This window comes from Nyctereutes procyonoides, unplaced genomic scaffold (assembly GCF_905146905.1).
Source record: "Nyctereutes procyonoides isolate TBG_1078 unplaced genomic scaffold, NYPRO_anot_genome, whole genome shotgun sequence".
NCBI lineage: Eukaryota > Metazoa > Chordata > Mammalia > Carnivora > Canidae > Nyctereutes > Nyctereutes procyonoides.
Genome location: NW_026575137.1, coordinates 10,127,744 through 10,262,500, shown reverse-complemented (window position 1 = coordinate 10,262,500; position 134,757 = coordinate 10,127,744). Strand labels below are relative to the sequence as shown.

The window sequence follows — 134,757 nt, the reverse complement described above, 5'->3', positions numbered from 1 at the left end:
GGGCCGCTCTGTTTTTGTTTTTAAAGATTTTATTTATTTACTCATGAGAAACACACAGAGAGAGAGAGAGAGAGAGAGAGAGAGAGAGAGACAGGCAGAGACACAGGCAGCGGGAGAAGCAGGCTCCATGCAAGGAGCCGGACGTGGGACTTGATCCTAGATCTCTAGGATCACTCCCTGGGCTGAAGGCGGTGCTAAACCGCTGAGCCACCTGGGCTGACCCCTGCTCTGTTTTTTGTGTTTTTAAAAGACTTTATTTATTTGAGAGAGAGAGAGTGTGAGTGGGAGGGGCAGAAGGAAAGGAAGAGAGAATCTCAAGCACACTATGGTGAGCACAGGAGCCCAATGCAGGGCTTGATCCCACAACTGTGAGATCATGACCTGAGCTGAAACCAAGAGTTGGACACCTAACTGACTGAGCCACCCAGGCATCCTTTGCTCTTTTTTATTTCTTCTTTTTCTTCTTCCTTCTTCCTTCTTTCTTCTTCTTCTTCTTCTTCTTCTTCTTCTTCTTCTTCTTCTTCTTCTTCTTCTTCTTCTTCTTCTCCTTCCTTCCTTCCTTCCTTCCTTCCTTCCTTCCTTCCTTCCTTCCTTCCTTCCTTCCTTCCTTCCTTCCTTCCTTCCTTCCTTCCTCTTTTTCTTTCTTTTTTTTTTTTTTTAAGATTTTATTTATTTACTTGAGAGAGAGTGTGTGTATGTACTCCCAAATGGAGGGGAGGGACAGAGGGAGAGGGAGAAGCTCCCTGCTTAGCAGGGAGCCTGATGCAAGGCTCAGTCCCAGGACCATGGGATAATCATCACCTGAGCCGAAGACAGATGCTTTACTGAGCCACCCAGGCATCTCTCCTTTTATATTTCAATGATGAAAGCCAATCCTTAAGGTTTTTTTTTTGCTCAAAGTATTTTAGTAACAGAGATATCTTCATGCAGTATATTCTGTTTCTGTTTACAATATTGTCTTGTGTGTTTAGGCACGCAACCTGTTTTTCTTAAAACACTATTATGTCAAGTCTGGAATTCTTCTGATCACAAGTAGCTTTTGGTTTCAAATACACTTTCATTTTTATAACAGCTTTATTTGAGATATAATTCTCGCATATCATATAACTTATCTATTTAAAGTGGACAATTCAGTAGTCTTTACCACATTCACAGATTTTTAAAGGAGCAAAGAGTAATTCCTGTCTTAGTTTGAAATCAGCTTTATAGATTACTGTTTCTATAGTGGGAAAGGAAAGGATATTATGACTAAAAACCGTATTTTTTCTTTTATAGGCTACCGACCAAGCCCTCGTGACCGCGCTTCCAGAGGTCGTGGGGGTCTTGGACCTTCCTGGGCAAGTGCAAATAGTGGCAGTGGAGGCTCAAGAGGAAAGTTTGTTAGTGGAGGCAGTGGTAGAGGTCGTCATGTACGATCCTTCACACGGTAAAAATTCTTTTGGGAACATCCTGAGTGTATATGAACATTTCATGAGGACGATAAAAATAAAATGAGACATTAAAGGACCAACTTAGACTTAGCAGTTATCTGGAGACACCTGAGAGAATATTTTTATCTGAAGAAAGCAGATTTTGTTTGATACCTAACACAAGATTTCAATAAAAATCCAAACTTTGTATGTATGCTTGTATGTTTTTTCGCTTTCGTATATAACCATTTACAGAATTTCTTAGGTAGAAAATGAACAATGAAGTGACTTTGGTTTTAGTGTATTTTTGCTGATGCCAGAGATGCCCCCTATACTTTTGCAGCTCATGGTGCCCCTTAGTGTTGCACTTTTTCACAGCACACCTAAGCCAAAAGAAATACCCAATAACTTCCATTTATTAACAGTTAGGTCTAAACAACTTATTAAAAATTTCTGTTATAACCATGAGTGACTGAACACTGCCAACTTCTCAAACTTTGGAATCAACTTGGACACCATCAGTATCATTTTCTGTTCCACTATGCTTTTTGCACAGTATTTTTTATCACCACTGCTAAAAACTTGGTTTTGCAAAGATACTTTGTCATAGAAAAATTTAGTGTTATATAATATTGAAAGTGTACCTTGAGCTAGAAGTTTGTATTATTTCTAACAGATGTTTCTCTTAAAAATTTAAAATACCGTGTGGCATCTGTGTTAATTTACTAGGGAACTCTGGTACAGTTTGGGGAATTTTTTGATTGTCCCAAAAAGAAACATGACACTCTTCCTTACATTAGAAAGAAATACTCATGGGGGGAAAAAAAGGAAAGAAATATGTAGGTACCTTGTGTTTCAGCTTTATACTTATGCTATTTTATTATGCAATTTTTTAAAGCTTCAATGAGACATAGCCTAATAATGGTCTTTTGAGAATCAGAAGCATCTAATAAAAACTGGATTTTATATACAGAAATAAAGATTATAACTTTGAGAAAATAGCCATATCTTCTCCAAAAGGTATCTCAACACACTCAGCTTATATATAACTGGCAAAAAAATAAAGAGTTCTTAACAAAGGAGCATATGAATTTCATGCCATCCCTTTATTACTGTTTTGCCAAACTATTTGTAAGAGTATAAAGTATGTTTGGAAAATACTTTACTTTTTTTTTTTTTTTTTAAAGATTTTATTTATTCATGAGAGACAGAGAGAGAGAGAGGCAGAGACACAGGCAGAGGGAGAAGCAGGCTCCATGCAAGGAGCCCGATGCGGGACTCGATCCTGGGACTCCAGGGTCATGCCCTGGGCCGAAGGCAGGTGCTAAACTGTTGAGCCACCCAGGGATCCCCTGGAAAATACTTTAAAGAGAAGCCCAGCTCTAAAGATTCTGATTTAAGCAAAAGGTAATGGAAATCTTTTCATAACTAATGGTCTCAGAAAACCCAAGATCATCTAAAACTCTTTCAATCCTGAAACCTAATGAGTTCATTCTCTCTGAAGATGTATTTCTCATTAGATAGAATTCAAGGTCTGTCCCTAATGTCTGAATGAGTACATGGAAAAATAGTTGTTTTTTATTTTTATTTATTTTTATTTATTTATGATAGTCACACAGAGAGAGAGAGAGGCAGAGACACAGGCAGAGGGAGAAGCAGGCTCCATGCACCGGGAGCCCGATGTGGGATTCGATCCCGGGTCTCCAGGATCGCGCCCTGGGCCAAAGGCAGGCGCCAAACCGCTGCGCCACCCAGGGATCCAAATAGTTGTTTTTTAAAGTAACTGCATTTCTTTAAAAAAATAAAGTGACTATTTCTTAAATAATAAGAACATATGGTTGTATATAGAGAGGTAATTACTTGATTGGTTTTTTAGCTTTAAGTTGAATATAGTCTCAGATTTGTATTCTGCTGTTTGCCTTAGGTTAATGCTTAATAATTCAGGCCAGCCAAAGTAATAAGTTATTAACATGCACATTAATACCAAGCAAGTTTAAAATGTTCTGAGTAATTAAGAGTCTTAATAAACATGTTGACTATCCTTTTCATGCATATATCACTCAGTCTTTATAACAATCTAGCAAAGAAGGTATTATAATTTTTAGATGGAGAAAGCTGAGGAGCTTGACTGAAAAGTGATAAAAACGAGATTTAAAATCAGGTTGGCTAGCTCCTAATTCTTTACCTCTTTTTTATATCTTGGAGAGATATGAAGCTACTTCTTTAGGTTGAATGAGATTAAAGATCCGAATTAATTTGTCATATGGAAGTGAAATTCCAAAGGCTTAACACTCTATTTTTGTCATTTCAGAAGTGAGCCAGATAGATAACTGGGGGATGGTTGCTTCATATATGTTTGGATCTGTATGGAAGACCACATATCTTCAAAAATAAATATTTTAAAAATCAATTTTTTATGTACTTTAGTGGAATGGGTATGTGTGTTACTTGCAAAACTCCTTTTCTTACATAAGACATTTCAGGAAAAGTTTTAGGTGGTATTTAGAAATTAATGAAAATGGAGTTTTATTCCTTTGGGAATAAAACTTACTCTATTTAGTATAATAATACAAGGGAGGGATCCCTGGGTGGCGCAGCGGTTTGGCGCCTGCCTTTGGCCCAGGGCGCGATCCTGGAGACCCGGGATCGAATCCCACGTCGGGCTCCCGGTGCATGGAGCCTGCTTCTCCCTCTGCTTATGTCTATGCGCCTGCCTCTCACTCTCTCTCTGTGACTATCATAAATAAATAAAAATTAAAAAAAAATAATACAAGGGATTATTGAGTTAATGAGTTAAATCATTGATAGAATGGTTCATATTTCTTTCATAAGAATAAGAAAAAAGAGGGGCACCTGGCTGGCTTGAATCACATGAAGAGCATGTGATTCTTGATCTTGGGGTCATGATTTCAAGCCCCACACTGAGTGTAGAGATTACTTAAAAAAAATACACTATGCTTCTTAAAAACAATTTTTTGGTAGTAATCTCTGTGTGAAACATTAGCAAGGCCCATTAGTTTAGTTTTATTGCTTTGTATAAAAATTTAAAAACCTGCAGATTGAGGGCACCCCAGGTGGCTCAGCAGTTTAGCGCCGCCTTCAGCCCACAGCCTGATCTTGGAGACCCGGAATCGAGTCCCGCGTCCGGCTCCCTGCATGGAGCCTGCTTCCTCTCTCTCTCTCTCTCTCTCTCTCTCTCTCTCTGTCTCTCATGAATAAATTAAAAAAAAAAAACAACCCTGCAGATTGAGAATGTAGGAATGAAGGTATGTCTCTTGAGCTTCTACCATGTTCCATACACCCTAGGACAGATAGCCTGGGGAATATAAGGACGAATAAGATCTATTTTCTGCCCTCCAGAGGATCACAGTCTAATGGAAGAAACACTCATTCACATAAACAATTTTTTGTTTAAGTAAAGTTAATAGGTAAGTGTGTAAACATGAAACGAAAGTTTTTGAATAATCCAATCAGTATGCTTCAAATTGAAACTTTTAATACAACTATTTTTAAAATAGCTAAATAAAAAAAGAAAGACTTGATATTAGAATTGTATGTTAGACCATAAATAACATCTTCTTTGGAATTGTTTTTGTTTAAAGACTAGGTAAGGTGAAAAAAATTATGTGATTTTTATTTTTAAACTCATAGGACAGATTAGGAATTAGATTTATAAGGGTCTCATAAATTCATAAGCTAGAGAAACTCAATGCAAACTCAGTTACTAGCAGTGGCCTGGAAAGTAACAAATGCGAGAACTAGCTGAATAAGAGACAGTGAAAACTGGAGAAGTGTTGTCAGTTGACATTTTGGCCTCAGTACCAATTGGGAGAATTGAAGCAGGTGGCCCTGGAGAGTGCCTGCAGTTAAAGGAAACTAGTCCTTCGCTTCAGCTGATTGATACCTTGGGAGACTGATAGGTCCAATGCTGATACCTCTTCTGACTTCTTGAAATGTTTTAAATTTTCTCTTTAAATTATTTGTTTTTTTTTAAGATTTTATTTACTTATTAATGAGAGACACACACAGAGAGAGGCAGAGACACAGGCAGAGGGAGAAGCAGGCTCCATGCAGGGAGCCTGATGTGGGACTCAATCCTGGGTTTCCAGGGTCAGGCCCTGGGCTGAAGGTGATGCTAAACCGCTGCGCCACCCAGGCTGCCCTCTTTAAATTATTTGTGGTCAAAACACAATTTACCATCTTAACTTGTTCTTAGTGTACAGTTCAATCATGTTAAGTACATTTACGTTGTTGTATAGCCAATATCCAGGACTTCTGCAGCTTGCAAATCTGAGATTATAGTACTATTAAACAACTCCTCAGTCTACTCTTCCTCCAGCCCCTGGCACCTACCATTCTACCTTCTGTCTCTATGAAATTTGACTCGATAATTATGTAAGTGGTATTTATCTTTTGTTACTGGCTAACTTCATTTAGTATAGTACCTTTAAGTTTCATCCATCTTGTAGGATGTGAAAATTTTCTTCTTTTTAGAGGCTGAATAATAATCATTAGATGTATATGCCACATTTTTTTGTTCATTTATCTGTCAGTGGATGCTTGAGTTTCCACTTTTTGACTAATGAATAATGCTACTAAGAACATGAGTGTACAAATAATTCATTTGAGTCTATGCACATAAGTAGGGTTGCTGGGTCATATGGTAAGTAATTCCCTTTTAAACTTTCTTAGGAAAAAAAAATTTTTTTCCTTAGGAACCGCCATACTGTTCTCCATAGTATCTGCACAGTTTTCCGTTTCTATCAACAAGGATTCTAATTTCTCCTTATCTTCACAAACTGTTCTTTTCTGTTTTTTTTTAAATTAATAGCCATGCTAGCAGATGTGCTACTGATTCTTTTAAACAGGAGCCAAAAATCTAGATTATTATATAAACAATTTTCAAATGTGGCAATTAGTAACATCATCAGAGCCAAACAAAACACAAGTGCAGGGCAAAATGCAGCCAAAGGGTTCTAGGCTGAAGAGTTTGATAACCTCTATTTTAGAAATTGGAACTGGATTTCTATAAAATCTTACTTTCATTTGAGACAGTAAAATCTACCAAGTAAATCTGTGATAGGACATGATGCTAAATGCTTGAGGTCTTTAGCGCCAAAAAGCCTAGATTTGAGAACCAGCTTTATCATCTATTAGCTGCGCAACTTTAATAAACTTTAATCTCTGGTCCTAAATCTGCCTGCTTTTATCTACATCACTAGCTTTTGGAGATTAAATAAAGTATGTACTTGATTTTTTTTTCTTTTTTGATGTGTAGAGCAATCTTATTTCAAATGAGAACCTCTACTGCCTGGAAAAAGTACATAATGTGGAAGTTAGAAGAGAGTTATACCAATTTGTAGCTCTACTAAAGCATTTTGATGTGGATTTTAGGGAGATTTTTCATCTGGGGACACTTTTATAATAGTCTCGTAACATAGATTCTAAGTGAAGATAGTCCAATTTCTAATAATTCCCAGGGTGGTTAGGGCATGTGGTGGTAAATTTTAAGTATAAGGAGATGGTAGTTGATATGAATATGCCAGGGATCAGTGAGTAGTCTGCTTTGGCTGGTGTAGGATGCAGGAATGGGGGGTAGGCGAAGGGGAGGGAAGGTGTACTTGGAGATTGGGGCTAAATTATGAAAGGTCTTCTTATTTTCTATGCTCAGCCATAAGAACAAATATTTTTGTTGTTAATATGAATGGCATTTTCAAATTTGGCCCACCCTTAGATGCATCTGTTAACCAGTGACTGTGAAAGGTGTTTTCTATAAATTAATCATGATCAGATTTATGCTTTAGAAAGACAGCTCCTCTGGTGCAGCGAGGATGGATTAGAGAGGGAGGAACCTGAGCAGAAAGCAATTAAAAACAAAGGTCTAAATCAGTGATTTTCACAGTGGTCCTCAGACCAGCAGCTCAGCATCACCTGGGAATTTGTTAGAAACGGGTATACTCTCAGGCACTACCCCAGACCTGAGACATGGAGCTCAGGCCAAGCAACGTCATGTGCGGTTTAGCAAGCCCTGCACTTGATTCCGCTGAGGTTTGATGCACCCTACAGTTTGAGAACCACTCATGTGCATCAGTGGTTTTCAAGTTTAGGAGTCATCTGGGAAGGTTATCAGAAGTGCAGGTTCCCAGGACCTACTAACCTTTTTTTTTTTTTTTTTTTTTTTGAGATGCATGTGCATGAAAAGGGGGTAGGGGCAGAAGGAGAGGGAGAAGCAGACCCCCTACTGAGCAGGGAACTGGACAAGGGGCTCGATTCCAAGACTCTGGGATCATGACCTGAGCTGAAGGCTGATGCTTAACCAGCTGAGCCACTGAGGTGTCCCTGATCTGTTTTTAAAAAATAAACTCTTTAAAAAAATAATAAGTTTTTCAGAAGATTCTGATAATCAGCCAAATTTGGATCCAGTGACCCAAATGAAGAGTAATATCCTCAGTTAAGACATTGGTAATGGAAATGGGGGGATATTTCTCAGATACTGTAATAACTCTAGGATTATATTAGGCCATTAGACGGCGTAAGTTGGTACAAAGCAGTTACTGCTCTGAAAAACTTTCTAGTGGGAGAAGGAAGGGTCAGCTGTTTGGGAGCAGAATGAGAAAAAAAGTCACATTTCAGAGAAGATTGAAGTACCCAAGGAGACCTGAGGTTTGGGGGGTAGTAAGTAGTGCCAAATGCTCCAAAAGGATCTCAAAAGGTGGAGATCAAAAGATGACTAGATTTGGCAGTTTGAATATAACTTCTGTGATGGCAGGTTTTTTTTTTTTTTTTTTTTTTTTTTTTGGAGTGTGAATTTAGAGGAAGGTAAACAGAATCCATAATGCTGTTGAATGATTTGAGAAGTGAGAAATAGGCAAGGAGTATTTTTTAGTTTGGTGGGGAACAGAAGAGAGATCACTTAGAAGCCATGCATACCAAAGACGCCCCCTTCTCAGCATGTGACATACAAAGCTTGTCTTGATGTTTGTGGTGCTAGACTATGTCTGCAGGATCTAGTTAGGTTTTTTGTGCTTCCACACTTGACAACAGACTGCCTTGGAAATTGTATTTCTGAATGTTGTATTCTAAGTTCTTTGTCTACTTCTTTAACATCTAAGATGTTCCTGGGCGCCTGGATGGCTCAGTCGGTTAAGTGTCCGACTCTTGGTTTCAGCTCAGGTCATGACCTCATAACCTGGGTTGTGGAATCAGGCCCCAGCCTGGGCTCTGCACTCAGCAGGAGGAGTCCGCCTGGGGATTCTCGCCCTCTGCCCCTCTCCCCATCTAAGCTCACACCCTCTCTTTCAAATAAATTAGTTAAAAAAAAAAAACTTCTTATCAATGCTGCATTGTTTCATGCTGCCTAAGTATCCTTGAAGCGTGATTTTTTTAATGACCCAATTCATGGTTAGTATGTTTATCATATTATATATTCATGGGTTTTAAATTTTATTTTATTTTATTTTATTTATTTATGATAGGCACACAGTGAGAGAGAGAGAGGTAGAGACACAGGCAGAGGGAGAAGCAGGCTCCATGCACCGGGAGCCCGACGTGGGATTCGATCCAGGGTCTCCAGGATCGCGCCCTGGGCCAAAGGCAGGCGCCAAACCGCTGCGCCACCCAGGGATCCCCTATTCATGGGTTTTAAATGGAATAAAATTTTGAGGTATTAATTTGGGAAAAATAATGCTGAGTTGCTTGGCTTTCATTTTTTTAATTTTAATTTTTTAAAAATTTTTATTATTTTTTAAAGATTTTATTTATTCACGAGAGAGAGACAGACAGAGAGAGAGGCAGAGACACAGGCAGAGGGAGAAGCAGGCTCCATGCAGGGAGCCTGATGTGGGACTTGATCCTGGGGCCTCCAGGATCACGCCCTGGGCTGAAGGCAGGCGCTAAACCGCTGAGCCACCCAGGAATCCCCATCATTTTTTTAAAAAAAATTGAGAGAGTGAACGAGAGCGAGAGAGAGCATGAGCCAGGGAAAGGGCAGAAGCAGACCCCCAGTGAGCTGGCAGCCTGACCTGAGCCACCCAGGCGCCCCTTGGCTTTCATTTTAAAGCAAAGGACAAAAAAAAAAGAAAAAATAAATAAAGCAAAGGGACAAAACTAAAATAGCCAAATGAAAAGTTGTATTTAAATTTTTTCAAGTTAATGTTTTTTTTTTTTTTTTTTTAAGGAAAGTCTACCCCTCAAAGTGAAGCTTGAACTAATGACCCTGAGATCAAAAGTTGCGTGCTTTCTGGACTGAGCCAGCCAGGTGCCCCCTTTCTATTTTATTTTATATTTTTTTCAAGTTAATGACTCTGAAATGATTTGAGTTGACAAGCTGTATATTATTTCCAAATGAAGGTCTCTTTGTTTGCTAAGAGAGGCTTTGGGAATATTTTGTAAAAGCCTTGAACTAAAAGCAGGCCTAACGGACCCCCTTAAACCTTAAGCTGCTTTAGGTTACCTACTCTAGGAGTGATGCTTTTCAATGTTCTGGGAACCCAGGAACAGTACAATTGCTACTTCTGACTAAACATTTCACCTGGCCCTGCTAGAACAACAGTAGGGTCCTCTGAAGTCCGTTTCCTTTATTTTATTTATTTATTTATTTATTTATTTATTTATTTATTTATTTATTTATTTATTTATTTATTTAGTCCGTTTCCTTTAAATGAGGAATCAGAAAGAGTTCATAGGTAAGCCAAAGTCACGTAGAACAAACATGATCCAAAACTACTCCATAAGCATGTGGAACTTTAAAAAATTGTTCAGCAACTTTATCTCCAAAACTCATTTTGATGAAAAGGCAGAAAAAACAGAAATTATAAAAGCTAGGCACTAATACTGGCTCTCCCTTGCATTTTTTTTTCCTGTTTTTACTTTTATTTGCATTTACTTTATGCCGAATTTGCTCCCGAGCCGTAAGTTTTTGTTTCTTCAGTTTCTTTTGGGGGGATCTTTCTGTGCAACCTCCTCTTCTGGTTTAGGAACAATCTGCTCTTTTTCAGAAAGGATCATCTCTATGTGGCGGAGAGAGCTCACGTATGGGTTAATCTGACCATAAACCTGGTAAGTTCTATGCTGCGTCTTGGGGGCTCTGTTAACCTGGATGTGCTCAATGACCAATCTACATCTAAACCTGTAAGTTCAACATTATTCTCTGAATTTTTAAGCATGCACAGTAAAAATTGAGCACTCTTTTTTGGGCCACCAACCCTGTGCCCAGGCCCACTGTTTGGCCTGGGCACGCCTACCACCTGCCTCATTGTAGCAACAGAAATGGCACACACTTGATGGGGTCAGCACTGGGTGTTATAATATATGTTGGCAAATTGAATTCAAATTAAAAAACAATGGCACACACTGCTTCTGCAAAGTGACATCTTCGACATACTTGGTGGCTTTTCCAATATGCATACCCTTGATCGCCTGATTTAGTTTCGCATGTGTTCTTAAAGTGAACACGAAGATTTGAACTTGATTTGCACGATTTTGTAGGGTTTTCTGGGTCAAGTGGGTAGCGAACCATTTTCAGAAATCACCACAGGCCAGTGAGGGGAAGAGCCTGGCTTTCCCATTTATTAACTTGCTATGTGATACAAACAAATTAAATCACTGGTGGGCTCCTGTTCTCTCATCTATTCTGAAATACAGGAGTCAGAATGTGTGTGATGTGGAAGGGAGTATGAATTAGAAGAGAAATGTTATTACAGATATTTATTGTAGAGTTAAAGTAAAAAGTAGCAGTCCAAAATTGATGAAGTGTAGTGGCTATGCAAATGAAATAAAGACAAATGTAATAAACACAACTTAAAAAAGAAGGGTAATCACACTAAAAGAATGTTTCCAAATCCCCCTCTCCTCTCTACTCTTCCACTAGGAGAAATGTTCAGCTCTTATGTTGGTGTTGGCTAATCAATTAACCAATACTACCATTAACCAATTAATATTAATCCAAAATTAATTAAAAATTAAGAATTACAGAAACTTAAAACAATTTTTTTATTGAAGCTTAACTAACATACAGTGTTATATTAGTTTTGGAGGTACAATATAATGATTCCACATTCTATACATTACTCAATACTCAAGAGTTATGGAAACTTTTACCTCTGATCGGTCTAATGTTAACTGAACCTGGGGACACAGGATAATGTCCTTACAAAAAGTATTTAATGGTGGTAACATTTCAGTACTTATTCAGTGATTAAAGAAGGGAAGAAATTAACTAAAATTTATCAAAATATTTGTTTCCATAGATATCTGTCTCCCGAATGAAGATTTTTTTTATTGCACTCTCTTCATTCAGTGTCACGACTTTAAATAGCAACTCTACATGTTGATTCTTTTTTTTTTTTAAAAATATTTCATTTATTCATGAGAGACAGACAGAGAGAGAGAGAGAGAGAGAGAGAGAGAGAGAGAAGCAATGACACAGGCAGAGGGAGAAGCTGGCTCCCTGCAAGGAGCCTGATATGGAACTTGAACCCAGGACCCTGGGGTCATGCCCTGGGCCAAAGGCAGATGCTCAACCGATGAACCACCCAGGCATCCCTACATATTGATTCCTTTAAATTCCCAATCCAGAGCTGTCCTGTGACACCCAGATTTGCATCTTGACATCTCCACTAGATGTCTAGTAATCACCTCAAATTTGACAAACTCAAACTGAGCTCTTGATATTACCTGCACCCCCACGCCATTGTGGTCATTATCCTTTGTTATCTTCTTTTTAAAATTTTCAATAAACAGGGCAGCCCATGTGGCTCAGCGGTTTAGCACTGCCTTCGCCCAGGGCATGATCCTGGGGCCCCAGGATCGAGTCCCACATCAGACTCCCTGCATGGAGCCTGCTTCTCCCTCTGCCTGTGTCTCTGCCTCTCTCTCTCTCTCTCTCTCTCTCTCTCTCTGTTTCTCATGAATAAATAAAATTTAAAAAAATAAAATTTTCAATAAACAGCAACTCCATACTTCTGATTTCTTAGACCAAAAAGCCTTAGTCATTCTTCCCTACCATATTTCTTTCATACACTACTTCTGATCTGACTTCTCTCATCAAAATATAGCTAGACTAACTGTTCCACCTCTGATGCCAAGCCACCATTGTCTCTTGTCTTAAATATGGTGATTGCTTCCCAACTCAGCTCAAAGCCCTTCCATGGCCGTAGAATAAAAGCTGGAGTTCTTAGGATAATCCAGAGTTTTCACCCCTCCTTGTTATTTCTTTGACCTCACCTACTCCTCTCTGAGCTCACTTTGCTCCAGCTACCATCTTCTGACTGTTCCTACTGGCCCTGAGGACATCATTGCTTCAGGACTTTTGTTTAAAGAGACCTTCCCTGGCTACTCTATCTAGATTTTCAAAACCTTCCATCTCTGCTTTACTCTTCTCCTTACCACTTTTCATTATCTAACACTACATAGTTATTTATTTATTTATTTATTCATGAGAGACACAGAGAGAGGTAGAGACACAGGCAGAGGGAGAAGCAGGGTCCCTACGGGGAGCCCAATGTGGGACTCGATCCTGGGACTCCAGGATCACGCCCTGGGCTGACGAAGGTGCTAAACTGCTGAGCCACCCAGGGATCCCCTAACACTACATAGTTTACTCATTTATCTTCTTTATCATTGGATGCAAGTGATGGACTTTGTGATTGAAATGCAGAAAATTACAAACCATTCATTTATGTAATAAGATATGTTAGTATTGAGAAATAGTTATATTCTTGTCATTAAAGTGACAGATATCTTCCATAGCCTTTTTTCCCAGCCCACCTTTATCTAATATCATAAAATAAGTAAAATAAATATTTCATAATTTTTATTAGAAAGAATAAAAAGTGAGATTGATTTCTTCTCCCATAAACAATTCCTATAAATTGTAAATAAACCTTTTGAAATTTACTATTTCAAAGAAAAAAAGTATTTTATTTGTTGTGCTCTGAATAGGACTAAACTTCTTTTGGATTATATTTGTCAGTTATAATTTTGCTGTTTGTCCTAATCTTTTTTTTTTAAATTTTATTTATTTATTCATGAGAGACACAGAGAGAGGCAGAGACACAGGCAGAGGGGGAAGCAGGCTCCATGCAGGGAGCCCAATGCGGGACTCGATCCTGAGACCCCAGGACCATGCCCTGAGCTGAAGGCAGAAGCTCAACCGCTGAGCCACCCAGACATCCCTGTTTGTCGTTATCTTTATTGTACAAAAATAACCCTAATGTTTGCTGTTATACGATTCAACATCTTTATTTAAAACACTAATTTTGCTAAAATAAAAAACCAAAAAATTATAACAATTTAGTCTGTAAAAAAAATGATACAGGGCCACATGGCTAGCAGTTGGTAGAGCATGTGATTCTTGATCCCAAGGTCTGAGTTCAAGTCCCATACTGTGCATATTTCCTTAAAAATAAAATAATATAAAAAATCTTAAAAATGATACCTTCTCTAGTACAGTGTGGTAAACAGTCTTCTGTAATTTTTCACATCTATTTTAGAGTAAATGGCTTTTTTTTTTTTTTTTTTGAGAGAGAGTATAACCGGGGAGAAGTAGAGAGAGGAGAGAGTCTTAAAAATAGCCTGGTGCTTAGCCTTCAACATGGGGTTTGATCTCTCAACCCGGAGACCATGGCCTGAGCTGTAATCATGAATGAGATGCTTAACCATCTGAGCCACCCAGGCACCCCTAGAACTAATGGCTTTTGAAAATCAAGCTGAATGATGAAAATTGTATTCACATATGTTAAGTAGGCTGCACAGCCAACATGCCCAGTGTGGGCTTTGACCTCATAACCCTGAGATCAGGACCTAAGCTGACATCAAGAGTCCAGTGTGCAACCGACTGAGCCACCCAGATGCCCCTGTTCACGCATTTCTAAGTGTTTTGTTTAAACTGGAGTATTCTTGGGATCCCTGGGTGGCGCAGCGGTTTGGTGCCTGCCTTTGGCCCGGGGCGCGATCCTGGAGACCCGGGATCGAATCCCACGTCGGGCTCCCGGTGCATGGAGCCTGCTTCTCCCTCTGCCTGTGTCTCTGCCTCTCTCTCTCTCTCTCTCTCTCTCTCTGTGTGACTATCATAAATAAATAAAAAATTTAAAAAAAAATAAACTGGAGTATTCTCATAGATCATACAGTGACACGGTTTGGATATACTTTTTAAAAAATATAGATTTTATTTCTTTGAGAGGCAGAGCAAGCATGAGTGGGTGAGCAGGGAACTCAGAGGTCTCAATGCCAGGAGCTGAAATCAAGAGTCGGAGGCTTAACCAACTGAGCCACCCAGGTGCCCCTGTAGATACTTCTGCATTAAAGGCCTAGGACCTGTCTATTTCCTTGCCTTGTCACTATATTAAAGGGTATCAGGCCATTGTTAGTTTGCCGATTTGTGCCAGGCAATTTAAGGGCCTGTATTATTTTAACAACATTGCTAAAGTCACTTCATTCCTAACATGCTGCACGATTTAGGAGCTCAGCGGGCAAGTACTTTGCATTCCGTTTCTCCAAGCACAGACCATCCACCTGCAGCGAACACACCTGTGTCGACGTTCCAGATTTAAGCTGTGTGGTCTGCTCTAAGATGAGGCCTGTATCCTCAGCTCCTACAGCGGGTGACAGTAGGCCATCAATAAGCAAAGAAATATTTTTTCCAAGTAAATATTTTGGAGCAGGACCACACCTCCGACCCGGACCACAGGCGCTTACAGGGCCGCGCAGAGACGCGCGCATGCGCAGTCGCGGTCGTGCAGGCGGAGCCAGCGGAGGGCAGTGCGCGTGCGCGGACGGCTCACCCGCTATAGGCTCCTCGGAGGCGGGAGTCTTAACCTCCGGGAGGTGACGGGACCTCGGGCGCCGGCTGTCTTGCTCGGACGCGCGGCTTCTGTGGGATCGTCGCCCGTACGTCCTCGGAGGGGGCGGCTTGGGGGGCTGCGGAGGCCTATGCGGGACGGAGTGGGGAGGGGCGCCGCCGAAGGGGGTCTGCGGGGGCGGAGGGAAGGAAGGCGGTGGGGCGGCGGGGGGAGGGGGAGGGGTGCGGAGCGACGGGGGACGGAGCTGAAGGGGAAGGGGCGGGGCCGAGTGGGGGCGGAGCTAGAGTGAGGGGCCGAGTGGGGGCGGAGCTAAAGTGAGGGGCCGAGTGGGGGCGGAGCTAAAGTGTGAGGGGCCGAGTGGGGGCGGAGCTAAAGGGGCGGGGGCGGGGGGACGGAGCTGAAGAGGGCGGGGGGCGAGTGGGGACGGAGCTAAATGCGGGTGCGGGTTGGGGCGGATATAAAATGCGGGGGTGGGGTCGGGATGGAGCTAAGGGGGAGTGTGGGGCGGAGCTGAAGTCTGCGGGCGGTCATGGCCAGGGGCGGAGCTAAAGGGGGCGGGGCGAGTGGGGGCGGAGCTAGAACGCGGGTCGGGGGCGGAGCTAAAGTGTGGGGCGGGTCGGTCGGGGCGGAGCTAATGTGTGCGGGCGGTGGGAGTCAGAGTGGGGGCATGGAGCGGGAATGCGAGGCGGGCAGGGTTGGGGATCGGGAGGGATGGGGGTCGGGGTCGGGATCAGAACTAAAGTGCGGGGGGGTGGGGCGCGCGGCGTCGGCGCCGGGGATGGGGATGGGGTCGGGGTCAGGAGGCAGGGCGCGGCCGGTGGGGGTCAAGGCAGTGTCGGGCCGGAGTTGGAGTGTGTGGTCCGGGGCCAGGAGCATCGGGTGGGGGGGGGTCGGGGCGAGCTGGGGCCGGGGCTGAAGAATGAGGGGGTCGGGGGTGTCGGGTGGGGTGGCCCCCCCCCACCCCCGCGTGGCCCGGGTGGCAGCAGGGTCGTGGCGGTGCGCAGGCTCCAGGGAGGGTCACCGCGGGCCGGGGGTCTCTCCCAGCGGGGCCTCCCTGTCGGGCCTCGCCCTCCGGCCCCGGTGCTGGGCAAATTGCCGGGGCCTCCCGAGTTGGTCCGCGGGGCGGGCAGGGTCAGCCCCCCCCCCCGTGCGTGGGTACCGTGGGCGGCACGGTCAGGAGCCACGGGTGTCACGGGGTCCCGGCGGGTCCCGCTGCTGGGGGGCGGGTGGAAGGCGGAGGGCGGGGTCAGCGGCGGGCCCTCGGCTCCTCCTGCGCGCAGAGGGGTAATGCTTGCGCCCTGGCGGCCTCGGGGACACCGGCCCCCCTCGCATTCTCCAATACGAGGGCTTACGTTTACAGCATCCTGCTTAAGTCCTCGATCCCTTACAGGAGCCCTTTGTGATGAAAATAAAATCTTACTGGCTGTTAAACTTATATTTTAAGGCTTTTTGGCATATTTAGTCTCTTACTGTATTTTTAAAGATACGGTTGTAGTGATGAACTGTTTTCCTATTTGGAGTTAATGCTATCAGATGCATAAATGATCTGTGTTTTGGGTATTTTTTAGGTCGGTACTGCTGAATAGAATATGAGACGGTCTGCAGCGCCAAGTCAGTTGCAGGGGAATCCCCTCAAAAAACTAAAATTCATACCACCAGCGAGAAGTAATCCAAGTCCAGATGAAGGGATTACAAAGATGAGTCCTGATGTAAAATTAATTGAGGTAAAAAAAAAAAAAAGGAAGCATAATATAGAGAAGCACGCACTTTTTAAAAAAAGACATGTCACTTAAGTTAACAGTACTTGGGGCAGCCCCGGGTGGCTCAGTGGTTTAGTGCTGCCTTCAGTCCAGGGCGTGACCCCAGGGTCCTGGGATCGAGTCCCACATTGGGCTCCCTGGAGGGAGCCTGCTTCTCCCTCTGCCTGTGTCTCTGCCTCTCTCTCTGGGCATCTCATGAATAAATAAAATCTTTAAAAAAGAGAAGGGGAGTCAGAAGGCTTGGTTGGAAAAGCATGCTACTCGATCTGGGTTTATGAGTTCAAGCCTCATGTTGGGTATAGAGATTACTTAAAAATAAAATTTTGTGGGTGGAACTAGAGGGAATTACGCTAAGCAAAATCAGGAAAAGACAAATACCATATGATTTCACTCGTGGAATTTAAGAAAAAAACTGATGAACATAGGGGGAGGGAAGGAAAAGGAAAATAAGATAAAAACAGGGGGAGGCAAACCATAAGAGACTCAACTCTAGGAAACTGAGGGTTGCTGGAGGGGTGATGATGGGGGTGGGGGTGGGAATGGGGTCACTGGGTGATGGGCATTAAGGAGGGCATTTGATGGAATCAGCCCTGGGTGTTATATGCACCTGATGAATCACTAAATTGTACCCCCGTAACTAATAATACAGTATATGTTAACTAAATTGAATTTAAATAAAACATTTAAAAAATCTTAAAAAAAATTTTTAGTAAGGATATTTAAGGATTCAACATATGTAAGTAATGATGTATATCAATCTGGATGTTTCATTTGTCCTTGCCCCCCCCCCCCCAGTGTGGGGCTTGAACTCACAATGGCAAGATCAAGAGTCACATGCTCCATTGACTGAGCCAGCCAGGTGCCCCTGTTTCCTTGCATTTTGTCTATAAAAAGTAAATGCTTAAAGCAGTCTGCCCAGCTCCCCCCCCCTTTTTTTTTAAAATAAGCTCTATGCCCAATAGGAGGCTTGGACTCATGAACTCAAGATCAAGAGTCAGGTACCCTACCAACAGCCAGGTGCTCGTAAAGCAGTCTTATTATATGTTGTTTACTACTAAGAGAAAGGATTGTTTTTGGTCAAAGGTCCTATCCATGAAGATGGTATATAAAGGTATATAGAAGGTATATAAAATGGGCAGTTCACATTTCCTGCTGCTACTGTTTTCTGATCCATTTGTGGTATGGGGATTAAAGTCTACAAATCTTTTTTCCCCTCTCCTTTATGTTTGTTGTAGTTGACATAGAATATTAATTTCTGGTGTGCAACATAGTGATCTGACAATTACAGTGTATCATGCTTATGATATTAACTTCAGTCACCACCAACCTAAAAACCATTTTTAAGTTTGCAAATAAGTGGCATTAATTATACTCACAGTGTTGCGCAACCATCACCACTGATTTCAGTAGGAAACGTTTTCATTACCCAAACTATAACCATTCAACAGGAATTCTCTATTCTTTCCTTTACCCGCCTCCTTGTATCCTTATTGTATTATTTCTCTTCATGAATTTGACTTCTAGTTACTTCATGTAAGTGGAATCATAAAATATTTGCCCTTTTGTTTCTGGCCTATTTCACTGAGCATAATGTTTTCAAGTTTCATCTGTGTTACAATGTGTGTCAGAACTTCATAGTTTTGTGTGGTTGAATAACATTCATTTGTGTCTATATACGGCATTTTGTTTATCCATTTTTTTAAAAGATTTTATTTATTCATGAGAGAGAGAGAGAGAGAGAGAGAGAGAGGCAGAGACACAGGCAGAGGGAGAAGCAGGCTCCTGCGGGGGAGCCCGATGTGGGACTCGATCCTGGGTCTTCAGGATCATGCCCTGGGCTGAAGGCGGCGCTAAACTGCTGAGCCACCGGGCTGCCCTATCCATTCATGTTTTGATGGATAGTTGGGTTGTTTTCACTTTTTGGCTGTTGTGAATAATGCTGCTGTGAGCATAGGCATACAAGTTTCTATTTGAGTCCCTGTGTTCATTTTTCTAGGAGTGGAATTGCTGGGTCGTATGGAATTCTACGTTTAACTTTTTGAATAACTACCAAACTGTTTTCCGCAACTGCTGCCACTCTGTTTTACATTCCCACGAGTGATGTGTCAGGGTTCTGGTTTCTCCACACTCAGCAACTTGTTATTTTTTTCTGTTTTGTTTTGTTTCGGTTGTAGACATCCTAGTAGGTGTGAGTGGTAGTTCATGGTAGTTTTGATTTGCATTTCTCTTATGAATAGTGATGCTGAGTATCCTTTCATGTGCTTATTGGCTATTTGTATATCTTCTTTGGAGAAATATCTATTCAAGTTCTTTGCCTGATTTTTAATGGATTGTTTTAATTGTCTTTTTGTTAAAAAGGTCTACCAATTTTTGGGTCAGTGTTTTGGGTCTGTGTGTGTGTGTTTTATCATACGTTTCTTTAGAATTTTGGTGACAATGTAAGAAGAAAATATAGGTTTCTGTTTTTTAATAACTTTTTTTTTTAAAGATTTTATTTATTTATTCATGAGAGACACAGGGAGAGGCAGAGATACAGGCAGAGGGAGAAGCAGGCTCCTTGGAGGGAGCCTGACGCGGGACTTGATCCCAGACCCTGGGACCACGACCTGTGCCAAAGGCAGATGCTCAACCATTGAACCACCCAGGTGCCCCAAGGTTACTTTTTTAAATTAGGTTCTTTAAGAACCAAGGTTACTTTTTTTATTTTTATTTTTATTTATTTTTTATTTTTATTTATTTATTTATTTTTTTAAGGTTCCTTTTTTTAAAGCAGCTTTAATTAGATACAATTCATATACCATACAATTCATTGGTATTTATTGTATTCATAGAGTTGTACAGTGATCACCAAGATCCATTTCAGAACATTTTCGTCACTCCAGAAAGAAACCTCATATGTATTAGCAGTCATTCGCCTTTTCTCCAAATCTCTCAGCACTTTGCAACCACTAATCTTTTTCTGTCTCTGTAGATTTGCCTTTTTTTTTTTTGTAGATTTGCCTTTTAGAGACATCTCATATAAATAGAATTATACCTTCATCATACTTGTAGCTTTTTGTGACTGGTTTTTTTCCAGTTAGCATAATGTTTTCAAGGTACCCATGTTTTAGCATGTATCAATAATCTATTTCTTTTTATTGCCAAATTTATTTGTTTTCTATTGTTGCTATAACAAGTTACCACAAGGTTAGTGACTTAAAAGAACACAAATCTATTATAATTCTGTAGGTCAGAAGTCCAAAACAGGTGTTACTGGGCTAAGATCAAGGTGTTGGCCTAGGAAGCCTGAAAGACTGCACAAAAAATTGCTATAACTGATGAATGAATTCAGCAAAGTTGTAGGATATAAAATTAGTGTTCAGAAATCTGTTGCATTTATGTACACTTATAATTAATGAAGTAGCAGAAAGAGAAATCAAGGAACCGATCTCATTTACAATTGTACCAAGAACCATAAGATACCTAGGAATAGGGATCCCTGGGTGGCGCAGCGGTTTAGCGCCTGCCTTTGGCCCAGGGCCTGATCCTGAAGACCCGGGATCGAATCCCACATCAGGCTCCCGGTGCATGGAGCCTGCTTCTCCCTCTGCCTATGTCTCTGCCTCTCTCTCTCTCTGTGTGACTATCATAAATAAATAAAAATTAAAAAAAAAAAAAAGATACCTAGGAATAAATCTAACCAAGGAGGCAAAGGATCTCTACTCTGAAAACTATAGAACACTTTAAAACAAAACAAAACTATAGAACACTTTTAAAAGAAATTGAAGAAGACACAAACAAAAACATTCCATGCTCATGGATGGGAATAACTGATAAAATGTCCATTCTACGTACCCATTCAATGCAGTCCTTATCAAAATAACACCAGCATTTTTCACAGAGCTAGAACAAACAGTTGTAGAATTTGTTTGGAATCAGAAAAGACCCTGAATAGCCAAAGTGATGTTGAAAAAGAAAACCAGGGGCACCTGGGTGGCTCAGTTGGTTAAGTGGCTGCCTTTTGCTCAAGTCATGATCCCAGGGTCCTGGGGTCAGGCCCTGTGGTGGGCTTGCTGCTCAGTAGGGAGGGGGTCTGCTTGTCCCTCTGCCTCTGCTCTTTTTCTCTCTCAGGTAATTAAAATCTTAAAAAAAGGAAAAAAAAAAACCCAAAGTTGTAGGCATCACAATTCGGGACTTAAAGCTGTATTACAAAGCTGTGATCCTCAAGACAGTGTGGTACTGGCACAACAGCAGACAAATCAGTGGAACAGAATAGAGAACCCAGAAATGGACCCTCAAGTCTATGGTCAACTAATATTCGACGAAGCAGGAAACAATATCCAATGGAAAAAAGACAGTCTCTTCAACAAATGGTGTTGGGACAGCAACATGCAAAGGAGTGAAACTGGACCACTTTCTTACACCAAACACAAAAGTAAATTGAAAATGGATGAAAGACCTAAATGTGAGACAGGAATCCCTCAAAGTCCTGGAGGAGAACAGAGGCAGCAACCTCTGTGACCTTGGCCAAACAACTTCTTACTGGATGTCTCTGGAGGCAGGGGAGATAAAAGCAAAAATGAACTATTGGAACTTTGTCAAGATGAAAAGCTTCTGCACAGCAAAGGAAATAATCAATGAAACTAAAAGGCAGCCTACGGAATGGGAGAAGATATTTGCAAAAGTGTTGGCAGAGCTGTACTCACATCTGGAGGCGTTAGGGGGAGATTGTTTCCTTTGCCTTTTCTAGGTTTGATAGGCCATCTGTATTTTTTTTTCCCTTTTATTTTCAAAGGCAGCAATGACACTGTCAGTTCCCGTGTTACCATGTGTGTGGTTCTCTCAAACTGGATATCATTTGATTAGATTGGGCCAACCTGGGTCAGCCAGGACAGTCTGTCCATTTCAGGAGAGATTACTGTAAGCACATCTAAATCACTTCTGCAAAATTCTTTTGCCTTGTAACATATTCACAGAATCTGGGGATTAGCATAGACATCTTTGGGCAGCATTACTCTGCCTACCTTACTGTATGATACACCATCTCTTATGATGTATTAATGCACCATCTCTGTCAGGTGACAGGCATTTGGACTGTTTCTACTTTTCAAATCATGAGTTATTACTAGTAACGCTTGTGAACATTTGTGTATAAGTTTTCGTGTAGACATGTGTTTTCATTTTTCTTGGGTACATTCCTAGATGTAGAATTGCCAAATCATGTGATAACTCTGTGTTTAACCTTTCATTAATGAACTGCCAGACTCTTTTCCAAGGTGGTATTTTTGTTCCTGCCATCAATGTATGAGGGTTTCAATTTCTCCACATTATTGTCAACACATTATCTTTTTGATTGTAGGCATTCTAGTGGGTGAAGGAAAGTCTTAATTGTGGTTTTGATTTGTGTGTCTCTGATGGCTAAAGTTATTGAGCATCTTTACATGTGCTTATTGGCCATTTGTTTATATTTGAACTATTCAGATCCTTTGACCTCTGTGTGTGTGTATTTTTTAAAGATTTATTTATTGATTTTAGAGAGGGAGGGAGAGAAGGGCAGAGAGAGAGAGAGAGAAACAGACTTTCAAGCAGACTCTGTGCTTAACATGGAGCTTGACCCCAATGCAGGGCTCAATCTCAGGACCCGGAGATTGTGACCTGAGTCTTTTTTTTTTTTTTTTTTTTAGTGATTTATTTTTTTTTTTAATTTTTATTTATTTATGATAGTCACACACAGAGAGAGAGAGAGGTAGAGACACAGGCAGAGGGAGAAGCAGGCTCCATGCACCGGGAGCCTGACGTGGGATTCGATCCCGGGTCTCCAGGATCGCGCCCTGGGCCAAAGGCAGGCGCCAAACCGCTGCGCCACCCAGGGATCCCCTGTGACCTGAGTCTTAACCAAGAGTTAGATGCTTAAGCAGCTGAGCCACCCAGGTGCCCTCAGATCCTTTGACCTTTTGTAAAATTGTATTATTTGCTTTTCTTTTTTTTTTAAGAGAATTCAGTTTTTTTTTTTTTTAAGATTTTATTTATTTGAGAGAGAGTGCATAAGAAGGGGACAGGGGCAGAGGGAGAGGGAAAAGCAGACTTCTGGCCAGTGAGCAGGGAGCCCAGCATGGGATCATGACCTGAGTTGGAGGCAGACACTTAACTTACTGAGCCACCCAGATGCCCCCCAACTGTTATTTAAAAAAAAAAAAATCTAGATACAGGTCCCTTATCAAGATATATTATTTGCAAATATTTTCTCCCATTCTGTTGGTTATTCACTTTTTTGATAGCATCATTTGCAACACAGAAGTTTTAAATTTTGATTAAGTCTGATTTATCTAATTTTTTTTGGTATTAATACTTATGACTTTGGTATTATATCTAAGAAGGTCATGAAGAGTTACTCCTTTATTTTATTTATTTATTTGTTTTTTAGAGAGAGAGGTGTGAGGGGCAGAAGGAGAGGGGGAGAGAGAATCTTAAGCAGCTCCTCTCCCAGACATGGGACTTGATCTCATAACCCTCAGATCATGACCAGAGCTGAAACCAAGAGTCAGATGTTTAACTAACTGAGCCATCCAGGTGCCCCTGTATTTTTTTTTTTTTTAGTTAATTTGTTCTGGGTGTCTTGCTGTTTCAGTTAGTAGAGGATGTGATTCTTGATTTCAGGGTCATGAGTTTGAGTCCCATGTTAGGTGTGGAGATTACCTAAAAAGAAAATCTTAAAAAACAAAAAACAAAAAAACCAGGGCAGCCCAGGTGGCTCAGCGGTTTAGCGCCACCTTCGGCCCAGGGCATGATCCTGGAGACCCGGGATCGAGTCCCACGTTGGGCTCCCCGCAGGGAGCCTGCTTCTCCCTCTGCCTGTGTCTCTGCCTCTCTCTGTGTCTCTCATGAATAAATGAATAAAATTCTTTAAAAAAAAAAAAACAAATTTGTTTTTTATTGAAGTGTGATTGACATTTATATTCAATCATACAACATAATTATTTGATATTTGTATGTATTGTCAAATAATCACATTATAAGTCTAGTTATCTGTCCCTGTACATACAGATTTTTTTTCTTGTCTCTTATATTTTTTTCAAAGAGTTTTGTAGTTTTCTTACATTTCAGTCTGTGTCCCATTTTTTGAGTTCATTTTTGTGTGTGAGGTATGAGGTAGGGGTCCAATTTCATTCTTTTGTATGTGGATACCACGTTGCTCCAGGATGTTAAGAAAACTTATTTACCCATGAATCATTTTGACACCTTGTCTTAGGGTTTATTTTTTGATGTAGTTTCCAAGGACTAATTTGAGACCAAAACCATTGATTTACTCCTTTCTTCTTTTAATTCTATCAGGAAACTAAATAGATATTTTTAAGCAGTGGGCATTTTTGAGGTAGGCATTTTTGAAGCTGTACAGCTATTTTAAGCAAGGTAACATGAGAAGCCTTTAACAGTTAACTCTATCTTCTCCTTAGTCTAATTCCTAATTTTTTAAAAAAGATTTTATTTATTTATTCATGAGAGACACAGAGAGAGGCAGAGACACAGGCAGAGGGAGAAGCAGGCTCCCTGTGGGGAGCCTGACATGGGACTGGATCCCTGGACCCGGATCACACCCTAAAGGCAGACACTCAACCACTGAGCCACCCAGGTGTCCTGTAAATTTTTGTTCTTAAATAATTTCTCAGGCAGCCCCAGTGGCCCAGCAGTTTGGCACTGGGTGATATCCTGGAGACCCGGGATCAAATCCCACGTCAGGCTCCCTGCATGGAGCCTGCTTCTCCCTCTGCCTGTGTCTCTGCCTTTCTCTCTCTCTCTCTCTCTCTCTCTCTCTCTCTCTCTCTCTCTGTCTGTCATGAATAAATAAATAAAATCTAAAAAAAAAAATAGATCTCCAGAATTTATTAAAAAAATGATTTCTCATCTTAGGTTGAGTTAATCCATACTAAAATAGTATTGTTTTAGTTCCTTCAGAGGTTTTTACTTGTTTGGTCTGATAAATAAAAAATCTGGAACAAACTGTCAAATATGCTAATTGGTGGTAATTCATTGAATAATATAGGAGTCTGAATCTATTCATTTGCATACTCTCTCTCTAAAATCTTAAATTTAAACGTATACTCTAGTAGGCAGAAAAATGGATCTTTAGAAACATCCACGTTTTAGTCCTTGGAAACTGGATAAGTTACCTTATATGGGAAAAGGAAATTGGACTATGTGATTACTGTTAAAGACCCTGAGATGGGGAGGTTATCCTGAATTATCTGGATGTGTCCAACATAATGACAAAGGTTCTTAAAAGTGGAAAAGGGAGACAGAATAGAGTGTTAGAGAGATGTGGTTATGGAACCAGAGTCAGAGAGAGGCAGAGTAGCTGGCTTTGAGGATGGAGGATGTGGATGACTTAGAAGTTTGCAAAGACAAGGAAATAATCTCCCCTAGAGCTTCCAGAAAGGGGGTGCATCCCTACTGATTCCCTTGATTTTAGCCCACTAAGATCCAAGTCAGAGTTCTAACATGCAGAATTGCAAAATGATAACTTTGCATTGTTGTGAGCAACTAAGTTGGTGGTAATTGGTTACAGCAGCAATAGAAAACTAATACATATACAAAAATAGAAAAAATGGCATATATATATTTAAAAAAAACCCTATGTATCATTATTTAGCTTCAAAGTTGTCAATTCATGACCAGTCTTTTTTTTTTTTTTAGAAGGATTTTTTTTATTTATTTTTTTATTTATTTATGATAGTCGAGAGAGAGAGAGAGAGAGGCAGAGACATAGGCAGAGGGAGAAGCAGGCTCCATGCACCAGGAGCCCGATGTGGGATTCGATCCCGGGTCTCCAGGATCGCGCCCTGGGCCAAAGGCAGGTGCCAAATCGCTGTGCCACCCAGGGATCCCTCATGACCAGTCTTGTTTCTTCATCTCCCTCCCCAGTTTCTCACTACTCATTTTTTTGAAAGTTTTTAGTTTTAAATATTTTATTTTTAAGTAATCTCTCCACTCAACATGGGGCTCAAATTTACAACCCTGAAATTAAAAGTCTCATGCTTCACTGAATAAGCCAGCCAGTTGCCCTTGAAGTTTTTAGTTTAATAAGACAGTGCTCATCATGACGTATACACTCCTTAATCCCCATCACCTATTTCACCCATCCCCTTCTACCTCCTTCTGGTAACAATTTGTCCTCTATAGTCAAGAGTCTGTTTCTTGCTTTTTCTGTTACTCTTTTTATTCTCCTTTCCTCATTTGTTTCTTAAATTCCACGTATGAGGGATGCCTGGGTGGCGCAGCGGTTTGGCGCCTGCCTTTGGCCCAGGGCACGATCCTGGAGACCCAGGATCGAATCCCACATCGGGCTCCCGGTGCATGGAGCCTGCTTCTCCCTCTGCCTATGTCTCTGCGCCTCTCTCTCTGTGACTGTCATAGATAAATAAAAATTAAAAAAAAAATTCCACGTATGAGTGAAATCATGTGGTATTTGTGCTTCTCTGACTTATTCACTTAGCTTTATACTTTCCATCCATGTAGCAAATGGCAAGATTTCATTCTTTTTCATGGCTGAATAATATTCCATTATACATATAAAACATCTAATATTAAATATTAATATATTAAATATATATATTTACCACATCTTTCTTAACCATTCATCAGTTGATGGATACTTGGGATGCTTCCATCTCTCTTGGCTGTTGTAAATGATGCAACTATAAACACAGGGGGCATGTATCCCTTTGAATTAGTGTTTCTGTATTCTTCAGGTAAATACCTAGTAGTACAATTGCTGGATCATAGGGTAGTTCTATTTTTAATTTAAAAAAAAAAGATTTTATTTTATTTTTTAATTATTATTTTTAACAGTTTATTAAGATTTTTATTTATTTATTAAGATTTTTATTTATTAATTCATGAGACATAGAGAGGCAGAGACACAGGCAGAGGAAGAAGCAGGCCTGTGGGGAGCCCGATGTGGGACTCCATCCTGGGTCTCCAGGATCACGCCCTGGACTGAAGGCAGGCGCCAAACCACTGAGACACCCAGGGATCCCCAAAATATTTTATTTATTTATTTGAGAGAGCAAGCGAGAGAGAGAGCATGAGCACATGAGTCGGTGGGAGAGGCAGAGGGAGAAGCAGACTCCCTGTTGAGTGCAGAGCCTGATGTTGGGGTTGATTCCAGGATCCTGAGATCATGACCTGAGCCGAAGGGAGATGCTTAACTGACTGAGCCACCCAGGCACCCCTATTTTTAACTTTTTGAGGAACCTTCATATTGTTTTTCACAATGGCTGCACCAGCTTGCATTCCCACCAGGAGGGTTCCTTTTTCTCTACATCCTGGCCAACATCTGTTGTTTCTTTTGTGGTTGATTTAGCCATTCTGACAGGTATGTGTCAGATACCTGTGATGTGTATCAATGTGATGTCTCATTGTAGTTTTGATTTGCATTTCCCTGATGATGAGTGATAATGACCATCTTTTCACGTGTCTATTGGCCATCTGGATGTTGCCCTTGGAGAAATGTCCGTTCATGCCTTCTGCCCATTTCTTAATTGGAATATTTGTTTTTGGGGTATTGTTTTGGTTTTTTATATATTTTGGGTGCTAACCCTTTATTGGATGTCATTTGCAAATATTGTCACTCTCTCTTTAGGTTGCCTTTTAGTTTTGTTGGTTGTACAGTTTTGTCATTTGCTGTACAGAAGCTTTTTATTTTGATTTAGTCCTGATTTATTTTTGCTTCTGTTTCCCTTGCCTCAGGGACCTGTCTGGAAATAATTCCTATGGCTGATGTCAGAGAAATTACTGCCTGTGCTATCTTCCAGGATTTTTATGGTTTCAGGTTTCACATTTAGATCTTTAATCTATTTTTTTTAAAGGGAAAGGAGCAGAGAGAGAGAGAGAGAGAGAGAGAGAGAGAGAGACTTAAGCTGGGTGTGGAGCCCGATGCGAGCTCAATATCAGAAACCTGAGGTCATGACTTAAACTGAAATCAAGTCAGACACTTAACCTACTGAGCCATCCAGGTGCCCCTCCATTTTGAATTTATTTTTGTGTATGGTGTAAGAAAGTGGTCCAATTTCATTCTTCTGCATGTTGTCCAATTTTCTCAATACCATTTGTTGAAGAGATAGTCTTTTTTCCCCACTAGATATTCTTTTCTGCTTTGTTGAAGATTAATTGACCATATAGTGGATTTATGGTCTGGATTTTCTATTCTGTTCCATTGATCTATGTGTCTGTTTTTGTGCCAGAACAGTACTATTTTTTTAATTTTTAAAATTTTTTAAATAAAAATTTTTTTTTAAGATTTCTTTTTTTAAATTTTTAAAAAAGATTTTATTTATTTATTCCTGAGAGACCCAGAGAGAGAGAGGCAGAAACACAGGCAGAGGGAGAAGCAGGCTCCATGCAGGGAGCCCTACGTGGCACTCGATCTCGGGACCCCAGGATCACAGCCTGGGTGGAAGGCAGCCGCTTAAACCGCTGAGCCACCCAGGCTGCCCAGTACAATACTATTTTGATTACTATAGCTTTATAATATAACTTGAAGTCTGAAATTGTGATGCCTCTAGCTCTGCTTTTTCTTTTTCAAGATTGCTTTGGCTATTTGGGGTCTTTTGTAGTTCATACAAATTTTGGGGTTGTTTGTTTTAGTTCTGTGAAAAATACTTTTGATATTTTGTTGGGGATTGCATTAAATGTATATTGCTGTGGGTAGCGCAGACATTTTAACAGTATTTGTTCTTCTGTCCAAGAGCATGGAATGTTTTTCCATGTCTTTGTGTTGTCTTCAATTTCTTTCATTGTTCCATAGTTCTCAGAGTACAGGTCTTTTGTCTCTTTGGTTAGATTTATTTCTAGGTATCTCTTTATTCTGGTGCAACTTACTCATTATTTTGATGCCGATCCCAGGAATATCTTTTCATTTGTAAACAGTTTAGTATTTGTCTTTATAAATGATGTAGTGACAGTACCGCTATATCACATAAAGAATGCAAAATATTTAAGTATTGATTTTAATATTGAGAAATTTGGCAAGATAAAAGCAATTGACTGAGAATGGTATGTTATGACATGTTTAAAAACTCTTCTGATACGTTGTTTAGCATACACTATAATTTTCATTCTAGTGTGTCTTTAAGCTTTTATAACATAATTAAAACTAGTTTAATAATAAAAGTTGGATTTTAAATTTATTTTAAAATATCTATTCCCTAATTAAGATATAGAGAAACTGGTAGTTTGTATTTTATTTTATTTTATTTTATTTTTTTAAAAATATTTATTTATTTATTTATTTATGATAGACATGGGAGGGGGAGGCAGAGACACAGGAGGAGGGAGAAGCAGGCTCCATGCGGGGAGCCCTGAACCCTGGACTCCAGGATCGCGCCCCAGGCCAAAGGTAGGCGCTAAACTGCTGAGCCACCCAGGGATCCTTAGTTTGTATTTTAAATTAGGAATTTGATATGTAAAACATAGGCAATTAGATTTAATTTCTGCATTAAATACATATTTCCTTCTTTTAGGTTGTTGGAAGTCAGAATACCTTTCTCCAGTTAAAAAGTAATCCCAGAAAATGCAATTTAATTCTGCCTACTGAGGGAAGTGCTAGAGAAATTAATCATGGGTGTAATTATAGTGAAAAACACTGTTCTGAAGCATCTGTAACAGCAACATTAGATCTACCTCATACAGGTAAGACTGCTTTTTATTGATTAGATTTACACTTGACTAGTTGTAGTACAGTATTATTTAAATTGACTATTTTTTTATTTTAAAGATTTCATTTATTATTTATTCATGAGAGATGGGGCGGGGGTGGGGCGGGTGGTGGTGCAGAGACACAGGCAGAGGGAAAAGCAGGCTCGACCCAGGGAGACTGACGTGGGACTCGATCCCGGGTCTCGAGGGTCATGCCCTGGGCTGAAGGCAGCACTAAACCATGGAGCCACCCGGGCTGCCCATTTATTAAATTGACTTTTTTTTTTTTAAATTGACTATTTTGAATGAATGTTATATTTGAAAAGTGTTGTAATGCCCCTAGATTGTTGGCAATTCAGATTCTTTTGGTCATAATTTCTTTAGTGATTGGATTAATAGCCACATAATTCAAATCTTATACTTTATAGTAGATATCTAAGACTGTTTATTGTGAGCTTGTTGGTCAAATATGGTCTGTTCCTCTAGTACCAGAATTCTGTTTAAAGATTTGATTAAAAAAAAAAAACTATAAAAACTATGTTGTTGGCGCCTTCCTGGCTCAGTCATTAGAGCATGACTCTTAATCTCAGGGTCATGAGTTCAAGCCCTACATTGGGCATAGGCCTATTTAAGAAAGAAACAAAAACATGTTAAAAGTACTAAGTTGGAGAGATGAACTTGAAATGAGTAAAATTGTTAATAATGGTCCATGGAGTATCTTCAGATCAGTTAGATTTTGTATTGTGAAGGTACATAATTGAAGGAGAACCAAGGATTTAATAGATGCTCCCTCCCTGTACTGTTGAATTGAGTTAAAATAATAATTTTGCTTCTTTTTTTATCTGTCAGAGATTAATATTTTAAAAGTAATTAAAATAGTAAATAGGGTTGTTTACTGGTGTTTGTTTGACCTTGTGAAAGATAACATTAAGACTACATTTTTCCAAATGACATTTTTTTTTGTTGAATAAACAGATTCAGGGAGAGAGCCCCCGCTGGTCTATAGAAGAGTAATTGCTCTTAAGATACCAGTGCGAATCAGTAAGATTCCTTAAGCACTTAACCTTTTGAAGGAAGTTCTTGAAGTTTGTGAGGATTAATAAATTTTACCAATGAATGGGTTCATTTCTTGTTGGGGGAGAAAGGAATTCTGTATTTTCCCAACTGACTAGCATTCTTAATTTCATTTATGTGTTCCTTGTAACTTTTCAAAACCTGTGACTGGTGTCAGGACAAAGTTGAGAAGGACTTTTGGAGCTGGACGTAGGGATCTGAGATCCCTGAAGACAGCTCTGGGTATGGCAGTTTAGCTGCTGTGCTGTCTCATTGATTTGCTCTCTCCTTATTTCTTTTCTCCTTGTTTCCCTTTCTATTTTTCTTCCATCTTTGTTAAGTGAGTATCCTGTTTTCCCAGGTTTTCTTCTCTACAGCCAAGCCTGTGGCAGATAATGATCCCATGTATGCCTCTTTCTTTTCTCTTATGGTAGTTAATCTCTTCACTAGAGAATGATATTTAGACTCTGTAATACATTTCGTGTTACTGATTTGCTGCTTTATTTTTGTTCTACTATAATTTCTCATTCTCTAACCTGCTAAATATGAGAAGGGAGTTAAGAGTTAAGATAAATTGAAGAGGGAGTTAATTTACTCAACCCTTAATCCCTTAATCCCTTCTCTGATTTAGTACATTCAGTGGACTGGGGAACCTTTGCCAACCTCCTGACACCCTCCTGCCTCTCATTCAGAGAGAGGTTAATTGGGGAAAAGAGCATTGTGAGAAACATCTTGCTTTCTGTGGTGGATTACTGGAGAGGGATGTTTTATGTAGAAAAGTATGGAGATGAGAGACCCACATAGTATACATTCACCTCTTCCCATCTTTTTAATCCTAGATCTAATCTACCTTGAAGTGAGGTCCAAGCCTGTTTGTCCCAGTTTAAATGTCCTCATTTTCCCCTGTCATCTCTTTATTTTGAAAAATTTCCTAGATGTAGAGAAGTAGAAAGAATAATCTAATTAGCATCCTAAATACTGCAGTTAACACTTTGCTTCCCGACCCCCCTACGCCCCTATTTTTTTCTAGATCATTTGCAAACATCATCTGTAAATACTTCAGCATGTATTTCTTAAAATTATCCCTAATAATTAACATTTAATGTCCACTTCATCAGTAATATCATTTTTGCATAAGCTGATTTAAATTTGGTTTCTTTCTCTACTGAAAGTGCCCTGATGAGTATATTTTCACTCCACTGAACTTCACTGGGCACTTCAGGTCTCTTTATAACCCTGCACCTTTGCAGATAATAGTCTCTGTGTGAGAATGAAAGTGTGAGTCTGATGTGGAGAACAAAGGCAGAAGGAAAAAACAACTAAACTTCCTTACAGCTTACAGCCCGTTGATAAATACTTGAGACAGGCAGAGTGACCTTCCTCCAGGAACTCAACTGCCTCAATGTTAATACTTTGCTAAGGGCAAAAGGCAACCCTAGCTGGACATCAGCCTGACCTCCAGGATCCTGTAGGTCTTTAACAAATAAAAATCCCTTTGGAAACTTCCTTTATCTCTATCCCTGCCCCTCCAAGATACATGTGAGCAATCATCTTCCAGGCATATGGCCCAGTGATGTACATCTGAAGGGACTCATGAATAAGACTTTACTGGACATTAAATGACCTTTTCCTAACAATAGCTAGCCCCCTCCAGGTCCTGGAAACCTTGCTTCCAGATTCCTTGGGGATTACACTATCCCTAACCCCCTCCCAACTTGAAAGTATGTAATCAGCTACTCCTCCCAACCCCAGTGCTGTTCCTTCTGCCCACGAGTCCTGTCCCTGTGCTCTAATAAAACCACCTTGTTTTCATCAGAAGCATCTCAAGAATTCTTTCTTGACTGTTTGCTCCTGGATTCCCAACATTTCACATCAGGTCTACCATTAATGATTTCATCCATGGCTTTTTTGGAGGTTGTGCTATAAGATTAGAAGAGCAACTTCTGTCTTTAAAAAAAAATTTTTTTTGGTCTTGTCTTTGGCCTCTACTCTTTGCCTTGGCTTGAGAAAATTAAAGGGAACATATAATGGGTTGAATTGTATCCTAAAAAAAGATATCTTTTAAGTCCTAACCTCTGGGAAATGTGACCTTATTTGGGAAATAGGGTCTTTGCAGTTGTAATCAAATTTTTTTTTTTAAGATTTTATTTATTTATTCATGAGAGACACAGAGGCAGAGACACAGGCAGAAGGTGAAGCAGGTTCCCTGAGGGGAGCCCGATGGGGGACTTGATCCCAGGACTCTGGGGTCACGCCCTGAGCTGAAGGCAGACGCTTAACCGCTGAGCCTCTCAGGCACCCCTCAATTTAAGATGAGATCATAAGGTGTTAGGGTAGGGCCTAAATCTAATGGTTGATGTCCTTATGAGGAGAAAAGTCCACATGATGATGGTGGCAGAGATTGGAGTAATACAGCTGTAAGCCAAATGCCACCAAGGATTATTGGCAACCACCGGAAGCTAGAAAGCGGCAAGGAAGGATTCTCCCCTAGAATTTTCAGAGAAAGGCCTTGCTGACAACATTGATTTTGACCTGGTCTCCAGATTTTGAGAAAATAAATTCTGTTGTTTTAAGCCACCTAGTTTTTGGTACTTTGTCATGGCAGTCCTCAGAAATTAATACAGGAAGCCTTAGACCTCCTGGTGCTCAGAACAATACTTACTTTCTTTTGAAACAGAAAGAAATTGTTTCATTCTTTCTGATTCCTTCTCATTCTCTCTCAAACTGTTCCACCACTCTGTATTGTGTTATATTTTATTTATTTACCTGACTAAAGTGTGAATACAAAGCCAAGAACTTTCTCTTGTTCAGGTTTTAAGTCAAATAGTAGGAGTTCAAAAACATTTTATGACTGAATGAAAGGATCTTGGAAAACTTGTCAAGTCCCTTGGATAAGTTCTTTGGCTTTGAAATTCTTCAGAGAAGTCAAGTGGTCAAGAAGAGTTACTGGAATATTATAGTTTTCAGGGTTTGGTAATATTTGAAAGAGCAGTTTCAAAAAATGGAACAAAAGTCATATTGTAGTAGATAACTAATGAGTGGAAACAGGCAAATGGAGACACTGAATCTAATAAATGAAGTATGTAAAAATAAATTCGGTTGTGAAGAGAAGGAATAGTAACCTGAGGGAGAGCAGGGGACCAGAGAGGTTTTTTGTTGTTGTTGTTGTTTCTTAAGATTTTATTTTTTTTTTAAGTAATCTCTGTACCCAACATGGGGCTGGAATCCACAGTCCTGAGATTAAGAGGTGTATCCTCTACTGACAATCACCAGGCACCCCGTCATTGTTTTTTAAAAGTATTATGTTATAGGCTGTAGTGAATGAGGTCGTAAAGAGGGGGAAGATTAGGATATGAAAAGGGAATGATAGGGATGTGTGGGTGGCTCAGTGGCTGAGTGTATGCCTTGGGCTCAGGGCTTGATTCCTGGGTTCTGGGATTGAATCCCTCATTGGGCTCCCCGCAGGGAGCCTGCTTCTCCCTCTGCCTGTGTCTCCACCTCTCTCCCTTTGTCTCTCATGAATAAATTAATTTTAAAAAGGGAATAATAAAATGTCTTTCCTGTGTAGATACTAGATAAGGGGTTTTCAGTTGGGTCTGAAGTCCTTGGTGATGGTTGAGTGTCTTCTCAGGGGTTTATAAATTCTTGGAGAAGCTTAGAATTTTGTGTTTTAACTGATATGAATAAATGCATGTAAGCATATGCTGCATCTTTGCATGGCCACATTATAATTATTATCAGTTTTCATACTCCAAATGAGAACAGAGGTGAACAGGATATGTTAGTGGTATACTCCTAGTAAACGCAGGTTTTATATATTCACTTAGGATGGTCAAACAACCGATCCATTGTATGTCCTGTTGAAAAAGGCTGTGCCAGATTAGTGGGTGTCATATTAATGTGGTGAATAATAGTTTAGTATCAGTAAGGTATCACTATTCTATTAAATTTATATGATTTTGAATTTTATTGGTTTCAATTATATTTAGTTTATAAATGTTTAATTTTTTATTGTGATAAAACATGAATAACACAAAATTCACCTTTCTATTTTTTTTCTTTTTAACTATTTTAAAGTGTACAATTCAGTGGCATTTAGCATATTTACACTGTTGTGCAACAGTCACCACTCTCTATGTCTAGTTTCATTTTGCTAAAAGGAAACCCTGGACGAATTAAGCACTCAGCTCTCCCTTCCCCCCTGGCTGCATAGTCCCTGGCACCCACAGTCTGGTTTCTGTCTCTAGGGATTTGCCTGTTTTGGAAATTTCATATGAATAGAATTATAATATGTAGTCCCTTATGACTTTATTTTTAAATTTAATTTAATTTTTTTAAAAAGACTTTTATTATTCATGAGAGACACAGGGAGAGAGAGGCAGAGACACAGGCAGAGGGAGAAGCAGGCCCCATGCAGGGAGCCCTACGTGGAACTCGTGGAACTCGATCCTGGGTCTCCAGGATCACACCCCGGGCTGAAGGCGGTGCTAAACCACTGGGCCACTGGGGCTGCCCTTTTGACTTTAAAAAAAAAAGTAATGCATCACATGGTAAGGAATTTAGAAGGCATGAAGAATATACTAAAAAGATTCCCTTTCCTGATCCCTAGCCATCTAATTCTCCAGAGGGAAACCAGTTATCAATTTTTGAGGTATCTTTTTTGAGATATTCTATACATTTGGAAACATATTTGTATGTATATATTCCCTCCATACAAATGATTGTTCACCAGCTGCACTCTTCTGTACATTGCATTTTTTAGTATAACAGTATATTTTAGAAATCTTTTTGTCAGTACATTCAGAACTACTTTATGTTTTCTTTTTTTTAAAGATTTATTTATTTTGGAGAGAGAGTGCCTACTAGCGGGGAGGGGGGGAGGAGCAGAGGGAGAGAATCCTGGAGCAGACTCCCTGCTGAGCGCGGAGCCAGATATGGGACCAGAAGCCAGGTCTCTGAGATCGTGACCTGAGCTGAAATCAAGAGTCTGCTGCTCAACTGACTGAGCCACTCAGGTGCCCCCTAGAACTATCTTACGTTTTTTGTTTTTTTTTCCTTAGGTTTTTTAAAAGCTACTAATATTTCATCATTATGGGTATGCCAGATGTATTTAACCGGTGCTTTATTAAAGGATGTTTATGTTATTTGGGATCTTTTGTTGTTATAAGCAAAGCTACAATTAATGTCTATATATTATATACATATGTGAGAATGTATCCATAGGATAAATACTCTGGAGTGGAGTGCTGGTTTCAAGGTATGTGCATTTATCATTTTGTTGGATAATGATTAATTGCCCTCTTCAGAAGCCAGAAGTTTATCTTTCCACCAGCAATCTGTGAGCAATGCATGTGTAATTTATTGTGATGCTCAACTATGCGGCTATACTTTTTAATATTTGATAATCTAATTGTCAAAAATATTTTGTTGTGCTTTTCTTAAAAAGAATTATTTATTTTAGAGAGAGTGTGTGCACATGCACGAGCAGGGGGAGGAATAGAGACAAAGGGGGAGAGAATCTCAAGGAGACTCCTTCTGAGCACACACCCTGAGATCATGACCTGAGCCCAAATCAAGAATTGGATGCTTAACCAACTGAGTCTGTTGTGCTTTTTAAGTTAAAGTTTTTAATATTACATTTTAAAAATGTTTCAGATTTATAGAAAAATTCAAGAATAGTACAAAGGGACTGCCACAAATTTTACCACATTCATGTGTGTAATTTTTCTGAACCAATTGAGAATAAGTTGCTGACACGATGCTCCATCATTCTATAAATTCTTCAATCTGTATTTCCAAACTCTAAAAAATAAAGCACAACAATGCCACCATCAGAATCAGGAAGTTCTCTTTGATACAAATCTACAGATCCAGTTCAACTTTCTTGTCTTGTCTCAATGATGTCCTTCGTATCAAAAATGAATTTAAGAAATGAATAAGTAAATATTTTTTCCTATTAGTCTAGGATTACGTGTTGTATTTAGTTGCATGTCCCTTTAGTCTCTTTTAATCTGCAACAATTTTTTAGTCTTTGCTTCTCTATTCAGAATTTTAATACTTTTGAAGAGTCCAGGACAATCATTTTATTTTATTTTATTTGAGAGAGAGCAGGAGCATGAGAGAGAGCACACGATCAGGAGGAAAGGGCAGAGGGAGGGGGGAAGCAGCAGGGAACCTGACACCAGGTCCAATCCCAGGACCCCAAGATCACCACCTGAGCTGAAAGCAGACACTTAACTGACTGAGCCACCCAGGCGCCCTCAGGCCAATCATTTATAGAATATTCCTCAATCTGGGTTTGTCTGATGTTTCCTTATGAATAGATTCAGGTATACATTTTTGGCAGGAATATCACAAAAATATTCTTGGTGTAACATTAGGAGACATATGTCAATTTATTAAATTTGGTTATTTACATAAATTAGTATCTGGTAGGTTTCTTCACTATAAAGTTATTTCTGCCTTTGTACGTACTTAATAAGTATCTGTTGGAAGAGCATTTGAAACTGTTAATATTTTTGTATTTAATCAAATGTTCATTTAGTAGTTTTAGCTTTCATTGATTCTTGCTTGAGATTTTCTAATTATACTTGTATTTTTTAGTTGGCATTCTGCTGTATGCAAGAGCTTTTCCTTCTCCCCGTTTATTCACTAATTTTTGCAGATTCATGAGTTTCTATTTTATTTGCTTGGCTATCTGTTGTTATTTATTGTGATGCTTAGATTGATTTGAATATTTGTGTCTTTTTAACAATCCCCATTAATTTTTGATTACTTTTGTACTTTCTGTTACAATAAGATCATCCTTGACCGAGTTCTTGAAATTAGCCAAAGACCGGGATACCTTTTTGCTAGGGAATGGTTTTTAAAAACCAAGATCTAAAAATTAGAGCAGAAGACAAACCATTAGAGACTCCAACTCTGGGAAACAAAGAGTTTCAGGAGGGGAGGTGAGTGAGGGAGATGGGGTGACTAGGTGATAGGCACTGAGAAGGGCACTTGATGGGATGAACATTGGGTGTTATACTATATGTTGGCAAATTGAACTTAAATTGAAAAAAACCAAAACAACCCCCCCCCCCACCAAGATCTGGGTACGAGGTGTGCCCATTGATACTGAAGTGTTATTGCTTTCAACCCTTCCAGTGATCACTGCCAGGAAATACATATATATGGTTACATCTGTATTTATCTGTATATTTAAAAAAACGTGAGTTCATACTAATACTCCAATTGCAGTTTAGTGCCACAGGATTCAGTCTAATCCTCACTACTTCCATATCTGCGGTGTCTTATTTTTTTTAAATTTTATTTATTTATTCATGAGAGACACAGAGGCAGAGAGACACAGGCAGAGGGAGAAGCAGGCTCCATGCAGGGAGCCCGATGCAGGACTCAATGCCAGGACCCCTGGGTCATGCCCTGAGCCGAAGGCAGATGCTCAACCACTGAGCCACTCAGGCGTCCCTACAGCCTCTTTGATAGTGAAAAAATTGGTTACCATTATCCTCAATATATTTACTTATTATTCATTTTACTAGTATGTAAATAGTCTACCAAAAAATTAATGTAAATATTGTAAAAAAAAAAGTTTGAGATTTTACATCCTTATGAAAAATGGTTATTTGAACGAAATTTAGATTTTTCTTACAAAAATTATGTTGACATAAGGCTTCTTTTGTGTACGTATGATTTTATTGACTTTCTTTGTTCCATCATAAAAGGGTATTTTTACAAAATATTTGCGGAGTTCTTAACTTCTCCCAAGTGCCTACAATCCTTTGATACTCAAATCAGTCTTTCTAATCACCTATCCCATCAGCTTTTTGCAAAATTTGCTGTTGATTTTTATCATATTGTCATGTGGTCTTCAAAAAAACTTTGATATTATAGTTCTTAAAGGATATTTGAATGTGAATGTGAACTTTAAAAAATTTGTAATCTGTTAATGGATGAATATTTTTTCTTTTAGAGTGACTCTTAATTGTATAACTGTTAGGAATCAGATACCGAATACTCAGATTCTCTATATTCGTATTTCTGTTAGGAAGGTATATTAAGAATTCAAGAGGCCACCCTTTGTGCTTTAAGGCTCTTTTATGAAGATTTGGGTCAGGGAATAAGTAGTTGTCTGGTTTTGGGGTATGTGTAGAGTTGTTTTTCAGTCAAGATTAATTGACAATCTCAGGAGCCCAGTCTGCTAAAGATGGAAAACATGATAGGTATATTCCTATCTTTAAAAAAAATACCAGTGAAGATAATTCTCCCTTAACTAATCTGCCATTAGTTCTTAAAATAAAGAAGGGCTTTTGAGCAACCAAACACTGGGACTATTCATTTGAAATCCTCCCTTGGACAAAAGTGAATAAATTTTCTCAACTTTATCCTGGCATTAAGCCGGTAAAAAAAGATCCTAGTCATTTGAATATTGACTCCTTATATGCATCCCTCCAAATCGTCTTAAAGCACATTTGAAACTACTAGGTATTATCCAGGACCATCTGTAGGAGATTGAGTTACTAAATTCTCTCCTGAGTATCAAGCGTTGCCTACTCTTCTGTAAGACACAGCATGCATGAGAAAAGGCAATAATCAGATATACATATTGAGCGGTGGTTCTTAATTATTACGCATTCTAGAGGGGCGTGTGTGTGTGTGCGCGCACACACATGGGTCTATCTGTAGAGGAGGAGGTGTTGTAATGCCAAAACTATTATGTGCTCCTTCATATCTGGTAAAATCAGGAGGGTCTTGAATGGCCTAACTATAAGTTAGTTCTCTTCCCTACTCTCCTCCTGAGGATGAAATCCTCTAGCTAAACAACCCTCCTTATTAAATAGATCTGGTGCAGTTTCTGCATATCTGTGAATAACAGCTTTCATTTCCCTGCCAGCTGCAGAATTATTTAAACAAGCCAATCACATCCTCTTCTAGGATCCAGAGGACACCTCACCCTTTTGGTACTGCAAAGCCTGCTTTGCACAGCTCCTAGTGGTTCATTTTGTTCTGGAGGGCAATCTCTGTGCGGCCCTGCATGAGTGTATGTGGCCACAGCTAATTTTACCTGTCCAGTATCAGGTGTTGTGTATTTGACCATCCTTGTAACTCTCCAACAGGAATCCTTTTCTCACCAGTGAGGTAAATAGGGAGGCAGTTAAAACAGAGGGAGACATGCATTTTTCCAGGGAGCTTCACCGAGTTTCTCAAATAGTCTTGTAACTCTTGCCGTCCCTCCTCCCGAGGCTAAAAACTACTGGTGTATAAACTTTGTAGGATGTATTTACTAAGCTCTTTTGGAAAGTTTCTTTATTGCCTAGCATTTAAGCATGTGAAGTTTGTTTTAAACTTCCTCAGTTACTTGGATTAGGTATAAAATGGAAGTATTCCTGTTTGAGCCGAGCTTTAATCTGGGAGTCTGCTTTATGTTTTTGGGAGGGCTGATGTTGAATAATTGAAATAATAACAATGTTCAGCTTCTACTTTCGGGGAAATGAGTTGTGTTCATATGTTGCCTCTTTGAATCCTTACGTAAAAACAAATGTGGGGACGCCTGGGCAACTCCGTTGGTTAAGTGTCTGACTCTTGATTTTGGCTCAGGTCATGATCTTGGTCAGGATTTTTTTTTTTTAATTTATTTATGATAGTCATACAGAGAGAGAGAGAGAGGCAGAGACATAGGCAGAGGGAGAAGCAGGCTCCATCCACTGGGAGCCTGATGTGGGATTCGATCCCGGGTCTCCAGGATCGTGCCCTGGGCCAAAGGCAGGCGCCAAACCGCCGCGCCACCCAGGGATCCCGATCTTGGTCAGGATTGAGGCCTGCATCTGGCTCTGTGCAGTCTGCTCCTCCCTCTCTCTCTGTTCCTCCTCCCGCTCATGCTCTCCCCCCTCCCCCCAACCAAGTAAGTAAGTAAATAAATAAAATCTTGAACAAAAACAAAATGTGAAGTGGTGATTTAAGCAAGACAAAATAGGCAAAGAGGATAAGCACAGCGGAGAGAAAGATAACACAATTTTAAAATATCAGTTAATATGCTTTTAGTTTAAGTATTAATAAGAGTAATGGCTTATATAATTGAGTTTTATTGGCATTTGTAGCTGGAAATTCCAGGCTTCAGGGTTGACTGGTCTAGCTGTTTAAAGGATATGATCATGAGCCTAGTTTCTTTTTCTCATTTGTCTAGGATTGGCTTCGTTGTTATACTGGCTTCCCTCATCGTGAGTGATAGATTTCAGCAACCACTGGGGCCATATACTTCCTTTTCCTTATCCATCTAATGGCAGGCAGATGCTCCCTACTCATGATCATTCAATACGATTTCTTAACTTCATTTTGATATTGTGCCACTTTCTGTGACCACGGGATTCCTAACCTTAGACCTATATTACCACTGTAAAGAAGACTTAGTGGCTTGTACACTGAGAATCATTAGTGTATAAATCAGATACACATTCTTCAGCTTTGTCCCTGGAAGTGAATGCTATCTCATCCTAATTTCCCAGCTGCTGCACGATGGAGTAGAATGGGTGTTAGTGGGACCCCTGGACATTCATGATGTTAACTCTACTGAGAAATGATTAATTGAAAAAATGTCTGAAATAAATATGAATAGCTTAGCAACATTTTTAGTGTACAAAATTTAACTAAAGGCTAGGCTCCTGCAAACTGGCTTCTGGGGCAGAGGCTCCTTTAGTTCAAAATAATTTTTAAAAAATATTTGATTTTTAAGTAATCTCTGTGGGGCTCCCACTCACAACCCCGAGATCAAGAGTTCCATGCTCTACCTACTGAGCCAGCCAGGTGCTCCTTGTTCAAAATATTTTTACCCAGAGAACAAGATTTGGCCAAATAGGGAGCCCAAATAGGGAGTATTCATAGAATACTATGAAGATGTATGTAAATTTAGATTGTGTAGAGTAACTCTGTGATTCAAGTAGCATAGTTGCAATAAATTTTATAATTTGACTCTGAGATAATATAAAATGTATTTATTGGTCTCTGGCCATGGTTGCTGACATAGAGCTCCAACAACCCTTTTAATTTCTTCAGCGATAACAGTACTAGGAACATTTTTTGTTCTAGTATTTGATCTATGACCCTGCTTCCCGACAATCCTTCCCTAAATCCTTCTGAATTTCCTGGGCTATAGTAGTTTCTTTTGTTCTAATGAGGGGATTCTTGGTGGGCTCCTGGATGGGGGCTGGTTGCCAGGAAGACCAAACCATTACAAGCTTGGAATTCTCAGCCTGACTCCATCCTTCAGAGAGGGCAGGAAGTTGTAAGTGGAGTTAAATGATAGGTCATGCCTGGCAGAGGAAGCCTCTGTAAATGGTACGTGGTCCGGAGAGCTGGGTTGGTGAACATGTGGAGATGTTGGGAGACTGGCTGCCTGGAGAGGGTGTGGAAGCCATGTGTCCCTTCCCATGTAACTTCCATCTGGATCTTCATCTGTATCTTTTGTCATATCGTTTTATAAAAAATTTGGTAAATAACCAGTAAACTCTTGTCCTGAATTCTGTGAGTTGCTCTAGGGAGTTATGTCTAGCTGCTTGGTGACGTGAAGCACAGGTGACAACTTGAAATGGGCATCTGAAGGCGGCAGGGTGGTGAGGGCTCAGATCCTGCGGGATCTGCTGCTACCTCCAGGTGGATAGTGCCAGGATTGAGCTAAGTTGTAGGACACCCAGCTGGTAACACAGAACTGTTTGTGTGGGGAGACCCCCCACATCCTATGTGGGAAGTACTGTAGGTGTGATGGTTGTGTGAGAGAAAGGAGTAACACAAGAAGAGGGCGGAGTTGGTTTTTTTTTTTTTTTTTTTAAACTCAGACTCCTTCAGTTCTATAAGGATTACTAAGACCCCTGACATCTAGTTTTTGATTGTCTCAAGTGCCTGGTATCACAGACTGTCATCTCCAAAGCACAGCAGTGACGTATGAGATGGAAATGCCACAGCAGTGTGACTCTTAGGGGTTGGATTCACCCTCGTTCTTACCCTATTTTATGTGGCAGATTATTTTGTTGTTTCACCTTCATCACATGTTGCAGTGTGAAATATTCAACATAATCTCGCCTGCCTGGTCAGATCCCCTTGATGCCCCTGCCCCTAGGCTGCTCTGCCTCTGTAGCCTCCTCTGTTCCTTAGCAGAGCAGCGGGGCCCTCCTCCTTGGTGGTGCCCAGCCAGCCAGGCTGACGAGGGATGCTCTGGGGGGTCTCCTCCTGCTGCTCTTTCCGATCTTGGGTGAAAGGCCAGGACACAGGACTCAGGGGTCGCCCCCTGCACATTTGTGGAGGCTGGAGGACACGATCTGGAAGTGCAGTGAGGTTTATTGTTACTGGGATAAACACTGCCTAGTGGAAAGTAAGGGAGGGGAGAGAATCTTCCAGATTTTATTCTTTTTTCTCTGTGGACTACGCTGAGGTTTTTTTTTTTTGTTTGTTTGTTTGTTTTGTTTTGTTTTGTTTTGTTTTTGTAGACTATCAGGAGATGATGCAAGGAGAGTACCAAGTAGATGCATTTGCCAAAGCGACCTATCGTATCTTTTCAGAGCTTGTTGTAAAGTGGTAGCTAGCACTTTGCTTTACGTGGTTCCTTGCCTTTGTTTCCCTTTTTTAAAAGCCTGATGCCCTCTGTAAGCAACTCCCAGATAAAGCTACTAGCATTCTAATCATTGCTTCAGGTTCTATTTACCAGAGAATTTGGGCTAAGATAAATTAATAAGGCATGAATTTGTACCTTTTTTTTTTTTTTTTTGGACTGTCCTAAGATCTAGAAATAATTTCAGTAGTCACAGTACTCTTTTTGCCTAAAAAAAATTTATGGAAAAAAAAATCACCCCTACTCCATAGTTATTTCTTATTGTTGAATTTAGTAGATGTAATTATTTAAATTCTATTTTAGAAATTTGTACTTAGTATATTTTTAATGGCTAAAGAGTTAAAATGTATTAACTACTATTTTTATTTTTTATTTTTTTATTTTTTATTTTTTTCCAAGAGTTAAAGCAGAAATTTTTAAAATCCATTTTATATACTGTTTTAGGGACAAAAAAATGTAGTCCTCAACATTTAGGTAATCAATTTTATCCTCAGAAGTGCTTTGGGAGAAGACAGATTCTTGTGCCCTTTCCTCCAAAAGATACTTCTGTTGATATTCCTGAAAATGATGTGCTGCGGGACGCCTGGGTGGCTCAGTGGTTGAGCATCTGCCTTTGGCTCAGGGCATGATCCCACGGTTTGGGGATTGAGTCCCGCATCGGGCTCCCTACATGGAGCCTGCTTCTCTCTCTGCCTGGGTCTCTACCTCTCCCTCTCTCTCCCTCTCTCTGTGTGTCTCATGAATAAATACTCCTTTGCCCTCTCCCCTCAAAAGATTCTTCTATTTATATCCCTGAAAATGATGCATTTATAATCCCACTTCTCAAGGACAATCCTGTTGAGATCCCTCAACCTCTGCAGAGTGAAGAGATACTAGCAGAGAACCTTCTCAGGATGCAGTGCCTCGCTGAGGTGTAGTGCAAAGGATCCATAAAATGGTGGTTGCTCCAGAGGAGTGTGTTTGCTCCTGGTAGGCCGCTGTGAGAGAGCCCGCCGGCCCAGCAGGGCGGCCCCTAGCTGCCAAGTGTGGCCAGATGGGACTGCATGGCCTCCAGAGCCTCTTCCTCCTCCTCATCTTCTGATGCAGCCATCGCTCCGGAGGTTCGAGCCCTGCAAGGGTGTCGGTCACTTTACTAGGTGCTTTGCCTGAGGCCCCTGCTGTGATTTCAAACGATTTTTCCGTTTCTGCTGCTGCTTCCATTTCATCCTGATCATCCATGCTCTCAAAAGTGTCCTCTAACATTTCTTCTATGATGCCAGCCTCCGTCATCTCTTTGGATAGGTCTTTCATGGTGGCCTGGATTTCTGGGATCTTCACGAGACTCTGCATGGCCTCCATCACTTCTGCTCTTCCGCAGGGAACCAGCCACTCGCAAAACCGCCAGCTGGTTCTTCATCCCCATGAGCACAGAGTTCACGTGAGCCTTGAAAGCTTAGAGCTTGCTCACAGCCTTCCTTGACCTGATCATCTCCCAGACTAGGACCACACAGACGGCCTCCTGACCCTTCTTGGCAGCATCCTTCACTGACCGTTTTACTTTTTCTTTTTCTCTTTGGGTATCTTTTATTTGCCTGTCAGCTCTCATTCCCTTTCTTATCTTCAGTGACCATTCATTGACCAGCTCTTTGGGTGGCTTCTTCTGGGTTTTCCCAAACAGCCCCATGGCGAACTAAACTCGTCTTGCCCCTGCCGGCTTTCCGTTCCCTGCTCCCAGGCAGGTCACCGGCAGCCGCCTGGGCGGGGCAGGTGAGAGGAGACATATTTTTATTTTTAGGATAATTTTGAACATTTTATAATTTTAAAACATTAAGAGAAATGGAAAGAATCATACATTGAACACCCATATGCCCATTACCAAGATTCTACAATTAGAATTTTACGGCATTTGCTTTATTACTTATCTATCTATTCATTTGTCAATCTTCTTTTAAAATTACTTAATTTATTATTATTATTACCTTTTTTTTTTTAAGTAGGCTCTATGTCCAATGTGGGACTTGAACTCACAGCCCCTAGATTGAGTCACATGCTCTACTGATTGAGCCAGTTGGGTACCCTAATCTATCTTACTTTCTAAAAATGAAATAAAGAAATTTTTATTATTAGAGTATAGTTGACATACAATGTTAAATTAGTTTCAGGTGCATAGCAGAGGGACTTGACAGTTTATACTTACTCAGTACTCCCCATGATAAAATGTAGTCACCATACAACATTATTACAATATCATTGACTATATTCCCAATGCTGTACTTTTTATCTCTGTGACTTATTTATTTTATAACAGGAAGTTTGTAGCTCTTAATCCCCTTCATCTGTTTTGCCCACTCCCCACCCCCTTCCCTCTGGCAACCATCAGTTCTCTGTACTTATGAGTCTGTTTCTATTTTCTTGTTTGTTTATTCATTTTGTTTTTTAGATTCCACATATGAGTGAAATCACTTGGTATTTGTCTTTGTCTGGCTTACTTCGCTTAAGATAATACCCTCTGTGTCCATCTGTGTTATTGTAAATGACAAGATCTCATTCTTTTTTATGGGTGGGTAATAGTCTGTTATGCACGTGTGTGTGTGTACCACATCTATATCCATTCGTCTATCGATGGATACTTAGGTTGCTTCCATATCTTGGCTCTTGTAAATAATGCTGCAATAAACATAGGGTTACATATATCTTATTTTTTTTAAGATTTTATTTATTTATTCATGAGAGAGACAGAGAAAGAGAGAGACAAGGTAGAGGGAGAAGCAGGCTCCCTGCAGGGAGCCCGATGTGGGACTTGATCCCGGGACTCCAGGATCACGACCTGAGCTGAAGGTAGATGCTTTAACCGCTGAGCCACCCAGGTGTCCCACTTTGGGTAAATTTTTAATGGAATTACTATATCGTATTACTATTTTTAGTTTTTTGAGGAACCTTCATACTGTTTTTCCAGTGTTTATGCCAATTTTTATTCCCACCAGCAGTATGTGAGTGTTTTCTCCTCTATATTCTTATCAACACTTGTTATTTCTTATCTTTTTGATACCGACCATTCTGACTGGTATGAGATCATACATCATTGTGGTTTTAATTTACATTTCCCTGATGATTAGGGATGTTGAATGTGTTTTCATGTGTCTGTTGGCCATCTGTATGTCTTTGGAAAAATGTCTATTCAGGTCCTCTGCCCAATTTTAAATTGTATTATTTATTTTTTTAGTGTTAAGTTATACAAGTTCTTTTATGTATTTTGGATATTAACCCCTTATCAGATGTATCATTTGCAAATATCTGCTCCCATTCAGTAGATTGCCTTTTTGTTTTGTTCTGTGCTGAGGATTCTTTGCAGTTTTCACTACTGTGCTTTGGAGATTTTTATTTTTAGAATGTGTAGATGTACCTCATTCTTTTAATTGCTGCAGAGTATACAATGGTATGAATATTATCATTTTTAGGATTTTTGTTAAAAACAATCCTGCAGTGTATATCATTATACATGTGGCCTTATGAACATAGGCAAATAAGTTGTCAGATCATACATAACATGTTTGCATTACATTTTAATATGGTGTGCCAAACTACCTTCCAAAATCATTAGTGTATGAGGGAATTTATTTCCCTCCCCCCCTCCCTCCCTTCCTTCCTTCCTTTTATTTATTCATGAGAGACCCAGAGAGAGAGAGGCAGAGACACAGGCGGAGGGAGAAGCAGGCTCCATGCAGGGAGCCTGATGTGGGACTCTATCCCGGGATTCCAGGATGACGCCCTGAGCTGAAGGCAGATGCTCAATCACTGAGCCACCCAGGCATCCCCCCCATCTTTAACACATGCCGTTAAACCTTTTTAACCCTTTTTCTTAAACTTTTTAAACTTTTGCCAGTTGAATCAGTAAAAACTACTTTGATCTTTTAATTTCTGTCGCCCTTTACTTGTTAGGTTGAGCTCTTTATATATTGGATTTCTTTTATTCTTTAAATATTCTTTGGTATTCTACATCCATTATTCTATAGCATTGTTTTTCTTAGCTTGTAAGAGTTATTTATAATTTGATTTTGATTATATAGGTAATACATCAATGTATTTTTATACCTTTTCTAATAATACAGATAAATTCATAGTTTTTTTTTACCATTCTCCTCCATGTCATTCTCCTGTAGTTACTGTAATTCGGTGCCTATCATTCTAGACTACTGCTCTCCAGTAGAAATATAATATAATCGTGTATAGATTGTAAAATTCAGTAGAAATATAATCATGTGTATAGATTGTAAAATTTTCTAGTAGCCACATTAAGAAAAAGTAAAAAAAAAAGTAATAAGCAGATGGAACTAATTTTTATAATGCATTTTATTTAACTCAATATGCATATCATCTCAATATGTAATTAGAAAGGTGGTGTATATTTTACATTTACATCTCAGTTTGGATGCTGAATTTTTTTATTGTGAATTCTTTTTTTTTTTTTTTTTTTTTTTTAGTATATGTGCTGCCGAAGCGAGCACTATTGTGAATTCTTGATCAGTATTTATATTTGATAATAGAGTTGAAAAAATAGATTTGTATTCCCATGTTCTAAACATAGATAAATGTTGTTCACTATCTGGAGTTTTAAAAAGTTTGTTTATATTCATATCTACATCTGTAAAACTAGTTCATTTGTTTAAGAAGAATCAGTTTGACTTGAAGTAAATCATGTGTTTTAAAAGTATGTCTATCCAAGTTAAGTAAATATACTATGTCAAATCTGTATTATTAACATTGAATTCAAATGATCATTGTTAACTTAAAAAGGATATCTGAATTTAAATATTAACAAAGTAGTTTTCAAAATTTTCTTACAACTTTTGCATGCAATTTGAGTATGACTCTTAATTATAATTAAAGTTTTCTATTGATTCATATTAGAAAAATGTATGTAGTCGCTTACTGATTTGTGTCATGAAGATTTTCACTTTAAACATATATTCTCTTACCTATCTGACCAGGTCACAAATATACTCTTCTTTTCCTCAAAGCTTCAAATTCAGCTCATTCATTTAATAGTGTGATATTGAGTAGAAAATGTAAATGATATTACCATTTTTTTTGTCTTTGATTATTGAATGTTTGACAAGCATTCCTTTTCTTTCAAAAAAATGTTGACTTGTAGTTAACAGTACAATAATTCTTTATAAAATTTTCCATGACTCAACCAGTGAGCACTGGTGAAGAACAAAAAACATCATTAAAAAACTAAATTGTATGAATCCACTTTACAAAATGAATTAAAAAAATGTGGATTCATACAATTTAGTTTTTTTTAAAAAGGAAGTTGTTTCACTTGTTACATTATGAAAATACTGTACTCAACTTTTGTACGTAGACTCTGAAAACTATCTTGAATATCGTTGTTAAAGCCATTTGGAATATGTATGCAAATGCTGTGATCACTGCCAGTTTATTGAACTGGTAAAAGAAATAGAACACAATTCATTTAATGACGTTTTTTGTTCTTCACCAGTGCAACTTTTGATCCTTGGGGTGGTGAGTTCAAGCCCCATATTGGGTGTAGATATTACTTTAGAAAGGGAGAGAAAGGAAGGAGGAAGGAAGGAAGGAAGAAAGAAGGAAGAAAGAAAGGAGATTGATTACACTGGTGGTGTGATTACGTGTAATGTCAAAGAAAAATTGCATTGGACAAGTAAAATAGGCAAAAAGACTTTACTCCAAACTATTGCAATAGAGGGTAGAGCTTGAATTTAACTCCCAGTACAACAGGGATTTATAGCCAGTGGGCAGGATAAGGGAGTGAGTGGGTGAAAAATTACTGAGAGGAACTAGGTTATGATCAGGACGGAGATACGAAGAATTTGGTTAGGCATCAAGAGTGGAGGGATTCTTGCCAAGTCTGGGCCCGGCAGGCTGCCTAGGCCAAAGCCAAGGCCTATTTGAGAAGAGGGCTCAGATGAGCCCAACTAAAGTTTGGTCAAAGGGGATGGTCTTGTCAGTAATATTAGAAAGAGCAATATCTTATGTGATCAAAAGGCTATGTAAAATGTAACACGACCAAAACTTAATGGAAGAATATGCTGCTTCGGTTTAAAAATTTTAAGTTTAAATTAATTAAAATTCAATAAAATGAAAAATTAGCTCCTTCGTTCCATTAACCACATATAAAATGCTCAAGAGTCACACGTGGCTCATAGTTACTGCTAAATAACAAAATTTGGCCAAGTAAATTTGAAGATCTAATTGGATTTCTTAAAGAATTCATGCATTGGGTACCACCTCCCCTAGCAAGTCAGAGAGACACTCCAAAGAGTTGTCTAAAAGGGAAGGTTTTTATAGAAGGAGGGTGGGGCAAGAAAGTTATTAGCAAAAGAAAATGATTGACATGGCTGTTTTCTAGGGGTAGGGGTCTCATCATGAAGAGTACCTCATATTTCTTTGGGGGAGAGAGGACCAGATGACCGACTCACTGGTGCTGCTGGAAAGAAAAATTTCCTGACTGACCAGTTAAGGCCACATTTCGGGGAAGGTTGAGACTGCAGTTAGTTTGGGTGTTAAGCCCCAACTTGGGAACTTGGTCTAAGTGACTCCATTTAGGGCCTGTGCTTTTCTTAACACTACTGTTATTAGGACAATAGAGTTCTAGACCTTTTGGGAGTGCATTTTCATACAAAGTATGTACCTGCGTACAATTTGTACCTATGTATATTTTTTCTGTACCTACAGAAATACTTAGCTTTGGGTATTTCTGGTAAACATAATGGAATTATGTTTGTATTTTGTAATTTGTACAAATAAATTATTATTTTGTATTTATTTTCCTTTTACTAGCTCATTTCATCTACTCTATGTTTTGGAGCTTGTTCTATGTCAATATGTAGAATCTGCCTCTTATTATTTTAGTGCTGCCTGGAATAGACCATAGTATGCATGTATGCTAGTGATTTTAATTGTCCCCACCTGATGTGTTCCTAGATTGCTATCAGTATTATGTAACTACATAGAATGCTTTGTTCTTCCTTGTATTTGAATATTTTTCTTTTTTTTTTAAATTTTTATTTATTTATGATAGTCACAGAGAGAGAGAAGCAGAGATACAGGCAGAGGGAGAAGCAGGCTCCATGTACCGGGAGCCCGACGTGGGATTCGATCCCGGGTCTCCAGGATCGCGCCCTGGGCCAAAGGCAGGCGCCAAACCGCTGCGCCACCTAGGGATCCCCTGAATATTTTTCTAACGTAGATTCTGAGAAGTAAAGTTACTGCAATTTTAGAAGGTTTACACATGTACAATGTTAATACTCTCAGACTACCATCCAAAATGCTGTTTTACGCTCCCATAAATAGTACCAAAGAGAACTCTTTTCCCTGTACCCTCATCCACTTGACATTCTTTAAGAATTCTTTAAGAATTTTCCCAATCTTGTGGATGAAAAGAGTTTTTAGTATACATTTTTTATAATTAGTGAGATTTAGGGATTTTTCATATTTTTATTAGTATTTCATTTTTTTTTAACAACATCAGTTCTTTGTTCCAAAAATAACAATATAATGTAAAGGCAGTATACATATCCTGTGTTCGTGCTTTCCTTTGAGTTACTTTGGTCAGGTTGTTGGGGTGAGTCAATTTTCAGTTTGTATCTCTGTGGACAAATATCATTAGTGTTTTTATTTTCTACAATTTACTGAGCAGTAAAACTGCTTAAAGGCTATGTTAGGAGGAGGAAATATCCTCTGCCTTTCAAGGTCTTTTTAGCAGGACTAAGAATTAAATTGACATGAAACAGATTAACAGGAGAAAATCAAATTTATTTTTGTACATATGGGGAGTCCACACAGACATGAGATTCCAGAGACCAGGAACTTGAGGCATATATGGCTTCCTGACCTCAGAGGTTCAGGGGTATTGGGATACAAAGGGGAGGAAGACCTTTGGCAGGAAGGTAAGAGTATATGTATAGAAAACGTACATATATGTTACAGAGATACAGTAGATATGTTTCTTAAGTAAGGAGCAATCTCTGTTAGTAGCTTTCTTCCAGGTACAGGCTCCCCTTTCCAGTGTAAATTTAGGCAGTTGAGGGGGAGGTTAAGAGCTTTTCTTGACTCTACTGGCTTTTAATTCAGAGTAATCTTCATGCCAGAATGGCTCATTTTTGGGGCAGCCTGCCCTACACTTGTATATGAGATAAAAAAGCCTCTTTTTTTTTGTACCTTGTTTATGTTACATTGTTACATATTTTTATGCATACATTTATTATGTTTTCAGACAGGAATTAGAAAATACATTCTAAGTTCACAAACTGGTAGCCTTGCAAATGGCTAGACTAGCTGTTCACTTTTTGTTAAAAAAACAAAATTCAGCTGAGTACATTTTGAAGATCTTACTGGGTTTATTCAGTGATTTATGAATTAGGCAGCATCCCATTTAACAGAGAGAAAGGAGCTGTACAAAATGAATGACTTTTCTAGTCAGGAGTGAGAGAGAACAAAGAAATTATCCTGCCGAAAAAATGGATTGGTTGTATTCACTTACCTTTAGGAGATGGCAGGAGTCCGTCCTCACTAGTGCTGATCACATAGTTTTTGATTGACCGGTTTAAGATTTCATTTTTGGGAAGAGCCAATACTGTAATTAAGTCTGAGGTGACGTGGGGCTTAGCATAAGTGACTCCATTTTGAGCCTGGTGTCTTGTTTTTAAATACTCCAAATTTATGAATATGGCTAAATAAAAATCTTACTCTATAATAATAGCAAATGCCATTTTGTTGTGTGCAGTCTTAAGGCATGATTATTCTGTTCTCACTGTGAATGGTGTTTTTCTTTACACATGATAAAGCAGGCTAGCATATTCACATACGTTACACCGAAAATAATCCATTCCTTTAAAAACATAATTTTTGTCTGCTTTTTAGAACAAAAATGTTTTCTCAAGTAACTGAAAAAAAGATGTAGTGGCTATTGTAGGCTGTAAAATGAAGGAGAAGCTTAGCTTTACTGTGAAGTCTGAGTCTGGGTGTAACCTAACTAGCTAGAGGATATGCAATTCCTGATTGACAGCAGGACCAGCATTATGCAGATTTGGTAAGAGAGAACAGCAGCTCAGAAAACAGTGATTAGGGGCTCTGTTAGGAATCATTACATTCATCACTCATATCTTTAGTTTTTCATTTTCCTGTCTACTGGATTTGTAAACAAATAGCACAAAACAGTTCCTCTTTTGTTTTTATTCAAGTGATACTGCAATGCAGTTTCAGTCTATCAGCTAGGCATATATGTGTGGAAATTCGATATTCTCACTAAATTAGCTAATTTTTAGCTATGTTCCATGTTTATCTCTAGACCTTTGTGTATTAAATCCTATCTCGGGCTGTTCTCTTTATACACAAGTGTGTTTTGCTTGTGCCTTCCTGTCTTCTTCAGTGAGGAGCTTTATGTAGGTCAGGCTTGGCTTAAGCAGATTTCCTGAACCTGCGTCAGCTTAAGCTGGAGGAATTTTAATAAACCCTCCCCTGTAGGCGTGGGCCTAAATGAGGCTAGCCTAGTTAAGCCTGATCTTTTTCTGTTTGTGAAAAGAGCTGAGCAGAGCTAAAGGCTGCTGCATGGTGGTTTCAGAAACTGCCTACTTAATTTGAAAAGAACAATGGTAGGAAAGGCTAGATCTTCCAATTTTACCTTATCTGAAAAGCTTGATTTGCTAAAGCTTGTGAAGCCATATGTTAAAATTCTCGAAGAACACACTAATAAACATTCAGTAATAGTGGAAAAGAATAGATGTTGGGATATCATAGCAGTAAACTATAATGCAATTGGAGTAGATCGCCCTCCTCGAACAGCCCAGGGCCTACGCACCCTTTACAAAAGGCTCAAAGAATATGCCAAACAGGAGCTCTTGCAGCAAAAAGAGACCCAATCAGATTTTAAAGGCAATATTTCTGAGCCAACCAAGAAAGTTATGGAGATGATTCCCCAGATTTCCAGTTTTTGCCTGGTAAGAGACAGGAACCACATACAAAGGTAAGCTTTATTTTATTTTCTTGTGGAAAATTATGGCGCCTCCTATCTATTGGGCTCTGGCTTAGTTGTGATAGAGATATGCATAGTAAGCATCCCCACTTCGGGAGCAATGAATAGTGTCTTTGTTTTGCTTTCTTAAAAAAGAAATGTGAGGCTATAAGGAATTTTTCTGCTGCATTTGATTTAAGCCACTTTTTATTGTCTTCCCCTCCCCCTTCCCTCTCTCTGTAGTTTTTAAAAGTAAAGGTTAGGGAGGGATAAATGGGATGAAATTTGTAACATAACCTCATAAACTTTTTAAGCTTTAAATTTAAATTGCTAATTAGCTTCTGAGAGATATCTTTTTCTTATTTCACTTAAGGTTGTATTCCATTGGCATTTTCAAATTTATGTAAAATTAGCAATTTCAGGAGAAATGGAACGCCTGTTTTTTAATGAATTGTTACTGTCTGCACATAGTGAATATTAATTGAGCTAAAAACCTAAAATCAGTGATTTAGTAAATTAATGGCATGATTGTATATATTAAGACAGTTTAAATTATTTTCCAACATATCCAAAATAAAAAAGATAAATACAAGAAAAGGAATTTAATGCCTAATTAGGGATTCAGATTACTTAATAAAAAGTTTTGTTGTTTTTATTCATTAATGTCTAGTTTCACTTTGATCTTGAGTCATTACAGGAAAGGGGTAAGCACTCCCATAGAATTTTGCAAAGATATGAAACTATGAATTTTAATATATGAATAAGCAACCAAGTTCTTATAGGGTTAGAAACAATTTTTTTTGGCTAAATTTATGCTCTATATAACTACTTGCCTAGGAATCTTCAAAACTTCTTAGTACTAATTCAAATTTTAACCCCTGGCAAAAGATAAAAAGCATTCTTCTTCTGAACTATTTAGGGTTATTTAAACAAATTGTAAACTTGTTAGTTGAGGGTCATTTCAAACAAAGTTTTACAATACTTTCTTCTTGGTGGAAGAGTCATTATATAAGCAAAATTATTGATCACCTGTGAAATCCTTTTGAAGTTAGGAGAGAAACGGGGGAGAAAAACTTTTTAGGTAGACTTGTTATTTTTATAATTTACTAGGGTAATTTTTTAAAGACCAGCTTCTTATCATATGTTGCTTATTTCTAGAAGACAGTAAAAAAAAAATCACCAGTGGGAATCTAGAACTCAGAGTATATGAATTCATCAGTGCTTAAAATGTTCTCTGTGATGAGAAATGATTAAATCAGAATTTGCTGGGTGTCCAAAAAACTCCACAGTAAGACTTTTTTACTATTCATTAAAAATTTGTCCCCCTCAAACCATAGAGAAAAGTGGTTTTTGCATTACAGGTATAAAACTACCTTTTGGGTATTAAGTATAGGTTCTTATAGTTCGAAAACTAGACATAGAAACTGTAGTTTTAATTAGTTGCATATTTTAAAAATACAGTGAGTATAGAAGAGAAATAATATACAAGTATCTGTTTACATTTTGACTAACCATATTCAAGGTCAGTCTTTTGGGATAACAACAGTTGCTCTGATAAAATGAGTTAATTTATACATTACAAAACCTACTGTTTAAGCAAGAACAACTTTTCATACTTTAAAGGGAAGAATATTAGAAATAAGCCATTTAAATGCCAATTGTGTTAATGGCCAGATTGCCATTTTCTCTATATTAGCATATTTCATTTATATATTTAATGTTCTTATACTATTGATTGGCATCATTGAATCTTAATTCTCAGAAGTTATAATCTATAATCTTAATTATGCTTTTATATAAATATGCCTGTTAATCTCACCAAACTCTCCATTCTTAAGGAAAATATTACTGCTTATATTTAACATATTTAAAGATATATACCTATTTTGTAAGGCTACCCCTAAAACGCATTGACATATGTCTTCATTTTTACTTCTCTCTAGTGTCAGATTATATTTTGTGTTTTTGCAGTCTATTTGATCCTCAGCAATTCATAAATTTTAGGTCCTTCTGTTTATCCCTTTTTTGTGACCATCTCCAAAACATTCTTTTTAAAATTTTATTTTACTTTGTTATGCTAACTTGTAATGTTTCAACAAAAATGGAGTATTTCAGACAAAAGGCATTTTAAAATTTATATGGGAATATAATGTCTACATCTAATATGGTATACTCCATTATATATACTAATTTGGATAGCAGTTAGGTGGATTTTTAAAGTTTCATTTTCATCTGTAGTTTTAGCGTTCTTCCTTTCTAGGTTTTAGGGATGTTAATATAAAGGGGGAAGCCTTATCACTTTTAATTACGTTGATATTGTATTGTTTTGCTTTTGAAAAGCATCAGATGACAAAAAGAATGAAAATTAAGGAAGTTATGTAATCTACAACTAGATTTTTCATAACATATCTTATTATTTTGTTTGTATATCTTAAATATCTGATATTTCAGGCAATTTAATGCCATTAGTAAGTGACATACAGGGAATTTTAATTTTTTTCCGTATGTTCTACTTGAACTTGTTCCAGCATTTTAATCATCCATGTAGAATGAATGTATTCTTTAACTATGTTACTTATTTATCATTTGCAAAAATTTTTTTTGTAAAATTTTTTTTAAGTAATGTTAAGCGTAGTGTTTTCATTAATGTTCCAACAATTTCTTTCGCCTCTATAACTAATTTTTAGGTTAAGCAGAAGCATACATTAAAAAAAAACAAGATAAAAAAAAAAACAAGATTATATATTCTTTATCAATAGCTTCATGTTATTAATGAAATTGTTTTTTTTTTAAAGTAGACTTTTAAGATACATTGTGTTTATGTCATAACCAATGAAGTTATGTCAAGATTTAAATTATGCTGAAACTACTTTTTTCTAATAGAAGTGCCTATTTTATGGAAACTACATGTAAATTTAACAGACTTTCAATAGATAGTATATAAGCCATTTAAAATAATTAAAAAAAAACATTTTTTTTCAATTATACAGTATGTGATGAGCACCTTCTATGTTGCAAGTACAGTATTATGCTAGGTGCTGGGGATGCAGTGGTGGATATGAGTCCTTTCCCTGTGAACTTTACCTGATAGTTGAAGCACTGAAAGGGCAATGGAATCTTGTGGTTTTTGGACAGGTAAATGATAAACACTATGGTATATAAAATTGTATAGTAGGATAACACCCTGATAGTTGGGCATACCCAAACCCATACAAAAACTTGATTTTTTTTCCTTTTTTTTTTTGGACAGATCTAGAAATCAGTACCTCCCATAGATGGCTTTCCACCATCCTAGAAGTCATAAACCTAGGTGATTTTTAGATTTTTAATCGTCCAGGAGAGCAGAAGCAGAGGTTCTAGGGCTAAGATATGGGGATAGCAAGGCCCAAAGTGCAATAAATGGCCCTTTATACCATTTAAGAACATCAGGCTTGTGGGAACATGTCTCTTTCAAAGCATTAACAAAGGCTTTTCTTTATATTTACCTCATTGGCCTTGGGTAATGTTTGTAATTTTTGTCCTTTTGAGAACTCAAAGTTAAAGATGGATGAGAGCTCTACGTATATATTTTTGAAATTTTAAATGTAGTCACTTTGTTATTCCAAGGATTAAATTTTTTTTTGTTGTTTCATGGTTTTCTTTATAGCTCTAAAGCTTGACACTTTGATGTATACTAAATATGAAATTATGCTATAAATATACTGCTGTCTTCATTTGATTTACATTTTATAATGCTTTTTTGTGTGCTGTAGTGCAAACTTGGATGAGGAAGCACAGGCTGGTACGAGTTCACTACAGGTAATGTTGGATCACCATCCAGTTGCTATTACAGTGGAGGTGAAGCAAGAAGAAGACATTAAGCCCCCTCCTCCACTCGTTTTAAATTCTCAACAGAATGATATTTTAGAACAAAGAGAAGACCATGAATTAGTACATGTTATGGAGAGATCTTTGTCGCCGTCACTTTCCTCTGTTGATATGAGAATGACATCGTCTCCATCTTCTATCCCAAGGAGAGATGATTTTTTTCGGCATGAGCGTGGAGAACACTTTAGGTCACAAATAGGGTATGATCCTCAGATTCTGCAAATGCTGAAAGAGGAACATCAGATAATTTTAGAAAATCAAAAAAATTTTGGATTGTATGTTCAGGAGAAGAGGGATGGATTGAAAAGAAGGCAGCAGCTAGAGGAAGAGCTGCTAAGAGCAAAAATTGAAGTGGAGAAGCTGAAAGCAGTTCGCTTACGGCATGATCTGCCTGACTATAATAGTCTCTAATATTTTTTTTCAGTCTTGCAACTTGATAATTTTAATTTTGGCCAAATTACTTTCATTTGGGAATATCCTGAAGCAGAATACATACTCTTAAAAAGTGTTGTTAATCTCAGTTGTGAAAAAACCTTTTTTGACATGATTTTCTAATTATTTAATTTTCTTTTGAGATATATTAAAACTGGTTGGCATGGTTATATGTTTTGTCTTCAGTTTTTTTACTAAGAAGTTTAATTTTTGGCCTTACAAAAGATTTCTTATTTTGATTATTAAATTAGAACACAAATAAATGGATATAAAGACAGATATATTCTTTCAAAGTTCTGGGTCTTCACTTTGAAACCTGTAGTTCAAGGTTCAGCCTAATTTAGAAGCAATACTAGCGTAATTAATAGAATCTTGCCTATATGACGTTGATTTTTATGCTTTCCTGTTTTTTGAAGAAGTCATAGGGTTCTAGGGATGGGAAGGTATTTGAAAATCACTTTCCACCTCTTCAATTTAGAGGTAATGAAACTGAGATCCAGGGAGAACTTGGTGACTTGATGTAACAAAGTTATTTATGGCAGAACAAGGACCAGCCCTCAGTTTTTCTTTGTAGTTCCCCCCCTGCTATTCCACAGAGGTAAAAGTCCACTAAAATGACCTCCTTATGAAAAAAATTATGGAAGGGTTTATTTCATTACTATTGCTTTTAAAGATTCATAGGTTATAAAATCAGGGGATTTGTATTAGTTTTTTTCAATCTTCTTCCCTTTTTTGCCCTGCAAAATAAGATGTTCTTTTGGAGGGATCCCTGGGTGGCGCAGCGGTTTGGCGCCTGCCTTTGGCTCAGGGCGCGATCCTGGAGACCCAGGATCGAATCCCATATCGGGCTCCCGGTGCATGGAGCCTGCTTCTCCCTCTGCCTATGTCTCTGCCTCCCTCTCTCTCTCTTTCTCTCTCTCTGTGACTATCATAAATAAATAAATTAAAAAAAAAAAAGATGTTCTTTTGGAGCTGTTAGATATTTTAGCTATAAGATTTAATGTCTTAATTCATTTTTAATGTCTTATTCTAAAAAAGATTTCACAGTACAAATCAGTAAAAAAGTTTTAATGAACACAATTAAAATTTTGCATAGAAATAGCAAAAATAGTTATGATTTGATCTATGATATTTTTGTAAATACTGCTTTTTTAGTATTTGCAGAAATAAGTAAAATCTTGATTCTTAAAGTACACATTAAATTTAAGTTAAATTTTTAATATGTATATTCTGTTCTTGCTGGTGCTTTGTTCACGAAGGATGTTTGAGCCAAGCTTTAGAATGGTGTAGGTAGAATTTCAGTGTAGTAGAAAAGGATGTTTAAGTCAGAGTGAGCAACTTGGAAAAAGGCATAGAGAGTGGGAAACAGTGAAATCAGGGTGTACCAGCACAAATACAGGGTAGGCCAGGTGATTTTAAGTGGGTCTAGAGGGAGCCAGTTAGGGCTTGATTACCTGGATTTAGGATTAAATGAGTAGCTACTGTTCAGCTCCAGCAGAATTTTTACATGCAGGAATACAGCAGAAATCTGCATTTTTTATGTGGAAAATTTTCACATTTTCAAACTTAAAAATGTTTGCAAATAATTTGAAATGTTTTAAAAACACTACACACAATGGGAGTGGGCCTCATTCAGGCAGTGGGCTTCCAGTTTGTGGCCTTTGGAGTAGAGTAATGGTTCACCAAGAGCAGAGCTGACCAGTGTGAGAACTTTGTGGCACATGTAAATCCACACCTTTTGAATCAGAAACTCTGGGGGTGGAATCCAAGAATCTTTTAAAAATCTTAGAGATTCTGATGCAAGCTAAAGTTTGAGAACCACTAGAACAGAGTACTTGGAAAGTAGCTTGGTGCCTAAATCATACAAGATTCTCAGAAAAAATTTGTGAAAAGAGAAATGGGTGAAGGTGAATTGAGGGACATCAGTTTGGAAGTTGATTGATGCCACATTATAGGTTACACTGAATGTTGTTTATATATAATCACAGTTGAATGTACAATGGGAAATCATTGAAGGCTTTTGACTAGAGGATTATAAACTAGAGCTCTGAGTTAGTGTCATAATAGCCTTTATGGGTAGGTGTTTAGTGAGAGGAAATTAAATCCAGAATTTAGGGTATGGCTATTGAAATAAAATGGATTTGCCTGGTACTATTTTATATTTTAGCTTGTTGATTGCTTAATTTCATTGGCATTTTATATCTGCTGTTAGAGTTAGATATTATATTATAAAAATGCCTTGAATATGTAATATGAGATCTCCATTTGATAGTTTTCATCTTTATGCTATGACTTTTCTTTGAGTCTAAACACTGGACTCAAGGGATTAGAATCTTATAATTCTAACTTAATGTTTTTGCAATATAATTCTAGTAAATGTATCCTTGAAGTAGTCAGTTTTAACTTTTTGGAATTCTTGAAAGCCAATTACCATATGTAATGGAATTCATATTATAATCTCAGCATGCATGTAGTTCAAGGTTCAGCCTGCTACTACTCAGAATTGATGTGAATGTTCAATTTGAATGTTGACTTTGTGCAGCTACATCAGTTTTTCAAACTCTGTTCTGTAGAACATTAATTTCGTGAGATGTTTCTAGGAAACTTCTGTGTTCAAAAAAGTGCTACACACATTTTTTTATGTGTATGGTTGGGTTCTAAAATCAGTGTGGAAGGTAAAAATGTACATACAAAATTGCCCTTGAAAGTTTTTTTGCTGCCCATAAAATAGTGTAAACAATAATCTTGTAGGATCATATTTTTCCTCCAGTGTTCTTCAAGATTGTTTCTTTGGTTGTGTCAGGTGACCGATCCTTAGCATTTAGGGATTGAGTAGAATAAAAAAACTATTTTTGCATATGTTTAAACACCAGAATTGTACTCATTTCAGTGAGTTTACTGCCGCAATTTTTCTAGTCAATCTTGTTTAATTTTAATTTGTAAAAATTTAAATACCATGAGCTTTACCTATGAAATGTAATGCCAGAAAACATAAGGAAGAGTGATTTTATTTTTAAAATGTAGACTTGATTCTGTAAAAGCATACTAAATTTGGAAAATAAGCTAAATCAAAATATTTCATCTAGTATATTAGTAATTTCAATAGTGGATAGGATATTTTAGCCACTTCCTAACTTTTCTTATCCATGTGGACTTAAATGACACATTGTTATTTTTACAACTTGATTTTCTAAACTAGGTATGATTTATAATGACATCCTGATAAAGTTAATGAAACTTTCATTTCTAAAAATGCCATTAAATTTCTTAAAATATTCAAATTAAGTACTTTGCTTTTTTATATGAGTTATCAACTTGGTGTAAGTTCGTTTTTTAAAGATTTCACTCTACCTTATTGTATCTTATGTGAAAATGTTTAGACTATGAACTATTTTCCATGTGCCTTCCTTTAGAGTAATGTCAAATTTTAAAGACATGTTTAAATAATTTACAGTGTGATAAGTTGTATTTAGTATATACTGTAGATGACAATGGTTAAGTGCTTTGTTAATACATGTTCTTTGAAACACAAGGTAATACCAATGTATTGATAATACCAATTGTATTGGTAATACCAATGTACTGATATGTGTACTCTTTATGTGCCAGAAGACAAGGAATTCACTACCCCTGAGGTAAAATTTTTTGATGAGGCACAATTGAAATAAATTTATTTAAATAGTTGTGTTCATAGTAAACAATGTACCAAGTCTAAATATAATTATTTTTTCAAGTGCTAAGATTCACAAATTCTTAAAATCAGTTAAGTATCTGATGGTGAATTGGTAGTAAATATTTAAAAATAATTAGAGGAAATGTGGTTAACAAACCAAAAAGTAAATTCTTAAGATACACAACTTAATTAAATATTAGCAGTCATGCTAAATCTTTGCATATGATTTTGAGAGATTGAATCAGTATATTTTTATATATCTTAATTGATTAAAACTAGTAGCTAGAATTTGAATTTATATTATTTTTGGCTTTCAGTTGCTTTGTAAGTAGTGGAATGCCAAACAAATAAGTAAAATAAAAATCCCATCCTAGTTAGCTCCCAAATAAATAGACATATCATAGATTTACACTGTTAGTCGATCTTTCATGTTTTAAAATTATGTGTAAATTCACCTTACAAAAATTAAGAAACTCTTCAAATAGAAAAAGTTAAAAGCATTTTACAGTAAACATTCATATGCCTACCACCTAAATTCTGCAGTTATGGTTTTGCTATATTTGCTTAATCATGTATCCATCCATCCATTTATCCATCAATTCATTTTTAAAAATAAAATGGTTATTTAAAACAAGTTGGAGATTATTTAGAGTACTTTACCCCTAAACATTTCAACATAAGTATTATGAACTGGAATTTAAGTGTGTATGTATGTATTTGTGTGTGTGTGTGTGTGTGTGTCTTTTGAGTAAGATTTGTAAATGTGAAATGTACAAATCTTAAAAAATGAGTTTTGACAAATGACTCTTGCCTGCGTAGCTTAAAATCTCTATCAAGATTTAGAATGTTATTATTACCTTAGAAAGTTCTCTCCTGCCCCTTCCTAATCAGTCTCTTGGCACCTCAGACAATCGTTCTAATTTTTAAAAAAATCATAGATAAGTTTCATCTGTTCTAGAACTTTATGTAATTGGAATTATACAGTATGTACCCTTTGATTCTGTTTACTTTTACCTATTTTAGCGTTTTTAATACCATGTTGGTTCATCCTCTTATAGTAGTTCATTGCTTTCTGTTGTTGAGTGGTATTCTCTTGTATAAATATACCTCAGTTTATGTATACATTATTTTTGATGGACTTCTGGGCTATTTCCAGATTATGGCTATTATGTATAAAGATTCCAAGTGTTCTTGTATACATTTGTTGTGGACATAATGCTGGATTAGGGAAGATCTATATGTTTAAGTTTTTAAGAAACTGCCAGGCCTTTTCCCAAAGTGATTGTACTGTTTTACACTTTCATCAACAGTGTATGGTTTTTTGTTTTTTGTTTTTTTATTCAAATAAATTTTTGCATGCTCAATGATTGGAATGTCAGAATTGAATAACTTTTCTGAATTTTAGATGAATTTAAAATACTGAGCAGAAAATAAAAAAATAAAATGTCTAAGCAGACAGTTTTGATATCTGGGAATATTGTAGTTTTATTGATATATATATATTTTTTCTGTTTTAGCCTTTACTGCGTATATGCTTTGACAGGAGGTACTGAGAAGTGTGATGAAGTGTATAGTGCCTGCCATGCTCATAAAATATCATTCTGAAAATATTTATGCAAAGAAAGATCTCCTAGGTGTATTTTATTCATAATGACACTAAAATGACATTAAATCTCTCTTATCAGATAAGAAAACTATGGGGGCGCCTGGATGGCTTAGTTGGTTAAGTGTCCGTCTTGGTTTCGATTCAGGTCATGGTCCCAGGATACTGAGGTTGAGCGAGGTTGGGGTCTGTGCTCAGTGTGCCATCTGCTCAAGATTCTCTCTCCTTCTCCCTGCTCATGTGTATGTGCGTGTGCACGTGCTCTCTCTCTCAAATAAATAGAATACTAAAAAAAAAAAAAAAAAAAGTTAAAACTATGGATGATTACTAGTTCCGAGGAATTTGTATATTAATGATTGTCAGTTTTTTAGTGTAATAAAAACTGTTTCAAACCTTAAATTTATATTGCATTTATACGTTAATATTTGTTAAAAATTCTGGTAGGTTTTGGTAATTTCAAAATACAGTTTGGGAGAGTACCTTCTTTGTTGAATTTGATTATGAGACATTTTAAAATTCAACTGTTCTATTGAAAGCATTGTGTATTTGGAGTTTTTGAAAGAAAGTAATATTAAAGACTTGGGTATGTGGGATGTATAATTAAGCTGTCCAACAGTAGGGTAACTGCTTAGGAATCATTAAGATGATAATATCCACTATCAATATTAAAATGGCAAAATTTCACTCTTCCTCTTTTATCAAAGCATAATTATAAACATACTTATTTTGTGAATCTTGCTTTTAGGCATTCAAGTCTCTTGTTTATGCAGACTGTCTTTTTGGTATTGATTTGCAAAGTATTTTATAGGGTCAAGGGAGAAGTAGATCAGAACCAAGTTTAGAAATAAAAATTACACTTTGTAGTAGAATTGTTAGGGATGATTAGTCTAGAACATCATGAATTAGTCAATATTTCGTGTATTACAAGTAGTCGATGTAGGTTTTGTTCCTTATATGTTTAATTTCTAATGTAAGGATTTCTTTTTTTTTTTTTTTAAGATTTTATTAATTTATTCATGAGAGACAGAGAGGCAGAGACACAGGCAGAGGGAGAAGCAGGCTCCATGCAGGGAGCCCAATGTGGGACTCGATCCTGGGTCTCCCGATCAGGCCCTGGGCTGAAGGCGGTGCTAAACCGCTGGGCCACTGGGCTGTTTAATTTCTAATTTCTTTATTTAATTTCTAATATCTTTATTCTGCTTTGGGGGATTTTCTCTCTTCTCTGCCTAATAGCTTCCATTTAAAATGGGACTAAATGGGAAAGGAACCAAGACAAGGTGATGATGATGATGGTAGTTAACATTTAGGGAGTCCTTATTACGTGTCAAGTACTGTTCTAAGGGTTCTACATATACTAGCTAACCCAGTGCCCACAATAAATCTGTGAGGTAGCTATTAGTATTACATTCGTTTGCAGATTCATAAATTGGCATAGAGTGGTAAGTAACTTGTCCAAGGTCACTTAGCTTGTAAGTGGGAAAACTCAAGATTCATACCCAGGCAGATTAGTTCATGCTCTTCTCCTCCTCCTCCTATTCTGTAAAAGAAAGGCTATCTGGGAATCTGTGGTATTTCAAAGTTAACTATAAGTAATTTCTGAATTCTCCGTTTAATTATTGTCTTTTGTTCTATTTATTTTTTTCTGGACATAGGAAGGGTCCTGGACATAACAAGTCAACACTAGGCTCTGGGGATAACAGGGTATTTGACTGGATGTTTTTCCAGCTATTTTGGTGAAGACATACTTTTTACCCTTGTTTTACAGCAATCTTGAGTAATCACATATTTTTCTTGGATAACATAATAAAAGGAACACATTTTAAAAGTACAAAATGGTATTATCGGTCATTCAATGCACATCGACTACTAGTAGAAATAACGCACAAGACGAAACTAAAATTGGCTAAAATTTTATACCACAAAATTTCTTAGAGTTCAAAAACTGATCAAGCATCCTGTCTTTTTTTGTTAATCCTAAAAACCTCAAAACTTTATCTGAGAAATTCAAGGTTGGTAAAGCAAAAATAATAAATAACAACTACCAGTTATTTAAGAAACTGATAAAATTTCTTAACTAAAACCTGATGGAGTAATACAATTTTGTTAATATTTAGGTATTTAACATTTGATTTAGCAAAACTGCATTTGGTAAATTATGATTGTAAAAACTCATGTTGGCAAAAGTTACAATTAATAAAATATGATTCATAAAAAACTGACCAAGGAACCAAATCTTTGTTATAAAGTTTTCTTGGAAAATAATCCTGAAGGTAACAATACATAAAAATGAAAATAAAAATGGGCAAAAATGGAGAGGAGTTCAAAGTTAATCTCTAAAGCTATTTTCTCATGAAAATTAATTTTAAGATAATTCTAATATTTTTATAAACATAAAGTCAAATGTACTTTGAGTCAAAATGGCAGTTTTGAAAAGTACCTATTGTTCTGAGCATATGGTGATGAGCAAGATCAAAACACCTTCCTTTCAGGACTTCACAATTTAATGGGAAGGCTAATGTTAAGTAGTTTGGCACATAATTAATTGCTGAGATAATGCTGAAATAATAAGATCTAGCCTGGCAGAAAGGGAAAATTAAGCTATGGCAGAGTGAATAGAAGTTAATTTAGAAGAGCATGTTGGAGGATGAGGTGGAAGGCCCTTTGGCTAGAAGTAGCATGTTTTCTTAAAGACCATTATGACTAATGGATTTGAAGAAAGATACATAATCAGATTTACATTTAAAAATAGACAAATATAGTAAATATAGGAAATGGTTTTAGGGAGTAGAGGTGGCACGGGAAGATCTCAGTAAGCCTGTTGGGAAGATCCTACAGAGTACAGTGGTTCAGAGATGGTGATTTGAAGAAGGGAAGTAATGGAGAAGGCAAACAGTGCAGAGCCGTGAGAGCCATGTGGAGGTTAGCGTCACCTGGATTTGTGTTTGACTGGCTGTGGAACAGAGTAACGGATGTCGAGGATGATTTCCAACTTTCTGACTTGAATGAGGGTAGTGGTACTCTTAATGAGAAATCTGAAGGAGGAACCATTTTTGGAAAGAAGACAAGTGGTATAATGAATCAAGATGTTTATGAAACATTTATGTAGACAGGTCTGAGGGGCAATTATGTACAGATACCTAGGTCTAGAGTCATGACTTGGGCTAGAGAAAAATATCTTCGGGTTTATACAGGAGTGATATTGAATCCTTGGGAGTTAAGGGGAAGGGCACAGTGAGAAGAGGGTCTAGAATTCAGGTCTGATGAGCTGGCAAGATGTTGTAAGAAGAAGCAACCAAAGAAGTAGGAAAAATTGAGATGTGTTAGAGAAGCTGTAAAAAATAAGGTTCAGTATTTCAAGGAGGAAGTGGTCAACATCATTGTCCAATGCTTTTGAGAATTCTGATCAAGACTAAAAAAATACCTTGTGTATTTATTGGCAAGGAGTTCCTTAGTGGCCTTTAACAAGAGTAGTTTTGGGGGATGACTGGAAGCCAGATTGGAGTACAGATCTTCCTTGACTTACGGGGTTACCTAATTAACCCATCATAAATTGAAAATATCCTAAGTCAAAAATGAATTTATCCACCTTACCTACTGAACATTATAGCTTAGCTCTGACGGCCTTCAACACATTCAGGACATTTACGTTTGCCTACAATTGGGCAAAATCATCTAACACCCTATTTTATAATAAAGTGTTGACTGTGTCATGTAATTTATTGAATAGTGAGAGTGAAAAACAGAATGGTTGTATGGGTACAGAGTAGTTGTGAGTGTATCGATTGCTTACCCTCATGATTTCATGGTAGACAGGGTAGACAGGCATTAATGCTAGCTAGACATTTGAATTTCTCAGTTCATAAAATACTAACAGGAGTATGATCAAATACTCAATACTTACTAGTACCACTTAATTTTCTTGTGCATTTACTTTTGTTCAAATGACACTACTCCTTAAAGTCATCTCTAATAATGTGGTTCTTATTTTTATTTTATTTTTTATTGTAGTTCACTCAGCCCCTAAAGAAATAACAGTGTCTAAGGGACAAGAAGAGGAAGAACCTGATAGCCTAGTTAAATATTTCAGTGTTGTTTGGTGTAAAGCTTCGAAGAAAAAACACAAAAAGTGGGAAGGTGATGCTGTTCTCATTGTAAAAGGAAAGTCATTTACATTAAAGGATTTGGAAGGCAAAGACATTGGAAGAGGTATTGTGATATTATGTAATGTTTATGATTTGGCCTACTATTAGTATATATCTGAGGTTATGTAATTAAAATGTGGGATTTTATAAGGGTTAGATTAGGATGCTCTTTAATTGACTTGCATGTCAAAATTATCTCATGATAATCTGCCAGTCTTATGTATACTAGCTCGGTTAAGGAAATCCCATCTCATGGATTCATTTTCTCTAAAATGAAATAGTTATATGCAGTCATTTTTATATTTTTCTGAGACTAAGCAGTTTGTCTTACTGTACTGCTACTCTCCCCACCCCCTTGCTAAATGATTAAAGTCAGAAAAATGTTGATATCAGGTGTGGAATATTATCTAATTTCAATGATACCCAACAAAATTTTGAAAAAAAAAAAAAGAAAATGGCTGGGCATGATCCAGATTAATACATCTAAATTTGAGGTTATCGTTATTTCTATTTTAACATGTTACCAGGATGATTGTACTAATACAAGTTAGCTCACAAATTCAGAATGCTTAACACCAACCATGTTTTTTGGCGTTGTCTCTTATTGTTCAATTTGAATATGGCCCATTAGTATAAAATCTGTTCTATACGTCATTCATTTAATAATATCATACTTTATAGTTTTTAGTAACTGTTAAGTGCCAAGCATTACGCTAGGAGTAAACATTAAAAAAATGTATAGAAGTTACGGTTTAGTGGGGGATAGGGCAATGTAATTGATAATTAGGAAGCAATAAAATAATTGTTTCATTGAGAATTTGTACTCCATGCAGTAGGAGATAGAAGGACCATTTAGATCTGCCTAGGAGGCGGGGGAAAGCTTCATAGGAATTATTGTTTAAGGTAGTGTTTGAAAAATAAATAGTTCTGTAGGGTATGAGAAAGGGACATACATAGGAGGGAATAGTATATACAAAGGCACAAAAGCGGGAAAGAGGTAAAATTACTAGTTCAGTGTTTCAGGAGTGTAGTATGTGAAGGTCAGTGCCAGAGTGACGAGTTGAGGCTGAACTGAATGATCTGCAACTGAATTTTTTTTTAAAGATTTTATTTATTTATTCATGAGAGACAGAGAGAGGCAGAGACACAGGCAGAGGGAGAAGTGGGCTCCCTGTGGGGATCCCGATGGGGTACTCAACTCGATCCTGGGACCCTGGGGTTATGACCTGAGCTGAAGGCAGACGCTCAACCACTGAGCCACCCAGATGCCCCTGAATTTTATTATAAAAATATTGAGGGGCGCCTGGGTGGCTCAGTTGGTTAAGCCTCCAACTTTTGGTTTTGGCTCAGGTCACGACCTTAGTGTGGTGGGATTGAGCCCTGCTTCAGGCGCACTGGGCAAGCCTGCTTAAGATTCTCTCTCCCTCTGCCCCTTCCCACCTTTCTTTCTCTCTCTCAAAAAAAAAAAAAAAAAAAAAGTCGCATGCTCTACCAACTGATCAAGCTAGCACTCCTAGCTATATTTTCAATAATTAAAAAAAGGTCTTGCTTTCTCTAAAGATTGGCTAATTTTCATAGCTTTATTATTTATTACTTCTGATTTTTCTGTTTTTTAAACAAAATGATAAATGATGTTTTCATCCTGGATAATGGGTTATACAAGGCTATTTGCATTCAAAGCACAGTTTTCATTCTGTGGGGTTATAGGAAGGTGACTGTGGTATCACTAAGTTATCTTAGCGTGTCAGTAAATTAAATTCACATTCTCTCTTCTCATTTTAAAGGCATGGCATATAAATTGAAAGAGCTTGAAAAGATTGAAGAGGGCCACAGAGTGATGATTGGTGGAAAAGAAGTAGAAGTCATGGGTATAATTTCTCCAGATGATTTCAACAGTGGCCGATGTTTTCATCTTGGAAGAGGAAGTCCTGCTATCTCAAGTTCTTCTCAAGCTGCCAAGAAGTGTTTCTCTAACCCCTTCAAAAGTGTTTGTAAACCAAGTTCAAAGGAAAATAGACTGGGTGGTTTCCAAGATTGTAAACCACGCCATGACCCACATGCACCAAGTAAGATGTAAAACATAATTTGAATATTCTGTTTTTACTGTCAAAACATATTTGGCCTGTGAATTTAAAGTTTAAGATTTGTTTAAAGTTTTCAGATGAAAGTATATGTTATTCTTCAGGCATACAACTGACATAAGGAATAATGTTGAAGTTGTATAATATAGTTGGGGAATCATTTCATAAATAAATGTATAATTCTAAGAATATAGTAATAATGTCATATTTGTATTAAAGGAAAAATGTACCAATTGGAGATTGTATACACACAAACATACATGTATAAGATTTTGAATAATATCTGACATCTTAGCAAGAAGAAATATTAATTCATGAGTCAGGATTATATTTATATTTCTCTTTTGACAACTGTATGTCTTGATCACATGCATTAGTGTATTAAAATGTTGAATGGTGATACTTTTTTTTTTAAAGATTTATTTATTTTCAGGTAAAGAATTTAAATTAAACCCATGAGAATTCAATTTAATGAGTTAATTTTCACATTAATGAATCTAATTTAAAAAATGACATTAAAAAATAACATCTCTCCTTTTTTTTTTTTTTTTCCCGATTTGATTTGTTTGCTCGACAGGGATTTCTTCAATGCCTTTTTTTTGCATTGAGGGCAGAGGTAAACTATCATCAGAGATCTTATTTGGTGAGGAGGCAAACAAGTAAATTTGAATTATAAGGCAGTAGATATCAAAGTGGGGTATAGTGTAGGCTGCTTTCAGATTAGTAAAATAAAAAGTACATGAGTAACATTAAGTATTTTCTGCAAGTATTATGGGAATAGAATTTTTGAAATAAAGGGGCCTTTGAGATCATTTAGTTTAGTCTCTTCCCTTTGCCTTTGAAGAAACTGAGCCCCAGAAAAATGAAGACATTGCTGAAATTCAAGGAATTATTGAAAAATTTGGGATAAAAACCTCAAATTAAGAATTCCTAGCTCTATGTGAGCTTATCTGAAACTTAGTTGAAAGATAGGCAGTGGAGGCTTCTGCTTCTGATTTTTCTTTTTATCCAAATATATTATCTGTCCCACCATCTCTTTTATTAACAGGCTTCCTTCTCCTTTATTCTCCTTTCTCTTTGCCTTCCTATTACGTAATAGAGGGATGTGGGAAACCGAAAGAATAATGTGCTTATTCAGAGGTCTGAGGTAGAGTCCCAATTTTGCAACTGAACTAACGGGTTCTTTGACTTCTTGGAGTAGTCACTTACCTCACTGATGGCTTTGTCTCCTCAAGTCTAAATGTGGGTTCTAATCACTACCATAGAGACGTAGAGTGTTGCTACATGCTTCGTATAATAAATAACTTATTGACTAAATGAAAATGTTATTGTGATAATTTATATATTTATGCGTACGTGTGCGTGTGTGTGCATGCACGTAGAATATAACTCTTTGTGTGATGGTAAGTAGTTGATGATCCTCATTTATCTTGCTAAGGTTAGAACTAGGTTGTAGACTTAAAGTGGAAACATAAAGGATTTTGTAAGCACTACGTGATGTTTCATTATTGTGAAGGTAGAGAGAGGGGCATCTTAAAAATTGAAATGGTGTCCCATTATTGTGGTGGTTTAAGTTTTATCTTTCTTGAAGATGTATGCTCTGTTAGTTGACTTAGATTCTGTGGTCCTTCTTGCTTGAATACTGTATTATCCTCATCCCTGTCTTCTCTTTTTTTCCCCTTTGTGTGTTTCAAAAGAGAAAAATGGGGCCATTTTTTGGTTAGGAACCCATAAGAAAGATACTTTTTTTTTTTTAAACTTTTTTTTTTTTTTTTTTTTTTAATTTATGATAGTCACAGAGAGAGAGAGAGAGGCAGAGACACAGGCAGAGGGAGAAGCAGGCTCCATGCACCGGGAGCCCGATGTGGGATTCAATCCCAGGTCTCCAGGATCGCACCCTGGGCCAAAGGCAGGCGCCAAACCGCTGCGCCACCCAGGGATCCCGATACTTTTTTTTTTTTAAAGATTTATTTATTTATTTTTGAGAGACACAGAGAGGCAGAGACACAGGCAGAGGAAGAAGCAGGCTTCCCACAGGGAGCCTAGTGTGGGACTCGATCCCGGATTCTGGGATCGGGCCCTGAGCTGAAGGCAGACGCTCAACCCCTGAGCCAGCCAGGCGTCCCAAAAAAGATACTCTTGCTTTGCTACTGGAATATAGAGGAAAGCCAAGGGCTGAATTTTCCATTTTCACTCCCTAATCCTCTATTTGCCAGGAATTGACCTCAAAAATGGGAGTTCCTTTTAGTTGCTCAGAAACCTAGGAAGATCATTTTCCTCTGGGTAATCGCTAATGGTAAACACGATCAAACTCTCTCAGTGACTATGTATTTCTGCATTGGTGGGCATTTATTTAATCTCCTGGAGCTTGTTTTCATTATCTTCCCTTCTAATTTCTGTTCTTTTTTCTTTTTGTTTTATTCTAAAAATCTATTTTTTTTAAAGATTTTATTTATTTATTAATGAGAGAGAGGCAGAGCCATAGGCAGAGGGAGAAGCAGACTCCTCACAGGGAGCCCAATGTGGGACTTGATCCCCAGACTGGGATCATGCCCTGAGCTGAAGGCAGACACGCTCAACCACTGAGCCACCCAGGGATCCCTTTATTCCATTTAAAAATGGAAGACATATAAATATATCCCTAAAATAATTCTGATGAATTATTATTTGACTTGACTTTAGAATTATTAATTGAGACCTGCTCTCTAGTTATATTTAATTTTGTATTTTCTGGTGATCTTTTAATAAATCTCTTAAATTGTATTAGCATATTTCTACAGAATTACATAATTATTCTATGGTTACTTTTTTTTTGCTGCTTTGCAAAGATTCATGAATTTGACATTCATGAACATAGTAATTAACTATAAGCAAATGATGAAAGTCAATGGAAAATTTGTCATCTTTTCTCAGTTCTTCTGATTAATAGAAGAGTCATTGTTAGTGTATACAGAAGTCAAAATAATGGGAGCTTTTATGTTAAATTTGGGGTGCCTTTCCAAAACAAGAAGCTATGAGCATTAGCAAGTGCAACTTGGCAAAATTCCAACCTGTGATTTCAGTTGGAAATAGATCTCTTTGTTCTGAACACTGAACTATTAAATGTTGTAGCTTACTGAATTCTTTACTAGACAATAGTGAATTTTTAGTGGTTTTGAAGTAATTTGGAGCATATGAAGTTTGGAAAGCTCTTTGAAATTCTCTGCCTGAAATCTTACATCAATAAGGCATGAGATCTTATTTTTAAATTTTCTACTCTTGTTTAGTATTAGTGTTACTGAACTTCAATTTTTTTTTTTTGCCACAAATGATGGCAAATAGTTATAGGCTGTGAATAATTAAAGCAAGATGATGTAGTTGCTGACAAAGTGAAATTGCAATACATTAATAAACTTTCATCTTTTTCTTAAGATTCTCTTGTAATGTCACGACCTGACAATAATCACCAGTGGACGTTCAATAAGAAGGGTTTTCCTGTTGTGGATGTGGTGATAGATCCTCACCTTGTATATCATCTTCGACCACATCAGAAAGAAGGAATCATGTTCCTTTATGAATGTGTAATGGGAATGAGGTAGGAAAATAAATAATTTGTTTAGTCTAATTTGAGTTTTTTTTTTTTTAAAGATTTTATTTCTTAAGTAATCTCTGCATCTAACATGGGGCTCAAAATCACAACCTGAGATCAAGAGTTGCACGCTCCACTGACTGAGCCGGCCATGTGCCCATAGTCTCCATTTTGATTTAACCTGTAACGTAATTGTTTTCTAGAAAAAGCCTGATGTAATGACTTTCAATACATCATTAACAGTACTTCATGTGTGCATTTATTCTAAAAGGGATTCTTGATGAATGCCATGTGCCAGGAGCTGGGCATACAGGAGTGAGGACCACGGTCCCTCCCCTTAAGTGGTGTTTAAATTATTTGAGGAAACAGGTAAATATAGTCAACCTTAATGTGATACAATTAGAGCTTATTAGTATGAGAAAAGGTTATGGGGGCAAAATGGAAGTAGCCTTTAACTCTGCTTATGGAAAAAAGATTTTCTTCTTATTTCACTTCTACTTTAAAATAAAAGGAGTCTCCCTCACTTCCTTTTAAATACAGTTTTCTGATAAAGAATTATAGAATCCTCTCTTAAAGATACTGTAGAAGACACACACAGACACAACAAAAGCCAGACAAAGGAAGTAAAAAAGAATCAAACGAATCTGCTAACATCTTGTTCTATTTCCTTCTTTTGTTTTGTTTTTAATGTGTATTTTTAAATTGATCATTTCAGAGGGAATTGGGAATGTAAATTCCCTTTACTCTATGAGCCCTTTGAATAATGACTGGTTAAGGGATACGACATCCCAGAATCTGTCTAGACTCATGTTTCTCAGAATATGCTCTTCTTTCTAGAGATCTTATCTTATTTGGCCTGTGGAAAACATCTTTAATGTCTTCTCTTTCACTTTCTCAGTGTAATCAAACCAGAACTTTTAATTGTTTTGAATTCCTAAATATGCTTTGATTCTGGATCTTTTCTGGCACCTCACTGCAGCAGTGCCAGTGACATACAATTATATTTCATCTGGATTTTTGCAGTGGCACCTAGCTTGTGTATCTGCTTTTGATGCTCCTCAAATTCATTCTACTTATTGCCACCAGCTTGATTTTTCTGAGAAACACTTCTGAACATGGCATTCTCTTGCTTAAAATGTTCAGACTCTCAAACTTAGAGCAGTGTTTCTTCATCTGTAATATGCACTCCACTGGTGGTGTAAGGTCATTTTAGGTGGATATGGACAAGACTTCTTTTTTATTTTATTTTATTTAAAAATATTTTTAAGGATTTTACTATTTTTTAAAAGGTTTTTTAAAAATTTATTTATTCATGAGAAACAAAGAGAGAGAGGCAGAGACACAGGCAGAGAGAGAAGCAGGCTCTATTCAGGGAGCCTGACGTGGGACTCGATACCGGGTCTCCAGGATCATGTCCTGGGCCGAAGGCAGGCGCTAAACCGCTGAGCCACCCAGGCTGCCCAAGGATTTTATTTTTAAGCAATCTCTTTTTTTAAAAAAAAGATTTATTTATTTATTTTAGAGAGAGAGTGTGAGTGTGAAGTAGTAGGAAAGAGAGAATCTAAAGCAGACTCTTTGCTGAGTGTGGAGCCTGATATGGGTCTCCACCTCATGACCCTGATTACTTGCCCTGAAACCAAGAGTTGGATGCTTAACCCAACTGAGTCACCCACGGGCCTCTAAGTAATCCCTAGGACCCAAACTCACAACCCTAAGAACAAGGGTCTCACATTCCACCAACTAAACATCCAGGAGCCCCACACCTTGTTTTTAAATTCTGATAGCATATTTAGTTAATGAATTATTAGAAAAAAATAGTATATTGGGCACCTGGGTGGCTCAGTTGGTTAAGCATTTGCCTTCGGCTGAGGTCATGATCCAAGAGTCCTGGAATCGAGCCCCACATCAGGCTCCCTGTTCAGTGGGAATCTGCTGCTCCCCCTGCCCCTCACTCCACTCATGCTCTCTCTCAAATAAATAAAATCTTTAAAAAATTTAAAAAAGATAGCATATTAAATTTTTGATTTCATGGATAAATCATGCTTGAAATTTTCAAATAAATCTAAGTAAAAAAGGGAGTTGAGTTAAAGAAAAATAAATAACAACATATTAGCAAAAAAAATCACATATATAACAAAATTGTGATGGTAGTCATGAAAGACTGATGTTTGGGAGACACTGACGTGCAAGATACAGTGCAAACTTTCAGGGATAAGTATCTGTAGTCTCCACCTCTCTTGCCAGGTTCATAGCTTTTGTCTTACTTACTTAGAATTCAGTGCAAGCTCCAACTATGTTGAACTCTCAATTCATGTAGTAAATTCCTATTCTCCTTTGAAAAGGTCCATCTTTTCAATGAAACTTTCCTGCTCTCTTCCTTCCCCTGTGGAAGGTGAATCACTATTTTTCTTTCTGCCACTCATATCTTAGCTGGCATTTGGTCTTGAATTGTCAAGTTGTTGATCTAAAATGATAATAATGGGGGTGCCTGACTGGCTGGCTCAGTTGGTAGAGCATACATCTCTTGATTTCACGGGTTGTGGTTTGTTGGGTGTAGAGGTTACTTTATTTTTTTTAAAGGTATTCTTTTTTTTTTTTTTAATTTTTATTTGTTTATGATAGTTAGAGAGAGAGAGAGAGAGGCAGAGACACAGGCAGAGGGAGAAGCAGGCTCCATGCACCGGGAGCCCGATGTGGGATTCGATCCCGGGTCTCCAGGATCGCGCCCTGGGCCAAAGGCAGGCGCCAAACCGCTGCGCCACCCCCCAGGGATCCCTCTTTTTTTTTTTTTTTAAAGATTTTATTTATTTATCCACGAGAGACATACAGAGAGAGAGAGGCAGAGACACAGGCAGAGGGAGAAGCAGGCTCCATGCAAGGAGCCCAACATGGGACTTGATCCCGGGACCCCAGGATCACACCCTGGGCCAAAGGTGGTGCTAAACTGCTGAGCCACCCAGGGATCCCCCAGGGTTACTTTAAAAAAAAAAAAAATCTTAAATTATAATTATGGCTGTAATTCATGTTTGTGATTTTTTTCCTCTGTACTTTGAAATGGAAGACATATTTTGGATTGGAATGGAAAGGTGATTTTTGGTTATTTTTACTAATAAGAAAACTAAACTATAATAAAACTACTTATTTTTTTAAAATTTAAATTCCAATTAACTTACAGTATAATATTTTCAAGTGTATAATATAGTGATTTAGCACTTATATACAATACCCTATGCTCATCACAAGTGCCCTCCTTAATCCCCATCACCTATCTCATCCATCCTCCCACCCACCTCCCCTCTGGTAACCATCAGTTTGTTCTATAGTTAAGAGTCTGTTTCTTGGTTTGCCTTTCTCTCTTTTTTCTCCCCTATGCTCATTTGTTTTGTTTCTTAAATTCCACATAAGTGAAATCAAAATCACTTATCATCAGGGAAATACAAATTAAAACTACAATGAGTTATCCACTTCACACCCGTCAGAATGACTAAAATCAGCAGCATAAGAAACAACAGATGTTGGTGAAAATATGAAGAAATAAGAACCCTCTTCCACCGTTGGTGGAAATGCAAACTGGTGCAGCCACTCTGGAAAATAGTATGGAGGTTCCTCAAAAAGTTAAAAATAGAACTAACTATGATGCAGCAAATATTTACCCAAAGAATACAAAAATACTAATTCAAAAGGATGTATACACTCTGGTGTTCATAGCAGCATTATCTACCGGAGCCAAATTATGGAAATAGCTCAAGTGTCTACCGACTGATGAATGGATAAAAAAGATGTGGTATATATGCACAATGGGAAATATTACTCGGCCATAAAAAAATGAAATCTTGTCATTTGCAATGACATGGATGGAATTAGAGTTTTATGCTAAGCGAAATGAATCAGAGAAGGAAAACTACTTATTTTTGGTACTATCCTTAGTTCCTTTTGACTTTATAACTTTTAAAATAGATATAAATAAATTATATATATTAAAGAGCTTTAAAAGCTATGAAGTGATATACACATGCCACTTACTAATATATTCCTTAGAATATTTAATTTTAAATAGCATTAACTGAGTAGGTCTGTAGGATAAGACTATTACTAAGCTACATGTATTAGGTCAACATTTAGTGTTTTTTTTTTTTTTTTTTCTTGCAGTACAAGGAGCTCTGTGATTGAGGACTTCATTTACTGCCAGAGAATCATAAATACAGCTCAATAGATCTTTCTGGTTAAGAGTACAATGTAGTTTAAGCCATTTTTTTTTTTTTTTTAAATTTATGACAGTCCCAGAGAGAGAGAGAGAGAGGCAGAGACACAGGCAGAGGGAGAAGCAGGCTCCATGCACTGGGAGCCTGACGTGGGATTCGATCCCGGGTCTTCAGGATTGCGCCCTGGGCCAAAGACAGGCGCTAAACCACTGCGCCACCCAGGGATCACAGTTTAAGCCATTTTGATATTTCATGTTGAAACTTATAAAAATTACTCAACTATTAGTAATGAGAAGCACAGTTACAGTTAAATTATTCAAATGTAGATATAAAATTTGGATTCGTTTCTAGTCTCTAAATACATGCGTATGATAGTAACAGATGATTTAGATTGAACTGTTGAATTTCAGATTTGTTTTAGTAATTTAGTTGACAGTAAATATATAATGAATATAATTATCAGAGATCCAAAAGAGAGAGCTGTTGTAAATCAGCTGCATGAAAATCTAGAAAAAGGATTTGGGAGCAGGGTAGAGTTTGTCCTAATTACAAAATAATCAGCTTCTGGTTCTTGACTAATAAATGATGATATTGAGGGCATAAAATATTTTCCTATTGTTACTAAAAGAAGTGTAATTATTTCTAACAGAGTAAATGGCAGATGTGGAGCTATTCTTGCTGATGAAATGGGTTTAGGGAAAACATTGCAATGTATTTCGCTCATCTGGACTCTACAGTGTCAGGGGCCCTATGGAGGCATGCCAGTAGTAAAGAAGACGCTTATCGTCACACCTGGAAGCCTGGTGAATAATTGGAGGAAAGAATTTCAAAAATGGCTAGGAAGTGAAAGAATCAAAATATTTCCTGTTGATCAGGTAAGAGACTTGATCAGGTAAGAGTTCAGCCTTGGTCATTTTTTAGATCTCTGTGCTTTTCAAATCAACACTGCAGTTTTCACTGTCTATGGGGTAGTTTTTCCAGTGCATGTAACTGCTCCAACTTCTTTGCAGGAAAATGGCATCTTGGCTTACAGTTTGGTTTTGAGTTAACATATTCTAATTAATGCCTGTCAGGAATATGTTGCTTGAATTTGATTTTATAGTTTCAGCCCATAATTTGTTAAATACCACCTTTTTTGTTGTTGTTTGTTTTTAGGACCACAAAGTAGAAGAATTCACCAGATCTCCATTTTATTCTGTTCTTATCATCAGTTATGAAATGTTACTTCGTTCTTTGGATCAAATTAAGAATGTAAAGTTTGGTCTTCTAATCTGTGATGAGGGGCATCGTTTGAAGAACAGTGCTATTAAGACAACTGCAGCCCTCATTAGCCTCTCTTGTGAGAAAAGAGTAATTCTAACTGGTCAGTATTTTTGGGAAGATATGATAGAATTTTTTCCTACTTACCATATAAGATTTGTAATATGCTTAGCATCCAAAGAATTGGTGGTGCTGGATGGAATTCATACCAATAAATCAATGGTAATTGAGTCTTGGTAGGATTCTGAATTTTCAAATTGCTATGTAATTTTCTGCAACCTACATTTTGGAGTTTTTGAAGAATAAATACAATGGTATCATGGTAAAGAATGTAGGAGATGGGTCTGGACTGCCTTTGCTTGGTTCCTAAGTATGGTATTTATAGCTGTACAACTTTGGGCAAGTTACTTAACTTCTCTGTGCTTCAATTTCCTTATCTGTGAAATAAGGATAATAATACCATTTACTTCATAGAGCTTTTGTGAAGGTCAAAGGAATTAATTCACATAAAGTTCTTGGAAGACTACCTGACACATGGCAAATGCTTATTAATATAAGTATCCCTTGTTTTTATATGTATGTGCTGCATGCACCTAATTTATTACTGGCCAGCCCAGACTATCTGGAAAGGTGGGATGGCCCATTTGTAAATACGCACTTTTTCTACGCACTCCTTTTTAGCCTAGACTAGAATCAGGCCTGAGTAGCTCAATGTAGCTTTTCTTCTACACCTCACTTTGGTCTTATGTGGTCCTTCCAATTTCTGGAGAGTTATCCTTGTTTGAATGAGAGTTTCAACTCTCCGCTGCAGCTTGGTCAGTGGTTGACTCATACAGAGGTGAGTGGAAAATGCCAGAGCCCTTGCCTTTGGATAATTTCAGGACCAATCTTATGGTACAATTTATGTTCTGAGCCTCACTATAGTTTATCTCAGACTCAAGGAGGCCATTTTTGCTTAGTTTGTTCCCCTGCTAGTCTCTAATTCCATTATTCTCTTTCCCCTGAGAGCTCTCCCTTCATAAATGTTGTAGAGCCAAATCCCTGTCTCAGGCTCTACTCCTGGGGAACCCAGTCTAAGACACAAATCTTTTCTTGTATCAGTTATTGGCAGATGGGATCAGGCTATGAGTGGCTTGGGTTAATTTGCTGGGGTTGGATGAATGTCTGGAAGCCAGCCATAAGAATCCTTACACCTTTGTTTCCCCTCGTTCTTGCCTTTCTCATTCTGCCTATTTTTATTAGTCATCATCATGGGTATTTATTTAAAGGCTAATGAACAAAAAACATACCAACATAAATATATTTTCTCTAATTCTTTCAATTATGGGTCCAAAAATTTAGAACTGAGTGGATGTGTTAAAAAATTAACATGTATTAGTCCTGAGGTTGACCCATTTAATTTGAAGGGAAGTGATCATTAAATTCCCTGGCATTATAAAATGTATGTTGTCTTTGTTAATGAATAAGTACATTTTTATTCACTTCTTATATATACCACTTATATTACCTCTGATATTATTTATATTTTTGGACAAGTTTTTCTAGTCTGTTATTTGAATGATAATATTCAATCTGAAATTATACTGTTGGGCTATGCTGACTTATATGTCCTTTTGATGTAATTACTGAACATGCTAATGTTTCTTTGAAAATTAACAAAAGTTATTGAGTGCATAATATATGCAGGGTATATTAATCTGCTTGTGTCAACCTTTAGGATTAGTGAAGATCTCAATCTGTTCTGAAAACTTTGACAGGTAATAGGTGCCTTCACTGAGTCATTACTAAGTGTTAGTCACTGTGCTATAGTATGCACACAGTATCTCTGCTTTTCACTGTAATACCACCAGGGAAATTGTTATCTTTCCACTTTTATAAGTGAAAAAATTCTGAATTTAACTTAAAGAGCTTAAGAAACTTGTCCAGAGTCACACAGCTGTAATAATGTTAAGAATTACTAACAGTTATAGACCATTTATTGTGCTTTAAGCACTGTTCTAAGTATGGCATATGGATTAACTGATTTGATCCTCAAAGCCCTAGGAACTCATTTTATAGAATAAACCGAGGTCTGTAGTTTGCTCAGGGTTACTCAGAGGGTAAATGATGCAGATGGGATTTGATCTCAGACTAGTCAAACTTCAAAACCTGTGCTTCAGCAACCACTATGCTGAATTTAGTACACAGTTAAAACCAGAGTTAAAAGTTTATATGTTCTTAATATTTTTGTTCAACTGGATTTGGCTGCTTTTTCTCAGCCTTAAAGCCTATATTTTAGTTTTCTTAGGGGAGAGGGTACAATTGTCTACAAATACCTGTGACTGAAAAACGCAAACTTGACCTTTTCATCACTTTTTTCTTTAGGTACTCCGGTTCAGAATGATCTTCAAGAATTTTTTGCATTAATTGATTTTGTAAATCCAGGAATATTAGGCTCTTTGTCATTTTATAGAAAAGTATATGAAGAACCCATCATTATATCAAGACAGCCTTCTGCTTCTGAGGTATAATTTACTTTTGTAAATAGGTTAAAAAATAAAAACAGTGTGTCTAGGAAAGTCATCCACAACTTGGGCATTCTTTAATTCTGGAAAAATTAAATTCGTGAATTCTTTATTTTTCCCACAGTCCTTCAACTCTTCTTGCATTTTATTTATTATTATTTATTCTTGCTTCAACTCTTCTCTAAGGACTTAGAAGGTCCTTAAAGGCCAACACAACAGACTGCTTTATTTTAGAAAGTATCACATTAAAAAAGTCATAAATAGGTACACCACAAAGAGTTATAAATGACAGTAAACCTGTAAAAATATTCATTTTTACTGCTGTTGATGAAATAACCATAAAATAACTTTTATACTCTTATGTTGATGTTTTAGTAGGCTCAATTTACATAGGAATAGCAAGTATAGATGAGAGTACTGTCCTCTACTGGTTGGAATGTAAATTGGTCCAACTGGAGACAGTTTGGCAGTATGTATCAAAAGCCTTAAAATTGTATATATTTTGTGGTATGGCAATACCACTTTTAGGAATTTATTATAAAGAAATACTTATAGATATTCTTAAAGATTTAGCTGTAAAGGTAAAAAAGTATAAAACTAAAGGAAACAAATTGTAAACAGACATTTCTACAGGTAGGAAATTGGTTAAAGCAGAGTCTGTATATTGTAAACACAATGTATTTCATTAAATCTAAAATGATACCAATTCTAATATGCATCATTATTTTATGAACCACTAAGGAAAACATGCTATCAATTATAAGAAGTCATTGATTATAAAAAGCATCTCCTGAACTGGAGATGTTAATGTATAAAAAAAAAGTCTCTGAATTAATAAAATACGATAATCAGCAAATATTTATTGAGCATTTCCCATAAACCAGAAAGTATACAAAATAATAGCTTATGAATATATTTAATACCATGGGAAATGTCCAAAATACATTATTTAAAAATAAAATCACATTAATTTATTTACTTAGTACTTACATGTGAAACACCTATAGTGGGGCAAATGCAGTGTTAGATACTAGGGAATGTGGTGAAAAGCCAAACTGACCAGTGCCTTGTTCCCATGAAGCTTAAACTACAGAGATCCTATTTTTGTTACAAACAGGAAAATAAAAGTAAAAATAAAATGTTAAATACATTTACATATTAATATAAAGACAAGACTTGGAAGATGTACTTAAAAGTCTTGACAGCAGTGGTTGTTTCTGGTGGATTGAAGTTGGTTTTAATTTTCTTATTTTTGCATAACTGTTTTGCTTAACTATTCTGACTTTTCTTCAGTAAACCTATTTCTTTTGTAATAAAAGTTGAAAGTGGTTTTAATATAGGAGAATTTTTCATGATTTATATAGAAATGAATATATACATATGGTATTTTATTTTAAGCTTCATTGTGAAATTATGTATGCTCAAAAGAGAATTTAAACGTGTATTTCACTCATACTGTGAGTTTTGACTGTGGTAAAAACTTAGAAATGAACTAAAGGAAACAAACAAATTGGAAACTAACATTTCTAATGAACTATGTATACTGATTTTGAAAAATTTAGCTGTGCCTTGCGCCACTAATTTCTTCTGGGCTTAATTTTAGGATCAATAACTTGTCAAAATATTTGCTTCCAAGAATTTACTGAATTAGTCCTTTGTTGATGATTTTAGGATGATGTACCATGACAGTCTTCACATGAAAGCTTACTTTTAGAATAATTTAGTTTGTAGATTGTTGATTTCTGATGGTTCTTAATGGTGCCAATAAGCTTGCAAACAAGGATTAAGAGACTGGCTTCATTTAATTAAATGATTATGTTGAACATTTAAAGAGATGGTAATTGTTTTTTCTATCCCAAACTCATACTGCATTTATTCTGTAAAGAAAATCTGAAGAGACATAATCAGTAAATGGTTTATTATTATAAAATGTTTAACATTCCTTTTAATTGCAAGTATTTTTTGTTTATAAACACTTTTAAGTCTGTGATTTTTCCACAGGAAGAAAAGAAGTTAGGAGAGAAAAGGGCAGTTGAACTTACTTGCCTCACTGGACTCTTTATTCTTAGAAGAACCCAAGAAGTCATAAATAAATATCTTCCACCTAAAATAGAGAATGTAGTCTTTTGCCGACCAGGAGCTCTGCAGATTGAGCTTTATCGAAAGCTGTTGAATTCTCAGGCTGTCAGGTTCTGCCTTCAAGGGTTGTTGGGAAATAGTCCTCATCTAATATGTATAGGAGCTCTTAAAAAACTGTGCAATCACCCCTGCCTGTTGTTCAACTCTATAAAGGTAAGTAGTGTATGAGACTGTGTCGAGGATATGAGCTAAGGGTTCTGTGTATCTGAGAGGGCAGATAGGACCAATCCCAGGGGTTGCATTTGTGGGTTTTCCAGAAGCTTTATGGCCTCTCCTATATGTTTCATCTGTACAGTTTATCCAGTCTTTTATCTGTTGAGAGCATGTCCATATTCATATGGATGTGGACAAAGGGATGTGAGGCACTGCCTTCTAGACTGTGCCCCATGTCTTTTGGTATCTTGTCTAATACTTTGCTGTGGTTTCTCTCCCTATTTTAGGTATATAGCCAATCAGTTTTGTTTAGCGCAAATATAAAATTTACCATGGAAAATAATGTATTTTTTTCACATATAAAAGTAACACATGATACATGTTGCATGAAGTTTATAAAATTCAGAAAATCAGAAGAAAATTGAAGTCATCTGCTGGTTAGAATTTAAATTGGCACCACTGAGAGATAGCTGGCAATGTGTATCAAGCCTTAAAGTCATATATGTTTTGTGGCCTGGCAATACTTTTAGGAATTTATTATGAAGAAATAAAACTTTCTAGCCAGAAAAAAAACCCCCGTATTTTGGTAATAATAATCTTAGCCAATACCTAATAAGCACTTATCATATACCAAACATGAAATACTTTTCTAGCATTATTTTATTTATTCTTTACAAAGCTCTGTAGATTAAGTATTGTTATTACCATCCCCACTTTTTGGTGAGGAACAGGGGCTCAAAGATATGCATATGTAATCTTGTTTTAGAGAAACTTTTTTTTTTTTAAAGACTTTTTTATTTGAGAGAGAGAGTATGAATGGGGTGAAGCAGAGGGAGAGGGAGACACAAACTCCCCATTCAGCAGGGAGCCCAATGTGGGGCTTGATTCCAGGATCCTGGGATCACGACCTGAGCCGAAGGCAGACGCTTAACTGATTGAGCCACCCAGGCTTCCCTTGTTCTAGAGAAACTTAATTTTAATGATGTTATGCTTACTATTTTAAAATCTACTTTTTTCACTAAATAAATTGTAAACACTTCCCCAATTTAGATATCTTCTCCAAATATGATTTTTAATGGTTATATAGTTGAGCCAACCATTTGGATATTTAACAAACATAAGGCAGTTTGGAATATAGTGAGAGTTTTCTGTTTTAGAGTTATCCAAATCCAGAATGTCTGGCCAAAGAAGTTACATAACGACTATTGATACTCTGTTATCCACAGCTCATTCCTAACACTTTATTAGAACAATTTTGTTGTTATTTTTTTCTTTAAACAGTAAAATAATAATTTGCAAGCAAGACAAAAGAAAACCTGTGGATGCTGTATTATGCTTGAGGTCATTAGTTACATATTTAGAAAATGGAGTGTTCTAACCAGAATTCTTCAGGTTTATCCTAAATGAGTTATATTTACATAGTTTATCATAGGAGAAATCTGTAACTCTTTACTGGCAGGATTATAACAATTTATTAGTCAACTTTTTAAGAAACATTTTACACACAGTAACAAAAACTCAACCCTTTGGGCATGATGCCCAGCAAAAATAGAAGCCAAAAATTCTTCCTTAAAAGGTAGACTTTATCTTAGCCCAGAATGCACCAGTTAACTAGTAGTAGGCATAGAATACTACAAGCTTCAAAAAGGGCACATAATTTACAACTTGAGCCTCACTTGGTTAAGTCTTTCCTTTAACATCTTAGCAAATAAGGATCAATAGAAAATGGCTGAAATGAGCCTGCCACATGTATAAGTAACCTTTAAACAGTGTTTTTATAAATATGTTCCTGTTGAAACTAGGTTATTTTCCTAAGTTCAGTCATAGTAATGGGTTTCTTTTCAGGAAATGTGAGTGAAATGTAACCAAAACTAATAGTAATTTGTGCATTATAATCTGGAAAGCTTTAAAACTACACTTGTCCAGACCTTAACACATATGGACTGATTCCAAATCTCTGAGAGTAGGACCCAAATATGAGGATTTGGAAAACGTGATTCCTCAAGAGATTTGCTTACATGTTCCTGGCTGAGAACTTGTGCTGTAGGATCACCATCTCCCTTGTATTTTGATTTACTATTCACATGACAACTTTCTGCTAATGATTTGGCTTTCCTTGTGGTTTTCTAGAATGCGTTAGACCAGTTGGTTTATATAGGCAGGTCTCCTTTGAAAGTCAGTAAATTTATGTTCTGACTTAATCTCTCAGTTTGATTAGTATGGCTCATTTGCCTAGAGCTTAAGCACATTCAGTTTCTGAACATGAAAAGTTGTAGACTAGATCCTGGGTCTGTGGTCCTTTGATGACCTCTCCAATGTGTAGGCATTTTAGCAGACCTAATCTGAAGAAGCCAGCAACTGTCTCTTTCTCCTTGTATATCCCAGTTGTGATTTTAATATCTTAGAGTTCCAGGTATTTTTAATCAAGTGACTTTACCCAACTATTGCTGTATTTTGAGACTAACTCAAGTTAAAATTAATACTTGGTGCCCAGCATCTTATATAGCAGTGCCCTTAAGATGTTCCTGGAATTATTATTATTTTAAAAAATATTTATTTATTTGGGGGAGAGTGAGCCCAAGAGAGCATGCACAACAGTAGGGAGGTAGGGGCAGAGGGAGAGAGAGAGAGAGAAGAGAGAGAGAGAGAAAGAGAGAGAATCCAAGAAGATTCCCTGCTGAGTGTGGAGCCTGATGCAGGACCAAGGACCCTGAGATCATGACCCAAGCTGAAATCAGTGTCAGACGCTTAACCAACTGAGCCACCCAGGCGCCCCTGTTCCTGGAATTATTAAAAAGGGAATACAACACGCATGAAAACATAAGTATAATAAAGTATTTAGGTAACTTCTCAATTAAATAAGGTCAAAGCTGAAATGTACTTTGTAACCATAAAGTTTAAGAGTCAGTGTCTGCTACCCCCCCTTCCAAAAAGGGCTGTAAATAATCAGGTGGAATTTGCATTGGGTCCTTACGTATTTATAGGATTGGGATAATTGGACAGAAAAATGAGGACGCATTCCAGGCAGGTGGAGTAGGTTGAACAAAGTTTCAAAACCAGTGACAAATCCAGTAAATGTGTGAGAGAGAGAAGACCAGCCAGCCTCAGAAATTTAATCTAAAAAGTGATGTCGTTATTAATGAATGTATTTCTAGTTTTCTAGAATTTCTAGTATTCACATGTCAGCTAGGTGCTTTTGGAGGAGGAACTTCAGAGGTGCCGATAATCACGTTGGAATAAAATTATTCTGAAAACTATTAGTAATCTAAACAAAAATATTTTAAGTAAGAATAAATTTCTCTGTTAACTTAGGGCAGCATTGTTCCTTCTTGCAGAAGAAGTTGATAAGCTTGAGTAAACTGTTATGCTTGATTCTGAGTATAACCTGGGAGGTGCTGTGAGAAGCCCTCAAATCAGGAAAGAAAAGTAATAGAGGGAAGGGAGAGAAGAGGGAAGAAGGGACCTCAGTGATGAGAAATCTCAGGGTTTGGGAGAGAACAGACGTGTATCACTGCATGCTGGTTTCCTCTCTCTTCTCTGCTGCTCCCCACCTCCCCCTTCCCAAGGAACAAATACGTGGGCAGTGATGCTGCCCCCTAGGGCGAAGATCGACGCTAGAAGACTGCTTCAGAACCACTCTGTGTTGAACTCAGCAGGGTGCACGTTACCTTTTTCAAAAATGACCGAATCAGTAACCTATAAAGATTTACATAGTACTTAGCTTGATTTTTTTCAGGTAGCTATTAATCTTCACTGCCCCCCCAACCCCCCCCGTAATTTTAGCATTTTTTCCTCCTAATTAACAGAACAAACATGAACCAGTGTTAACAGTCATCCTTTTGAATAGGAAAAAGAATGTAGCTCAACTTGGGATGGAAAGGAAGAAAAGAGTCTGTATGAAGGCTTGGTAGATGTGTTCCCTGCTGATTACAACCCTCTCATGTTTACGGAGGAAGAATCAGGAAAACTACAGGTGCTGTTGAAGCTCTTAGCAGTTATCCATGAACTTCGTCCTACTGAAAAGTAAGTGGCCGATTTAATGAACTTGCGTATAAGCGCTCATGGAATTTTGGCTTAGATTATCCTTCCTCTCTTCCTCCTCCTTTGGGATCATGATCTTTATTTAAGAAAACTAAATCTAAAGTAAATACATATATTCACAATAACCCAGAGATGTCTTTTGATTTTTAACACCGGATTTGTTCCTTAATCTCTTTCAGAAACCCTTCTTCTTTTCTGTCTCTCTGATGTTGACCCTTCTTGGGTTTCTCTCTGGCTGCCGCCTTGCTGAAAATAACCTTCCTTGGTTATCTCTACTCCCCTCATTTCAACTCTCATTCATACAGTATTGATTCCAAGTCTATAACTCTGGTCCACCCTATCCTCTCCTTCCCATGTCCTTTTTTCTTATAGCGGGCATCTGAATCTCCTGATGGCATGTCAGGCTTTAAGCTGCAGATATCCCCAGCAGCTTCATCATTTGCCATTGCAACCTGATCCATTTTCATCATTTGTTGGCTTGATGAATGACACCATAATCCAGCAAAAATTCTAGTTCTTCTAGACTCATTTTTCTCCTTCACTCACCGAACACTGTCGGTCACTAAATTCTGTTGCTCTTTTTTTCTTTTTAAAAAGATTTTATTTATTTATTCATGAGAGACACAGAAGCAGAGACACAGGCAGAGGGAGAAAGAAGCAGGGAGCCCGATAGGACTCCAGGGTCAAGACCTGAGCTGAAGGCAGGTGCTCATCCGCTGAGCCACCCAGGCGTCCCTGGGTGGCGTCATTATTTCCTAATCTTAGAACCCACCTCCTTTCTGGTACCAAGATTTTTGTTTTGACTCTTGTAACTAATGATTTGGGTTATGATGGTCTCTAATTAACTACTTTCCTCTTACTTTCAACCTTATTACACTATCAGCATTGCCCTAAATTATATTTCTAAAATACAAATGTGAACATATCACTCTCCTTCCTTAAAAATCCTTTGAAGACTCCTAATTGTCTTCCAAGAATTTCTGAAATCTTTAAGCACATTTGGCAAGACTTTTCATGTTCTGGCTTATGCTGTATTTTCTGGCTTTGTCTCCCACCTCTCCTTCATGCTTACCATGCGATCTAGTCATACCAAACCACCTGCAGGACCTGTCCTTTGCTCTGCTTCTTACTCTCTGCTCGTACGTGGCACAGGTTCTTATGCCTCCACGGCCTTCACTTCTCATTCACCTGGCCAGCTGCTTCTCTTCATTAAGACTCAGCTCAGAGTCTTCCTTTCAGAAACTGCTGGCCTCAGATTGAGTTAGATGCCCCTCTTCTGCTCTCCCTTTGTATCTTCTCACATTATATTATAAGGTTAGTTCTCACATATTAGTACTTACAGTACAGGGACTGTGTCTTAATTATCTTTGTCACAAACTGTGTGAATTAAGGCAAAATTACAGAGACAATATTGTAAAATAGTAATTACATTTAATTGTCAAGTGATCTTGCATAACCTCTTTGGAGCATTTATAATATCATTTGACCTGTACATATTTTTAGGTTTATTTTTCATAACAATGAAGGAATTAAAATAAGGAACACTTCTATGAGGTGTTTAATATAGTTTGATTAAAATGTTTCATTAGGTAATATTTCATAAGTACAAAAGAACATGTGTAATATATATGTGCAGATGTGGGGGCACCTGGGTAACTCAGTTGGTTAAGCGGCAGGCTCTTAATTTCAGCTCTGATTATGATCTCAGGGTCTTGAGATCTCAAGAGCGTCACGTAGGGTTCCACTCTCAGCAAGGAGTCTGCTTGAGGATGCTTTCTCCTTCTGTTCTCTCTCTCTCACTTGTTCTCAAATAAATAAATTTTGTGATCTAGTTTGAATTTATGAGTGTATACTTTTACTCAGACTTAACTATTTGCATTTTTTTTTTTTAAACTGGATCCTTTTTTCCTTCTTAGGAGGAGGGGATAGATGATGGTTACTGGACAAGGAGTAATGAGTGAACAGTTTTAGAGGAAATGAGAAGAGATAAGGTATTAATATACATGTGAAAATTTATCCCTGAGATACTATAGGGAAAAGTTTCCCTCTTGTGGGAAGAAAGGAATGACGAGAAGAAGCATAATTTGGAGGCAGAGTTGGGATAGGATAATTTTGACTGTGGGTCCGTAAAACTGTGTCCTATCTTGTCCTATGAGAGAAGAAGCAACACGTCCATCAGTAGCATAGGATGGGTGTTTGTTTTGCTTTACATTATCTGAAGAGATCCTCCTGGCCCCTGCCCTTTTAAAAATTGTGGTAAAATACATATTACATGAATCTACTCTCTTAACTATTTCTAAGTGCACTGTTCAGTGTTGCTAGGCTCATTCACATTGTTGTACAACCAATCTTCCTAACTCTTTTCATCTTGCAAAACAGAAGCTGTACCCAGTGTATAACAACTCCCCATTCCTGCCTCCCCCTCAGTTCCTGGCAATTACCCTTCTGCTTTCTGTTGCTGTGAATTTGAGTACTCGAGGTCCTCATAAAACTGGCATCATACGGTGTATTGTCTTTTTTGTGACTGGCTTATTTCACTGACGTTAATGCACTTGAGCTTCATATTGTAGCATGTATCAGATTTCTTTCCTTTTTAAGGCTGAATATTATTCCATTGTGTGTATTTTCCACATTTTGTTTATGCAGTCATCTGTTGATGGGCCCTTGGGTTGCTCCACCTTTTGGCTATTGCAAATAATGCTGCTATGAACATGGATGTGCAAATATGTCTTCAAGACCCTGCTTTCAAAAAAAAAAAAAGACCCTGGTTTCAGGAGCACTTGGATGGCTCACTTGGTTAAGCATCCGACTCCTGATCTCAGCTCAGGTCTTGATCTCAGGATTGTGAGTTCCAGTCCTATGTTGGGCTCCATGCTGGGCATAGAGCCTACTTTAAAAAAAAAAAAAAAGGCCCTGCTTTTGGTTCTTTTGGTTGTATACCCAAAAGTGGAACTGTTGGCTTACTTGAAAATTCCTTTTAAAATTTTTGAGGAACCACCATACTACTTTTCATAGCAACTACACCATTTTACATTCCCACCAGCAGTGCACAAGATTTCTAATTTCTCCACATTCTCACCAAGACTGTGATTTTGTTTTTTGATAACAGCCATCGTAATGGGTGTGAGATAGTATCTCCTTGTGCTTTTGATTTGCCTTTCCCCGATGATGAGTGTTGTCGGGCATCTTTTCTCCTACTTGCTGGCGATTTGTGTATTTTCACTGGAAGAATGTATATTTAAGTTCTCTGCCATTTTCTAATTGGGTTGTTTTTTTAGGTGTTGAGGTCTGGCCCTTTTTTCATATGGCCAACTGGATGTAGAGGCCAGGCTTTCCAGGGCTGGGCTGCCTATGCACAAGCATTCTAAGCCTTTAAAGATACGTGGCTAGAAGTGACACCGTTTGGTTTCAGGGATAATATTACTGTCTTCACTGTAACTTCTGTATTACCACTAACTTGAACCAGACAGTTATATTTGAGATCTTCAGGAAGAACTCTTTTAGTACATACAGTGTTTTTGTGCAGGTTAAGGTTAAGGTGTATTAGAACTGGGTGGAGGCATAGCTGAGAACTCTTGACTTGTCCACCAGGTGTCCCTTTTATGGAATTTTTAAAAAGGAAACTTCAAAATTTAAAAACATTTATTTTCCCTCCTGGTTGTTACGTTCATTCACTAGGCTTCACAGCTTGGCAAGCAGGGTTTATGCTGCATCCTTCGTGTATCACTTGGATGGAGACTTTGCTGGGTGCACCTTGCACCCAGATTTCAGTTGCTTTATGGGATAGTCTAATGAAGAGAAAATGAACAGTCTTGTTTCAAAAGTGATATGTACCTTTGTGTGTGTGTGGGGGGGTTGGTGCTCTAGACCTCTAAAGGAGGATTGTCGGAGATTCCTTAGTCAGTTACCTGTCACATCAGTCTGTATCTAGCCTTGTAAGAACCTATTGGGGGAAAATATTAAGCTGGATTTTTTTTTTTTTTTGTCTAGTGAAGCTGTATCAGAAAGACTGTTTAGATAATGTTATTCATCCCTATAGTGTTCCTGGGTGAACTGGGGAGACTCCAGGCCCTGAGGCCTCCATCTTGCCCGCCAGGGGACATGAGGCTCTCGGTCTTGTTCGTCATAACACAGTGGTTGAACGAGCGGTTTAAGTGAAGAGATTTTTAAAGTGAGAGTACACTCTGGAAATGGGAGAGTGGGTGGACTCAAGGGAGAAGCTTGGATCTCTATCTTTTATTGACAGTTGTTATCTGAGGGGTGGGGTACTTATTTGGGGAGGGGATTTCTTTGGGAGCAGGGTTTTACACCTTTTGTCCCTTACCTGGTCAGGGTCTTGGGCCTTCTGTGTCTGGGGCCTATCTGGTTTGATCTGGTTTCTTGTGGCTTTGCTTGTGGAATGCTGCCAGGACAGGTCACTAGCTTTCTTCGCAACAGGTCTTGACCCCCACCCCCTTTTGCTGACCTCCAAGTATTCTGTTAAAGCCTAACTAACTGCTGACTGTAACAGTAATAGAGGAAGGAAAAATGATTGAAATAATATGGAAATGATTGGAATTATGGTAGATTGCAAAAATGGTCTAAGTTCTCCTTCATGTATCCACATTCCTTTGCTAGATAATTTTGAGTGGCTTCCTACTGTGCCTCTGAGCTCAGCCACATGACTTGAATTGGACCATGCAGTGTTGGCAAATGTGGCACAAAAAGGGACTTGCAAAGAACTTGTGCATTGAGGCTTGTCCTCCCTTGGGTACCTGTGAATAAGCCTTGGCTAGCCTGGTGAGTAGGTCAGCCAGTCCCCAACTGACCAGGCAGTTGACTGCGGATATGTGAGTCACAGCCACAGAGGAACCTCCTAGCTGAGCCCAGCCTAAATTGCCAACCTTCTGTTTGTTTGTTTGTTTATTTATGATTCTGTTTATTTATTTGAGAGTGATTTGAGAGAAATTTATTTGAGTATGTGAGGGATTGAGAGAGATGGAGAAGCAGGCTTCCTGCTGAGCAGGGAGCCTGTGAGGCTTGATCCCAGGACCCTGGGATCATGACCTAAGCCAAAGGCAGACACTTAACTGACTGAGCCACCCAGGCATCCCCACCAGCCTACTGTTAAAAAATAAAATTCAAACAAGTACATTTTAAGATCTAATTGGCTTTATTAAATGATTCATGAATCAGGCAGCACCATCGAGCAAGAAGTAGAGGGGAGCTCTTCTGAGCTTAACTAACAAAGGTTTTATTTTTTAAAGATATTATTTATTCATGAGAGACAGAGAGAGAGACAGAGACACAGAGACACAGGCAGAGGGAGAAGCAGACTCCCTGCAGGGAGCCCGACATGGGACTCGATCCCAGGACCCCGGGGTCATGCTCTGAGCTGAAGGCTGACGCTCAACCACTGAGCCACCCAGGTGGCCCCAGTAAAGTTTTAACGGCAGTGAGGCAGGAAGGGAAGAAAGAAATTTATCAGCAAGGAATGGATTATCTGAGCTGGCTTGCTGTCCTAAGGGGAGTGGAGGGGTCTATCAGTAAATTTCCTAGTTACTGACTAGGAAGTTCCATGTAGACTGGTTTATAGGTTACATTCCTGGGGGACTGAAACTGCAGTTACGTTAGTTATTAAGTCTTGGTTCCTGACTTGGGGTCTTGACCTAAGTGATGCCATTTTGGGTCTGGGTTTTCTTTTTAATCCTGCAGTTAGTGAGCTAAATATAAAGTAAATGGTTGTTGTTTTAAGCCACTGAACTTTGGGATGGTTATTATGTAGCAAAAAGTAACTGGTACAGAAATACAAATCTAAATTATTATTGGATTATCTTTTCCTTCTTAGTGTAATTTAAAAAATTATAACTTTAAAATTGGCTTTATTTCTTGCTTTATAATTAAAACTTTAAAATTTGCTTTTATTTTCTAGTGCTAATTATATATAGGAGATAGTCTTGACTTTATTTTTAATTTTTGCTTAATTATTGAACGTCAGCTATTATAATAAATACTGGTTTTACTTTTTACATTATTTTATGGTTTAAAATTTTCTTTTTCAAGATGTTAAAAGGCTCATTATAAAATATCAGACCCTAGTTCTTCTCTCCCTCTGCATCCTGTTTCTTAGTGCAATCACCAGTTCCCCTAGTGTATTGCCAGCTCATGTGCTGTCACTGCTCTCTTGTCACATCACATTTTCAGCTTCAGAATTTCTCTTTGGTTCTTTTTCAGTAATTTCTCTTTGTTGATGTTCTTGTTTTGTCATACATAGTTTTCCCAGTTTCCTTTAGTCCTTTGTCCAGTTTTTTCTTTTAGCTCTTTGAGCATGTTTAGGAGAGTTATTTTAGTCTTTTTTCCACAAGCATATGTTTCTTCCAGGACAATGTCTGGAGACTTATTTTGTTCCTTTAAATGGGTCATGTTTTCCTCTTTTTTCCTTTTAAATGTCTTAATTTCTGTATGAGCCTCACCCCTGTTTCTTCTAAAACCTTAGTTTTCGTGTTCTATTCCTCAGGCAGTGATTTCTTGCACCCCGCACCCCTTCCCGTGGCTTCCCCTAGCTGAGATCCTAGCTGTTTCTGGTCATCTGAACTCTGAGTTAGGTAACACTGGTAGACACCAACCCCTCAAGTAGCCTGCAGACAGGTTAGGACTTTGCAGATTCAGTTCACTAAAGGGAACAAGGGGATTGGTTGCCATCTTCCAAACCAAACTGTACTGGGGAGGGAGTAGGGCAAGGGTGGGTAAAAACACCATGAAATTTCCTACCATATTTTAAATATGGCTTTTTCTTGATTAGGCATTTATTTGTTGTTGTACATCTTTGATTTCCAGAGCCCCCATAAAATTATTTCAGTCTGTTTCTGGTTGTTCATTTAATGTTTCTATGGCGTAAAAAGGGCCCGGAACTTCCTAGTCCATCTTGCTGATGTTACTTGTCTCATCCATTTTTTATTTTATCTAATGACTTCCTCTTGTGATTCATGAGAATCTAATGCTCTTATGTCCCCTCCACTCCCTTTCATCCTTTCAAGACAGTTACATCACAGCTTCTGGTTAAATTAGCATTTAATACTTCTGTTATAACAAAGTTGTTATTCACTGCTAAGCCAAATAGGTTACCATGATTGCATTTTCTATCTTGAACAACTTTTTAGTAGCCCTCTTAGAGTTACTGGTTGCCTTTTTTTTCTTTTTACTTCTCCCCATTTGCTTTATTGTTTGTAAGTATTATAAAGCCTTCCTATATATAACCTTCATTACCTTTCAGTGCTTTTTTTCCTATGAGTCTAAGTTCTTTTGTATTTTCTTTGTCTTCTCTCTTGTCCTCTGCCCTCATGCTACAATTTGAACCAGTCATTCTGAAATTGTGCTGCAGAGCTGTCATCCTGGGACTTTGCTTAACCATCACCTAGAATTTTTTTTTTCTTTTCTGTGTTGTACCTTATGTTTCCTGGGTTTCACATTTTACTGGAGCACATCTTGCAGTAGCTTCCTGAGACAGAGGAGATGGAAGGGAAATCATTTTTACTTCGTGCTTGTCTGAAACTTAGTCCTGACTGACAACTTGGCATAGTTCTAAAATTCTAAAGTGAAACAGTGTTCTTCTAGAGCTTTGAAGGAAGTACTTTACATGTCTTCTAGCTTTTCCAGTTGAGGTGTGATGCCTTCCTGATTTTTATCCTTTGCTTGTAACTTGTATTTTCTCCGTGAAAGCTATAGCTGCTTTTTTTTCATTTCTCATGCTTTGAGTTATAATCTTGATGTGCCTTAATTTGGATCATTTTTTCATTTATTGGGTTGGGAACTTCAGTAGGTCCTTTCAGTCTGAAGACCCCATGTCTGGGAAATATTCTCTCTTTCAAAACAATTTCTTTTGTTTTCTTTGGAATTTTTGTTAGTTAGATACTGAACCTCATTGACTGATACTCTAATTCTTCTATCTTTTCTCTCTTATTGGTCATCACTTTTTTTAAAAAAGATTTTATTTATTTATTTGACAGAGCAAGCACAAGCCAGGGGAGCAGCAGGCAGAAGCAGAGGGAGAAGCAGTCTCCCCACTGAGCAGGGAGCCCAACACAGGACTCTATCCCAGGACCCTGTGATCATGACCTGAGCCACCCAGGCGCTCCATCGCCTTTTTTTTCCTCCACCTATTTCCTGGCATACTCTCTTGTTATTATGTTTCAACTTTCCTGTTAAATTTTTATTCTGATTGTCGTTTAAAATTTCTAAGATATTTTCTTATTTTTGATTATTCTTTTTTATTGCCTTCTCTTCTTGTGAATGCATCTCTTACTTGAGGATATTAATTATTTTCTTAAAGATGTCTCCTGTTTCCTCCATTGCTCTGTTTTATGGTTATCTTCTTTTCTGTTTATTTGCTTTGGTTTCTATTTTTCATGTTGGAGCCTCACCACAAATAGTTGGTGATCCTTGGTGTCCATTCATATTTAAAAGTGATGCGGTAAAACATTTATTGAACACTCTGTCTGAGCAGGGCTGGTTGACTGGTGGCCTTCACTGGGTAATTAGGTAGTAAACTGGCTGGACCTTTTCTCTGGGGTCATTTAAGTCATCCCAGAGATGAATCTTTCAGTACTATCTTTTTGGGGATGGGATATGAGAGGGATACCTGGTTACTGGTGTTTTGGGAATTGGCAGTAGAAGGGAACTGGGATCTATCCAGTATGCAGACTTTCATTTTGATTTGTCACTATATCCTTGCCTTCTAGAGTCCCCTGGTCTCAGTTTTCTTTGGTTTACTTTCTCCAGAGTATAAACACACTAGCTGAGAAAGAATAGTCAGTTGGTTACATGGGAGTAGAGTATGGGCTCTGTTTACCAGTGCTCTTATAATGGCGGCAGTCTAAACCCCTTCCTTCTGAGGTGTCTTAGGATTCTCTGATGTGAATAAATTTGCTCTTGTTTCTTATTAGAATCTCCCCCTTCAGGCACTTAGGTTTTATGTTCTCTATACTCCCTAAGCAAGTCGCCATTCCTTTATTCTCTATTTTCACATGTAGGTATCTCCTTGTTTTATCAAAGGTAGAGTTATTTCTATTTCTCATTGTACTGTTTTTAGAGTGACTTCAGAGAGATGAAAAAAGATCTTTATTCCAGTTAAAACTAGAAGTCTCTTAGATATTGATTTAAAAATTGAATTTGAAGGAGAACCTATATTTTAATCGTACAGGGTCATTGTGCATGTTCTGTAAATATCACTGGTAGTACCGCTGTAGTATTTTCCTTCAGTGAAAAAAATCTAACACTGCTTTAAAATTGTATATAAAGGCTCTTCTTTTTGATTGGCAGGGTGGTGTTGGTATCCAACTACACACAAACCTTGGATATTCTACAAGAAGTATGCAAGCGTCACAGATATACTTATACAAGACTCGATGGACAAACACCAGTCTCCCAAAGACAGCAAATTGTTGATAGTTTTAATAGTAAATACTCTTCTGATTTTATTTTTTTGTTAAGTTCAAAAGCTGGTGGTGTGGGACTTAACCTTATTGGAGGATCTCACTTAATTCTCTATGACATTGATTGGAATCCAGCCACTGATATCCAGGTATGACTATTTATGCATTAAATACACATTATAGAATGTGTACTCAGGAGACTATGCCTGCTGGGGATATGAGGATGAGGAGGATGTATAATAACTGCTGTGTACTGAGCTCTTACTTTCTATCAGGCATTCTATAAGTGCTTTACGTCTATGTAATCTTCATCATAGTTCTACAAGTGTGGGTATTACTAGCCCTGTTTTACAGATGAGATGGAAACTTGTTCTGGGCCACATAACCTGTCAGAGGCAGAGCCAGGATTCAGACCCAAGCCTGCGTATCCCTAGTCTATACTACACAGTTGGGCCTTTGGGATGCTCATGACTACCAGGGAAAGACAACAAAGTGTTATAGACACTTTTATCAGGGTTTGTGGATGGTAAAATAAAGATATTAAATTAGCTTATGTGGGGAAATATTTCAGAAGCTGGTTTTGGTTTTCTTCAGCATACAGTCTATCTTCACGTACTTTGAGATCTACCTATGGATTTGCACCTCATCTGGTGTCTGTGGTGGGGGACCCAAAGACAACCCTCAGGTTCAGTGATTACTATAGAAGGATTCCGAGAACCAGGAAAAATAGCTATATTCATAGTTACAGTTTATTACTTCCCCATATCCCCAGCAGGCTTAGTCTCCCCAGTTTGGTACAGACTAAAATCAGTAAAGGCAAATGGCACATGTGGATTTCAGGAGAGATAAGGCACAAGCTTTCAGTTGTCCTTATCCACTGAGGTTGTACAGACAATACTTAATTCTGCCAGCATTGATGAGTGACAACACAGATTGAAGTATTGCCGTCCAGAGAGGTTCGCTCAAGTCTTGATGTGTTGAGATTTTGTTGGAGGTTAGCCATATAAGCGTGGAGTAGCAGTGTGAATGACCTAAGCTGCTCAGTCCCCAGCCCCTCCACAGGTCCCAAGGCCCCTACCTAAATCACCTTGTCAACAAAAACTATCTTCTGTGGCCCAAGGCCTTAGGTAAACTAAGATACTCTTACCAGGCAGGGTATTACTAGGGCTTAGAGTTTCTCTCCCAGGAACTGGTTGAAGGTTAGGACTTTAGAGGGTGTGGGGTTTGAACACCAACTCTCTACACTATCACTGATAAGTTATAAAACCATAGGAACTACCTATAGCCTGAACTGATTAGATATCCTAGGGATTCCTTAGGATTAAGTCATTAGCTCCTTGGACTGGAAGAAACCCTCCATGCCCATGCTATACCTGGTTCTTTGTGTCCTTACTGTCCTATTTGGTGCAGATAGATCCTCTCAGTGTTGTGTGATACCCCTGCAGCTATTTTACAGTGAATGTTTATCCACCCCTTTCTTTATCCCAGGAAAAAAATAGGAGGTAGAAAATGCCTGGGCTTTGTTTGCCGAAGCTGCAAGTAAAATCTAGAATTCCTAATCTTAAATGTATTAACACATATTGCTTATGTGGACAGGGTTATTGGTTCCCACTGTACTCTGAATTCTCCTTTATTTCCTATAGGCAATGTCTAGAGTATGGAGAGATGGTCAGAAAAATCCTGTACATATTTACAGACTTCTAACCACAGGTAATAACCCTTCAGTGTGAAAAAAAAAAAAAAGTTGTCTCTTTGAATAATCAAAAGATCTTTTTTTTTTTTTGTTAATCTGGGCTTTGATATCAGGAATATTGTTATTTTGTTAACTTGTATGCTAATAAACATGTTTTACCCTGCAAAAATAATGAACTTAAAGATGTGAAGGAAATCGATTCAATGTTTTTTCTTTAGGTACAATAGAAGAAAAGATTTATCAAAGACAGATCAGTAAGCAAGATCTTTCTGGGGCAGTTGTTGACCTAACCAAGACATCTGAACATATCCAGTTTTCAGTAGAAGAGCTAAAAAATTTGTTCACATTACATGAAAGTTCACATTGTGTTACTCATGACCTGCTTGACTGTGAATGTACAGGAGACCAAGATGGTACAGGTTAGTTAAATCTTAATTGTGTTAAAATGGTAAAGTTAATTTCTCTGTCTCTCTTTAGCTATTGAAAACATTGAATACAGAGTAACCAAAATATTTACCATTCACATTTGTTAGTTTTCCTTTTCCCTCACGTCATAGGGCACCTGCCAGATGGATGTTTGAGAAGATATTAGTTAGAACCTTACTAGTTTTCTCAGTTTAGCTTCTTCTGAATTAGTTGTGAACAATTTAACTTGTTTAGGAAAATCTTTCAAAACCGGTATGATGGCTTTGAAATTATAGAAGTGTTTTTAACCCTTATTTCTATTTCATAAAAAACATACACTTGACAGAATAATGCTGCTGTGTGTTTATTTTTTGTACAACCCATTCACAGTGGGGTCATACTTTGCGAGGCGTTAGCATGGACCACCGTACTCCTCAGTACTTGACGAACTCCTAGTGCTGCTCCAGTGAGGCTGAGAACGCCAGTCCTCCAGAGCTGACACTGTTCAGATAGGAACAGGATCGGGGGTAGGACCTGAGGAAGCAGTGACCAGTACTTGGAAGTCACTTGGTCAAGTGTGTTGAAAAGGTTTAAGAAGGTAGACCGGACAAGACTGACATGGAGGACTTCACCTATAATATAAGTCAACATTTGATTCTCTCTTGTATGCGTTTTCTATTTTAATAACTACTGCTCTTATTTTATCTTCATTTTTCCTTGTATTTACCCTAAACTTCTTTTTTTAATTTTTCAACCCGAATGCCTAACTTGATAATTATTCAGCCTTCTTTTCTGCAATGGGTATTAAAGGCTGTACATTTTCCTCAAAGTTGAATCTCATAACTTTGTATGTGGTTCTTTTTTCTTAAGATTTTATTTATTTATTTAAGATAGAGAGGGGGAAGAGATAGCACGAGCAGGGGAAGGGCGAGGAGGGGCAGAGAGAGAGAGAGAAGCAGGCTCCTTGCTGAGCAGGGAGCCCAATGCTGGGATCATGACGTGAGCCTAAGGCAGACGCTTCATTGAGCCACCCAGGTGCCCCAAATTCTTGAATTTTTCTATCTGATAGTAAAAAAATATATTAGTCTAGTTTTAATTTGTTTTCCTCTTATTACGAGTGAAGTTGAGCATTTTTTTTCTTGTATTTAAGAGCCTTCCTTTATATGAATCATCTGTTCATATCATTTGCCCATTTTTCTATTAATAATGTGATTTGTTAGCTATATCTGTTATTGAAAGAAATATGTTAAAATCTTAAAATATGACAGTGACAGTGGATTTATCAAAGTTACTTGTTAATCAACATTTGCTTTGTATATTTTGTATCTTCTTTGTGAATTTTTTTATTATGGCCTATTTTATTAATAGATATGATTTCTTTATCCTAATATCTTTTGCTTTCATTTATCTTAAGTTTATATATTATGCTGGCTTTCTTTATGGTATTTGGTGTATCTTCCTTGTTTTAAGTCTGTCTGTGTCCTTATGTTTTAGTTATTTCTCTTGTTAACAGCATAAAGATGGATTTCCTTTTTTCCAGTCTTATGTTTTAACTAGAGCATTTAGTTTTTTCATAGCTAATATAATTAATGACGTCTTTTGATTCACTTCTGTCTTTTCATGTCTGTTTTTTTCAACAAAGGCCGACTAGTGGTTCACTCTTGATCTTTGATTTTTCAGAGTATTTGCTTTTTCCCTCTCTCTCAAATGCTGTCTTTGGTAGGTGTACAATTCTAGTCAATAGGTCTTTTGTTTTGTAAGTACTTTGGAGATAATATTCTACTGTCTCCAAATTCTTAAAGTAATGTTGTCATCTCTTAAGACCTCAATGATTTTGCACATTGACAAGATTTAGGTATTAAGGAAAGACAGTTATTTAAAGTGTGATAAAGTTTAAAAAGAAATCTTTATCTTTTAGAAATGCAAAGTGAGATATTTACAGTTGAAATGATATATGCCACATACTTATTTCATTATAATAAGGAAGTAGAGTAAGCGGAGTCTAAATAAAACAAGATTGGCTATTATTTGACAGGTATTGAAGGTGGGGTACATGGTAAACTGTAGGTTCTCCATTTCTATCTTGCCACCTTTTATATATATTTGAAATTTCCTATAAGGAAAATGTTTAAAAAAATCTCTTTGAAGAGCTTCCATTGCTCTTAAGGATAGAGACTAAAATCTTTACAGTGTTTAGTTAGGGTTGGGTTAAGTGCTGTAAGAGGAAACTCAAAAAGCACAGAGGCCTACCTACAATAGAAGTATATTTCTCATGTAGCAGGGCACATAATCGTAACAGAGTGGACAGCCTTGTATGATGTGGTTTGATGGTCTAGGCTTCTCCCACTTTGGGTTATACCATCCCCTTGGGCCTTAGAGTTCCCTGCTGGGATCCCGGCAGCTGTCAGCCAGCAGGTGAGAATGGAGAAAAGGTAGAAAACCATGTGGTGTGGGGGATTTTTCTAGGCCTGACCTAGAAGTGACATAGAGCATATATCTATTCACATTCCATATAGGTCACATTCAGTGGTTGCATCTAACTGTAAGGAAGACTGGGGAATGTGACTAAGTGCCCTGGAGAAAAGAGATACGGATTTAGTGAATAACTACCAGCCTCTGCCATTCATGATTTAATCAGTATTTTGCATTATCCAGCCCTTGAATGCATGCTTCACCCTGCATTACTGAACTTCTTGCATCATTCTTCATCTTTGCTCTCTAGGCTCTAGTTGCATTGAGCTCCTGTCAGTTCCTTGACTGTGCCAGACTTCCTTCACTTTCATAGCCTTTGTGTAGGTCCTTCTTCTGGAATGCTTTAACTCTTTTCCCCACCTGGTTCTTGCCTTCTCATCCTTCAGATCTTAACAAAAACAAGTCAGCTTTCTTGTTATATGTGCTCAGAGTTCTCTGTATCGTAATTCCGTACCCTTACTACTGTTTGTAATACAACTCCACAGTCCCTCATCTTCAATTTTGAAATCTAGAAATCTTGAAAGACCAAAATTTGTTTTTTTTTTTTTTCTTCATGAATTTGCAACAAACTGATTTGGTGGCAAAAACCTTACCTAAGTTGATGTGAATTTATCAGGAGTCATTAATCCATTTTATAAGACTATTCATATGACTTACTGCAGAATATTAATGAATTTGATTATGGAGTGCCATCCCAGATTGTTCCAATTATATTCTGAATTTAGAAGCATATCTGGCCCCAAAGGTTTTAGACAAGGGGTTGTGGGATTGTAATACATCTGTTTAGATGGTTATTTGCTTAATTTATCTCTCACTAGATCAACAAGGTCCTTGAGTCAGAGACCAAAATGCAATAAATTATATAAACTCATTATGTAATAAAATAAAAAGTACTGTTTATAGTAGGGTATTGGATAGCCTAAGGATTTTCTCATTGTTTTACTTATTTCAGGTGATTCATTGGAAAAATTCCCTGTCTCTAGAAATTGTCAACTTGGTGCACATCACCAGAAGTCTAACTCTCTGAAACCTCTCTCCATGTCACAGCTGAAGCAGTGGAAACATTTTTCTGGAGATCATTTAAATCTTACAGATCCTTTTCTTGAAAGAATAAGAGAAAATGTCTCATTCTTTTTTCAGAATATAACCAACCAAAGTACTGCTATTATATAAGGAAAGATTACATCACGACATTCCCTCGCCCCCCTTTTAAAAAAAGGTAACATAGTAATTAAATGTAATTTTTGAAAACTAATAGAATTATGTAAATTATATTTTCTTCCAAAATGAATCCTAATTTTGATACACAGTCAAAACTTGTTTACTTTTTTGTATGTGTTCTTCAGTATTGAAACATTAAAGACATACTTCTATCATCATACAGTTGTTTACTAGTATTCCATAATTAATGCACTTTTATTAAATACCCATTAAGGAATTTTCATAAGGAATATAAAAAGGTAAATACCTAGTCCCTGTGTTTGGGAGATGTAATCTGAGTAGGAATATTAGACATAGATGTGTGAGATCAGTTTCAACTGCAGCTCAAGGGAGAAAGACTAGGACTGCAGAGGCTAAAGATGCTGCGTGTGATAGTTGCTGCAGGGCGGTTTGAGGGAGAATGGTCAGCGGGTTGGGGCAGGAGATGAAGGACGATGGGACACTTCAGAACACTGGTTCTTAACCTGAGACCTCAGACTCCTGGGGTACTGACAAGCGGTCTATAAAGCTCTGTCGACCAAACATTGTTTGCCCTCCGAATAAGGGAAGTTTCGGTTACCATCATGTCAAGGGTTGTCTGTAGTAATTTTTGACATTAAAAAGAAACTTTTAATTTACAAAACAAACTTTAGAAGGTTGAAGTCTACAAAGTGAAGGGAGTTAGTCTCCAACTGGAGCTTCTGTAATCAGCTTCTGCTTCCATTTGGGAAAATTTCTTTTAGACTGACTATTGCCTTGAGGTCTTAAATAAAGACTGACTTATAGATCAACAAATCTGAGGTTTTCAGATTTCTAGTGCCGTACCTGCGCAGTTGTACATCTAGGATCCATGACCAGGTAGTCTGGGACCAAATTTGTCATTGAGGAAGTACTCAACTACTAGTAAGCAAAAATGGTGTTTCTTGGCCCTTTTTATAGGCCTCATCTATGAGGTACTTCCAATATCTATGATATTATGGAATTTTTTTTTTTAAGATTTTATTTATTCATGAGAGACAGACCGAGACACATAGAGAGAGAGAGGCAGAGACACAGACAGAGGAGGAGCAGGCTCCCTGCAGGGAGCCCGATGTGGGACTTGATCCCCAGTCTCCAGGATCATGCCCTGGGCCAAAGGCAAGCGCCAAACCACTGAGCCACCCAGGGATTTCCTGATACTATGAAATTATTCTTAGGTGTAAAGATCCCTTAAAGAAATACAATGATAGGGACTGATAACTTTATTGTTTTTCTTAAATTGTGTTGGATGCTAGAGCATGCTGTCCGGATTTCCACATTATTCATTTCCCTAGCCATCTGCTACCACTCCTAGCCAAATCCCTGCCTAAGTATAGCCCTTAGCTGAAAAGAGCTCCCTCACCCAGGGTTATGCTCGCTCTCCAGAGCAGCTATCATCCAGTGCTTTGTTGATGCAGGATGGAAAGGCCCAACTTCACAGCTCTTCAGCTGAGGCCTTTGTTGCAGCTTCATTGCAGTTCAGCTGCTCTCTCTGTTCACGTGTGCTTCCCACACTCCCTTATAGACGTTGCTCTGAAGAGCACTTCCCACAGCTTCCCTGCAAGAAGATGTGCCTCTGCATGTTTTCCAGGGAAGCTGACTTAAGACACTATCCATGGAGTATCACTGAAAAAAAGCATTCTAATAATTGTAATTGATGGCATTCAATTGTAAATACTTGCAGGCAGAGTAATCATTTACCTAGATGAGCTGATAACATGAAAGTTTAAGAAAGTAGTATAAGTTTTGCTTTATACTGCATTTAGAAAATAAGACGTGGCAGAAAGAATTAGCACTTGTACATTTACGGTGTTGTGCAATCATCCCTGCTATCCATTGCCAGAAGGGAGTTCTCGTCTTAATGTCTTCCTTTCCTCCTTCCTTCCAATCACTGTCAACCCAAAGCCATTGGCCTCCCTCCCCCAGCACTCAGGGCCTCCATCCCAATGACTTCTTAATTGATAAAATACAATGAATTGTTTTCGTCTTTATATTGTTTTGTTTTTTTTTCACATTAGATACTGGCGAACACTTCCTTCTTGAAACTCTTGCCTTCCTTAATTTTGATTTAATGGATTGTATTCATTTGTCATTCCATAGATATTTAATATTTTTAAAAGATTTTATTTATTTATATGCTAGAGAGAGAGCAGGAGAGAACATAAACCAGAAGAGCGGCAGAGAAAGAGGGAGAAGCAGGCTCTCCACTAAGCAGGGAGCCTGACACGGGGCTTGATCCCAGGACCCTGGAATCATGACCTGAACAGACAGCAGACACTTAACTGATTGAGCCACGCTGGCACCCAGCCCGACCCCACCGCGCCCCCCCTCCCCCATATTTATTGAGTAGCTAGCACATCTCAGGCTTTGTCCTAGGGGTTGTACATATAATAATAAGTAAAACAGGCAGTCTCTGTGCTAGTGCTTTCATCCTAGCACACAGAGAACAATACACATATGTAATATAGTACACGATGAAAAGTGCTGTGAAGAAAAATAAGTAGAATAAGGGAGAGATATTAAAGTGGGTCTGTGGATTGCTATTTAAATGGGGTCAATTTATGCAGAGACCTGAAAAAAGTGAGGGATCAAGAACCATGACATTCACTTGGAAAAATGTTCCAGACAGAAGGAACCTCAACTGCAAAGGCCTTGAGATGAAAGGAGCATATGGCAGTTTGAGAAGCAGCGAGAGGCTCTTGTGGGGAGATTAAGAAGCCTAGGAAGAAACGAGATCAAAGAGGTGATGCTGGTGGGGCAATGAAGATGGCCTTGAAAGCTTTAGCTTTTATTCTAAGGTAGATGGAAGACCACTGGGATTTGAGCTGATGAAAGACATGGTCTGAATTGCTTGTGGTAGAACATGGGGTGGGAGCAAGGAGATGACTTAGAAGATCATTGTGGATAATCAAGAGGTGATGGTGATTTAGACCAAGTGGTAGCAGTGAAGTGTGAAGGGACAGTTGGGTTTTTGGTATTTTTGAAGGCAGAGCCAACAGGATTTCTGAATGGATGGAATCTAAGGTATAAGAAAAAAGAAAAATTAAGAACGACTCCCAAGATTTTTGGCCTGAGCCAAAGGAGGAACTAAGATGGGAAGACTGAGAAAAGAGGTTTTAGGGGGAAGATCTGAGGTTCCGTTTTGATTATGTCAAGTTTGATGTCAAGGCCAGTGGAGATGTCACGTAAGCAGTTTCATGAATGAATTGAGTTCAGAAGCATTGGTCAGAGCTAGGGACAAATGTATGGTTTTGTCAGTAGATAGATGGTATTTAGTAAAGTTGTGAGACTGGATTATATTACTTAGGTAGTAAATGTAGGCAGAGAAGAAATAAAGCAACTAAATATTGTAGGAATAAATACAATTTTGGCTGGAAAAATTGATTTAAATGCTTTATTAAGTGCTTATTGCTGTGTTCTAAATGCGAAGAGCTTTGCATCCATTACAACCTATGACATAGGATTAGTATGATCTCGGATGAACTGAGTTTTCTCGTCTGTTCAGTGCTTTGTCCAAGGGTAGTTGTGAGATTTCAGTGAAATAATGTACGGTGAGTGAGGTAGAGAAATGTTATCTTTTTTTAAAGATTTTATTAATGTGTGACGGGGGGTGTGTGTGGAGACAGCACGAGAGTGAGAGCATGAGTGGGTGAAGGACAGAGGGAAAAGCAGGGAGCCATATGTGGGGCTTGATCCCGGGACCCTGGGGTCATGACCTGAGCCGAAGGCAGCCGCTTAATCAACGGACCCACCCATGCGCCCCAAGAAATACCTTGGCTGCTTATTTCGAAATTCCTTTTAGTTTTTATTTGGAAAAACACCTTATTAAAAGTTGGGTGGGAGAGAGTGAGCCTTGGGTATTGGTTGCTGTCAAAGTGCAAGGTGGGGATTTTGACAGGCCAGAGGTTGTGGGGGGCTCAAACTCATTTAATTTAGGTGTTCGAGGGTACCCCGATAACATCTGGGTTGCGGACGTAAAGCACCTTTTCTGTGGCAGATGCTTAATTCAGAAGAATCGCCTTCTTTCCCCCTTCTCTGTGCCCCCTCCCGTAACCCTGGGATCCGAGTACTAACCTATGGTCTGTAACTGTTTACCTGGCTCCTTTTCCACCAGGGCTGAATTCTTTGAAGACAGGGATTTTTTTTCCCTCATTGTAGGATCACATTACCTTGTATGGTCTCTGGCACAAAACAGCTACTTTTAAATAGAAGAATGAATGAATGAAGGAGTGAATGAATGAATGAGCTATTTCACTTCCTTTTCTTCCTTAGCTGCCGTGATCAGGTTCCTTGCTCTCAGATCTCCGTTTCAAGGTATTTATTAAAGCTGAGCATGGAGCTGTGCTGGACTCTGAAGAAAGCAGAGCCAGCAGGTTTTTCTTGCCTTCTGGCAGCTACAGACTTCTGCTTAGGCTCCCATGATTTAAAAAAAATTTTTTTTTCAAAATTTTATTCATTTATTTATTGGCCTCCACGATTTCTAACTGCTGCATGGGCTGACAGGCTGTCAGTGCCAGGGGTATGGTGTGAGTCACATTTTAAAATAATTTCTGATCGCACAATACACCTTTGACACATCTTCCCGCGAGCATGTTCTTGCTCCAGATGACAATAGGCACACGTTTTAATCACACCCTCATTAGGACCGAATCACCAGCCGTGGATGAAAACACGCCCAGCTCTGATCAGGATTCAGCCTCCCAACGGCCTGTTTGTGCCTTTAAACAGGGTGCGCGAAAGCCCGGCTGTCGCTGTCATTGTCCGGCTGTCGCTGTCATTGTCCGAGTGGTGCAGACCGGCCCACGACACACGACACAAGCCTGGGCAGCGCTGGCGGGATCACGTTCTGCAACTTGTAGCAACTCGTGCGTATAGTCAGCAGATGGCACTGCTTCTCTGAGTTGGTCCCGAATTAAGCTATCGGGTCCTAGAGGGCTTTGTAGACGCGGCTATTTTTGTTGTTGAAGGGAGGACTCAACAAGGGGATGTGATTTTCTGCTTACCTTGTACGACACAGGTTTTTTATTTTTTATTTTTTATTTTTATTTGTTTTTTTGTTTTTGTTTTTGTTTTGATGCAGACTGGTTTCCCATGGCATTCCTCCGTCGCTGGCTTGTTGCTCCAAACCATGACAAACTTCCATCCTTGAGGTCCTTTGTTGTCCACAAACCAATACCAATTCAGAATATAGGCTTCATGGTAAAACAAAACCAAAAAACCGTGAAAGAAGAATCCTTTTTTTTTTTTTTATTTTTTATTTATTTATGATTGTCACAGAGACAGAGAGAGAGAGAGAGAGACAGAGAGAGACAGAGGGAGAAGCAGGCTCCATGCACCGGGAGCCTGATGTAGGATTCGATCCCGGGTCCCCAGGATCGTGCCCTGGGCCAAAGGCAGGTGCCAAACCGCTGCGCCACCCAGGGATCCCTGAAAGAAGAATCCTAACTGACGTAGACAGAGTGGTTTGCTGGAGTTGGTTACACTTCAGCCCACTTTCACGTCCATCTCGTTGGCTGGAGCTAGTCGCATGCCAGGGTGGAGCTACCCCTGACACACGTACCCGTCAAATCAATCACTCCTTCTCCCGGGGGGCTGTGGTGAATGAGGGCACGAGGGGAGGCCAGGGGTCACGTCAGTTGGGCTCTCTTCACTGGAGCGGTGGGCAAGCAGCACGTGCCCGGGTCGTGGGCGGTCCGCACAGTCTTAGCGAACATCAAGAGATGTAGAGCCGTTACCCGCTAGGTAACTGGGGCGGTGGGAAACGTGGTAGCTAGTAAGCTGGAAAGGACTTTGTAAAAAAGGCTCAGAAGGACTTTGTAAAAAAAGAAAATCTGATGTACGTATAAGCGAAGATTTTTTTAAGGCATTGCTGAATTTGTTTTCAAGTTTTGGGCAGAGCGTGACCATTTATGTGGTCGCGATGTCGTCGGTCCTAGGAGAGCTGCAGTGATACCGCTGGTGGCCCGTGGCTCCGCAGCACTTGGAGACGTTGACGCAGTGATGAGTGTTTTCTGCTGTTAGCAGTAGCCACACAATGGGGTGTCGCGTTGACCTTCACCTTCTGAACCCTGTTTATATTTTAAAATGCAATCACTGGCCGAGCAGACCCTGCGGCTCTATTATATGGAGCCAGTTGCTGTCATCTTCGTCGCTTTATTCATTGAGACCCTCTGCCGTATGGGGAGACCCTTAAGGAGAAGCTCGTGTTTTCTTCATCAGGCCTCATTGAACGTGGTCAGGAGGGAGGTGTAGGCCTCTTCCCTCCAGGACTGGCTCTGGGGATCAGTGGAGCTCGGGGGCCAGCGAAAAGGCAGCACCAAGGCTGTTGTGGGGGCCACGTTTTTCGTTCTGACCCTCATGCTCCCTTCCACTGAGAGGCAGAGGTAGCGGGTGGAGCCCCACAGGGACACGGGCCCGGCATCCTCGCCACACTAGGGGACCTGGCTCAGCCACAGAGCAGCCCCCGGGTGCTCACTCTCATAATCGATGAGCAGCCCACGGAGAGGAGCTGACGGAAAGGAAGGCGGAGCAGGCAAATGGAAGAGAGCAAGGGGGAGGCCATGTGTGCGGCCGGTGTGATGCCAAAGCTCCGGCTCAGGTGCCGGCCTTTGGGTGGGTGTGTACGAGCAGGTTACGGGCCCCTCTGAGCCGCTGACTCAATCCTGTGGTGTCTGTAGAAGTCCCTGTGACGACACCCGGGGTGGTGGCGGCGTGGTGGTTAGTCCTGGGGCATCCGTTTTTGATCATTTGGTGATTTAGCTCTTATCGCCAAGGGAAAGCAACTTCTACCATTTCCCTCGAACCCTTTGCTAACAGTGGCCGGTGGCCGGTGGCCGCTAGTCGCCGTTCTCTGGCTCCGTCACCCTGATGACCTCACGTCTCCCTCGGCGGCTGCGCTTCCTTCCCGCGGCTCCCCTTGCTGTTCCTTGAACGCTAAGCGTGTCTCTGCCCTGGTGCCCGGGGGTCCGGCTACAGCTTGTCAGCAACTGCTGGGGAACTTGAAGGAAGCCGTGGCCAGCGGCGCCCGACGTTTTCTATGGAAACAGGAGAAATGGGAGACACGAAAAAGCCATTTGACGAACTCCCAGACTCTGTAGTGAAGGCAAGGCCCTGGACAAATGGCTCTTGTGGCCGGTTACACAGATTGTCGTGTTATTACTGGAGACAAGAGTCGTACGTGTGGTTATACCCTTAAAAGGCAATTAAGAGAGCACTATACAGGGCAGCTGCCTGCAGCCCAGGGCGTGATCCTGGAGACCCAGGATCGAGTCCCATGTTGGGCTCCCCGCAGGGAGCCTGCTTCTCCTTCTGCCTGTGTCTCCGGTCTCTGCCTCTCTCTCTCTCTCTCTGTCTCTCATGAATAAATAAATAAATAAAATCTTAAAAAAAAGGCACTATATGATTGAGAAGGTTGACTAGATGCCAAAGAGCATCACTATCCATCTTCCCCCGTCCACGAGGACCCCCTACTAACTGTGGAGAAGAGAGCCTTAAAAAACATACTGAGCACTCAGGCTGCTGAGATGGGATTGAGATCAACAGCCAGAATTTTCTACCACTTGCTAAGGATCCATAGCCCTTTATAAAACCCTCTGGTGTAGTGAAGTTAGTTTGAGAAGCAAACCCTGTAGATCCCCACCTTAGTCCTAGATCTCACCTCCGGCATGTAGTTTCCACGCACTAAGCTAATCTCTAAAGTGTGAAAAAGCCTGTGGAGATCCATGGTTAGAAAGTATTTGCCTTGGTGGCTCATTCAGTTAAGCTTTGGACTCTTGGTTTTGGCTCAGGTCATAATGTCATGGGTCGTGAGATCGAGCCCTGCGATGGGCTCTGGGCTCAGCAGGGAGTCTGCTTGAGAGTCTCTCTTTCCCTCTCCCTCTGCCCCTCCCCTCACTTGCTTACTTTCTCTCTCTCTTTCTAAAATAACTATGTATGTCCTTCTCCGATTGACTTACTTCACTCAGCATAATACCCTCCAGCTCCATCCACGTTGAAGCAAATGGTGGGTATTTGTCATTTCTAATGGCTGAGTAATATTCCATTGTATACATAAACCACATCTTCTTTATCCATTCATCTTTCGATGGGCACCGAGGCTCCAAACAGTGTATGTTCTCATTCATTTGGGGAATATGAATAATAGTGAAGGGGAATATAAGGGAAGGGAGAAGAAATGTGTGGGAGATATCAGAAAGGGACACAGAACATAAAGACTTCTAACTCTGGGAAATGAACTAGGGGTGGTGGAAGGGGAGGAGGGCGGGAGGTGGGGGTGAATGGGTGACGGGCACGGAGGGGGACACTTGACGGGATGAGCACTGGGTGTTATTCTGTATGTTGGTAAATTGAACACCAATAAAAATTAATTTATAAAAAAAAATAACTATGTAAAATATTTTTTCAAAAAGATTCCTCCTATACCTGCAAATACGGGAATAATTTAACATTTGATGAGACATCGAATCCAGAATGATTGCTGTTCAAATACCAAGGGGGGGGTATAATGGGAATCCATTTATAGGAGAAGGTTTAAAGGTACCTATGTGAGACTTCTCACTGAGGCACAGACCCTGCACTGGGTCTCTCCATAGCAGGGTCAACCTTCTTTGGCGTTTCTGGTCTTCCCCAGCTCCTGACTCCACAAATCTTTAGCAGCAAGGCTAGATGGGAATTCCTACCGCCCCATCTTATGCTGCACAGAAGCTCCTCCGTGAGACACCTGAGGATCAGTCCCAGTGTCAAGCAAGGAGACTCTGTGGCCCTGGTTACTGTCCTGGCCTAGACGAGACCAGTTCCATTCATTGCACTAGGGAACAACCCTCCTGGTTACACGCCACCGTGGACATGTTTGATGGTGTCATCTGAGAGAGACGAATAGTGGACAGCTGCTTTATCTCTTGGAAGCGCCACAAAGGAAGGAAATTTCAGAGCTTGGAGAGAAAGCACATGTAATTGCTTCTTACGAGAACTATTACCATGGAAACGGCACTTCTGTCGTCCGTCTGGAAGAAAGCTGTTGTCGGGTGTTAGAGGGACGTCCAGCGGACCTAATGGCTGCCCTAATTCTGGGCTTAGGAAGGATTTCACTTTTTAAAAATGATGCTCGCCGTACATTTGTTCCTATCCCAAGGGGACCAGAGCCTTGATATTAATTGGACAAATATAAAGTCAGTATTACTGTAGTGTGACTGTCAGAGCTCTGGCGTGGGAATTGGCAATCTGGAGATTCCCAATGATTTGGCTTCTGATGGTATGGAAGTCACTTGGTTTTTGCGCTTTCTCGTAATGATAATAACAAATGATTGATTGATCGCTTACTATGAGCCAGACGTTTTGCTAAATGCTCTATATGCAGGATTTCATTAATTCATCTTAACAATGCTAAGATAAATATATTCTCCCCCATTTTATGGGGGGTGAGGGCATAGGCCTACAAAAGTTAGATACTTACCAAAAGTGCAGTGCTGATTAGTGGTAGAAGCCAGATCTCATCCCAAGTGACTGTGGCCTTAGAACTCACTTGTATGTGCCAGCCCTTGACGTGTGAGCTAAAGGAGAATTTAAGGAGTATCTTGTAGTAGTGATCAATGTGAGGGACTGTGGGCCCCTCTACCTTTCATGCCAGGATCACTTATTCTCAGACTAAAGATATATTTACCAGAAAAATTGATCTCAAAAAGCAAGAATTTGTGTTGTTGTTTTTTTTTTTTTTGTAGAAAAATGCACGTAGAAATTGAAGACAAGGAAAAAGACAAGGCCTATTTCTTTCTTTTTTTTTTTTCATCACAAAATTAGGTTTACTCAAACCCTTGTCTAGTAGACAAAAAGGTGTGCTAACTTTTAGGTCTATACCTATTTATTAGATATTTTCAGTATCTACTATACTGTATAAGATGCACAGCTTCATAAGAATACCACAAGGAAGATGGAACGGCAAGCAAAAAATACACTTTTGAGAATCAAAGTAATATTAGAACCAGACTGAGATATGAAATAGATGTTAGTACTATCAGATGCAAAAGTATACAGATAGCTTCACTGATTAATTTTATCCATATTTATGTACAAAATAATATCAATATTACTCAAATTATTTCTTAAAATAGAGGAAGAAACATTTCCCCACCTCCATAATGTGAAGCTAGTATTACAATAATATCACAACCAAATAAAGTAATCAGAGAAAATAAACTATGGAAATATATCCTTCATGAAATGGACAGTCTTTAACAAAATATTAGAAAACTGAATACAGCAAATACATCTGCACAAATATAACAAAGAAATGTAATTCATTATGTCAAGTTTGGATTTAAGCAATGATGAGGCCTATTTCTAAAAGAAAAAATAAAGGTTATGTATCACATGTATCACAGAGTTTTAAAAAGCATTCCTGCTGAGGATATCCATGAAGAGGTGTGTTTTTCTCTCCATATTTGTCCTTATTAAAGCATTTGGTGGTCATGCATATCTATAGATGAGTTTGAAAGGAGACAAAACAAAGGGGAAAAACCTCATTCTGTGAGCTTGACCTGCTGGTGGCAGCAACGGATCACAGCAACTGTTCCTTATTGCATTAGGAATTCCAGGCACATCTTAAAGCACAGAGCTTCCTGTTTTTATAAGATTTCAAATCACAGGCTGCTGTTATGATAGCCATAAAAATTGGCGAATCATTCTAGCTATCAATATGACTGACAGGATTATATTCCAGAACATTTTATATTACCCGAGTTTTACCTTCATTTTTTTCCCCATGGGTTAGCAGGGGGTGGGTAGAAGAGGTAAAAGGGGGTGGATATTAAATTATTAATTAAATGAGAAGTGAGCAAGCCTTTTAAAAACTGATGGAATGGGACGCCTGAGTGGCTCAGCAGTTGAGCCTTGGCCTTCGGCCCAGGTCATGACCCCGGGGTCCCGAGATCGAGTCCCACTTCGGGCTCCCTGCATGGAGCCTGCTTCTCCCTCTGCCTGTGTCTCTGCCCCTCTCTGTGTCTCTCATGAAAAAATAAACATTTAAAAATATTTAAAAAACCCTGATGGACCAGACCACTGAAGTCAGTAACACCACCTTAGTTATTAAGGGTTTTGCTGTAAAATGAAGATAGGCTCTAATAAACTGACTTTTGTACAGGATGAAAGATTTGCTGTTTTATTGAGAATGTTTTGAGACCTCCAATAATGATTTTTCAGTGTTTCTCCATAAACATTATTTAGGGATTCTTTGACTCTCGGATGGCTTTAAAAACACGGAAACATTCATGTTTGTTCCCTAAGCACGAGAAGATAAACGAATGCTTTGGTTTTTCTATGTCTGCCTGCAGAGATGCTCACAAAGAGAAACTGAACATGTTTGCAGTTTCTGAGCCTCCGCGGAGGCCAGCCTTGGGTCCGCGGCCGGAGCTGCCTCCCCTCAACGTCCTCAGGCCCAGGTGTGCGAGGTTCCCTTGCACGGGGAAGCTTGCCCGGGACCCGGGACGTTGCTTCCTCTTCGGGTGGCTTTGCCCTGGAGGCGTCCCTACCTCTGAGCTGGTTTCTTTCTTTCTTTTTTTTTTTTAAATAAATGTATTTTTTATTGGAGTTCAATTTGCCAACATACAGAATAACACCCAGTGCTCATCCCGTCAAGTGCCCCCCTCAGTGCCCGTCACCCATTTCCTAGCGCTGCCCTGTGAGGAGGAAGAGCTGGAGGAGCCACCTTCTTACCTGTCCTGAGTCGGCAGGTGGCGGCGGGCTCCTCTGCTGGAAGGAACAGGCGCCGAGGCCGGAGGGCGTGAGCACCTCGTGGGCAGAGGATCTGCACGACCCGGATCTCGCTGAAGCCATTTGACAGGAAAAATGCATCCACCTGGCATTTCAAGCTGAGCTCTCGATCATTCCTATATCTGGGGATGTTGGTGGCACCAAGGAAGAGCTCAATACGTGGGAGGGAGATGAAGAAATGAATGAAAAGGCAAGTAATCTAATACGAGAGAACTCCCTTCACTTCAGTAAAGTGCTCTCTCTCTGTCTCGTCTCATTCGTTTATTTGTTCCCTTGCCATACCTTGTTTGAAAACACGATATTCTAGGTTTTTGGTTGAGCACCTGGATTCAGAGATGCTGATTTTCATTTCTGCGGGTTCTGGCGTACGTAATTTTGGTGTGAACAGAGTGTGGCATCTAAGTTTTAGGACATAGTTGGCCAGTTGTAAGGACCCAATCCGTTCTTTCTCCACTGATGTGCTATATCACGCATATCCTGTAGGTTTATTTCTGGGCTTCTTACGTTTTATTTTTAATTACTATGTATTCACAAAATTTATTGGTATGTAGTAGAGCAAATTTCCCTATAGTACTCTTCTTTCTCAATATTTCATTGGTTAGTCTATATCAATTATTTTTCTGGATGAGCTAAAATTGTTTTGCCAGTTGGTTTTGGGGGAAAATGACATATTTACAGTATTCAGGAATACAGGCTGTCTCACTAGATAGTTGTCTTTTATGTTCCTAGGAAATGTGTTGTTTTCTTAGTGTGGAAGAAGACACTAAACATCGCTGGCTCCCCTAACAGTGCCTCTGTCTGCTCAGTCCTCACTCCTTGCAGAGGCCTTCCTAACCCTGCTATTTAAGTAGCACGTCCCCTGCCTCCCCATAGCTCTTTATTTTGCTTTGTTTTTCTTAAAAGTACTTACTCTCTGACATTAATATTGGTTTTACATTGTATATGATCTTTCTCCCCTGGTAGAAAGTAAGCTTTGTGTGGGAGGAGACTGGATGTCCCAATTCCTGCTGTATCTTCCGCTCCCAACACTGCCTGGCACATTCTAGTACGAATGTTTGTTTGGCTAAATTGTACCTACCACCCATCCCTTTCCAATTTTAGCATTTTGCCATATTTGTTACAGATTTGCTTTTATTTTTTAAAATATTTATTTGAAAGAGAGAGAGAGAGGGAGAGCATGAGTGGGGCAGGGGCAGAGGGAGAGGAAGACTTCCTGCTGAGCAAGGAGCCTGATGCAGGACTTGAACCCAGGACCATGAGATCATGACCTGAGCCCAAGGCAGATGTTTAACCCACTGAGCCACCCAGACGCCCGTTACAGATTTGCTTTTAAAGAAATAAAACCATGTAGAGTTGAAGTCTGCTTTGTATTTATGCCCAATCCTATTCTTCTTCTTCTCTCTTTGAGTTGAAATTCAAAGTTTAAAAAAAAAAGAAAAACTTAATCTTCATGTACGTTTGCTTCACATTTATGTAATGTAAACACTATAGAACGATTTGCTCTTATTTTCTATTAAAGTATAGTTGACTCACAATGTTACATTAGTTTCAGCTGTGTTTGCTCTTATCTGTTTTCATTTCATGGAGAATGTGTACATAAGCGCAAGTAAATGCATATATGTGTATGACTCGTATGCATACATATTCTTACAAATTGTTTTTTTTTCCCTCAGCATCACATTTTAGGGATATACCATTGCTGACTTATTCATCTCTAGTTTTTTTTCATTTTAATATTGGGTTAGTGAAATACAATTTGTTTATTCTCCTATTGGTGAACTTTTGGGTTGTTGCCAGTTTTTCTGCAATTACGTACATTGCTGCGCTGAGAATACTAGTACGTGTCGGAAGTGGATTGGCTGTGCATCTTTATCCTTATTAGACGTTGCCAAATGGCTCTTTAGAGTGGTGGTACCCCAACAAGGTATGAGAACTTTTCTTGCTCCACGTCCTTGCCAACACTTAGTGCAGAGAGATGGTCCTGGTGTGTGTAGGCTGCCACAGCAAGCTGCCTTGGAGTGCGCGGCTGCTAAACAACACATTTGTTTCTCACTGTTCTGGAGGCTGCAAGTCCGAGATCAGGGTGCAAGCATGTTCAGTTTCCAGCAAAGGTCCCCTCTGGGGTTGTGGACTACTGACTCCTCGTAGTATCCTCCCATGGTGGACAGCAGAGAACTCTCTGGGGTCTCTTTGATAAGGGCACTAATCCCATTCGTGAGGGCTCCACCCTCATGACCCGATCACCTCTCAAAGGCTCCACTCCTCACTGGGGGCTGGGATTTCCATGTGTGAATTTTAGGGGATGGAAACGTTCAGCTAATAGATAGACTTTGAAGTTTCCAATGTTATGAGTTTTATTTATTTTTATTTTATTTTTTAAAAGATGTTACTTATTTATTCATTAGAGAGAGAGAGAGAGAAAGAGAGAGGCGGAGACACAGGCAGAGAGAGAAGCAGGCTCCATGCAGGAGCCTGATGTGGGACTTGATCCTGGGACTCCAGGATCACACCCTTGACCAAAGGCAGACACTAAACCGCTGAGCCACCCAGGAATCCCCATGTTATGAGTTTTAACTGAAATCTTTTATTTTTTATTTTTCCTGATTCCCAATCAGGATAAGTATATTTTCATGTGTGAAGTAAGATGCTTGGATTTCCTCTTTTGTAAATTGCCTGCTCATTATGTTGTTCATGCCCTTGTTTTTTTTTATTTTACTGATAGATAAGACTTTAAATATTTAGGTTGATTTAATTATTAGTATTTATTTAATAATATTTAATATTTTGGGTGGTTACTAGTCCTTTGTCAATTGTATGAGTTACAAATGTATCTTATTCCAGCAATTTGTATTTATTTATAATATATAGAATTCTAAAAATTTTTTTTAAAGATTTTATTTATTCATGATAGAGAAAGAGAGAGGCAGAGACACAGGCAGAGGGATAAGTAGGCTCCATGCAGGGAGCCCAACATGGGACTTGATCCCGGGACTCCAGGATCACGCCCTGGACCAAAGGCAGGCGCCGAACCGCTGAGCCACCCAGGGATCCCCGAATTCTTAAATTTTAATGTAGCCAAACGTATCTATATTTTCTTTTTGGGCATGTGATTTTTTTTTTGTTTGTTTGCTTATTTGCTCGTTTATTGAAGAAATTCTTTCTTGCCCTGAAGTCATAAGGGGTTTTACATTTTCTTCTAAAAGTTTTAGGTTTCACTATGTAAGTCTTTAATTCATCTGGAATTTATTTTTGCAAGTAATATGTGATGGGAATCCATATATATTTTTTCTGCTTGCATAATTAATTTGTCCCAATAATTATGAACAAATTCATCCCTTCCAACTGGAGTATAATGTCACACATACCACAGTTGCATGCGTAAGTTCCGCATTTTGTATCGTTTTATATTAGCCTAACCCTGAAGAAGCATCACATTCTCTTAATCAGTGTGAATTGGTAATTAAGTCTTGACATATGAAGGGAAAGCCTCACCTGTTAGGCTTAAGGTTTGCACTGACTTGTTCTTGATGTTTTGCTCTTTTCCACGATTTTAGTTTTAGCTTGTAAAGTTTCAGAGGTGTATTGACATTGTTCTTTGATTACTCTTTCTCTTTTTAGTCCATTTTAATAGTAATACACGTGTATTATGAAACAACAGAAAATAATATCACCCTGGAAAACTACTATACACCAGTATATTTTCTTGGATTCTGTTTTCTACACTAAATCTTAATTTTCTAATAACAGGCCCGGTTATCTCTTCTTGGCTGGGACAGTTTCTTCTCCGTACTCCCCTTTCCACTCTTGTCCCTTGACCCCCTTTCTTTTCTTCTTTCTGCTTCAACCTTTGAACATCTTCTAATAGCTCGGGCCCACCACGCGTTGTGAATTATAATCCCAGTTTACAGCTATTTAAATATAGATTTTTCTAAAAGTAGCCCACGTTGATCTCCATCCCCAAATCTTAGTAGATGTGATGTGATGTTTGTTCTTTTGAGCTGACATATGATGTAATCTTTCTGCCTAGTGTTATCTAGCCTGTCTTTTTTCAAATCTGAAGTGAAACAATGTCAGTGGTTCTGAGATACCGGACATCGAGGGTGGGTGTTTATTCATTTTCTCTGTTCAAGAAGGGAAGTTTCTCCATACCCTGAGATGCTATAATCCTGTTTGTCTCTTTGTTAGTAAGCCTGCTAGCTGGGCACGCCCATAAAATGCCAGAGAAAAGCTTAAAACTTCTACTTTGCTTAAAGCGTCGCTGGGGTCATTTCGTGTTCTAGGAGGTTCTGTCCAAGTCAGTGTTAGTATCTTCTCCCTCCGGTAAATTAAAAAAAAAAAAAAGCAATTTTAACTGATGTTTGTAGTGTACTTTATAATGTGGATAAAATCCATGGAAACCTGGAAACATAAACAAGTTTCAGCAAGATGTTTCTAGAGAAACACCAAATTTGAATTTTTTTTGGGAGGGGGTGCTCTGCTGGAGATGAACTCTTCTGCTGGTGCTGCTGAGAACTCTCTGTGCTCTGATCATCAGATTGGCTCAGCTTCGTTCCCTCTCAGAGAGGATTTTGGTGTCTCCCTTGGAATGGATTCCACTGTAGCCAGAAGAGAATCCAGTTTTCTCCTTGTCGCGTTGCCACATTGTGTTCCTTCACCACTGACTCAGGTCGGAAATTTTAGAGTTCTGTGCCATCCACCCCATTTTGAGAAGCCCTGCCATGCCCCGAGCCCATGAGCAAAACTCCCAATCAACAGAGACCTTGTATTGGAGTTCCAAGCTAGCAGAGCTGATGGAGATACCCGTGTGAAGACCTTTGTTGGTTCTTAGGACTGGAGGGACCCTCCCATGAATAAAAACAACGGATTTGAATGTGACAGTATTTCTTTCACCAGACTAGGACTCAGCTTCTGCGTATACAACATTTTCTTTTTAAAATTGGGAAATACTTTAAAATATACAAAGTATAGGGTACAACATTGTAATAACTACGTCTGCACATCTCCTACAACTTTATGCGGTCATCACATCTTGCTGTGTTTGCTTAAATCTTTCTTCATTAAGAAATAAAACCTAACAAATGTAGTAAACCCTCTTCTGACCTCATTCCTCTTCCCAGAAAGAATTAATATCCTGAATTTTGTACTTACCATCCCCCTACATATTTTTATACTTTGACCATACATGTATTTGTCCATAAAGTTTTTTATACCGTTACTTTACAGGCTGTAAAACTTTATATAACTTTATATCCATGTAATCTTTCTACTCTGCGTATTAAAAAAAGTTATGCATGCCAACACAAGTAGCACTAGCTTTTCATTTTAATTGCTTTAATTGCTGAGGATTATTCAATTGTGCGAATATACCACAATTCATTATTTCTCCTATTGATGGATATTTAGATTGTTTCCTCCTTTTTTTTTCTCTAGTATAAGCAAGCTCCCAAATTTATTTTTGTGCACTTAATGCAGTGAAAGCACTAAAGCTTTAGTGTTTTCCTTTTTACATTTAAGTACTTAATCTACCTGAAATGTATTTTCATACGTGCTGCTTAAGAGGGATCTGATTTTTCTTTTTTCCTTTATGGATCACCACTTACCGACTAGTTGATTCTCTTCCCATGGTTTTTCAGTGTTATCTTTGACAAATATCAAGTTTTTCTATTTGTTTCTGTTCAGAGGCTCTCTGTTACCTCTCACTGATATACTTGGCTACCCCTGCAGCACGCCTATGCTATATTAATTACTATAGCTTAATGTCCAAATGTGTTCTTCTTCAAAATGCATTGGCCATTTTTTTTAGCTTTTTTGCATTTACATATAAATTTGAGAATTAGCTTGTGAAGTGGCAACAAAGAACATTGTTGGTATTTGCCTTTGCACCAACTTTTCTGGATTCATTTTGAGAGACTTGCTCTCTTGGTGATACTGGGGCTCCCCATCTGTGGGCATCACATACTTCTCCATTTATTTATTCCTTCAATAATGTCTTGTGACTTTTCTTCCATAAAAATATTGCACATAAATTGTAGATTTAGTTCTTGGCACCAGATGGTATTTATTGTTTGTGAAAGACATGATGCTAGAAATTACTTTTTGTTACTTGGTTTTTGCTGTTGCCTAGAAAAGTAGTTGATCTGTGCCTGTTGATCTTGTATGCCAATAACTTGTTGAATTCTAATAGTTTACAGTTCTCTGGGGTTATTTATGTTGATATATTATCCATGAGTAATGACAGTTTTGTTACTCATTTGTAAATTTTATATAGTTTTTTGTTTTGTTTTGTTTTACTGTGTTAGCAAGGTCTTCCAGTATAGCATTGGATAGAATCGGTGATAGTGGGCATCCTTGACTTCTACTTTAAAGAGAATGGATCTAAAAAAAAAAAAATTGGATCTAACATTTGCCATTGAATAAGATATGTGCTGTAGGTATTTGGTTGATTCGCATTCTCAGATTAAGGATATTATTTTCTTATTAATACGATCTTTGAAAAAAAAACTATGAATGTATTTTCAGCTATAGCAAATGCTTTTTCTACAACTACTGAAAGCATCACATAATTTTCTTTGCTTTGTTAATGAGGTAAATTATATTAATACATTTTATAATATTATACCATGTTTGTATCCCTAAAATAAGCATAGTTTAGTCAAGAGAAATATATTTAAGTATTCAGATTTTAAAGATTTTATCTTTTATTTATTTTTGTGGAGGAGGGGCAGAGAGTGAGGGAGAGAATCTTAAACAGACTCCACGCTGAGTGTGGAGCCCCATGCAGGGTTTCACCTCACTGCCCTGAGATCATGACCTGGGCCAAAATCTAGAGTTGTTGCTTAACTGACTGAGCCACCTAGGTGCCCCTATATGTGTTCAGATTTTAAAAACATTTTTTAAGACTTTTGCATTTATGTTCATAGATGAGATTTGTCATATTCTCACGTAGTTTTGGTATAATGGTTACATTAGCTTCATTAAACGAGCTGTAGAATTTGTCTTATTTTTTTCTATGCTCTGAAACATAAGATTGAGATTGCATGTTCTTTGAGTATTTATTTGCTAGAATTTGCCTGTAAAACTCTTTAGGTTTGGTGTTTATGGCACACACGCGTGTGCATGTGTGTGTGTGTTCAAGAAAGGTAGATTTTTTTAAACATTGAAACACTTTCTTTAATGGTTTTTGGTTTATTTAGGTTTAGAAAATTTCTCCATCAGTCAATTTTGATATTTTCCTACAAATAATTTTTCAAATATATATCATTTTCAAATAATTGGCATAAAGTTTTATATTTCTTATGCTTTTTAGTATCTATTTCCTCTGTAGTTCTGTCCCCTTTTTCATTCCTAGTATGTTTGCTTTTTTCTTTTTTTCCTAATAAACCTTGCCACAGTCTATTTTTTTAAAGATTTATTTATTTTAAAGAGAGAGTGTGTGAGCAAGGGGAGGGGCAGAGGGAGAGGAAGAGAGAGAATCCTCAGACTCCTCACTGAGTGTGGAGCCCTAAGTGAGGCTGGATCCTAGGACCTTGAGATCTTGACCTGAGCCAAAACCAAGAGTTGGACGCCCAACTGACTGAGCCACCTGGGTGCCCCTTGTCTATTTTATTAGTCTTAAAAAAAAAAAAAAACAGAAACTCAACATTTGGTTTTATTGTTTATACTATTAGCTTTTTGTTTTCTGATTCATTAATTTCTGTTCTTATTTTACTTCTTATTCCTTATTTTTCTTTGGGCTTGCTCTTTTTTTTTTTAACCTTTTAAGTTGGATATTTGTCCATTTGTTTTCAGTATTTCTTCTTTTTAAGGCAAACATATGTAAGACTTCTCAAAGGAGAAATGACCCCAAATACCAGGCTCACCTTCTGGAGCTCCTTCTCCTGGATCTTGGGTGTGTCAGTCTTCACAGCTTCTTTAAACCATCTCCACCTGGTTCAAGAGACTTACTTTGTTGAGGTATATTTTTGAAGTTGTTGTAAATATTGCTGAGGTAATTATTGAGGTATAATCCACATACAGTAAACTGCATATATGTAAAATGTATATTTTTAAAAAATATTTTATTCATTTATTCATGAGAGACGCACAGAGAGAGAGGCAGAGACACAGGCAGAGGGAGAAGCAGGCTCCATGCACAGACCCCGATGTGGGACTCGATCCCAGGACCCCAGGATCTTGCCCTGGGCCAAAGGAGGCACTAAACCACTGAGCCACCCGGGCCACCCTGTAAAATGTACATTTTGATATATGTATATAACCATGAAACCATTACCAAATCAAAATAATAAACATATTTATCACTCTGAAAAGTTTCCTTGTGTCCCTTGGTAATCCCTCCTTCCCTACCCTCTGGCCCATCCCAACTCCCCATCTTTAGGCAACCACTAATCTACCTCTGTCACTCTAAACTAGTTTGCATTTTCAAGAACTTTATATAAATGAGAACATGGACAAATTTACTTTTTTTTAATTCTTTCAGCATAATTAAGATTTATCTGTGTTGTTACATATATCAATAGTTCATTCCTTTTTAAAACTGAGCAGTACTCCATTTTATATATATTTATCCATTCATCTGTTGATAGGCATCAGATTGCTTCCAGTTTGGGGCTCTTGCAAATAAACTGCTATGAATATTTATGTAAAAGTCTTTTGTGTGGACATATACTGTTATTGCTCTTGGGCAAATACTTAGGCAAGGAGTAGCTGGGTGTTGTGGTAGGGGTGTGTTTAAAAATATTTTGCATTGTTGTTCTCAGCAGGACAGTCAGCTGTATTACCTAAGTTATATTACAAGAAGTAGAAGTTCCCTGTTTTTTTTTTTTCTTGTTTGTTTGTGGTTTCTGTTTTTTTTTTTTTTTTTATTTCCTCCTCCTCCTCCTCCTGCTTCTTTCTTCTTCTTCTTTCTTCTTATTCCACTAGAATTTCTTTTGGTGTAAGGAGTGAGATATCTAACTTATTTTTCCCTAGATGGCTAGTCAATTGTCCCAACACCATTCATCCCATACATTTGGCAGTAATGTAAATAAATTGATACTGAAAGTATACTTTCATCAGAATACTGGAAGAAGATTTGGAAATCTTGTTAACAAAAATAAGCAGAAACAGAGGTTTGTGGGGTGTTTGGAAAGGCAACAGGGAAGTGAACCGTTCCCAAATGAAACATTAATTATAGTTATTTTGAGGATATTTTTTTACCATACTTAATCGAAGAACAGAAAACAAAAGACATTTTAACCTCAAATATTCATCTCAGACAATAACTTTATGTAGTCTGTACTTTTTCCTCAATAACAATTATGAAATTTAAGAAAACAAAGTTGTTATTTTGTATTTTAATCATGTTAGTTAGATGTGAAATGAGGATACAAAATGAAATAGTCTTTCAAGTAGACCAGTGTGAAAATGTATAAAACACAGGCTTGCTGCAATTCTTTTATGTGATTCATAGTTTAGAAACAAACATTTCTCTTTTTTTGATTTCCTGATAATTTCCCAAGTTAAGATAAATCATCCATGAAGTGGCAAAACTTGCATTTCTCCACTGGAAAAAGAAGCTGCTACTGTTAATTCTTTTAGATTTGATTCTCAATATATGTGAACTTTTTGATTACCATATTAATAAAGATAATTCTTGAATATTGTTATTTTTGTTTGCAACCTTCTTATAATTACTAAAGAGGAAGAATAACTCTTGCTCAAGAACTGTGGATTGTACCTGGGATTTAAATATTTAACATTTTCATAAGAACATGGGCTTAATACAATGCATGATTTGTGCAAAATATGAATTTGTTTTTAAGGCGATTACATGAACTCATTTCAAATATTGTGAACTCCGTTATAAATTTTTTTCTGTATGACTTCTCTAAGCTTTAAGCTATCTTAATCCAAAAGAATTTTAATTTATTCATTCAGCTAGCATTTGTTTACTCATTTATCCAATAGATGTTCATTGATACTGTAAATGAGGCCTAGGCACTATGGTAGATATTGAGGATACGGTGTGGTACAAACACAGACAAGGTCTCTCATCCTATGGCCTGTATGTTCTAGTGGGATAAACAGACAATAAACATAAATACACAAGTAAGATAGTTGCAGTTAATGATAGATGCTGTGAAGAAAATTAATTGTGTAAGATGAGGAAAAATGACTGAGGTGGGCAGCATATAAGAGCATGGCTCCCTAATACGTACTGAGGACCAGTGCCAGGCCCTTTGGACTATGTGAATCCAAAAAGGGTGCCTAGGATGGGCTTTGGAGAAGGCTAGACCCAGGTTAAATCCCAGGTCTGCCTGGAGGCAGGTTTGTCATGAGTTAATGTTCCTTCAGCCTCAGAGCCCCTCCCTTGCTTAGGCTTTGTGAGTGAAGGGAGTTGCAGAGTGTTCTAGATGGTGAGGGAAAGCCAGCAGCAACCAGGACGTGTTTTCTTTATAAGCCTTCCAGGGGAATTGTCTAAGTCTATTTCAGAAGAAAGGGACTTGCATATCTAAGAGTTAAATAATTAGGAGTGGTTGCTCTTTTATTCTGAATATTCACTTTCATTCTTCTTTTGTATTTCTACAGTTGAATTCTATTTTTTTAAGAGCCTCCCTCCTCCAACTTGGATAAGATTTCAGCCTTATAAAACTTGGGTTTGCTCCTATCTTGGCCATTGTCTATCTGTGTGACTCTCCGTAGGCTATTGAAATTCACTGTGCTTCAGTTTCCTTGTTTGTAAAATGGGAATAGTGCCTAAATCATCAGGTTGTGTGAGGATGAAATGAAATTAAATAATATTTTAAATGTTATGCACAACATCTGGCACATGGTAGTTACATTATAATTGGTTATTAAGCTATGAAGTCATAATAATCTATTATTATTATTATAAATTATATTATAATTATAAGCCCTCAAAGGATTTCTAATTCTGGTGGAGAAACAAAATCAACAGACATAGGTCCATAAGACACTTGTATACAGAACAGTATAGAGGTTAAAGATGTGGGCTCTATAGTCAAGTAAACCTATGTAAATCCTAGTTCTGTGACTTATTTGCTGTGTGTCTTTAAGCCAGTCACTTAAATTCTCTAAGCCTCAGGTTCCTCATTAGTAAAATGGAGATAATATCGGTGCATGGAAAATCTTTAATAATATTGAGGTATTTAAATTAGAGAAATTCTCTCATATAAACACAGGAGACTTTCATGAGGATGTCTGTTGCTTCTCTGTTTGCAATGGAGGAAAATTGGGAACAACCCAATATTTTAAACAAGTTGTATTACTCATAAAATGGAATAGACAGGAATTAAAATGAAAAAATTAGATCTATGGTTTTAATAGTAATAAACCTAAAAGCATAATACTAAGAAAAAACAAAGAATATTATGGACAGTGATGGCATTCATGTTAAATTTTAAAAACTCACATAAAATATTACCATACATTGTTTATGAATACATGCTTCGATTATCTATTGCTTTGTAACAGACCCCCCTAAAATTTATGGCTTAAGTAAACAAAAAATTGTTTTTGGTCTAAAATTTTGCAATCTGGGCTCAACTCAGCTGGATAGTTTTGCTGGTTTTACTAGCCACTTGGTGTCTGGCAGGTCATCTGGAGCTGGGGGTCAGTGGCACCCAGGGCAGCTGGATTTTTCTCTTTTTCCTGCAGTTTTAGGACTTTTCATTCCTCTGTAGCCTTTACATGTGGACTCTACATACGGTCTCTCACATAAGCTGCATTTCTTACATGGCAGGTCAGGGCTCCCAAGAGTACAAAAGTAGAAGCAGCCATGAATTTTTAAAGTCTTGGCATGGAACTGGCCCAGGTCAGTCCCACCACTCACAGACCAGCTCAAGCTCTAGGGAGGGTATCTACTGAATGGGGTGAAATTCAGGAGGTGTGGCTCATTAGAGGCAGCTAATGTAATAGAGCACCACTGTGTGTGTGTGTGTGTGTGTGTGTGTTTGAGTGTGAGTGTATGTATAATGAACATAAACTGTGTAGTCAGGATACATACAAATTTATGATATTAGTTGGTAATGGTTAGGAAGGGAGAGTAATGGGACTGGGAAAAAAAGAATTTCCAGTATGCCTATAACACTGTATTTCTCTAAAACTTAATCTGAAATAAACATGGCAGGTATTATAACATAACCTTTTGTACTCTTTTTAAAAATGAAAAAATTCAATAAACTGTATTATTAATATATAGGGAGGTTTAGTGAATTCAGTAAAGTTGCCATAAAGTTGCATAAAATCAATGTACAGATATCGGTTGCATTTCTATTCACCAATAATGAAGCAGCAAAAAGAGAAATTAAGAAAACAAATCCCATTTAAAATTGCACCTAAAATAAATAGATACCTAGGAGTAAATCTAACCAAAGAGGTGAAAGCTATACTCTGAAAATTTTAAGATACTGATGAAAGAAATTGAAGACAACACAAAGAAATGGAAAGACAGTCCATGCTCATGGATTGAAAGAACAAATATTGTTAAAATGTCTGTGCTACCCAAAGCATCTGCACATTGAATGGAATCCCTATCAAAATACTGATAGCATTTTTCACAGAACTAGAACAAACAATCCTAAAATTTGTGTGGAACTACAAAAGACCCCGAATAGCCAAAGCAATCTTGAAAAAGAAAAGCAGAACTAGAGGCATCACAATTTCAGACTTCAAGTTATATTACAAAGCTGCAGAAATCAAAACACTATGGTACTGGCACAAAAACAGACACATAGATCAATGGAACAGAATAGAAAATTCAGACCATAAATCCACAACTATATGGTCAATTAATCTTTGACAAAGCAGGAAGGGATATCTAATGGGAAAAAAAGACAATCTCTTCAACAAATGATGTTGAGAAAACTGGACAGCTATATGCAAAAGAATGAAACTGGGCCACTTTCTTACACCATACATAAAAATGAATTCAAAATGGATTAAAGACCACTACCACCACCACCACCACCAACAACAACAACAGCAACAACAACAAAAAAAAAACAAGAAAAAAACCCAAATGGATTAAAGACCTAAATGTGGGACCTGAAACCATAAAAATCCTAGAAGAGAGCATAGGCAATAATTTCCCTGACATTGGCCATAGCAACTTTTTTCTAGATAGGTCCCTGAGGCAAGGGAAACAAAAACTTTTGGGATTACATCAAAATAAAAAACTTCTGCACAGCAAAGAGAGCAAACTAAAAGGCAACCTACAGAATGGGATAAGATACTTGCAAATGACATGTCCAAGGGCTAGTATCCAAAATATATAAAGAATGGATTCAACTCAACACTCAAAAAACAAATAACCCAATGCAAAAATGGGCAGAAGAAAAAAAAATGGGCAGAAGACATGAACAGACATTTCTCCAAAGGAGACATACAGATGGCCAACAGACACACGAAAAGATGCTCTTCATCACTTATTATCAGAGAAATGCAAATAAAAACAACCATGAGATATCACCTCACACATGTCAGAATGGCTAGACACATAATACAAAAAATAACAGGCATTTGTGAGGATGTGGAGAAAAAGGAACCCTTGTTTACTGTTGGTGGGGATGCAAACTGGAGCAGCCACTGTGGAAAACAATATGGAGGTTCCTCAAAAGGTTTCTCAAAATAGAGCTACCTTATAATCCAGCAATCACACTGTGGGATATTTACCCAACGAATACAAGAACACTAATTCAAAGGAATACGTGCACCTATTTATAGCAGCATTATTTACAATAGCCGAGATATGGAAGCAGCCCAAGCGTCCATCCACTGATGAGTGAATAAAGAAGATGTGAGATATATATATACATATAATATTACTCAACTACAAAAAGAATGAGATTTTGCCATTTGCAATGACATGGATAGAGCTAGAGATAATGCTAAATGAAATAAGTCAGAGAAAGACAAATAAATGTTTTACTCATGGAATTTAAGAAATAAAAGAGAAACAAGCAAAGAGAAAAAGATAAGAGAGAGATTGAGAAAGCAAGCAGGAAACAGACTCAACTCTAGAAGAGCAAACTGATTATTACTAGAGGGAAGGTGGGTGGGGGGATGGGTTAAATAGGTGGTGGGGACTAAGGAGGGTGGTGATGAGAACCGGGTGATGCTTGGAAGTGTTGAGTCACTGTATTGGACACCTGAAAGTGATGCAACACTGTATATTAACTAACTGGAATTAAACTAAAAACTTAAAAGTACTATACATATATTATGGAGGTTTAGGTTAAGAGCTCAATAATCCGGCATGCTTTGTTTCTAGGAACAATGTTTTTCCTTCATACCAAGGCCTTTGCATAGTAGCCCATGTCCTCTGATTAGCACAGAAATAGGCAACCTCAAGGTCAAAGATTTAAATATGCTGATTGGATGTAGCTTCGTAAACGGTATGATACTGAATGTTGAGTTTTATAGTGTGATGAAAGCAAACGTGCTTATAATTATTCAGCTCACCCAAGACTTCCCCGTATCATTGGAGAACAGCACAGAGTAGCCTAAATGACAAACCGTGCAGGAGGCTGTTACAACTATGAAGGTCAACACGGGCTACAAACAGCAAAAAAGCTTCGGGAGGATGTGTGACGTGAATTAGACCTTGGCCATTGGGTAGGTTTGGACAAGTGGATCAGATGGCTCAGGCTTCAAGGCGTCGGAGGAGAGGGGAAATGTTCTAGAAGAGTGAGAATCCAAATATCAGAGGTTGGGTAGGGGAAGATACGGAAGTCCTTAAGAAGAGCCTCAGTGAACTGTCGAAGGGTCGTAAGCATTTTAACAATAACATAAAATTTGAAATTTCATTTAAATGAAAAACCGTATTTGTATTGAAAAATGTCGTTATATTTTGTCTCTGTTACTAGTTAATTTTATATTCCAGCTGGCTAAGCCTTTGGCCCCGAAGCGACAAAATAGAGAAAGCAATTATCCCCTGTTGGCACTGAACCCTTGGGTCACAAGTCTGGGAAGTGACTTAGTCAGTCATGACTTGCCCAAACAATTAAGGCTGGGGCTGACTCATTAATGACCTGTCTTATGAATAAAGGGTTATTCAACTAACAGAAGGGGAATACTTCCTAGATGATAGAAACCAGCTTAATAGGCCTTGGGTAGCCCTGGGTGTTGGGGCAAGAGCTGCCCACGGAAGTGGGGTGTACACTGCACTCCGGGCAGCTGTAGACAGTAGATACTGCACTGAAACTTGTGCCCATATGCTGGACAGGGGAATGAGAAACCTCAATAATGAAACGGAGGAAGTTTTAAAAATATTTGATACTGAACAAAAAACCCCATTCCTCTAAGAAGAGAGTTTCATGTAACTGCTCTGTTAAGGCAATTTGAGTCAATGGCCTCCTGCCCAGCATGAGCCTGGGGCAGTCTTGGGGCAGCCATGATCTAGTGCCCCCTTAAAGAACGGACGAGCAGGGGGAACAGGGCAACAAGGTGGGTCGTTACGAACAACTTCAGGAGCCAAGTGCCAGGACCAGGGGCAGGTTAGAGGCCGGGAGAGGCCAGCAGGCAGAGGGGGGCACATCAGGTACCTGGCCAGGTCCAGCATCAGGTATCTGGCGCATCAGGTATTGCCACAGATTGTGTTACCGGGGGGAGAAAGCTGGTCCCTGGTGACTCAGTTCAGTTTGTGTGTTGACCCACCTTGGCTGACAAAGCCTGGGTTCTGTTTGTGTATTGTTCCACAACGGCTAACGCTTGGGTGTTCGCTGTAGAAATGCTGGCAGGATGCACGAAGTTCTTCTTTTGAGATGAAAAGATTTTCAATCCCCTGGTCCCTTCCTTTCTGCTCCCTTCCCTGCCCTTCTCTCTCCTCACCATAAGTGTAATAAAGATGGTGGACCTTCTTCCAAAGCCGTATACGGAGTTTGCATGTGGTGGACCCTAATTACACATCCACAGGAACGAAATCAAAACGTCATGATAAGTTTTGGATATAAGATCAATGGAAAACTGTGGCATTAAATACACAATTTAAGCCAACGATCTCTAAACATTTTTGGTTGTATATAGTTTTTGACTATGCACCCTTACTATGTGGAATTTATTTATTTGTGTGCTGTATACCGCTTATTTTATTGGCACTATTTACTACTTTATTTATTTGTACTATTTACCCCTGTACTAATTGAATTGAAGTTTTTATGTATACATTTTTTTCCATGCCTTAATGGATCAACTTATATATTTTAGGGCTACATGAATCCCCTCCTCCACCAATCCCACCAGCTTCACATAATGGTTTAAATAGTTAACCGGTTTGAAGAAAGAGGCTTAGAAATATTTTCTTAATCCTACTCGTGGGAGAAGAAATGATCTGTGATTTTCAGAATTCAGTATTCATTATCAATATTGAGCTTTCTAAGCCTACCTCCAGTGACATAAAACCAATAAATAAAATCTCAAGAACAGTGAGGTGGAGTGGGGTGAGGTGGAATGGGGGTTCCTTCTGTCGGGAGGTGGTGTAAGGCAAGAAGTCAGGGACAGAGGAGAAACTCTTTTTAAATTTAATTTTAACTTTGTTGTGTATCTACCTTGTGTCAGGCACCAGGGACACCAAGCTATAGAGGAAATGGTCTTTCTCTTGAAGTCGCTCATAAAAGTCTTAGTAACGTAGCAAAATTTGTCTTTCTGGAGGAAAGAGCCAGATAAGCCCAGTGATATGAGCATTAGCTAAGTCCACATGGAAGGGAGCAGTGGGAAGGAACAGAAAAGGTGTTGCCACAGATTAAGGAATGTCAGTTGACTGTTCTGTGCCAGCTCCTTTCTGTACGCCACGTCTCGGATACGCTCAGGAAGTCGGTTAGACCGTCGCCGACCCTCTTGCACAAAGACGCTCCCAGGGTGGGTGGCCTGGCTCGGGCTCCAGGCCCACGTGAGCACTCCCCGCGTGCTGAGCATGTCGGGCAGCGAGGAGTGCTTTATTGACGTCACCTTACTAAGGTGCAGGAACAGCCCTTTGAATTACTGTTATGTCGCCCCGTTTGCAGCTGAGGAGTGTGGGAGTTGGAGAGCTGTTCGTGGTGCCGGCCACCGAGTGGCACGATGGTCACTGGAACCCTTCTCTGACTTCGCGTCCTCGATGACGGCACGAGGTGTGAGGGCAAGGGCGAGCCGGGCCAAGGGGGTGCTCGGAATGCGAATCGCTTGCTTAGAAGCTCGCTTATAGCCAAAGCAGCATAGGATATGTGTGAACAGTCGGAATATTTATGCTTTAGCTAAATATTCAGCAAATTCACTTTTAATCCTACCCAGAGGTCATGAGTATTACATCTTCCCAGGAGACTTCTAGGTGTGAAGGCCCAATTTAAGAACAATGGCAGGCGATTGTGCGTGACATAAATTTTACTGACTCTACTGGCCATCTCAGCCCTGCCGTCCTGATCTCTGGTGCCCTGGCGGACAGAAACCCCTCACTGGATTTATCCGGCCTCCTGAGAAGGAGCATGTTAATCAAATTTACTCCTGGCCAGTTCTTCAAACTTGTCATCCACATTCATTCTCATTACCCTCCCCGACTCTTCTGAGTCATCTCACCTGAAGGTCCCAGAGCTCCGTCTGAGGCGCTGTGGTCAACCACGTAGACAGATCATGTTTGTATTCTTTCCTGATCTCATGAAAGTGGGATTGTGACTCAGTGACATTCTCCAGAGAGCTAAGCTTTTATTCCTGTGTCCAGGCAAGGAGTCCATCACACAAACAGTGAGGGGTTGCTAAGCAATGTAATACACACCGCATTAGTAGTAGCCGTGGTGGCGTGTGCTCCCAGGGCCAGGATATATGGGGGATTCCAAGCTAACGTCCTGGGGACGCAGGTACCGTGAAGGCCAGAAGGCTCAGGCATGATAATTTGGTTTGAACCCCATATTCTCCTTTCTCCTTCCCAAATCCCTTGGTAATCAGGGGTGAAATAGAAGTCAGGATGGGAGAGGATGCTGATGAGCTGGTAAGTGCTTAGTGTGTCCTTTGGCTGAGATAGCAACATATCCGGGCTGGGGGTGGGGTGGGGGGGGACTTAGTTCTAGGAACACTCATGACCAACATCTACTCATTCTTTAGGTTTCAGCTTCAATATCACTTTTCCCCAAAGCCTCCCAAGAGCGAATTAGGTATCTCCTGGTATGAACCTTTATTGTTGTTTCTGGTTGTTAACATCCAGAACCCCTACTGAATTGGGGGAAGAGTTCCCTCATGTGTAGTATTTGTGGGATCCCTTCCTCTTCTCATGGGGGAAGCTGAATGGGGGCAGATTTCTCTCTCACCCCTTGGCAGTCCAAGTCTCATCCAATCAGATTCTGTTTTCTGGAATTTTGGATTGTGAGTAACTGACACAGAGACAGAAGAGATGGCCAGAAATCATTTCCTATTTCGAGTGGCAGGAGCAGTTGCCTGTTGGAAGAATTGTCCTCCCACTTGGTGTTTGAAGCCTTCTGGAGTGCTTCCGCCTTAGTGAGCCGCTTCCTTCAGCTTTTCTAGATCTTTTCCTTTGCCTAAATTAGCCAGAATTAGTTCCCAGACTTGACCCAGGAACCCTGGAGGAGCTACTCTACTATGAGCTCCCAAGGAATCTGTATTAGTTCCTTATGGCTCTCCGGATAAATAGTCATGAATTTTGTGGATCAAAAACAGAAATTTATTTGGTCACAGATCTAGAGGCCCAAAGTCCAAAGTCAGTAATACTGAGCCAAAATCTGAGTATTGGCAGGGCCCTGCTGACTCAGAAAGGGAGAGTCCCTTCCTTGACTCTTCCAGCTTCCAGCTTCTGACGGCCGCCACCATCCCCTGGCTGATGGCTCGTGGCTGCATCACTCCAGCCTCTGCCCCCGTGGCCACATTGTCTTCTCTCCAGTGTGTGGTAAACCTCCCTCTGCTTTGCCTTTTATAAGGATCCGTGTGATTGCATGTAGGGCCCACGCAGATCATCTGTACTAATTTCCCCATCTCAAGATCCTTAATTATATCTGCAAAGACCTTTTTTTTTGGTCACATAAATGAACATTCCCAGGTTCCAGGGATTTGTCCAGGGTCGTCGCTATCTGTTGGTGGCCATTTTCGGCCCATGGTGCAGTAGCCTCAGTTTACGTCTCTGTGGTCCAGGAGATTGGTTTAGTTGTGTGTCTCCCTTACTAGACTGTGAACTGGAGCTCGGCAACATTCATCCTGCCTATCGTTGATTCCTGGTGCCAAGCTTCTGGTAGGCACACAGAGAGACTTATTGGATGAATCAATAAACAAGGTAAATCCAAGATAATAATCACTGTTGCATCCTTTATTCAACACGAAGTTTGAAATTTAAGATTTTTAGGGGCAAATTTCCCCTTGTAATAGGCACGTTGATATCAACACCGTCCCACTGAGTTAGTTTTGCTTTCATTTTTTTAAAAAATTTATTTATGATAGTCACAGAGAGAGAGAGAGAGAGAGAGAGAGAGAGAGAGGCAGAGACACAGGCAGAGGGAGAAGCAGGCTCCATGCACCGGGAGCCCGACGTGGGATTCGATCCTGGGTCTCCAGGATCGCGCCCTGGGCCAAAGGCAGGCACCAAACCGCTGCGCCACCCAGGGATCCCTAGTTTTGCTTTCAAAGCTCTTGCAGTGCTCCTTCTTATAGGGCCAAGCCAGCAGACGCGAGGCTTGTGCATCCTGTCCGACTCCCAGGGCGGATGCTGCTACCCTGTCATGGCCCTTCTCTCAAAAGCCCAAGCGCTGCCTGAGAGCCTTGACATAGCATCCCGGGCAGGTGCTCCCTATCAAATGAAGTTGGCCTGCAAGATACAATTTTTCACACCATCATAACCAGAAGATCAAAAGCCAGCCTCCTCCGTCTGGTCCCACCTGCATAGCCAGTTTCTCATTATCCCCAACATTAACTCTCTCCGTCAGCGGGGATCACTCATTCTCCACTCTAAGCTCCTAAAGCTCCTCTCTCTTTCCTACCCAGGTGATAGCCCCCCTTCAGGCTCCAGTGCAAGTCCCCACATCAAAGAGATCTTTCTTTAACCTTGACACATCTTGTCATTTCTCTTCGTGCTGCCAAATGCAATTCGTTTTCTCCCCACGTGTCCAGTTGCAATCAGCACCTACTTACCCCAGTAAGGTTCCTTTACTTACTCCATCATACTGACATTTAATTTATTATCTCTCCCCAAATTCCAATATGTTAAACACTTTGTTTCTATTCTGAGTCACTCAGAGGAGACTCTCATGACCTGCCAAAGGCTCCGTCAGTTGCCAAGTGCTGCTGAGGTGGCCCCCAGCTATATTATGTCTGATTAGAGCCAGGTTTCTGATGTGTCTGGTTCTGACCAGTTGGAACTCTGTTTCCGGCCAAGTTGGAAGGATCAGACTTCCCATACAAACAGTGTAGTCACTAATCCATATACCCTTTCCCTGCCTTCATCGAGGAGAATGCAGCAGATGTTCCCCCACAATATTTTTTCAGCTGCGTTATGTGCCACGAAGCCCACTTAACCTTGGAGAAATGACCATGTGCAAAAAAAAATCATCAAGCTGTCATCTTGCTTCAGAGTTAGGGGTTTCGGCTGCCAGGTACGTAATATTAACAGGTACAGATTGTAATGTACCATCTTTCTTATAGGAAGGTAAATGTAATGTGGGACCTATCACCTGAACCTGGTTTATGATGACATGTGATTTTGATGGTATGTAGTTAAACTTTTTTTAAAAAAAATTTTATCCAAGGCTGCCATGGTTTGGATATGTTTTTTTTTTAAATTTTTGGTCATTATGATCTCTGGGATTGATTCTGATAGGTTGAATATTGCTGTTCATAATGATATGTAGGTGGTGGTAGTCAGACACTGTTGGAAATGGCTCTTAGTTGGATAAGCCTCCTAA

General features: G+C 38.6%; 3 protein-coding genes and 1 pseudogene across 6 annotated transcripts in view; 3 read left to right on the top strand and 1 right to left on the bottom strand.

Moving 5' to 3' along the window:
* VIRMA (vir like m6A methyltransferase associated) overlaps positions 1-1,623 on the top strand; it is a 58,867-nt gene extending 57,244 nt beyond the window's left edge. Inside the window, exon 24 of the mRNA XM_055303382.1 lies at positions 1,276-1,623. Coding sequence (XP_055159357.1) covers positions 1,276-1,430 — 155 coding nt within the window. The 3' untranslated portion in view covers positions 1,431-1,623. The remainder of the gene's footprint in view (positions 1-1,275) is intronic.
* A 13,598-nt stretch (positions 1,624-15,221) lies between these two features.
* Positions 15,222-102,282, top strand: RAD54B (RAD54 homolog B). 4 transcript variants are annotated; one of them, XM_055303449.1, is made up of 15 exons: positions 15,222-15,296; positions 16,777-16,932; positions 29,466-29,634; positions 66,848-67,045; positions 68,766-69,047; positions 72,474-72,636; positions 77,482-77,707; positions 77,988-78,195; positions 80,457-80,596; positions 82,598-82,888; positions 86,736-86,911; positions 96,227-96,488; positions 97,983-98,049; positions 98,251-98,451; positions 101,862-102,282. In XM_055303449.1, exons 2-15 carry the CDS (start codon positions 16,798-16,800, stop codon positions 102,080-102,082), a joined length of 2,739 nt encoding a protein of 912 aa, XP_055159424.1. In that variant the 5' UTR covers positions 15,222-15,296; positions 16,777-16,797; the 3' UTR covers positions 102,083-102,282. The 4 variants fall into 4 exon arrangements, with proteins under 4 accessions (XP_055159424.1, XP_055159425.1, XP_055159426.1 ...); XM_055303450.1 differs by lacking the exon at positions 101,862-102,282 and adding an exon at positions 98,828-99,632; XM_055303451.1 differs by lacking the exons at positions 15,222-15,296; positions 16,777-16,932 and adding an exon at positions 29,275-29,341.
* On the bottom strand, positions 44,304-45,031 carry LOC129495748 (charged multivesicular body protein 3-like; annotated as a pseudogene).
* On the top strand, positions 52,849-57,720 carry FSBP (fibrinogen silencer binding protein). The gene is made up of 2 exons (XM_055303453.1): positions 52,849-53,276; positions 57,017-57,720. The coding sequence occupies exons 1-2, from the start codon at positions 52,903-52,905 to the stop codon at positions 57,540-57,542; spliced, it is 900 nt and encodes a 299-aa protein (XP_055159428.1). The 5' UTR covers positions 52,849-52,902; the 3' UTR covers positions 57,543-57,720.
* Positions 102,283-134,757: the final 32,475 nt, after the last annotated feature.

What these genes read in the sequence shown, in the direction of transcription:
- RAD54B (XM_055303449.1), top strand. Translation starts at nt 16,798, where the DNA reads ATGAGACGGTCTGCAGCGCCAAGTCAGTTGCAGGGGAATCCCCTCAAA. An exon ending in GAAAAGAGTAATTCTAACTG is followed by an intron (nt 78,196 to 80,456) that starts GTCAGTATTTTT and finishes TTTTTTCTTTAG; the next exon opens with GTACTCCGGTTCAGAATGAT. An exon ending in TGTTGTTCAACTCTATAAAG is followed by an intron (nt 82,889 to 86,735) that starts GTAAGTAGTGTA and finishes CCTTTTGAATAG; the next exon opens with GAAAAAGAATGTAGCTCAAC.
- FSBP (XM_055303453.1), top strand. Translation starts at nt 52,903, where the DNA reads ATGGTAGGAAAGGCTAGATCTTCCAATTTTACCTTATCTGAAAAGCTT. An exon ending in GACAGGAACCACATACAAAG is followed by an intron (nt 53,277 to 57,016) that starts GTAAGCTTTATT and finishes TGTGTGCTGTAG; the next exon opens with TGCAAACTTGGATGAGGAAG.